Source organism: Ziziphus jujuba, chromosome 7 (assembly GCF_031755915.1).
Source record: "Ziziphus jujuba cultivar Dongzao chromosome 7, ASM3175591v1".
NCBI classification, from domain to species: Eukaryota; Viridiplantae; Streptophyta; class Magnoliopsida; order Rosales; family Rhamnaceae; genus Ziziphus; species Ziziphus jujuba.
The window spans coordinates 7429889-7565231 of NC_083385.1; the positions used below are offsets into that span (position 1 = coordinate 7429889).

The following is a 135343-nucleotide window of genomic DNA, read 5'->3' on the forward strand; positions in this document are numbered from 1 at the left end:
TTGGACTTTTACATGATCAATTTCAAGAAATTAAAGTTGAAATCGATACAAAGGCTCATATTTGCTTAGCTGCTTATCTTTCAATGATTAACGAGCCTGTCATTTATTCAAATCTATAGGCGCATTGATAGATCCACCCATTTTAATTTAGTCCAGGCAATTAGGCCTCACCGAAGTAAACCATTCACCATGAATTCTATGAAGGCCAACTAGACCCTCTATGCAAAATTTACTGCCAACTTTTCTGGCTTCAATATTTGGTAGTAATGCATCATGGATAAAAATAATGTTCTATCACAGATTTATTTAACTTGATGTAGATTTTAGACCATACAATATTTTTATTTCTTCTGGCGTTATGACTAATAAAATAATATACTAGCTAGCTCCCACACCACCAACAGTATCTTCTCGTACGACCATGGAAGATACATTGAAACTTATTCATATATATGTTTTAGGTCATGAATCATGATTTGTAGTTGAAGACCTATATATTTTTATATAAACTATTTCTTTTTTAATGTGATTTTGACATTTGCCACCTGCCTCATGTGGGTCTTAATGTTCTTAATAAGTTAACAAATTAAAATCAGAAGATTAGGCGCAGAGTCAAAAGGTTTGCTATAATAATATCCCCCAAAACTATTGAGTGTCATTGTTTCAGGCTTATCTATGGTAGCAGAGAAGGCCATTGACCATGTCCAATGCCATTCCTGTAGTACAGAAAGACACTGCACTTTGATTAAATAAACAATAATTAAACCCACAAAAGGAATCAGATTAAACCCCATTTTGAATCCCACAGACACAACACGTGTTGCAGGAAGAGACACATGAAAACGTATATAAAAACCCATCTTTTTATGTGAGTATTGCTTATGCCTTCCTTTGAGTTTTGTCAAAGGCTGTGATATCTCATAGATGAGTACAACTGGATTCCAAAGTTCATCATAAAGCTTTCCTGCATCGCTGGTGCTATTTCCTTATAAAGTCCTTCAAAGTCTCAATGTTCCACAAATCGTGTCAAAAACTCATTGATCCGATTTGTACCGGTTTTTGTAGATAACAAAAAAGCTCTTTTCTTTGACTGGGTTTGCGTCAAAATGTAGAAAATATCGAATATGAGTAATAGTTTATACTAGTGAGCCGAATTAGATAACTAATAGCTCACTATATCCATCGACCTGCCGTTCAAACAAGAAAGATTAAAGAAATATTTCCTTGGTTAACAAGCAATTTGGCGTAAAAAAAGATTAATTTTTGTCATATATAGTAGAGATAGAAAGAGGTGACTTAGTGGGGTTTTGCATGATGTATTTTGGGACATTAATGGATATAGTGCGATATACTGTTAGAGTAGTGTCCATCGCACGTATAGTTTGTGTTTAAACAGTGGAAGAGCTAAAAGTAGAAGGGAGAACCAATTAATCAAAGTTAGCTTCCTGTTTTGTGTTTTTTTATTATTGATAGTGGTGGTTAGCTTCCTGTTTTGTGTTTTTTTTATTATTGATATTGGTGATTACGAAAACATATATTTGTTGCAAAGCAGATGTTAAACGGGTAATTTGTGATTTTGCCTGGCTCATGTCCGTTCAGTTAATGTTTTAATCGTTTTAGATATGCTTTTGAATATATGTAAAAACCATCTTCATGCTCATGGTTTTGAGTACATAACATTAAATTAGTGTTTCAAGCTTTCATTGTCTAATACTCCAATAACATAGCCGTATATATACTTTTATTTATTTTTGCTTAATACATATCTTTTTTTGGTGATATGCGTTTAAGGGCGTGAATCTTGGGTATGACCCACATTTTAAAATTATAAGTCTATCCAACACCTTTTGGCATAGCCAATTTTTTTTTTTTTTTCTTGGGTGAATTTAAACGAATTTCGTTAACTCCATATTTCCCATCCATATTAAATTATTCAACATTCTTTGCCACAAAAAGAAATTAAAGAGAAGGAATTTTGTCAACATTGGTCCATGCCCTTTGAATTATCTCCTCAGGTCTCTCTGTGCATGCACAATGGAATGGAGAAGAGATATATTTGATTGATGAGAAAGTAAGAGACCCGGCCGACAAACGTATAAACAATTGCCACGTGTAAAAGTATGTATGTGGATCATCAAAATCTCCTCCAATTGTATTTCTACTCCAATCAGCGTATGCTGTCACTTACTATAATTCATTTAATTGGGTGATAATTAGGTTACATTATAGAAGCTGTGCGTTTTGGATCGATTTGCCCAGCAGTAATACCACTGTTGCCACAGATAATAGCAAAGTTGAAAACACTGTTATCTTCCTTCCAATGGCCATGCCTTTGTGTTGGAATCATTTTTGTGTCTGTAAAATGGGGAGCAATGCCTTTAAAAAATTGTCCTTATGTTTTTCTCACACAAAATATTTATACGTATTATTGGCCAAATTTGTTTGTTTTCTTTTTTTTCCCCCTTCCAAAATCAGCTCTTCAATATGCCTGTTCTTGGTGAAGACTAATAAAAATCATACTGCGGTGTGAATGAAATTCAACATGACGGCCAATACTATTTATTAACAAAAAGGAAATCAAAAACCTTCCCATCAGACTGATTGACAAGCCTACGATGTCATTTCTATATAATGGCCAATACTATTTTACACTCGTATACAGTGTCCCACACAGTTGCTTCTTCTTTTCTTTTCTTTCCTTTTCTCTCTTTTTTTTTTTGGAACAATTTTTTAGAATTTGGATCTATTATTGTAGTTGTATTTTAAATTTTATATAGTGTCTAAAGTAGGAATCTTTAATCCAGAAATGTGAAATATATATATATATATATATATATATATATACATATAAGAAAAACTTAACCAAGAAAGTGAGGACAGGAGGATATGTGTTTAGCAAACAGAGATATGCTTTTGGAATGAATAATGAGTGGTACGGAGGAAAAAATAATGGGCTGGTTGTGTTGCCAACACAAAAGCTTGTGAAATTGAATTTCATTGTTTTGGAGTCTAAAATCTAGATAGTGTGTAGTTTTTTATTTATTTTTTGGTGTATAAATATAATATATAGTTGGATAATTGAAAGTGGGAAACATTGAATTTTGTAGTTGCCGTAAATATTGGCTTTCACAGCGTTGAAATCGCTATGTCTTTAATGCCAATCAATATAGCTCCCCTTCAAAAAGCTAAGTGCCTCGGCTATTGGTGTTTGGTGTACAAGAAGGAAAGACAGGTACCAAGCAACAATTAAGATTTTTTATTGATTGTATAACAAAGCCACTTTATTTTCAGACTAAAACAACATTGCTCTTCTCCTTTTCTGTTCTAAATCCCATTGATCTAGGAGGGGATCCGATTTGCTTAATCCCTTTAATCGAGGAGGGAGGAATTAGAGACACATTAATAGGATTTTGATATCAAAGGATGCATGGTATTGTTTTTTATTTTTTTTCCCTTGGTCTGTATTTTTTCTAATTTGTTTTTGCATGTGTCATCTCCTTAATTTATTTTTAAATGGTTTAAATAGATTTTCTATTTGCGAGTACGCATATAAACCTACTCATTAGTGGTGACTAACAATGTTTTTCTTAAAATATATTACTTTATGGATTTTTATTTTATTTTTTATCCGTGGACTATGTCCGAATCAAAATTTGATAAAATGCTTCTAATAAATATCATATACTATATGAAATTAACTACAAAATGAATGTAGGATTTTTTTACAAACAAATAAACAATAAATAAGACGATGAAAACTAACTCTTATTTTAACTTATGTCGGAATTGACAGGCTTTATGGTTGATGTAATATCAAAAGCAACCTAATTAACTCACTTCGTTTTTTCTCTAAAATAATTCAATAACATAAAAAAAAAAAAAAAACATTTATGTTTCAATTGATCACATGCATTTTCGATTACCAAAAAAATAAAAAAATCTATTCTATATTTTCCAAAAACATGTGGGACAACTGAGTAATAATGACGATAATCATGTGATAGCTTAGGAGGGCAATGGAGCATTGGGGTTGACCTTCAGTATATTTGAGACTTGTGTTGAAAATCTTGCTTTGGCGAAAACCAAATTAATCATTGATTAAGCCATTCTAGATCAAAGATTATTCATAGCTCAACTTGGAAGCCCAAACCTATTCTTTAACATCTACATTAGAATTAGTAACCAGTTCTAGCAGAAACCCACACGGTTAAGTTAAATATTAAGCATATATATAGACAAATCTAGAAGTCTTTAAATTTTTTTATGCAACCGACAAAATCTCCAAATCTCTCTAAAAAATCACATTGATATTGTTAATTCAATTGCTTTTCAAAAATTTCTTTTCTTCTTTAAGGAAAAGGGTCAAAGAAAGTAAGATTAGGTAGTGGGGTCAATTAGTATTTAGTAGGTGGTTGATCACACAAAAAGCATCTTCTAATGCTCTCTTTAATTTGCAATCAAACATCTAATTGAAATTCTTCATTCTCATGTGGGTTTTTTTTCCTTTTCTTTTTATTGTTTTTAGACTTTAGGGTTGCCTTTATTATTATTATTTTTGGTGAATAGACTTTTGGGTTGCCGAAATGATGAGGCTTCTAGGGTAAACTTTTTGTTTTAAGAGTATGATTATTAATTAAACATTTTTTTGTTTTGTTTTTTTGCTTAAAGATTATTAATTAAACTTGGTAGTGATGGTTTAGGAGACAAAATATAGGCCACTTCCCTATGAACGCCATGTGGCATTCCAATGGACTAACTATCACTGGTGTAGTCCAGGTGTCTTCTTCCCATTTGTGTTGGAAACAAAGATGCTTGAGAGTGGGAGACAACCATAGATTCTTTGTTTCCATACTCATTTTCTGAAAGGGAGAAGATAGTGACTGTTTCTCCCACATTACACACAGCTCCTTATTGGCTCTATCGCTTCAATACTTTTTGCTTTTCCTTCCTCCTTTCTTTCTTTTTTCTCCGTTCGATTGTATGAAAGTATATTCCATTTGTAGCAAACAGGAATTAGAGAAACAATAATCCATCCAATTAACAATGGGAATTGAGGGGGTTTGGGATTTTAATCGAGATCTTCTTAGTGGGCGTTCCTTAATAAAGATTATGGCCAAAAGATTGCCACAATCCTTATTCGTTTCTTTCAAAGCTACAAATTCATCCTACAGTGCAAAAATGTGTAACAACTGTTGCCACATAAGGAAAATAGCGCTTCCACATCCTTAACAATTCCTTTTTAATCATCTAAGATATCACTTTGACCACTCCTTTGGGAGTATTAGTATCCTCAATGAATCAGGATTAGGAATTAATTGGGTTTACATTTAATTGCTTTCCATGGAGCAGCGATGTGTGGCACACGAAATCAATAAACTCAAAGTTTAATCACTTACTCATGTAACTCTTATTAAAGTTTCATTTTAATTTTACAATTCCAATTAACAAGAAACTTGATTAATTTTGAAGAACGGAAAGCTAAACTTTTGCACAGCTAGCGATCGAAAATGGGAAAACTTTTAACAGAAACTATAAAATTAAATGGCGTATAAAAGAAGAAAAAAGAAAAATTTATGGAAGTGTAAATAAATGGATAGAAGATGAAAATCATTTATATTTTAATAATTAGTGGTGTAACTACACTTTATGTTATTGTGGTACTAGTTAAATCTCCGGCGAATAAAACAACAATACTGCTACCACTATATTATCTGTTTCGCCAATTCTGTCCTTATCCACCCAAAAGATAAAACATTAAAAAAAAAAAAAATGCACTTTCTTTTTTCTTTTGATAAAAGAAGAAAGAGAAAATATAGTTCTGTTTAAAGAACACAATCACCTTTGAATATATATATATATATATATATGATAAAAGATTTACAAAAAAATATTGTAAAGGATAATAATTGACAACCATTAAATCATAAAAATTAGATAAATTTAACGACTATAAATATTTTTTTTTCACAGTTTCTCTTTATAAATTCTATACTATATTATTTATATATATTTATGTGTATGTATATATATATATATAACTGTATATATTTGTTTAGAGCCTTTGCATTAATATTCTCTCTACATATAGGTTTACCTAAATTTTTAAAGATCTAATGACATAAGACCGCTAATTCATTGTATGGCCAATATTATTTCTTTTTCATTTAGTTTTTAAAACTCCCAAGTTTCAAATAAGGACATTTTTCAATAAATGTATAAATTTAATCTTTAATGCAACTTTATTTACTTAATTCTTTTAGAGATTCATTGGTAAAATAAAAAAAAATAAATTATTAATCTCATCTCAAAATATGTAACAATGATATTCATGATATAATTATGTAATAAAAGTTTTTAAAATATAAAAAAACGTTTGAATACTTAATATTCTTTATTTATAAAATAAATTTTGATAATAAAAGTGCACTTTAACATGAAGTGTTTTGAAAAAGTTATACACATTTAAGAACAAAACCAATAATACTAGTTGTAAGTAATAAATTTTAAATTATGTTGGAAACATTACTTTAGTACTTGTACAAATTTTTAAACTTTTTTATTCTTTTTGAAAAAAAAAAAAAACATATTTTTTCAATTCTTTAATACTTGGACAGATTTTCTAAATTTTTTCATTCATTTTGAATATATTTTTGAGGCATTTGAATCTGGTTTTACTTCTATCTCTATGGCGGTATTTATACTTCAAAAAGTTTGAAAAAATATATTAATCCTCAAATTCTCATATGTGCAGATTTTTAAAAACTTTTTTTTTTCCAGATTTTCATAGATTTTCTCTCCTTAGATAGCTCACTTGATAATAACTATGCTGATAATACAAAATCATTCAAGGTTTAGTAATGAAATCCTTCTACTCAATTTATCAAAAATTCTAATAATAATAATAATAATAAATTAATAGTTTTCTTTTTTTCTATAATTAATAGGTACTTGGTCATTAATTACCTATATATTTAATAGACGTTTATTAAATAACTTACTATATTTAGAAGTTTTTGAAATAAAAAGAGAGAGAAATAATGTTAAGCCATTTTTCCTCACATATTTAAAATTTTTGGTGAGCTTAAATTAGGATAAATTCATATCCCTTGCTTATGTATTGTTTTATGGATAATCAAAGCCAATGTAATTGCTCTCACATTACATATCTATATATGTGTTAGAGAAAAATATAAATTAAATGAAAATTAAATAAATTAAAAACACCTTTAAAGATCCAAAAAGAAATCCAAAAGAGAAGGATTTATATTTGAAAAGGAGTGTTAGAGAAAAAATATAAATCAAATGAAAATTCCCCTATAAAAATCCATCTTCCATAAAAAATTTTGGAATTAGTGATAATTCAACTATATATATATATATATATATATATATGATTAGAATTGACCGTTGAAGAAGGAGTTTGATATATAACTGCAAATTGCAGGTAGTGGAAAATATTTTTGAGTGTCTAGTTATCCTCTTGTAAGCTATAATGGGAAGCAAAAATATCATCCCAATCAAAATCAATTATATCCTCGAACTCTTTCATAGAACTCCATGTTTTCCTAAACATAGGAAGAAAAGAAAAAGGAAAAGAAAAAATGATGGTGCAGAAAACTACGACCTCAAAAGTCACTTACAGATGATAACAAAATTACATATAGTGAAAAGATACCAGGCATCATATATTTTTTTAGTGCTTTCCAATTCAACATTAAAGAAGATGTTGTTTGTTGGTAGAATGGTATATGCATCTTGATCTATCATTTTCGACCAATGGGTTTTTCTTGTCTATGTGTTTAATGAATGATAAACTTGACCTCACGCTTGAGACAATAAAAGGATCGATGCAAATGTTTGGGTGTGATACCATTTCAAACATATTTTCCCCCCTTTCTATATTGGATTGGAAGATTTTAGGAGATTCGGAATTATTAGTTCAGCAAACAATTTTTCAGTAACATTTCAAACACTCTACTGGAAAAAAGAAAGAAATATATATATATATATATATATATAAATAAACTAAACACTCTTGAAAATCAAATTAATGTAAAAAACAAACAGAGATGGATGAGAAAAATTGGTCTTACAATCGTGACTGATTAAAGTTCTTACTTTTATATAGAATGTTTGGCTATTTTGTTTTCTTCTTGTGATAGACTAGTGATGGACGTTCCATTTATCTAATACTTTCCAATAATATCATTCCTTGCTATAGTTATTATAAAGTAATCCACTGTTTCGGAAATCCTTGTAAGATATTGTTTGTTGGTGAAATGAGACATGCATCTTGATCTATCATTTTATACCAATAGCTATCTTTGCCCGATGTGTTTTATGAATAATGAAATTGACCTCACAATAGCGATAATAAAAGATAGGTGGAAATTTAGATGTCTAGGTGTGGTACCATTTCAAACACTTTTTTCCTTCTTCCTTTTTTGATATATTGGATTGGAATATTTTAGGAAATTATTACCTTACCAAATAGTTTTGAAGTAACATTTCAAACACTTTACTTCAAAATAAAACTTTGAAGATCCAATTAATTAATGTAAAATAGAAATAGAAATCGATAAGAAAAATTAATCTAACAATATCGGGACCGATTAAATTTCTTTACTTTATATGTAGAGCGTTTGGCTACTTTGTTTTCTGCTTGTCATAGACTATTGATGGACGTTACACTTACCTATTTACTTTCCAATAACATACTTCCTTGATACAGATGAGTAATCCACCGTCTCCGAAATCCTGGTAAGGCTTTTTGTTTCTAACTTACTTGGGCCTGCATCGTCTAGTTTGTCCGGAAGTGTGAATGAATATTTCAATTTGGGCTGAACCAACATTATAGCCCTTAGGAGCAGGTTAGGTCCATACTAACAGAGCACAATTTAACAGCATTTTCAAAAAACTCTTTAATATAAAAGAATATATTTTTTATAATAAAAAATATCTTTTAAAATAATTAGTAAAATTTAAAAATGCTCTCCAACAAATTTTCTATTATACTTTTTATTTTTATTTTTTTTATAAACATATATTGTTTTACTTGTAGTCTCTCTTTTTTATATGAGTTTCTTATCTTTTAAATATTATAATAGTGACATAGAAGAATGTATTATATTTAATTAAATAAATATAACATTAACATAAAAAATAATTTTGATTTTTTACATTTAGAGAGCCAAACCAACTCTTTATATTAAAAAGTCAAAATAAAAAATTCATTGGAACTCTTTTTTAAATATTATTTTTTTAAAATAAAAAGAATGCCATATTTAAAAATTTTCTTAGAGATGCTCTAAAAAAACTCAAAAGTCAAGTCTTCAATCATCATTATCCTGTGTCCAGAGGATCGACGGTCTAGATTACTAGATAATTAAGAATTTTTAGCTCCCGATCGTATGATCTATTTTTCAAATGAATTCACATTTATATTATATTATTTTATATTTTGTAAATTCACATTTATTTTCATTTGTAGAACTTTATAGCTGACGTGCTAATACCTAAAAGTAAATAATTTATCTACCACGTAACGGACTTGGCATGGATCTCATACAGAGAATGGCATATATGTTATTAGTTTAATTGCGGATGACATATGATCTTGCTTGCCAAACATGCGAAGGAGCAGAGAGGGGTCCATAACTAATTAGAAACCAGGTACACAAAATGCTGAAAACGGACGTCAAAAAAGTATTGAAATCAGCAAAAAAGACACATTTTACGGGCTTTGCTTACAATTCATATACATTAGCCGTTTCAAAAGGATATGCGTACCCAAATCACCTCTCTACTCACACTCGCAACCCCATGTTATAATTGACTCTCGAGCTCTCAATTTTTTTTTTATTATTATTATTATTTCATTCAAAAGTAATATCATATTTGTCTTCTCTGCTTGCTTTGTTATTCTTTATTCAACAAATTTCGATGGGAGCAGTGGATAATGAAAGGATGATTGTGAACTCTGATCGACTACTGTGGTGTGCTGCTGCTTTGGTGCTGATGATCATTTTGCAACCGTCAGATGCAGTCGAAGAAGCAGTAGTGGGGTCACCGCTGGTTCCAGCAATGTTTGTGTTCGGGGACTCATTGGTTGATGTGGGCAATAACAACTTCCTCCGTTCATTTGCCAAATCCAATTATTATCCATACGGAATCGATTTCAGTGGAGGCCCTACTGGAAGATTTACTAATGGAAGAAACATGGTTGATTTGCTAGGTAATGAATGGATGGATTAATTAATTAACCAGTTAATTTTTCATCAATTAACTTTCTTTTAAAAGGGTTGTTTTATGTTCATATGGTATGTATAACAGGAATTATATATTGTGCTATACATATGTGTCCTGTAAATTGTAGGGAATTTGCTGGGTCTTCCATATGTTCCAGCCTTTGCAGATCCAAGTACTACTGGAGCCAAAATCCTTGGGGGAGTGAACTATGCTTCAGCAGCTGGTGGCATATTGGATGAGACTGGCCAGCACTATGTACTAAATTAATCCTCTTGTTTATTAATGTCCAAAAGGGTACAAAAAAATTCATTCAAATTAATGAAATTAATGTACATGCAGGGAGAGAGATTTACACTGAGCCAGCAAGTGTTGAATTTTGAGAGCACAGTGAACCAATTAACAACACTGCTTGGTGGAAACCTGACCCAATACTTAGCCAAGTCCATAGCAGTTTTGGTGTTCGGAAGCAATGACTACATCAACAACTACCTCTTGCCTTCCTTGTATCCTTCCAGCTACACCTACAATCCCCAGGACTACGCCAATCTTCTCCTTAATCGCTATGCTAGACAAATTATTGTAACCCAATATATATTATACCTACCCAATTTAAAAGATTTTTATACCATAGATTAATTTTAATAGATGTGACACTGAATTAGGACATTAATATTGATGCAGGCATTGTACAGTGTTGGATTGAGGAAGTTTATGCTTGCGGGAATTGGACCTCTAGGTTGCATTCCTAACCAGAGAGCTAGTGGCCAAGCTCCACCGGGGCGGTGCCTGGACAATGTGAATCAGATGCTTGGACCATTCAATGAGGGCCTGAGACTAATGGTGAACCAGTTCAATGCCAATCACACCGGTGCCACCTATGTCTACGGCAATGTTTATGGTGCAATTGGCGACATGCTAAATACCCCTGCCACCTACGGTAACAGCTCTAGTACTCTTTCTTATTTATCTGTTTTGAATTTTGATTTTGGTTTTAGAAACTGAATAAATACGAAGGAAAAATAAAAAAAACATTGCAGGGTTCAATGTGATTGATAGTGCATGCTGTGGACTGGGGAGGAACCAAGGCCGAATAACATGTCTCCCATTTAACGTTCCATGCTCTAATAGAAACCAATACCTGTTTTGGGATGCCTTCCATCCAACAGAGGCTGCTAATGCTATCCTAGCTTGGCGGGCTTTTAATGGCTCACCCGTGGATTGTTACCCAATCAATGTCCAGCAATTGGCGCTTATCTAATTGTCTTTTTTTTTTTTTTTTTTTGGGGGGGGGGGGGCAATATTATCTAATTATCTTGTTGCATTATGTAATATCATATATGGGTCATGAAAACGTATCATATATCGCTGAGATTAATCAAACCGTATCCTCTTCTCCTAGTCACCACCCAATCTTTGCAATGTCTGTTGTTGTATCCCAATAATAATTAATAGTTGTATTATAGCTTATGGTATTATTGAAAGTGAAATATTAACCCAAAAGAAAAAAAAAAAAAGATTGAGAGTGTAATTCAACAAATTGTTCGAAATAATATCCAAAATAAGAGAAAAAAAAAATTATTGAAAAAATTAATGGAGTGGTAAATGAAGGATCTATTTGATGCCTGACCAAGCCCAAACCCAAAACATAACGCCCATAAGCCCAAAAGGACAACAAAAGTCAAATGTCGTCTCTTCCAATTGGAATGCTGACTGCTGACACAACGACAGGGCAGTAACAAAGCCTTAAATCAGGGGAGCGGGATACACTCAGTCTCAGAGAGACAGAGAAAGAGAGAAGGGCTTTTGCAAATTGCACCCAAAAAAAAAATAATAATAAATAAAATAAAATATATTGGAGCTTTGAAGCTTTTACATTCCAAAGTAAACGGGAAAAGGAAGGAAAAATGGCAAGTTCATGTGGGTTGGCCATGAAATCCCTGGCTACCAAATCATTGTCGTCCTCTTCTTGCCATGGTGGTTCAATGTTAAAATCACTGGTTCTTCTCCAAAGCTCAAGTCGTTCTTACGCTAAGTCGGCCACTTCAGATTCTTCTTCAGAAGCGAAAGCGAAAGAAACACAACTGGATGATGACAACGACGTCGCAGTGGGCTCGGGAATCAGCAGGCCCCTTTCTGAAATCCTCCGGCAACTCAACAAGAAAGTCCCCGATTCCCTCGTCAAGGTCCGCATTGAAGATGGGTTTTCCTCCAAATACATTCCCTGGTAGCTATTCCCCTCCCTCTCTCTCTCTCTCTCTCTGTGTGCCCACTCTCATTTCTTTCCTGTCATTCTTTATTTCGCTCTCGCAAATGTGTAGCAACCTGAATACGAAACTCTATGGCCATTTTCATTCTTGTTAGGCCTTGCCCTTGTCTTGTCGATTACATATACTTTTTGCCCTTTATTTTTTTTGACAAACTAGTTAATTTCTTTTTTGTACTATTTGTTATCTATTTATATTTTCCTTGATCAAACGAGCTCTTTTCTCATTTTGTATCATTACCAAATTAACTCTCTCTGTTTGATTCTGTGATGAACCAGATAGAGTGCAATAGCTGAGGAGTATTTACTTGAATATGCATAAAGGCAAAGGAACCATTTTTAAATGGTCTTTAATATATATTATGTATATGTCCATGAGTGTATTAGATAGGTTTGTAAAGGCCACAATGTTAGGATAAAGTGCTAAACGTGCCATTGGTTTCAATTTCATTCCCGCCACAGTTAACTATTACTGATGTACGTTTAGTGGTTAAGCTTTTGTACGATAATTCAGATGTCTTAATTGAAATTATTGACCTTCTTCATTTCCAGGTTCTACTTGTTTATGAAACCTTTATGAAGTGCCAAACCTTTTAGTCCAATCATTCTGTCATTTTTATTTGTTTCTGTTGAGTATGCAATTTCTCTAATTCTATAGAAGACTGTTGCTGCTGCTGCTTCTTCTTCTTCTTCTTCTTCTCTTCTCTCCTCTCTGCTTTTTTTTAGGTTCTAATCCTTAAAGGCACATGCTGATATGATGTTTTATTGTAACTGTCTCCACATATGTTACAGGCATATTGTTAACAGAATTATGAACTTACATGCCCCAGGTATGTTGTAGATAACGGCTAGAATTACACTTCTGAAATGATCAAAAATTTAGTTAGAAATTCAAATTTCTTTAGCGCTCTCAAATTGATTGTTGCTGATAACCTACTGTAGAATGGTCTGGTGAGGTTCGAAGCATCGTCTACTCTGCTGATGAGAAGTCTGTATCTGTGGTATATCGTGTAACTCTGTATGGTACTGATGCGGAGGTATACCCTTTAACTTTTATTACTCTTAACCTGTTGGTAGGATCAAGAAGACTCGACTAAGTAGAGGACTGGTTATCTATAATGCAATTAGATAAGGACCAAACTCAACTGAATAGAAACTGAGAACCCATTTCTTATGTTCAAGAGAGCATGCACCTTTTTAGGTTTATATCAACATTTCAATTGGCCTAGTGCAGTGAGGTTTAGAAGTGACGTTTGGGGTGAGGAAAAGAGCTACATTTTCGTGTAAGCATTGCATTATGGGTTATTTTTATCAAGACAGAATGCTTAGGACCCACTGATATTTTTCCATTGAGCTGGCTTGTGAAGAGTGGAGAATCTGTATATGCTTAAAGTTTTGTTATTTTTAACTGATGTGGTGGTTCATTTTAGAATTAGATGTAGCAAGCAAAATCCATTGTATTTTCTCTTCTATTCTTAATTGTGTTTTTTATATTTGATGTTTGAAGTCCGTAGGTTTTAAGTCCGTAGGACTTCAAAAAATAATGTTGATATTGTGGAATGCATACTAATCGTTTGATGACGAGGCAATGACAATTTAATGATGTTTATTTGAATTTGATGATTGAGGAATAATGAATTGGCTAGTGTAACTAGATGGATTATCTGACTTAACCTTTGTCACCATTTTATTTTTTTCCTTTCCACCAGATATATAGGGAATCTACAGGGACTGCTTCATTAGATGACACAGGTTATGGGGATCCTGTGCAGAAGGCAGAAGCAATGGCATTTCGTCGAGCTTGTGCACGCTTGGGGCTAGGCCTTCATCTTTATCATGAGGATATGTTGTAATGAGACATAGTGCTTGTGGTATGAAGGTTTTTTAACCTGTTCTCTTCTTTCACCTTTTTGGTTTGTTTGTTTTTTTCAGGGGATAATATTTGATTTGGCTTATTACTTTTTGTTATGGGGTTAGTCTTTTTCTGAGGTGACCTTGACTTCAAGGAAGGTAGAAAGGATATCTTTTTGTGTATTGTTGCTAGCTGTCATTGATTCTATCAATCCCTGTAATTAAGCTAACATACGATGTATGATTGAAATGTTTATGTTCGGATTCATTTTCAAAGTACAATCATGTTCAACATAATCTTGGTGATGATTTTTAAATTACTAATGGTGATTGATGAATATTAGTCACTATATTAATTTAGTACATGTGCATTCCCACATGAGGACTAATTTTAGATTGACGATGTCGATTTATTCTGCCTGCTTGGAGACTCTTTTTTAGGACTGATCACATGCAGATTATTATCCTTTGAATTCTGTGAGTTCTTCGTTATTATTTATATGTTTATATATTTTAATCTATTCTAGATTGGGATTTTTAGATTTGGATGATTAAAAATCCCAATCTTTATAGATGATAGTTGAATACTTGAATGGGGCGGTGAAGTAGGTATGTTATTGAAGTGATGGTAGTATCTGTCAATGAAACATGATTATACAACCTAACCTTGCCTTACCATGTGTTATTAATTTTATGTACATTTTTATAGGGGTAGGTCGAAATGCTACATTTATTTATTAAGGTTTTGATTTTATTTGAAAAAGCGTTCTCATAGTCATAGACGCATAGTATAGCATTCAGCAGCAACTGTAACTTTAACGGTCTAAGACTCTTCTAAGCAGAGCAGTTTGAGCGTGCTGTTGCGAAAGCCCATGTTATGGCCTTTGATTTTGAAGGTGAAAATATCTATGACAATGTCAATAGAAGAAGGGACAAAACTGAAAAGCACCAAACTCCAATAAGTATTGTTCACAATAATAGAATGGTCGGCATACCATTGTTCTAGTCTTTGCTACTTATGTCTGTGTTGCAAATTGTAATACTATTACAAAAAAAATAAAAATAAAAAAAAATCACTTTAATACCTATTTCACCCACCGCATATATACGGATCGATCTAAGAATGATGAATTTATATTTGTACAAGGAAAACTCATTTCGATCTTCAACCACAATTTGGCACAAAAATTTATGCAATTTATAAATGGAAAAAGCTGGTGCAATGTAAATTAAAGGTGGTGAACTTCCAAATTATGCCAAGGAAGAAGATTTTTTTTTTTTTTTTTTAATTGGTTATTGGTCATTACTCATTATAAGTCGGTCAGAATTTAAAGAAAACACCATAAAAAAGAAAACAGAAATAAGAACATAGCGACCACCCATTAACTGGTTGATGGAAAACAAAAGGAAAGGAAAGGAAAGGAAACGAAAATTGGCAGTGAAGGAAGCAGAGAGAAGAGGCACAAGGTGGGGTGGGGAGGATGAGTGAAACTGAGCTGGAAGTGGACCCCACAGAAGGTGGAGGGCTGTGGATAAAGCTGTAAGACAGGCATGTGTATGAGTTGGTCACATACACCCACACATATACACTGTCACTGTGCCTCTGTTTTTTGCCTCTCTTTCTGTCTCTTTGCCTCAGTCACACTTCTTTTCCTCTTTCTCTCTCTCACTGGAGTGAGGGGAGAGAACTAGAGGGAGAGGGGAAAGAAAGAATGTGAGTTGGATATGTGAGGCAATGGATGGGATGGGATGGGATTGTCACTTTCTCTGGTCAAACAAATTGGGAGACAGCTGCCTCAGTTGCCAGATAATACTCCCTCTTCCTTTTTCTTGGCTTTGATTCCCTACACCTTCACCTCTATCTCTATTTCTCATCTCTCAATCTCAGCCGTTTATTTCGCCACCCTTTGATTGACAACAATAGTACAAATAAGAGAAAACACTCAAAAAATTTTATTTGTGTTTTTATTTTTATTTTATGCTTTTATGGTAATCCTAAAGAGCTTTTGTGGTTAGCCCTAGCACCACTAGCACCTTCCTTTCATTTGGTTTGTAGTACCACCGCCTTCAAGACTCTAAAAACTTAAAAAAGCATGATTTACTTTCTGCTCTTTTAATTTTGCCCTTCATTTTTCTATCTAATTCTCTAATTGCCATGCCGTTGTCTCTCCCAACAAGCAAAACGTTTTTTTTTTTTTTGGCTCTCAGTCTCTTCTACACACGACATTGACTTGTTAACAACACCTCCTTTTTTTGCCATTTGAAAAAAGAGACTGGGTAGCAACAGGGTGTCCGGATAAGCATTACCATCGCAAAAAAAATAAAAAATAAAAAAAAAAACATTTATATTAAATTGGAAACCCTGTTATCAAAAACGTAGTTTCTTTCCACTGTCCACATCAAAACAACTCTGTTTGAATGAAAGCAACAAAGAGATTCTTTGGCTGTCTTTATCTATCACATTGCTTTAATTTCATCAAATTATATTGAAGAACAAATAATAATAATTTCAAAAAACACACAATTTTCTTTTGACTTCTACGCTATACGAAATTTTAATTCTTTATTTCATCTTCTATGGAAAATAACTAAAAATGAAATAAATTAAAAAATAATAATAATAAGAAAAAGCTAAAATAATAATTATAAAAGAGACCATATGATTTTGCAATTTATGTAAATACATTTTCTTAGGAAGACAACATTATGAAATGTGACAACTGGCCATATTATATAGTTTTTAAAAATGTGGGACATGACCAATGATAATTAAAACTAGTAGGTCATCGGATGGTTCGAATTTATTAAGAGGAAACGATGGGGGATTGGAGGATTTGTGTTATTTTGGGGCTACAACATCAAATACACCTTCCCTTTTGAAAGGGCATGCCTATTTTCAGGCTTGCATTATAAATTTTGAAACCCAATCACTGCTCTGTCTTCATTTTGAATCCCATTTTGGGTGCAAATAAGCCTCTTCCTGCCAATTTTCCATGTTTTTGGTTTTCCATGCAATATTCCATTTTGTTTCATTCCAAGTGTACAGATTTATAAACATAATACACTCATGGGGCTTGTTATTTATATATATATATATATATATTATTTATTTATTTATTTATTCTCAGCCAGCTAAAAAAGTAGACAGAGAGTAAGACCTTTAGATAATCTATATCTCAAAAACATAATTATTCATTATATAACCTTAACTAGTGCTTATGCTTAATTTTTATTTTCTCCTTGAGTATATATTTACGCTGAGCTAATGCTTGGACAGATTGGGATTGCCTTATGCTTACTAATGATTTTGCATTTCCTTGAAAAAAATTTGGTAGGTGGAGAATTATAATAATAATAATAATAATAACTTTGAATTTGAAGTGGACATAAAAACTGAAAATAGGATTAGATATGAACTGTTCAGAATATAGGTGTGGAAAAATTGTAACTGGCTAGGTAAGGATTCAATTATATATATATATATATATATATTACCAGGTCTCTCATCTTCTACATTTTCATCAAATCAATTAGTGGTATCAATCATAAAATTAAATAGGGATAATAAATAAAAACAGAATCCATTAATTTTCAAGAATCACTGTTTGAGGGTGTAGAATCACTACCACTATTCCAGTAGTCATTTAAAAATAAAGGGAATTTTCTCTTATTTATTTCTCCAAGACACACATTGTCGTAATATAGATAAATATCCCTATACTTGGAAAATTAAATGTTCCTATTAGAATCTTAATATTCTTCACACAAATGGCAGAAACCAAGCCGACCCAAGAGAGTGTAGGGCCAATTCTTGTCTGGGGTTTGGAAAGGCTGGCCCTCCATGCAAACAAACACGAAGCTGGGAAATTTCCTTTGAAATGAATACGAGGGAATATTCATGTGTAACAATTAATTGTAGCAATTTCCTTAATTAATCTCGATTTCCCACGTATATATTTGTGGGTCCCTTTTTTTAAGATCCACACGCACTTCACAAATCACAACAATATTGACGATGTAGATTCACACAATCTAAGATTATCGATGGTTGGTGATAGGATTCTACATGGCATAAACAAAGTGTGGTCCCATTAATTTCAAATTCGTTACAACTAATTAAAAATTAAAATTAAAATTAAATTCATATAATTATCCTCTAATTTTATGAGTTTATAAGTCATGGTCTTATAATTAAATTGGATGGTTCTAACCATAAATCACATTTATTTCCGACCTTCATTGCTTCTTTTTTTTTTAAATAGAAACCAACCTTCATTACTATTCATAAGTATTTAGGTAGGTATGTGACCTGCCCCTGTATATCTAATCAAAAGTACCTCAATCTGGTTAAGAATATGGTACATTTACATCAATTTTTGTTCCTCATTAAGAACCATACAACTAATAAGTTCAGTTGACATCATTGCCATTGACTAAAGATTTTCGTTTACCAAAAAGAGATTAAAGATTTTTGTTGAAACCCTTGATTTTTTATTATTATTATTTTTTTACTAGTATTGACATTCTATATTAAATATTCTATTTTGCAATAAATTGATAACTTTATATATTTGTTAGATATTTTATTGTTATAACCAATAGTTTTTTTTTTTTCTTGTACAATTACCAACGAAAAATAGGGGGACAAAATATGGGTGTAGAAAGAGAATTATTAATTATTTTATGTATTTAAAAATAAATTCTAAAAACTCATTTTATATTTTTTTAATATAAACCCTAGGTCTCGTGTATAGCTAGACATATAGTCAGCCGCCCAAGTAGTGCGTATATCCCAATCACACCTCAAAGCTCAGCAAGTCTAAATGTGTATATATATATATATATATATATTTTTATTATAAAAAAAAAGTCTAAATGTATTTTTTTTTATATAAATAGTTTAATATATAACATGGTATTATATATTATATTTATATAATATATAGAATTGAAATTTTATGGTGAGAACGGTTCGCATGAGAACTGCAATATTAGTGATGATTTTTTATAGTATTAACAACGGCTTTTTAGAAAATCGTCACCAATATTATAAAAAATCGTCACCAATATTATGATCCGCATAAAAACCGTCCGCACTATAGACGGACTGATATATAGAATATCCTATAATATTACTCGCCAGCAGCCACTTTTTTTTTTTTTTTTTTTTGACTTCCCGCGTGATTTCCCCCCGTTGGCTCTCAAAATCCTCCGTTCCGTTTCTGCCACTAGTCGTCTCCGTACTAAGAAACGAAGTATGTACAGTATACAATCCGTAATTCTTGCTGGAACGAAGGGCATCTTAGTCAATCCGGGTCTCCCCCTTAAAATAATCAAAAGGACAACCATGAGGGACATAATAATACAAGCAGAAACCACCCCCACGCTCATCATTACGCGTGGTTTTGGAACTTGGCACAAATAATTAGTTATAGTACCGTCTGTGTAAGTTTAAAAGCATTAAACCATAGGAGTTTGGAATCCACGCTCCAAAATAGGTTGGTGATGGAGGGATATAACAATAAATTTCAATAATGTGAGGAGGTGGGGGCTGCTTATGTATATAATTCATGTCCGTATTATGGAGAATGGTCTTTCTTTCCTTCCCAATCTCCATCTCTCTCCCTCTCTCTTTTCTTTTTTTTTTTCTTTTTTTATTTTTATTTTTTTTCCTAACTTTAGCTTTCTTTCACAATTCCCTCCCATTTCTCTCTCTCTTTTTTGATCTCTGACCTAATTGCCTCTCTGATCAATAACCTCCAAATCCACAAGAAGATCAATCTAAATTTGAGTTGGGGTCGTTCTCTTCCTCTTCGATCTTGAACCACCACAAAAAAAGAAAAGAAAAAAAAGGTACAAAATTAGCCTAGATCTAGCTATATTCTTCAAGCTGCAGAAAATTTCATTATTAACAACAACAACAACAAAAACACAAGAGTACATACTTAATAGAGGGGTGTGTTTTTTTTCGCTGACTTTGTTTTGGAGGGTTGAAAGATCGGAAGGAAGGACAAAGAGCAAAAGGGTTTTCTGTGTGATAGTTGAGGTGGAAAAGTATGACTCCGGCTAATTTAGCAGGGCAGTTTGGTGATACAACTTACACTAAAGTGTTCGTTGGAGGGTTAGCTTGGGAAACCCAGAAGGAGACCATGAAGAAGTACTTTGAACAGTTTGGTGAGATCTTGGAGGCTGTTGTCATCACTGACAAAGCTACTGGAAGATCCAAAGGCTATGGATTTGTAGGCTTTCTATTTCCTTCCTTGTCTTTTAATGCATTTATTTAATATCTAATGTATTTTGGTATCTGTATCAGTCTCATTTTCCAATATCTCATATGCCTTAATCTTCCAGTTTTATACCTAGATCTTGAAACTAATGAATTTATATAAATTTTTGTTTTTGTTGTTAGTATAAAATCCGAGATCATATTAAGAAAATGAACATAAAATTCTTGATCACTGCTTTCTTTGTTTGTTTGTCATATATATGATTAGATTGAACTTGGTGTGTCTTTTAGGTAACATTTCGTGAACCTGAAGCAGCCATGAGAGCTTGTGTGGATGCTGCCCCTATGATAGATGGAAGGAGGGCAAATTGCAATCTTGCTTCTTTGGGTGTTCAGAGATCCAAGCCTTCAACTCCAAAGCATGGTATACCACCTTTTTTACTCTTTGCTGCTTTACCTTCCTTTTTTTCTTTTTCGTTTATTTATTTATTTTCCTCCCCCACATAAACTCTCTTTTCTCTCCATAATTATTTCATGTCGTATAGGTTTTGTCTGAACTCATAATTTTCGTTTTTCTATAAAAAAAAAAAGAAAAAACAGATCTCATAAAGTTCCAAAAGGTCTCGCATTTTACTTGTTGCCGTATTGGTTTCTCATATATAACCATTATTAGTGGATGACGGTGCTAATTGTATTAATCCTAATGGTTATGCATATTAGCTAATAGTATTAATCCTACTGGTTATTTGAGATATACAACATATTATTAATTAATGTAATATTCTGTTTTCAAGAAAACAACATAAACAGTGAAACCCATCATGAATATTCCTCCATTACGGACTATATATAAATATGCCTGATCAAATTCTACCTTAACGTTGCTTGGTTTAACCAATGTAAGTCCATTACGAGTTTTTAACATATTAAGTTATAAGAAATTGTCTTTCGCCAATCTTAAGCTAGTTTTGCTTTCTTTTTAATTACAAAAAGAAAACCATAACCCTTTATATCGAAATCATTTCTTAACTTTTGGTAAGTATTTTTCTTTCTATGGATCTTCAATTCTTCTTCTTTAAAGATGCAGTTCATAATTTTAGTAATATTGGATAATAATAAATGTATTATATATATCTATATATATATATATATATATCTATATAGATGTGGTAAAAGTGTATTTGGATAATAAATTGGACAGGAGGTGCAGGAAGGAACTTTAGGGTAATGGGGTCATTTCAGACAGTTGGAGGAGGAGTGGGAACAGCTTTTCCTTCAGCAGCAACCTTCCCTCATTATGCCATCCAACAAGGAATACCTTACAATGTCTATGGGTATGCAAAGATTATAAGTACTACCATATGCATGCTCTCATGCTTTTTATTTACTTTTTTGTTTATTTGTGCATATGGAAGCTCGGCCACGTGCATTGCCAACTCATGCACATTTAATCATATATCTTCCTTCATTAATTAAACTTAGCCCTACTACTACTTTGTCAATATAGAGCACGCTCATTCATCATTAATCTACTTCTATATACGGGGTCTAATCTCCTATACAAGACACTCACGCTTCTTACAGTGACCTAACGAACATATGCTTTTAAACGTATATGGGGTTATTCATGATTAATTACACGCATGATGCTATGCTTTTATAGCCATGTTGATGCTATGCAATCTTTATTCGTATTTATGTGTATATGTATATACATATATATATATATATATATACATCCCAAAAACATATAAAGAGAGATTCCATGTATGCATGCATGCATGCATTTCATTTTGTCGTTCCCTGCTTCATATGCTAGGTTTATCGAATTTTGAACTGCTCTTTTCACAAGTTTTAAAATTTTGTTAACTTTTTTTTTTTTTTTTTAAAACTTTTGTTGTTAACAATATATTTCAGGTACTCTCCATACTCGCCAGATTACACGTATCCTACGGTTTGTAAAAACTCTCTTTCTCTCTCTTCTTCTCTCTCTTGTGCTTTGCTTTTTTTGGTGCTACATTTTACTTCTTAGGATGCGGTTGGAGGCGTACTTTTTAAGCGATAAAGACTTTTCAACTTCCCCCCAAAAAATTATTACGGCTTTGTTTTTATCTCAGTTTTTTTCTATGGTTATTTTCCCTTAAGAAAGTATTTTAGCAGGACAATAGTACCCATCCAACAAAAACAGAAAAAAAAATATATATATCTGAAATTGGACTTTTAAGTACTAACTGAAAATTAGTATTGATTAGGATGTTTTTAGAAAATATGAAATCATACAGAATGTCTTTTACTCAAAATTTTCTGGTAAAATATTTTACAAAATTTCCTTTGATCCAAACGTATTCATGATGCCGCAACTGGTGTGTTTCCTTGGAATATATTTTGCATTTTCCATGGACATACAATGTGCAAGCTTCTTTAGATGAAATCTCACTTTCTATGGATGGTGAATCTTTTGCCATGTTTATTTTGAAAATCTTGATGTTATATTTTTAAGAAAATTCTAGAACCTTTTTTAAGTCAAAGGAGAGAAAAAAAAAATAAAAAATTAAAAAGAAAATTAAAAATAATGATTTCCTAATGAACTCAAAAATTCTGCCGAGAAGTGACGCCTTATAGGGAGTAAGGTTGACGATGGCAACTTGCCGATTAGCGCTCCTCAACCCAAATCCTAATTCCATACTTTTCATTTTGACGTGATATATATAAGATATTAAACATTAGGCATTAACTATATATATATATATATATTTTTTTTTTTTTTTTGATATAAAACTATAGTTGTATAAACAAATATTATTGAAATATTAATTGCGGCTCCTAGATGTACGAGTAAATATAAAACAAATGGTATGTAAAAATATATATATAAAAAAAAAATATATATATATATATATATATAATAAGTGGTATACCGGAGAGGCAGACTATAAATCGTGGCCTAGTCACCCTACAACTCTGCCAGCACTAACATTTTTGTATTTTGTATATGTTAGATGCTGTACGACCAGTCAAACATCCTTTTTTTCTCTTTATATAAATATTATTTAATTAACGAAACATGTGATACACAAAAAAGCAAACCAAGCCTACAATCGAGGTGTGGTCCATCCATCTCCATCCTAAAAGCTTAAAATGTATGCTTTTTTTTTTTTTTTTTTTCACAGTCTTCTATAACATTCTTCACCAACTGTAACCATCATTTCTTCCACTTGTCTAATCTATTGGTCTTAAGGATGAAAACAAAATCGAAGATTTTTTATTTTTATTTTTTTCTTTTCTGGGTTTTTGGAAAAACAGAAAATTGCATGCATGGGAATGATATTGTAAATAGATCACTAATTGGATGGTGTGTTTTGTGTTGTTGTAAATGTGGCGGGTGCATGCAGAGTTACTATGGATTGTATGGAGGAGCAACAAGCCAGTACCCAATGTATGGGACAGGACCCGGAGGGATGGTGACCGGCGCAGCTGCGGCAGCTGCATTCTATCCGTACCTTCAATTCGGTGAAGGGAGTGGAGGAGGTGGTGCTACCGGGTATAGTTCGGGTCAGGGTTATGGAATCCAATACCCGCACCATCTCTTTCAGTACTCGGCAATTAACTCCAGTGCAGCCTACCCACAGCACTATGGTGCTCCAATGTCTCTTTCCCCTTCACCCGCTTTGCAATCAGGTTTGTGTTAATTATAACCTAGAATCTGATCTTTTTTTTTTTTCTTTTTGTTATAGAATAAAAAGCATTAGCATAAAAGCTATAAAAAAAATGTTTTTGCGTTTTCTTTTTATTAAAAACATAACCACTTTGCAGTTCACGTCCTAAAAGGGGTTCTACTTTTCTTATTTTGCCCATATATATATATATATATATATATACTAATACTATTTTGCTTTAGGAAAACAAAAGAGAAGGAAATGGAAAGAGGTACTAATATCTTTGACAGTGTGTTTTGCTGTGCCACAGGCGTAACAATGGCCCTTCATGCACCCATTCCTCACCGCTAGAGACTCATCATCAATCATCATCATCATCATCTTTAAAGTGGGCTCTTTTTCATACACTTCCTCAGCTCAGCAAACCTTTGGCCTAACCATGGTTCACTTCTCTCTCTCTGCCTAACATAAAAGCCCAAGCTCTGGCAATTTGGGCTCTTTTCACTCATAGCAAAAAGAAGCTCCCCATAGGAGCAAACAATCATCTCAAGAATTGAGGTGTCATGCATTTTTCCCCTTTGCATCTTTTTTGAAGTTACACAAAAGGGGTTCCATGAAGGGAACCCCAAGTATATTAACTAACTCGCCAACTCAGGCTATTTGGATTTAGCCAAGTTGGGAAGATGTATTTTTTTTTAATTTTTTTTTTATATTTTCAATTCCTTAGCCTTGGAGAGGCTTTGGTAAAGAAGATAAATCACATTAGCTTTTTAGCCCAGGAGTGGCTAAACAAAGATAAAACCTGGTTTGCAAATATTGTAAATTTCAACAACCCAAAAAGCAAGCCCCTCACTTGGAAATTAATGTAAGTTTCTAAAAATTACTAATCCCTCCTTTTCTTCAGCTAATTACCCTCTGAGATGAAAGAGGAAGTTAGTTTTAGAGAAATCATGGGCATGGAATTGCCCAATTATTTTGGCTGTTAACATAGTCTTAGTCTCTTAGGATTTTAGATGGAGCTAGGAGCTTTCAACTGTTTTCTATAAATGTTTTTTTTTTTTTTTTTCAAACCAACTTCTTTTTCAAAACTTTTTCTTTTTTTTTTACATAAGTAATGTGTCTAACCAACCAACCATCTTCCCTTAGGGTAAGGGGAGAGAATGACTAATCTCCTTTTGTTTCTTTGTAAATTCATTTGAGGCTGAAACTATGGGAGTTTTAGCCCCATTTTACTAATATTAGGAGGGATAGTGTTTGTTTAGTAGCATTTAGGATTTTAGGTTTTAGGTTTTTGTCAGCATCATTTAGAGAACTCCATTGATGGATGTGGAGTCAAAAAGCATCTGCATGTAATCCAATGGGAGATATTTTGGTTCCCTTGGGTTATTCTCCACTAACACACCAACCATGGTTAGGACTTAGGTCAACCCCGCATCACTCTTTTCTCTTCTTTGTTTTGCATCCTCCTCAGCACCTCTTTTCTCTCTGCCTCTGTCACTATCTCTATCTCTATCTCTCTTTCTCTGCAACTTTCACTTGGAGATGGACCTTTGATACTCTTTAATATATGTATAAGCTTATGGTTTGGATTGTAATTAGGAATTCTACTTATGACAATTAAGATTCATTCTCCATCTATGTTGATTGAGAATGGATAAGCTACTTACTGCTATGCGCTTTTAATTTCAGACTACTATGCTTACTTCTCCTGATGCAATTGCTTTTAATTTCAGACTTTATAAATGTCTCTCTAAAGTTCTTTTCGTTTTTTTGGGTGACTTGTCCTTTTGTTTTAATATATATATATATATATATATCTATATATATAAATATAGGCGTACGTTATTGAGAAATCCTGTTGACTACTGAATCCAATTCATTGCCAAGAAAAAAATTTCCTCTTTCGAGTCCAATTAAGCTTTTTTTGATTACTTATTTACAAATGCAAAACCAGAAAACTGAAAGTGGTTTTAAATTTTATCATTGATTTCCCGCCATATTCTCTTCCTTCTTTTAAACAAATGAAACAATCCGAAACAAGCAGACAACTATTAAAAAAAAAAAAAAAAAAAAAAAAAGATCTTTCCATGAAGTAGTGGTTTTCATGACATTGGCAAAACGTGAGAGAGCACATGAAATATGTGGGAAAACGTCTTTTTCAGATTGTAAGTTTAATTGTACATTGCAGACTATAAGGCAGAGATTTCATTGTGGAAAATAGAAGAACAGCAGCCAAACAAGAAAAGAATAATCATGAGAGACAGCCACGATCTCAGATTAGAGAGAGAAAGAAGGTTAATAAAACCCTCATGGATGGCCGTTTTTCGAGAGTTTTGAAGACGCTTGGTCAATTCAAAAGAAAAAGATTGATTCATCAGAAAATTAAAATAATTTTATTAACCTTTTAATTTTTTGTTTCCTTCGTCTTCTAATTATACTGAAACCTGCTTTTTTTTTTTTGAAAAGTACCATTCGGCCTGGGCTTTCGTTGGTCAGACGAGTGCAGTCCAACTCAGCATACAATTGACATATCACAATTACCATACGGAGGGACGGACTTGCTAAGAAAGGGTAGGGACGTACTCTCGGTTTATGGGATTTTTTTTCTTGTGTGGATATATTTTCTAATGAGGATCAAGATTATATTGCCCAAAATATATAAGATCAAGATTATTGTTTATGAATGAGAATTATATATATATAGTCTTTAAGCAAAAAAAAAAAAAAATATATATATATATATATATACACATATAGTCAGTGTCCATCATGACACCATCGTACCCCAAAGACTCAAAAATCCATTTTTAGGTTAACTATTGATAACATAGTCAACAACCATTAAGCATTTGATAGGTATCCTAAAATTAATTAAGTTAGGAATTCCTTGCTTATAAGTATTTTGTATTAATTAACACTAAGAATTCCTTCACAAGGACGTATATATATATATATATATATACACACACACACACACACATAGACGTTTGTAAACACATCAGTTTATCTTTTTGTTTAAGAGCTAAAAGTAAAGATCAACAAACAAAGGAAACAAGGGAATTAGCGCAAAAACGGTTTAGTACAATCCTAAGCTAAGCATTTTCACCATTTTCTTAACGCATACAGGCTTCAAACTGATATTTAAACAATGGAAAGAAAATTTGATACACTAAATAAATAACAAAACCATAGCTATAAATCAGTTGCTTTCACACTATCATTTATATATATATATATATATATCCAAAAAAAGAAAATGAACGCTGTTCGCTCTAGCTACAAAATCAACTATTTCTTTAAAAAATATCCAAATTCAGATTAACATGATTGCTGAACAACTTAGAATGTTCTGGAGTATTTCTTAATTTCATACATAATAGAAGGTATGGAAACAAGATCCTTGTTTAGTGCAGAGCCACCAACGATCTTCTTGATGCAATCTGAGAATCTTGTATAATAAAGCAGCAGCTGGGTCATTGCAGACCTCAAAATGTCCATACCACACAAGAAGTTGCTGAAAGAAGTTATCACATCTTTGTGCATCAGCTCGATAGCAGCTTTCCATCTGCTTGCAAAGTCCTTTACGAGTGGCTCAACCTCAGCAACTGTTATTGGCTTCTCAGTATTTGCATTCGGGTCCTCAGCTGACACATACCATTTGCATATAAATCCATTGTGATAAATAATATAGCAGACTGTTACACTACCAAAAGAGTTTGTTATATACTTACAAGCTCGGGTTTTAACAAATCTGATTAAATCACTGAAATGCTCTAGCAGCAATTCTTCCTGCAAAAGAAAATAAATGAACTCGCAGAGTAAAACACAGTTTGTTATACACAAATTTTTTATAAGCCCGTTTTGCAGGTAAAGGGTTTAGAAGGAACAGTATGTTACCACAAATAATGCAGTGTTGCTTTTCAGCAATTCCTCAAAGTGCATTTGAATTTTCCCACCCTCTGGGCCAGCTTCCTGAAATTCAAATTACTAAAAGTAAGATAGAAGAGGATGGAGGATAAATATATTCAGAAGTTACCAAGAAACCAGCTGAGAATTCTAATTATCTCAAAAGCCTTTCAACTTGAAAGAAACTTGCCCCACATTATTTTTTCAGCAAAACATTTAAATTCCATTTCAATGATAACATAGATCCTTAATCCAAAGAATAAATTGACTTCTAACTGTTACCTTCAGCACCGCAATTGTCATATCATAGTTGTTTATCAAAAACACAGTTTGCGATTTGGGTTTTGGAAATGTTTTGGCAAGCTTGATAAGCAAATCATCAATAGCCATTCTCAGACGTTCCAAATTTAGCTCAAGCTGCACATATAGAAATGATACTTCAATTGATTCAACTGAATAAGAACTTTAATCAGTAAATATTTAATGACTTCACTCTCCAAATCCAACCTGTCCATCTCCGTATTCGACATTGAGGTGGATAAGTGAAGCTGTGAACTCAGCATAACGCCTCATGACATAATGGGGATGAACATCATCTTCCCACAATGTCTTCACATTTGCATTACGTAGGCTATTCAGATGCATGTCAAATACCATCTTAAAACGAGGCCATAGCACAATGTTGACCTGCCAAAATAAGAATAGGTCATGGTTGCACAAGGTGTTAAGATATGGAAGATCCACAATAAAACTACAGAAAGCTTTCAGAATTATTTACTAACCAAAAGAAAAAAGAGAGAAACCAATTTGGCTGCAATTTACTCTCATCAAGTCTTCATCCATATTATTATTATTTAAAAAAGTTACCCCACCTTTAAAAAAAATTAAAAAAAAGAAAAGGCACAAACCTTGTCCAAATATGAATCCAGACATGGAATCCTACGTCGTGACATGACGAGCTGCAAAGGGTTCAACAACGAAATTAATATTAGCCAATTACAGACTTGACAATATCCATGTTGATTTAATGAGTATATTACATACCCAAACCATGAAAAGTAAAAAATCCTTCCATATCTAATCACAATGTTACAAGCAGTAGATAAGAGTAACACATTGAATTTCTTTTAATGTGTTTTCCTTGACTCAGAATCACCTTGAGATCTCTTTTCTTTTTCTTGCTCCCTTTTTTCTTTTCTTTTTTTTAAATTTTAAAAAAAGACCTCATTATGTTGAAATACATGAGTGCATAACAAGCAACCTGGAGATCCAATATCTGACAAACAGTTTCAAGATCCTATGCCCAAGGAACATGACAAACAGTTTGAAACACAACTGTAAACATGCTTAGATTCAGACACATAAAGCTACAATCTTCACAGCTTGGAATTTTACCTGATGCTGGTGAATGATAAGAATCATAAGCATCAAACCAATAGCATCATAACAATTTGGAAGTATTGAGTTGAAGTGTTCATCAATGACGGCAAATGGGCCTGGCATCAGAAAGCAAAGAAGAAGTCATAATGGTGAGCTAGTAGTTAACAAAAAATTATCACGGGTCTTCAATCCCACATTTTTTTAATTATCTGAGGAATACAGTAAGTCAGTGGTAGCTAATCAGTGCTACTTAAATCAAAAACTGCACAAAGCATTTAAAGTCATGGTTAAAATAAGCACTAATCAAAGCCTGATCATGCAGGATGTTGGGCAGTTTGATGGGAAACAGATGAAGCTTTATACTCTTGGGTTTTTTGGGAAACAAAGGGTGAGTAACAATAACTCAGGTAGAAGATGAGGATATTGATCTTTACCGGCAAAAATATCATAAAATATGGATTCTTCACCAAAGAAATCATCACAGAAATTAAACCTGCATATCCCAAGAAAAATGTTTAGCAAGCAAATCATCATGGACAAGTTTTCCTTGAGCTTTTAGAAAACAATATCAAGAGCAGTGCAAACTGTAGCGTACTCAGACGTAGCAGTATCCATAAGCAGCTTGTGCAAGCTCCTAAAAAGGACTTCATAAGGGTACTTGCTGGAGCTGGCTTCAGCGATATGTGGAATTAATGCAGGTTCATCTATTTCCTGAAGCAAAGTAGAACAAGAAGACTTTTATAAAGGCTGAGATGTATCAATATTACTGAACAAACCAAAATGATGGAGACCAGGATAGACTAACTATAGGTTCATGCCACGAGTTGCGATTAGGACTTTTTTTTGGTAATAAGTTGCAATTCAGACTTAATTCTATGGTTGCAGTGCAAAGTTAAATATAATTTTAACATGAATTAACTGAGCAAGAGAAGAAATATATCAGAGCAACAATGCAGTGGAGGGTCAGGAGGAAGAGAGAGTAGGATCATTTCAAAAGGACCTTTAAGATTTTTATCCTATCCCCAAGAGCATAAACAGCAGAGCGATTCTTCAACGGTTCTCTTCGACTTGAAAAAAGACTAGTATTTCTTGCCTCTACACCAATCAAATCATTGGATGTTGCAATATCCAACTGTAGTTTCTCCAGTGCCTGAATATATGCCCGGAAATGAGCACTTAGGACCTGCAAAACATACAGACATACTTGAACATACTCTAAAACAAATTCTGAGTTATCATATGAGCTAGTATATGCTAGTATCCAGTGTTCCAACTAACAAACAAGCCTTTAAATATTGGGGACTAGCTGTTCGCAGGCAGCATGTTTCTATTTATAATGATAGGCCTTGTTGGTATGAAAGGCCCCTTTAGTGGGAAGCTGAGAAAATTTAAATGAAGGCTCACACGAGCAAACTATGAACTCCTTTTGTAAGAAATCCCCTAGGACTAAGCTTCTTAAGGTTTGTGCACAAAAGCTTATAAAGCAAGTGACCACTCCCAACTCATCATTGCAAGATAAATAATAGAATACAGTACTGACCTTGTTCATTGTGTCAATGTATGCTCCACGGACCTCAATATATATCTCCTTGCCATGTTCCTTGAGGAAGGTAACAATGTATCTACATATCCATTTTAAAAGCTACTAGATTACAAAATGCCCACAATGCACAAAATTTTTATCTAATTGACTTTTCACTTAAAAGTACCAAGCATTGGTTGAATTGTAGTTCTGGTCTAATAGTAAATAAAAATTAATAAAGAGAAACAATTGATAACAAATACCAGCAAGAAGAAAAACAGTGATAACCACACCAAGTTAATAAATATGGTAAACAAAAACATCTGAATCAAGCAACACAGTATGAAAAGTACTGGGAATCAAGAAATGAGATTAAATAGAAAATAATTTCAAAATGGAGGAAACAACATCAAACTATAAATTTATAAGTTATATCAACAAAATTATCCAGAAACCACTCACTTGTATTTTAAAAGAACACTCTGTTGAAGTATCTGGATATTCGTCTTCGGCTTTCTGAGTGAGTAAAGTTTCTGAACAATGAATTCGAATACCTACAGGAAATAAATATGGTTCAAAAGACCTCTCATTAATTAACAGCTCATTAATAAGAGCATCAGGATTTATGTAAACATTACATGACAAAATGACCGCAGAAACCTATCCAAAACTGACATATAAATTGCCATCAGCAAAAAAATCACTACAAAAGCTCAACAAAGAAAGATGAGTCTAATACCATGAACCTTATAGCTTCAATAATGTTAGTTTATCATCAAAACAGGAAGCAATAAACCTATGGGGTTGAGTAGGAATCTATTCAAAACTCAGTTACTAAGGATGGACATATCTAATTTATAACAACCAAGTAACCATGAAAATTGTTATCTGTAGAAAAATATCCTTAGGCATGCACAACTGCTGGCATGGATTACATACACATATGCAAGATAATACAGAGGCAGTGCCAAACATACAACTACACCATCAATTAACTAATCAAAACCAGCCATTATGCAACTTCAGTTAACAACCTTTGAAACTGCTTTTTGCCGAAGTTTTTCCAACTCAGGTTGAACATCTTTGAGAGCTTTCGAAATTTTAACCATGGGATCCACTTCTACAAACTTCAACTTCTTACTGAGAGTCTCAAGAGTTCTCATATATTCATCATTGACCTGGATAACAATTCCATAAAAGTATGTCAACAGCGATGAAAGAAAGGAAACATGTATTCCATATTCACCAAGCAACCACAGATGATGAGTATAGCCGATTAAGTTTGTCTAAAAGACTTGCAAAACATAAATAACAAAAAAAGTAATAATGTCAACTATGATGATAATGTTAATGATGATGATGGCAATGAAGAGGACAACAAAATCGAGACAAGTAGAGTTACACTAAAAAAATTGTACCTCTCCATCAATAATAATGTCTACCATCCTTGGAGGGACTATAATGTCCTCAACAAAATTTGCCAATTTTGACTCAGCCACCTGTTGAGAGAACATAAGTCATTCACATAGTAAGATATAAACCTATTGATAAATTATAAATAAGACCGAACAAAGAGATGCAATTACTCTTTTCTTTGCCAACTGAAGTTTAATACGATAAGAACATGAAAAAACATGTACACATCACAGGCACGCACACATATAGAATATAAAACTACGGGGCATGTGAAAATGAGATGATATGCAAATCATGTCATCTTTCATACAGTCAATCCCATGCCAACATTAACATAGAACAGAGCTGTTCATACCTTGCGATTCTTCAGCTTTAGACCCATATCCATCGATTTCTCCTGAAGAATTTTTATGTCTGAACTAATAGAACCAATTTCAGCCTGGAAGAGTTTCTAAATATAAGTAATCTTGATAATGGAAGAACAATTTGAACAGAAAAAAAAAAAAAAAAATTCTTTAAAACGGAAAAAATAAATAAATAAATAAATAAATAAATAACTAGGCTATCAAAATTTCAACAAAAGAAAATGATAAGCAAAATGTAAAAACAAGAAATCCTGATACTGCATGAATGAATCTACATCAGTCCAACAAGCAACAAGAATTGATATTATTTAATATGTAGCATGTGAATGAAAGTGGTGTCACTGTTCATACATGGAGAGAGGACAAAAGTCTCACTCTGTGTGCGTATATAAGTTATTGAGAAACTGCGAATCAAGAATCAAAATACCTGAAACCCACTGAGAAGGGTTTCCATCTGTGACAAGATGCTATCACAATCACGAATCTGATCATGGAGAGATACCAAATTATCACTTTCTTTTATGTAGTCCTGCATTGTTGAAATGGTCACAACTTAAAATACAGACTAACTATAAAACTGTTGGTTGCAAAGAAAGATTCTCAAGAATAACTACAGACCTGAATCGAGTCCAGTTCAACTTGTCGAATATTGTTCTCAACCCCCTTAGTATACTCCCGTAGTTTAGTACCTTTGGACAGAATATTTGCAACTACCTATATGAAACCATCATAAGCAACAAACAAAGAACAGAATCAATAGATACTTAAAAGGTGAAATGGGTAAAAAAAGAAAAAAGTAAAGAGATACAATAAACCAAGTATTGTATCCTAAAGAAGCATCAATAACTTGAATAATCTTACTCACATCATCATTTTTACATTCTTCCAGTTCTTGCTGTAGTCCTTCCAATGATATGTCATCACTGAAAAAAAGGGAAAAGTGATAAATGGATTATCTTCTTTATATGAAACACTCAGACAAGCAAATAATATTAATAGGAATTTGTTCCATCTGTTAAGGAATTAATCTCTCAAGCATTCTATGTGATCATGAATTCTAAGCAGTGCACTACATAAATAGTTTTACTTGAACCTCACATCTAACACAGCCCAATTCTATCCATATGGCAAATGAAGTGCACTGCCATATCATTTTGTTTGCATTTATGTGTCTATAAGTATTATTTCTTTGTATATGCCGCATCACCAGCAGCACATTAGCAAACCATAAGGTTGTCTATATGCAGAAGGTACAAACAAATTAGGGGATGAAAACTCGCAAGAAAAGACATGCATGATTCCTCAAGCAAGGAAGCCCATAAATATACCTGCTTGCATCTTCCTCAACATTCAAGTCCCCAACAAATGTACCCAAATCAAAAACATTTTTCTGAGAGTCATTACTGTCCTGATAATGGTGACCCTGCACTCAAAAGTACAGAATCCAACAAAATGCAAACTGGTTAGACTCAACATAAATGACCATGATTTAGGAATTTCAAATCTATAACAAGATTTCAGGCTCTTCCATATATATATATATATATATATATATTTCTTTGTACATGCACGTGTCTACATAAAAATTAAAACCACAAATATAAACAGATTTTTTTCACAAATTCATAAATATTGAAATGCATTAAGGAAATTGACTCTACCTGTTTTTCAATTCCCATATCGGCCATCTTGTTCAAACAGAACAAGCCCAGAGCAGATCCACACCTACATTAGAAATTAAAAATAACCTTTCAAAAATAATATGAGACTTGAAGTACAACTTTTTTGTTCTTTAATTTTCATCCAAGTTTCAATTTATTCCTTGACATGTTCATATTAAGCAATTAGATACTCCAAATTTGACTTGATAAACCACATTTTTACCGAATTATAGGTTAATGCGACAGGGGTTTCTGAAAAAAAAAGAAATTAAATAAGAGTGATCAAGAGGAATTTCCAGCTTCAATCGCCATTAAAGATAAACTCACTGAAAATTTGTACCCAAGACAAAATGCAATATCAAACAGAAACACAAAATATTGATTCGAATGAAACATATAAGAAATAGGATAGGTAAAGTAAGAAGAATGGGAGTAGTGGCTTCAAAACATCTTTATTGTAGGGGTTTAATCGAATCGTACATACTTGTTGATAAACAATAAACCTTGAAAATCAGACAGAAATCATCGAAGCCTCTTCGAAAACAAGTATTTCTTACCTTGTACAAGACGCTTGAGTTTTGACACTTTAGATTGATCTAAATTTCTCAACTTCGATTCAGATCCAATGACCATCGCCCTGTGTTTTCTCGTTTCCAGGTGTTCTCATCGTTCAAGTTTCTCAATTAAGCAAGCTTTGCAAAAAATATTATATATATATATATATATATATATATATACACGCCCCGGTAAAAAATATCAGACACACACTTTTGACTTCTTTTACCTGAGCGATAATTTCATAAGGTAATTTATTGTTTAAACTTTTCTCACATCTACCATTTTATTTTTATTTTTTTGCACAATTTTACCTTTTTAGTTTGAGTTTCCTTACATGTTATCTCTTTTAAACACAAATTAAGTAGATTTCCAAAAAAAAAAAAAAAGAAAAAAAAAAAAAAAGGAAACACAGATTAGGTAATCAAATTTAAAATGGAAAAGTGAAAGGACCAAACCATCCATCTTATTTAGGAAGACACCATTCTTTTTAAAAAAATAAAAGTACAAATAAAAATCTCCATACAAATTGTAAAAACCTTTCACCAAAAACTCACCCGTTTTTTAAGATTTATCTTGCAAACGTGCCAACATTTATCTGTTAGATGTGTAAATCAACTACAGGCACCCTTGAACTTAAAAAAAGTAATAATAATAAAAAAAAAGGTAAAAATAACATTGTAATATTAATACTTAACAACAGTATTCTTGATCTGTGATTTTCTTTATCCATAAATTTTGAAGGCTATGTTAAGAATTGTTGGTTTGCGAGCTTACCTAGATTGAATTTTTATTTATCATTTTTGTCTAGTTTTTATTTACACCAAAGAAACTTATTTAGATTGCTTCGAGATTCTTGATGACAATTTAACCCAAAAAAAAATAATAATAATAATTGCAACCATAAGCCAGCTTGAAGAAGAGAAAATGTCTTTTTAAGCCAATGAAGAGCATAGAAGATAAAAAACTTGTTTGTCATAATTTCATTTTCGCCCCTACATTTGGTTTATTGAATGAATTTTTGGCAAATGGTTTTCACAATTACTGTTTTTATGCCTTTTAATTTCATTGTGTATTTTATTTAGATGGATATTATGGTTGTTTTTACTTATTAATATTAAATATAAGTACTTAATTTATGTTAAAGAAATAATACTTTGTAAAGAAATTTAATCTAGAAGGTGTATTTCTGTAAAAAAAAATAAAATAAAATGGTAAATATGAAAAAGTTTTTAAATTAGGAGGCAAGTTTTTGAAATTATCCCTTATAACTATTTATTTTTTGAAAAATAAAAGAAAAGAATTTTCTTTTTTATTTTTTCCTTCCTGGTAAAGAAACAGATGATAGATTTATGTCAAAACAGCGTGTGACGTGTCTCTTAGTATCACTTTAAAAACAGGGTTAATTGCTCTTAAGTTGCATATTTTATTTTTAAATATAAAATATTTTACATTAAAAATTTAATTTACAATTTATTTCACCAATTCTAAAATTGACCAATAAAAATTTAAAAAATAAAAAATTACTTTTTTATTAATTAATTAATATTTTTTCCCTCTTTTTATTTGTAAACCGAAAAAAAAGAAGTTATTTTTTTAATATTTAAATTTATTGTTATCAATTTAAAAATTAAATTAATGTGAAATAAATTGTAAATTAAAGATCTAAGGTGAAACATTTTAACTTTAAAGATCTAGTGTGTAACTTGACAAAAATATAAGTTACTAAAGTGTAATTAACCCTTAAAAGCATTCTTATTTTGATTATAAAAAAAAGTAATCTATTTGGTTCGGTTAAAATCAATTTTCTGTTTTGAAAAAGAGGTCCTTGGTCGTATTAATTTTATTTTCTATATTAAAAATTAAACAAAAAAATAAAATAGTGTATTACAAAGAAAGTATTTGTTCAATTAAAAATTAATTTGTACAAAAACCATAAATATAATATGAGATTTTATTTATGCTTTACTGGTCTTATTATCTTCTTTTTACTAATTTTTCTCTCCTCGTTGTTTGTTCCTCTTCTTTATTTCCAATAAATATTAAATTTAAATCTATTTGTAGATTTTTCTACTAAAAAAAAAACATTTGCAGATTTATAACAAATATGTTTGGATTTTATAAATAATTTTACTTCCATCATCAACAAATCATTTTTCCCCAGAAGAAAAATGAAAGAGTAATGGATGTTACTTTCAGTATCAAATATTGGATATAAATAATAGATAAATTTTTGTTTTAAACAAATTTTAATTAATATTGGCACATTCAAGTTGGATCTTTGAAAAACACAGTGTTTGTTGTTTTAAGTTGTCATTTTTTGCGACTTCTGTCGTAAACTTTGCATGCCTTCTTTTTCCTCCGTTACAAGTTGAACTTATAGGCAAGCATAGCCATAGGGACACATAAGCAAATCTCATTCCCTTATTTATTTATTTATTTTGGTAAATAATCTCATCCCCTTATTACTAAACAAGTCTAAAGCAATCTAACAGTTTAGCATACTTATATATAAGCAAACGCTCACTCTCCGATTACTAACCATGTCTAAAGCAATTTACCCAAAAAAAAAAAGAAGAAAAAAACCAGGTCTAAAGCAAACAAATGTATATCATACTAAATTATACCAAGTTAATTGCTTAAGGATTAAGATTGGATTTACAGACGGCCACAGTCATAGCGAGTGTGACGAATACGGTCACCAAAGAGAAGGACAATGAGTGCGAGAATCAAGAGCTTCAAGGGCTTCAATGAAGTTCCAAACAGCAAACCAGTCAGATAAGTTTGAGCAGACAACCTCACCAACCTCATCCTCCGTTCTTCCACATACGCATCAACTGCTTCTCCTGCTTTCTTCTGTATGATTTCCCTTCCATTTCTTTCCAAAACACCACCCTCTACTCCAATCTTCTGAGCCAAACACCTCGCCAGCACGATTGCATCTTCGAGAGCCGCCGACCCACCTTGTCCCAGAAATGGACCCATTACGTGCATCGCATCCCCAGCCACTGTGACCGTTCCATTTCTGAACCTTCCCAATAATACGTCCCAAGGTGTTCTATATCTCAAGTGCGTGAGGGACAAATAGGATGTGTCGCAATCTTCTACCATTTTCGCGATTTCGTTTGGGAAGCCATTGGTTTTATCCAGAGCCATTTGTTTAATGAGCTCTTGGTCGTTCAAAATATTCGCATCTGAAAGTTCTCATCAAAAGAACAATGGCGTTTTAGACATCCATCATTTATCATCAAATGCAAGCTAAAAGAAAGATGAAGGGTACCTGTCAGTGGAACAAGAAGGAACCAAAAGAGCAGGTTCTCGTTGGTTGGAATTCTTCCGCATACACTGTCGTTTCCATGTGTTCGAACAAACTCAGAAGCACGACCGTGACCATTGGGATAAATTGTCAAACCTCTAATCCCACACTTGGGAAAAAGTTTCTTGGGCTTTAGTTTTAGAAATTCCGCCACTACAGAATTGACTCCGTCGCATCCAATCAAAACCTGTCGGTGTCATGCATTTCTCTTTATCTATTTCTTTGAAAATGGAATTACAGTAAAGAATAAAGCATATATATTTATTTATTAGAAAAGTACCAGAAGTAATAGAGAAATGGTGAAAAAGTGTACCTTTGCTTTGACTTTTCGTCCATCAAGCAATTGAAGAATGGGATAAGAAGTTAAAGGGTCTAGTTTGAGGGACACAATTCGGCATCCAAAGCGTATTGTGCCAATAGGCAGATCTTCAGCAAGCATTTGGATTAGATCACTCCGTTTAACACAACGAGCTTCCCCAGTCCTACACATGAGCAAAAAACCAAATACGAATTGGGAAAAGGAAATACAATCTATTCTCTTTGTGAACTATTAAAAATGAACATATAAAGATTCACGTGCTCTGTTATTTCTACTTTACGAACAGGGTACTGTCAGGGACTCTCAAATTTGATTTAGCAAATTCCATTAAAGTCGAAATTAGAACAATAATTAGTGCACTTTGAACATAATTGAACATGAAATTGAGAAAGAAAGGGCACATGGGGAAACTTACGAGAGCGGCGATGCTTGTTGCTTATGGGTATCCAGCCATATGTCTCGTACTCTGTTCGTAAACACAATAATAAGATGATAAAAAATCAAAGATTTAATAAGTAAAAAAACTAAACACTGCTTGAAGGTTGTTGAATAGGAATAGATGAATACACTTGAAGAGGAAGAGCAGTTTGCCTGAGCTTCGAGCCGATACCCAGTTGGTCGAGGGCACGCCATCCATTGGTCAGAATTCCAATTGCTACTCCTGAAGTACGCAGGGTCTCTGATCTTTCCAAAACCACACTTTGTATACCCTTTCTGTAGATACACGGTTATGTTATTCAAACAATAATAACCAAATTCAGATATGCACATGTATGACTGAAATTCCAAAAAGTAGAGGTACCGAAGAGAGAAACCTGTGAAGAGCAAGGGCTGTGGCAAGGCCGCAAATACCAGCTCCAACTATTACTATATCGATCTCTTCGATTTCAATACCATCAGCATCCATTTTTTTTTTTTTTACCTTCCTTTTTTTTTTTTTTTTTTTTTTGTCTCTTTCTACTAATCTTCTTCTTCTTTTTCGAATCTGAATGGATCGCCTCGTTGCATTTATATTATCCTCTGGCAGTTGCCTCATCAATGCATGCCCAAGTGGCTCTACTTAGTTGTATCCAACAGTTGACTTGTTACTCTTTCCTAGTCTCTTTATCTATCTTGTCGTTTTTCACCGACTTGCGTGGATAATTCTTTTTCTTCTTGTTTAGTTTAATAAACAAATAAATAATATTTATTATTTAGCCATCTGTACTAATTTTTTTCTGACTACGCTGCTAATTTATTGGTTAATTAGGTCCCCAATCCACAAATTCAACCAATCAGCATCATGCAATGTCGTCACTGAAACTTTCTTGGCAGTCAAGCAGGATTGCTGTCTTGCAGAGGAGGAATTGTGGTTAATCAACTCGTTCAATTCTTTAAGGCTCGTCGCATTTATATTGTTTTTAATATTAAAGTACCTATTCTTTATCTAGAAAACTATTTTTTAATCGATGCATGCAGTGACGTCAAACTTTTATTTAATATATATATATATATATATTAAAAAAATATAGGCATGTCTAGTGTACCAGAAGTCCCTGCCCACGGTGAGGTAAAACACAACTGACAACGATGTTTCAATCCAAAATTAATTAGCAATAGATAAAGTTTCTTATGATATAGTTTCTTTGAGTTTTCTACTAATAAGAGACTTTGTTTTTATTTTCTAACAAAAATACTACTTTTCAGCTTTTCAAGAGCTTTGTTATTTATTTCAGCAAAAAAAGAAAAAAGAAAAAAAGAACTTTATTATTAAAAATTTATTAAATTTCATCAGGGGAGGATCTAGGATTTGGGGGTCTCAGTCTACTTTATAAGTTAGTTTCTCTATAAATATTTTAAAAAAATAATTAATAAAATGAACAAAAAAATAATTTTTATTAAATAAAAAAATTCAAAATTACATGCAATAATACTCTCACACTTTCAAAAGTTCCTTTAAAATTTACTTTTCAAGGATTTTTAAATTCAAAATTAGTAATTAAATTACTATAAAAGTTGTTTTAGCATGTATTTATGTTTTGTATATATTCAAAAAGTAAACGTTAACCATGTCACAATTTGAACCTTTACTAGAAGAAAACAAGATAATTATGGTTGTAATTTTTTTTTTTGAAAAATTACAATACCATTTTTAGAAGCAAAAAAAGGTAATTATGGTTGTAATTTGAAAAAAAAAAAAGAATTTTCTTTTTTAGCTTTTCCTTCCTGGTAAAGAAACAGATGATAGATTTATGTCAAAACAGCAAAAGCGTGTGACGTATCTGTTAGTATCACTTTAAAAACAGAGTTAATTGCTCTTAAGTTGCATATTTTATTTTTAAATATAAAATATTTTACATTAAATTTTAATTTATAATTTATTTCACCAATTCTAAAATTGTTCAATAAAAATTTAAAAATTAAAAAATAGATTACTTTTTTATTAATTAATTAATCAATTTTTTTATTTGAAAATTGAAAAAATAAATTTAATTTTTTTAATATTTAAATTTATTGTTATCAATTTAAAAATTAAATTAATGTGAAATAAATTATGAATTATAAATTTAATGTGAAACATTTTAAATTTAAATGTTGAATACGTAACTTAGCGAAAATATAAGTTACTAAAGTGTAATTAACCTTTAAAAGCATTCTTGTTTTGATTAAAAAAAAAAAAGTAATCCATATGGTTGGGTTAAAATCAATTTCTGTTTTGAAAAAGAGGTCCTTGGTCATATTAATTTTATTTTCTATATTTAAAATTTCAAAAAAAAAAAATAGTGTAGTACAAAGAAATTATTTGTTCAATTAAAATTTATTTATACAAAACCCATAAATATAATGTGAGATTTTATTTATGCTTTACTGGTCTTATTATCTTCTTTTTACTAATTTTTCTCTCCCTGTTGTTTGTTCCTCTTCTTTATTTGCAATAAACATTAAATTTAAACCTATTTGTAAACATTTGCAGATTTATAACAAATTTGTTTGGATTTTACAAATACATTTGGATTTTATAAATGATTTTGCTTCCATCATCAACAAATCACCTTTCCCCAAAATAAAATTAAAAAAAAAGAGTAATGGATGTTACTTTCAGTATTAAATATTGGATATAAATAATAGATAAGTTTTTGTTTTAAACAAAATTTAATTAATATGGGCACATTCAAGTTGGATCTTTGAAAAACACAGTGATTGTTGTTTTAAGTTGTCATTTTTTGCGACTTCTGCCATAAACTTTGCATGCCTTCATTTTTCTCCGTTACAAGTTGAACTCAAAGGCAAGCATAGCCATAGGGACATATAAGCAAATCTCATTCCCTTATTACTAAACAACTCTAAAGCAATCTAACAGTTTAGTATACTTCCATATAAGCAAACTCTCACTCTCCTATTACTAACCAAGTCTAAAGCAAACAAAAGTTTATCATACTTATACCAAGCTAATTGTTTTAAGGATTAAGATTGGATTTACAGGCGGCCACAGTCATAGCGAGTGTGACGAATACGGTCACGAAAGAGAAGGAAAATGAGTGCGAGAATCAAGAGCTTCAAGGGCTTCAATGTAGTTCCAAGAAGCAAACCGGTCAGATAAGTTTGAGCAGACAACCTCACCAACCTCGTCCTCCGTTCTTCCACATATGCATCAATTGCCTCTCCTACTTTCCTCTGTATGATTTCCCTTCCATTTCTTTCCATATCACCACCCCCTACTCCAATCTTCTGAGCCAAACACCTCGCCAGCACGATTGCATCTTCGAGAGCCGCCGACCCACCTTGTCCCAGAAATGGACCCATTACGTGCATCGCATCCCCAGCCACTGTGACCGTTCCATTTCTGAACCTTCCCAATAATACGTCCCAAGGTGTTCTATATCTCAAGTGCGTGAGTGACAAATAGGATGTCTCGCAATCTTCTACCATTTTCGCGATTTCATCTGGGAAGCCATTGGTTTTATCCAGAGCCATTTGTTTAATGAGCTCTTGGTCGTTGAATATATTCGCATCTGAAAGTTCTGATCAAAAAGAACGATGGCGTTTTGGACATCCATCATTATCATCAAATGCAAGCTAAAAGAAAGATGAAGGTACCTGTCAGTGGAAAAGGAAGGAACCAAAAGAGCAGGTTTTCGTTGATTGGAATTCTTCCACATACAATGTCGTTTCTATGTGTTCGAACAAACTCAGGAGCACGACCGTGTCCATTGGGATAGATTGTCAAACCTCTAACCCCACACATGGGAAAAAGTTTCTTGGGCTTTAGCTTTAGAAATTCCGCCACTACAGAATTGACTCCGTCGCATCCAATCAAAACCTGTCGCTTGATGCATTTCTCTTTATCCATTTAAATGGAATTGTAGAAAAGAATAAAGCATATATTTTTATTAATTAGAAAAGTCCTAGAAGTAACAGAGAAATGGTGAAAATTTGTACCTTTGCCTTGACTTTTCGTCCATCAAGCAATTGAAGAATGGGATAAGAAGTTAAAGGGTCTAGTTTGAGGGACACAATTCGGCATCCAAAGCGTATTGTGCCAATAGGCAGATCTTCAGCAAGCATTTGGATTAGATCACTCCGTTTAACACAACGAGCTTCCCCAGTCCTATACATGAGCAAAAAACCAAATACGAATTGGGAAAAGGAAATACAATCTAGTTTCTTTGTGAACTATTAAAAATGAACATATAAAGATTCACGTGCTCTGTTATTTCTACTTTACGAACAGGGTACTGTCAGGGACTCTCAAATTTGATTTAGCAAATTCCATTAAAGTGAAAATTAGAACAATAATTAGTGCACGTTGAACATAATTGAACATGAAATTGAGAAAGAAAGGGCACATGGGGAAACTTACGAGAGCGGCGATGCTTGTTGCTTATGGGTATCCAGCCATATGTCTCGTACTCTGTTCATAAACACAATAATAAGATGATAAAAAATCAAAGATTTGATAAGTAAAAAAACTAAACACTGCTTGAAGGTTGTTGAATAGGAATAGATGAATACACTTGAAGAGGAAGAGCAGTTTGCCTGAGCTTCGAGCCGATACCCAGTTGGTCGAGGGCACGCCATCCATTGGTCAGAATTCCAATTGCTATTCCTGAAGTACGCAGGGTCTCTGATCTTTCCAAAACCACACTTTGTATACCCTTTCTGTAGATACACGGTTATGTTATTCAAACAATAATAACCAAATTCGGATATGCACATGTATGACTGAAATTCCAAAAAGTAGAGGTACCGAAGAGAGAAACCTGTGAAGAGCAAGGGCTGTGGCAAGGCCGCAAATACCAGCTCCAACTATTACTATATCGATCTCTTCGATTTCAATACCATCAGCATCCATTTTTTTTTACCTCTTTTCTTTTCTTTTTTATTATTATTATTATTATTATTATTATTATTTTGTCTATTTCTACTAATCTTCTTCTTCTTTTTCGAATTTGAAATGGATCGCTAGTCGCATTTATAGTATCATCTGGCAGTTGCCTCATCAGTGCATGCCCAAGTGGCTCGTCTTAGTTGTATCCAACAGTTGACTTGTTACTCTTCACTAGCCTCTTTATCCATCTTGACCTGCGCGGATAATTCTTTTTCTTTTTGTTTATTTTGATGAACAAACAAATAATATTTATTATTTAGCCATCTGAACTATATATATATATATATATATATTTTTTTTTTTTTCTGATTACGCTGCTAATTTATTGGTTAATTAGGTCCACAATCCACAAATCCAACCAATCAGCATCATGCAAAGTCGTCACTGAACTTTCGTGGCAGTCAAGTAATTCTTTAAGGCTGCTCGCTTTTATATTGTTTTTAATATTAAAATACCTATTATTTATCTAAAAACTATTTTTTTTAATTTGAAACTTAGAAAATAAAATTCAAGTAAACAACTAGAAAAAGTTGTTCTTTAAAAATTGTATGATCGAGTAAAACTTTGCAGTAGCATAGAAAATCGACGCATGCAGTGACGTCAAAATTTTATTTAATATAAAAAAAATAAAAAGATGCCCACGGTAGGGTAAAACAACTGGCAATGATGTTTCAATCCAAAATTAATTAGCAATAGATGAAGTTGCTTATGATATATTTTCTTTGAGTTTTCTACTTATAAGAGACTTTGTTTGTATTTTCTAACAAAAATACTATTCTTTTCAGCTTTTCAAAAGCTTTATTTGTTGTTAAAAATTTATTAATTGGGGTCTTACGCCTAGTTTATTAGTTAGTTTTTATTTTATTTTTTTATAATAAATATTTTAAATAGATAATGAATAAAATGAACAAAAACAATAAATTTTATTAAATAAAAAAGTTTCTAAATTATATACAACTATACTCTAATACTTTTAAAAGTTTCCTTAAAATTTACTTTTCAAAAATTTTTAAATTTAAAATTAGTAATTAAATTACTACAAAAATTGTTTTAGCATGTAAATATATGTTGTATATATTCAAAAAATAAATGTTCAACCATACCACAATTTGTAGCTTTGTTAGAAGAAAAAAAATTAATAATGACTGTATTTTTCTTTTTGAAAAATTACAATTCCATTCTTAAAAGCCAAAAAAAAAAAAAATTATGTTTGTAACTTTTTTTTTTTTGGGAAAAATTATACTATCATTCAAAGATATTAATTACTAATTAATACGAAAAAGTTAAAATAAAAAAACACTCATCTTATTGCTATTTTTAGTTGGCAATTTAATATTTTAATTTTTTAAAAATAATTAGAAAACATATAAAATATTTAGGAGAGCCAGACCATGGGCTGGTGTGCAATTGGTCACGGCCAGCCCTGGATTTCATACTGCTAAGCAACAGCATATTTATTTTTCTGTTCAAATGATTAAGAGCAGCGAAAGTTTGGCATCGCGGTAGGTTCATTTGCTAATCTATTGCGGAGGAACACTGGAACATTATTGGGTTCCATTTAATTGATAAAACATAAAAGGACCGATTAGCAAAACAAAATATATGGTTTTTATTCAATTCATTTATACACATTCCATAGATTCTCAAATTTATGGGTAATAGTTAATTATATATTTAAACAAGTATAAAAACCTTCTTTATTTGTTTTTTATTATTTCCGACGCGACTATTATTATATGTGTGAGATTTTCTAAATATTTTAAATAGAGGCTCCAATTGAAAAATGTTATTTTTTTTATTTTTTTATTTTTTAGTTAAATTATTCCATCAATGATTATAACAAAATTACCCTTTCACCATCTACCCCTAAAAAAAAAAAAAAAAAAAAAAAAAAAAAGAAAAAAAAAGGAAGAAAATCCCCTTTCACTAAAAGATAAAGGACAAAATATATCAAAAGTAACATGTCAGCCACAACTCTGCAAATGGTGACAAAATAACTGAAAATATGCAGGGAGTTTCAAACTAGGCCACAGATTCAGACCCAAACAAGAAAAAAATCTTGGAACAAAGTTCTCGAGCCTACTCCATGTTAAAAGAAATGAGCCCCAATGCTGTTAACATGTTTCATCTTAGTATTACTAAGCACAAGAACAATAATTATTAAGGTAACTGATCCTTTGGTGAAGGACATGAAAATTTTGCTTAAAAAAGAAGTAATTATAATTTCACAATCTTAGTAGGTAATAAACAACACTACTAGGTCCCTATAAAAATGAGAAAAGTACATAAATTAACTCGGCAATTTGGCGTTGGAAAGGATTAAGGTTAAACAAGCGCCTCCTTAATATATAAGATTGTCTTAATTAATGAGATTTACAATGCACGCATGCATCTTAAAGAAGAAGAAGAAAATTAAGAAACAACAAAATATCACAGGGTTGGAGCTCTTTCTGCATTTCCAGCAATGACAGTGAGCAAGTTGTTTCCAAAAGGATCACTGAGATGTTTTGCGAGGTTCTCAACGGGACCTTCCCCTGTCACGTAAGCTTGGAAGTAGAAACCAAGCATGGCGAACATTGCAAGTCTGCCATTCTTGATTTCCTTCACTTTTAGAATTGCGGCCTGGTCCGGATCCTTTGCAAGTCCCAGTGGGTCAAATGGACCACCTGGGTGAAGCTTGTCCTCAAAATCCTACAAGGAATTAACAAAGAAAGTAAATCATGAAACCAACCAGTGAACTAGATAACAATGGTAGGTAGTTTCTAATGAAAAACGTTGCATACCAAACCGTTAGTGATTCTGTAATATTCTGCTCCACCAACGAGAATAACTTCAGCAATGACAGCAACAACAAGATTGATGGGGATGTTCTTCCCGAAGTAGTTCAATGTGTTTCCGTCAAGGAGTAGAGCTCCAGTCTGAAATACTCATTCGTAAAAAATATATCATGATAAGTTTTAATAGTTTTTCAAAGATTGACTAGGGAAAAGCAGAGTAGTTCTTAATTCCATCAAGATAAACCCAATAAAAAATTTTGTTTTTAAATTACGATTAAGAGCGAGTTAAAATCGGTTTATTCCATAAGACCATAACAAGTTCTGGCAATATATTATTGAATCTACCATTGAAGCAGCTAGAAAATTAATAGAAAAAAAAAAAAAAGGTAGAAAAATGCAAACCTTGAACCAAACAGCCTCGGGGCCGCAGTTAGCACCGAATTTGTTGAAGGCCTCTGGGATAATGAACCCGGCGGCACCAAGCATAGCCCAACGGGCATGGATTAACTCGAATGCTTGATATCTGGCAAACAAAGTCACACCAAGACCCAAAAAATCATCAATATAATTAATAAATCAGTTCTTAACATTTTAGAACAAATTAAACAGAGAGTATTAATTGTTTATGAAACATACTTTGCGAAGTCTTCGGGCTTCTTGCTCAATCCAAAAGGATCATAACCGTAACTGTAATCACATTAAACAAAAGCACCCAACCACGTTTAGTATTAAGGCTTTAGAATATAATATTTGCTACAGCTTAAAGTAGAGAAAAGAAAAAGGAATATATATATATAAAATAAAAAATAAAAAATCGACTTTGCTAGCATGCTGTGCACACAAAATCAATGTTTTTTCAAAAAAATCAATATTTAAAAAAAAAAAAATTTCGGTTTTGATATGCATCCACATCATAAAATCCTATATATATAAAATCCTATATATATATATATATATATATGAAAATTTTATGGTAAATATGAGAACCGCAGTGTGTGTATATATATATACACATATGTATAAATAATCTTACTCTCCAGGAACTTCTCCAGTCAAGTACTCTGGGATTTCTGATCGGTCCAGGAGACCGTCAGGCAAGAAAATTCTTCTGTCAGGACCTGGTATTTAATCACGGAATGCCATGTAAAGTTGTCAGGAAATAACTAAAGCATTTTATGAAGCTAACTTAATTGTGGTTCTGAATCTGAATTCAAATATATATATACACACACATATATAATATGCAATGGAAAATGGGGGCAGACTTTGTAACTTACCATACCACTTGGCAAGCTCATCGTCAACTGGAGAAGCAGCGGCGGGCTTGGCCTTGGCAGGGGGTGCGGCCTTCTTCTTGGAGAAGAGTGCGACAGTCTTAAAAGTGACTGGGCTTGATGCTGTTGGAGCTGCTGACCTGGCCACCCCACTGAAGTTGAGAGGGTTTCCGAGCATTTCCGACACGCCAAGCGAGGCAGCCGCCGTTGATGCTGCCAGAGATGCCATTTTTCGATTTTGCCGGAAAAAAAACTGAGTATCGAGACAGTGGGGCGGTGGTAATGGTAGTTGTGGAGATTAGCAAATGGTGGAGAGAAATCAGAGATGCTATAAGCTTGAGCTGGTGGATGTCGACGTGCCACCTAGGATTTTCTTTCTTGTGTTTTAATTGGTCCGTACGGAACGTGGGCAATCCAATGCTGGTATTTGATAGGCCAGGGTCGATGACGTGGCAGATGACGGTGCCGACGTGGAATGCTAATGAACTTGTGGATTGCTTGGGTTTTGGATAACGTGTCCTATCCAATGTTTTCATTTCATGGATCATATTCTATCAGCCATTCATCTTCCGCGTGGATGGTGAAATCCATCCAACTCCATTACACTGCACTCCAACTCATTTTGCACGGGTAACCACGACCAGGGCCCAAAACGACGCAGTTTTAAGGCACTTATATACAGAAATAAGAACTAATAAGAAATAGTTTTACATGTTGCCAACTCGTCTTATTTGTCGGACGTCTTTTGAGTTTAAACTGTCTCCTATTATCATACTGTTGTTTTAGAATTTTTAATTAGTATTATCAGGTATTGTAGCTCTAACATTACAATAATGATTGGTTAACAAAACCTTTCGTTCTTATTATTATTTCTTTTTCCTAAGAATAATTTTATCATTCTTTAATATTCTACTAAATTTTTCTTCTAATCTTGTGAATATAGATGAGCCTTGATACAATCTCCTCACAAATTGTCAACTTTCCTTCACGTCCCTTTGCCTAGCACTATGAGATAAAAGCTGGCAACGTGCTCTTCGAGGAATTACCAAGTCCCATCTAACCTCATCCAAACTAGTATAGGGCATCGGCCTCTACTGCATAGGAAAAAGGACCTAAATGGTAAGCTACATGTATTTTCATATCTGAAATGGAACAAGTCTCTCATGCACGCACATATATAGACCAAGCTAAAACAACAATTTTAACAATTTTCAGTAAATTAAGTAAACATATTCATCTTCGCCACTTGTCAACTTCTTTCGAAGTAGCTCTCAGAAGCTTCTTGGTGTTATCAATAAGCTCATCCACAAGTGCACCAATCTCTCTGCAAAATTAGAAAAAACAGTATATGAAAAATACATCATTATCATTTGAAAATATAGCAATAAACTTACGCGATTGGGCCACTCAAGCCCACATTTTCTAGTCTCTAAAGTGGTGACCAAAATTTAAATATCAATTAGCTATTCTGTTTTTCTGTCAATTAGCCTCTTTACTTCGATTGATTTAACGTGGTCCTATGATTTGATACATTTCCTTTTGTTGTGGGCGTCCAAAGTCATCTATGAAGACCATGGAATGCAGTTTATGGACCCAGTACAAATACGGGTCCAACAACTTCAAAGGCAAAAGGAGAACGTCAAAGAATGAGTTGATGGGATTCTTAGATTGAATCATCCATGCATGGTAAAAAAATATACTTACTGAGTAGGAAAATCCCCAGAGACATTATAAATATTTCCAACATTAGAATATCTGCGATTCTCATCCTGAGCAATGCCCTTTCCCACACCATAGCCAAATCCTAAGCCAACCCCACATCCAACACCAAATCCAAGGCCAACTTGAAAGCCAGGAATTCCAGGACCAAAACCTGCACCTGGAGTGAAAAACCATTCTTGTATCATAATATATTATATGTATCTATATATATATATGTATTTATTCTACCACAATATATGTTTGAAGATCATACGAGCAACATAACTTGCATATCAGTAGCAAATATTTCAGAACTAAAAACCCAAAGCAAATGAAAGACAAAGAGACACAAATCTAAGGCATTTATTGTTGCAGGCTTCTACTGATGCGAGGGACTGCTTCATGAACCTTTTATCATTGGAACTGACAACAATTAATAATAGAGAACAAGTCATTTTGATCTACGTTATTAGGATATGCTCAATTATGGTATCTGGTATTGAAACCAAAGGAAGAATTAAAGTTAAGAATGTATATTGACAGATTTACAAGAAGATATCTGCATTGCCATAAACTTTCATACCAACAATTCAACAAATGGAGCTTCTGATTAGATTGACACTGTGAGAATGAAACATTTAAATAAACACTAAAATAGTTAAGAATGAATAAGACTGCACAAAGCAAGTATCCTAAACAGCAAGAAATCAAAAGAGCTTTTGGGTTGTCAGACAGGCTCATAAATGCGAAAAGAATTAAGGGAATTTTCCATGGCACAAAATTTCTTACAAGCAAATCCCAATTTTCATCATCCATTATGAGCTTCAGTATATCCACCAATTCAAAATCTATATTACATTTCATATTGACATATAATTGATCTTTCGTCTATACCTTTCCATTTAAACTACAAAAACCAATCCTCCCTCTTCCTATTAAGCTACCCAAAATCTTTGTGATTCTTCAGTTTCCCAGGTCACAGAGCTTCCTGCCCTACTTTCCCTTGTTTTAAGAGCAAACCCCATAAAAGTACATAACACCAAAAAAAAGGTTTACACAACAATCCTAATGCATTAAGGTCCGCTAAGTATTGTCACTCTACGAAATTGCTCATTTTTATAATCTATCATAAAACATTTACTAATTGGGAAATCTAGAAGAGGCCACTTTAGGTCATCGACCACCAGCCCACCATAAATGCGAAACCTAAGAGTACCTACTAATAAATAACAAAAGAAAATTAATGGTGGAGAAAAGTGTTTTTTTTTTTTTTTTTTAATTACCGCCGAGGAGACCAACGCCGAAGCCGACACCGCAGCCAGCACCGATACCGAAGGCGGGACCCACCTTCCCAAGATGCTTAGATTTCACCACCGGAAGCTTCCATATCAACCCCTTCTCATCTTCTTCCCTCTCCTCTCTCCCCTTCATATCTCTTCTTCTTCTTCTTCTTCTTGTTTTTTTTTTTTTTTTCTCTCTCTCTCTCTCTCTGGATTTTCCCTCGTGTTTCTGAAGCAGACTGGGTTTTTAAGTTATGTTTCTTCAGCTTGCAATAGAAGAAAAAAACAAAGACGAAAGATTGACCCAATTAAAACCCCGATTATTTATTTCCCCCATTTTTCTCCTTTTTTTTTTTTTTTGGGTCTTTGGATTTATTTGTCAGCCGGCATTGGCGTGTCATATAGATTGTCAAATAGACGATAAAACCCACATGGCTCAGCGAATGGTAAGAGGCAGAGCCACGGTCCACGGCTACAATCGCGACCTTGTTTTTAGTTTTTATGCATTTATACCTTGTACATCTCTGCACCAATTTGCAATGGATGGTAAGTAATATTATATTACATTTTTCACCTATCGTTGTTAGACATTTTCAGAGCCTTTTTATTAATTATAGATTTTTTATTTTTAAAAATTAAGTTTCAATTAATTTTATATTTTGATTTTTTAAAATATAAAATAACATTGGAAAATCAAAAATATTTTTTATATATATAATATTATTATTTAATATTTATCAAATTTTAAAATTATTATATTATATTGATATATTTTAATTATTATTTTTGTTAAAAAATAAAAAATAAAAAAAAAGTAAATAAACGTAATAATAAATATTTATTAAAAAATAAAAAATAATAAAAAATATTGTTGGAGAATATTTTAAAAATACATTCATATTTAAAAATACTTTCTATTATATAAAAGATATTATTTATTTTTGAAAAGTACTTGGATGCTCTCATTTTATTTTTATTTTTCTACACTAATAAAATATATTAATATTAACTTTAAAAGCATGCTATATATAATGTAGATCCATCCAAGGCATGTATATTAAAATGCCCAAATTTCTTTGGTTTTTACAATTAGGTTTACGTTTTTATTTATGGTTAAATGGGCTATAAATATTCGAAATGATCTTCTACAAATTATTAATCTCTCAATTTATAATATTAATAATATGAACGATAAAAATAAAATCCGCATTGATAAATCTGCATAAATATTTTTATTTTTTTAATATTAAAAATCTAATTTGAAAAAAAAAAAAAGGTGGGTCAGCATAAGAATTAATAACTTTGGCTATGGTTCTAGGGAACATTTCACTTCTTTTTTTTATAGAAGCTGTGGCCAATAGTATAAACCTCTCCGAGAAATAAAAGAACCGTAGAGGCTGAGGAGGAGATAGAATTATAGAAACAGAGCAAGAGGCAGAGCATGAATGAATGATGATGGGTGCAACTGGTAGTTTATCAGCCAAGGACTTGTTTTCTGGGGTTTTGATCTCAAACCCATCTTTGAGATTCAATAAATGGTCTCACAAAGCGAACCAGTGCCTCCGGTTGAGGCCTTCTACGTTGCGTGCAGGTCTCTCATCAATCTGCAAGACTTCACCAGACACTAACCATGTAGGGTTCAAGAAGCAAGACGACCTCCATTCCTTCTTGCAGGTATCCTATGCCTATATCCATCTCTTTGTAGTACGCTTCTCAATTTTGTTCTCTTCTACTTGATAGTGTAATGTATTCGTTTCCTGCGTTCGTTTTCTTTTCCAAAAATCCTTTTTTTTTTTTCCCATTGTTAATCTTTTTATTTTTGGCTAATTCTCCACCTTATTTCTTCCGTTGTCTACCAATAAATTTCTGGCAGATTCTTCCATGTGATTTACGTGACAATCTCTTGAATGAACCCAAAAGAAGTCAACTTTTAGAGGTAACCACTCTCAAATATGCTTTAAGTTTTGGCTTTCGACTCTATTTTTTTTATTATTTATTTCTACTTTTCTGCAAATAATATACATATATTACAATGCAGTGCCTATGATATTCATATTAACCACCACCCACTGTGAACCTGGCTCTCTAATATTCACTGGCTTTATGGACATTCTTGCGTATAGGGTGTTTGACAATTAGTCATCGGCCAGAGAATCTGACTTAAAGTCTTTTACTTGTGACCAAAATAAAGAAAAGACAGTCTGCTTGAAGAGGAACACTAACCTGTTGGTGTATCATCGTACGCATACACTATATCTCATGATGTTTTTTTTTTTTTTTTTTTAAATAAACATTTTCAATAGGTTATATTGGATTTGGGTCGATTGCCTGAAGCACGTTATCTCGGTGAACTTGGTGGGCAGTTTTTGGGAAGAACTACGGTAAAAAACATACTATTGAGTCACTGAGATTAAAATTTCTTTGTACCAGTACAGCAATGCTACATAATCTTTTTCCTTCTTTCTTCTTTATCATGCAAATTACTTCAATTTAATGTCCGTTTGTAAACCTTTCCAAAATAGCAGCTACTTCTCTATTTTTCACTTTTCGTAAAGTAATGATATGTATAACGAAGGAAATAGTTTGCTTTAATTGTTAGGAAAAATTATTTGACAATGGGATTTGCTGGCATATTTGAAAGATGTGTATTTTGTAGGTCTCAGAAAAAGAGTTGGAGTATGCTCAAAATGCTGTTGGGGATTTTGGGGAGGACAATAGAGCTGGTATAGAGGGTACCCTGCACAGAATATCTGCTATCAGAAATAGGGAAGGGAGTATAGTTGGATTGACTTGCCGTGTTGGCAGGGCAATCAATGGTTACATTGACATGGTTTATGATCTGCTTCAGTATGGAAAGAGCATATTGTTTGTTGGAAGGTACTTTTTTCTTCATAGCACTTGATGGGTTTGAATTGTTATTAGTTAAATAGAAGTTCAAAGAATTGAGTTTGTGCATCTGTCATTGTTCTAAGCTCAAAAAATGATGCCATGAATCTTTTAAAATCAATCTGTCAATTGTGTAATGCCTCCTTGGAGGTGTCACTATTTGATTAAAGATCATAGAAGAATGGTTTAACAAAGTCAACATAGATGCTAACTGCAGAATATAAAACTGCTTTATTGACATATTCAAATAAGCCATTTTGTGTATTAAATTGTAGTGATCGTTTCTTCTTAATTGTTGAAGGCCTGGTGTTGGCAAGACTACTGTTATTCGAGAGATTGCCTGTGTTCTGTCAGATGAATTCCACAAAAGAGTGGTGAGATGAGTGTTTGACAATTTAATAATACATCTCCCTCTTCCACATTTTTAAGTATTTAACCTATATTACACTATAAAAGTTTACTCATCACTGGAATAGGTCATTATCGACACAAGCAATGAAATAGGAGGGGACGGAAATATTCCACATGCAGCAATAGGAGGTGCACGGAGAATGCAGGTACCTGAATTATCATTGCAACACAGAGTCATGATAGAGGCGGTAGAGAATCACACACCTGAGGTGATCATTGTTGATGAGATTGGCACAGAAGCTGAAGCTAATGCTTGTCGATCAATTGCTGAGAGAGGAGTCATGCTTATTGGTACAGCTCATGGACAGCGGCTTGAGAATATAATAAAGAATCCTACTCTTTCTGACTTGGTCTGTTCTGATCTCTAGATGAAGTTGTTGGATTCTTAATACTCAATGCCATTGCATTCTCGCTGCTCTGCTTACATGTTACAAAGAAGCCATTGAAATGTCGAAGTTTTTATTTGGCAGGGCATGTGCACAACTTTTGGTCCTTGCATATTGTGCTTCGGATGCTAATGTAGATGTATTATAGAATTTGTAGGAATTTTTTTCTGCTCCCATATAATAATCTTAATGATAACTACTTTTTCTCAGTTATATGAAAAAGGTCAGGTAATTTAACTGTCATGTTACTTAATTGGGGGATTTATTTTCAGTATAGCTCTAGGAAGGAAGCATTATTTAAAAAATTTTGCAATGCTGTTATGAATTTTTATTTGCGATGAAGCTTAATTCTAAATTTGTATTAATAGACTTAAAAGTTTCACCACACATGAATATCTATTTCTTCTGTTTTCAGGTTGGCGGAGTGGAAACTGCTACATTAGGAGATGCAGAAGCCAAAGATAGGAACTGTCGGAAAAGCATTCTCGAAAGGCGAGCTCCTCCAACATTTGATTTTGTGGTTGAAATGAGAGAGAGGAACTATTGGGTTACACATCAGGTATAACATCAGCTACTTTCCTATTTTTTTGGTTGTGAATATAATTTCTTTAACCATAGGCTTCAACTCACACACTACTTGAACTTCTGGAGTAATATCTTGTTGAATTTCGGAAGAAAACTCTTGTGGATAAAAATTGTGATAGTATTTGCTGATTACGTTGTTTTTTCATTTTTTTTCACCATTTCTAAAATAATTTTGTCCTCTTATCATGCAGACACATAAGAGCGTAGATATGTTGCTCAGAGGTAAAGCCCCACAAGTCGAGGTAATTCTCTTAGTTACAATATAACATAGAATCTGGTGGGTTTGATTAAATGCCTCTGATTTGCATGGCAAAGTATATATACCCTTTTCATCTAGGCCTTCAATTATATCGTGAATTTTCCTTTACTGAGCAAAGAATTTCCGAATGTGTGATCACTGTATCGCCAAGGCGGCTACATACCAACTGAAAAGAAGTCAAACTGTGGTTTTGCAGGTCAGGAGAAGAGATGCCAAGTCTAAGGTTATAATAGAAAGATCAATATCATATGATAAGTGTGATGCTTAAATCGTTTCTGCCAATTTGGCGTTTCATTATTAAAAGGTTTATGGATAATCTCTTCTTCAGTTTCTCTGTCGATAGTTGTTCATCATTGTGGCTAAAACGCTCTGCAATTATAGTTATTTATGTATTTATTTATTTATTTTCCTTTGGGACGTTGCGCCATGTACACTAGATACTTGCCATCAAAAAAATTAAAAAGATACTTTAGCCGTAGATTGATATTTCAGCCTAGATGGAAAAACAAGGTTTGTTTACAACTTTTTTGTCTTTTTATTTTCGCTTCAAATACGAGTAACAGTTAGATGATATAGTAATGGGTTTGAATTGTCAGAGTGACCATATAATGGATTAACCCAATTATGTATGTCTATTAAAGGCTACGCTTGTAAATTGGGCATTTATTATTGTAGGAAAAAGAAAAAAAAAAGTTGGGCATTTTATTTAATTCAGTAAATTGACTTTTAGAAAGAATAATGAAAAAAAAAATAAAAAATAGCATAATAACAAAATTATATTTTGGAGTTTGTAACATTTTATATTGTTTTGATTTGAGCTTTGTAGTTTGTATTTTGGAATTTTGAATGAAATTTAGAGATTAAGGACTCAAAGTTAATATTAATTATATATATTTTTGTTTTATTATTGAATATTACAATCGCAGTAACCTGGTACACAAAATCATAATAAAAGTATTTAACTATAAATTCCATATTATTAAGATATAAACCTTTTGATTTTTTATTGGGATAGTCAAGATGGCAATGCAATTTAAGATCTGGTGTGAAAATCCTCCTTTCCTAATTTATTAAAGATATATATATATATATATATATATAATATTTTACATTGGCCGGCAATCATATGCAGACGTTTTACATGTCCTAACCTGCGTGTAGATATTCTATAATTTTTCTGATTGAAACTCTTTTTGCTTGATTTATATCTTGCCAGTCAGCTAACCTCTTTGGTTAAGGAAATTTGGCAAAAATCGTGAATTTGGTAATATGGTATAAATCTGATATGCTAATTATCTGGCGAATGGTATTATCTTGACTGGATGAGTGTACCCACTCAGAATCCACACTGGTATATTGAATACTTTCTCGCTGTTGTCATCTTTCCTTGCAAGGATAATATATGAGAGCTTCACTTTGCCAAACTTCCAATAATTTTCAAACATTTGCCGGCCAAATTGAAAAACCACCCCTCTACCTACGGCTTAATCTAATCTGATATCTCCCATCTGTTTGTCCTTTATGTATCACCTTATTCTCTTCATTTTGTTCTCCATTAATAAATGTCCACTTCTTCTCGATTCTTCTATAGCTTGCTCCAAGGTAGCTTCTCGACAATGGGGAATTCTATTCAGAAAAACCCACTTTCGCTATTTCTAATTATCTTCATATGCTTTTTCCTTCTTTTTTCTTTTGGTGATACTACAGATCAAATCACTTCCTGTTTGACTCTTCATAACATCAATAACTTCACCACGTTCCCAAACACACTAAATGGCTCGGCAACCTACTATAAATTCCTCAACTTCTCCATCCAAAACCTCCGTTTTGCTGAACCCACAGTTCCAAAACCAGTAGCTATTCTACTTCCAGAGACTGTGGATCAGCTAATCAACGCTGTATCATGCTCTAGAAAAAATTTCTTGAAAATTGTAGTAAGATGTGGTGGACACAGCTATGAAGGGACTTCCTCTGTATCCAATGATGGTTCTCCATTCGTGATCATCGACATGATGAACCTGAATCGAGTTTCGGTGGATTTAGAAACCGAAACGGCGTGGGTTGAAGGAGGTGCAACGCTGGGTGAAACTTACTATGCAATTTCCAAAGCAAGCAGAGGTCACGGTTTCTCAGCCGGGTCTTGCCCGACTGTAGGAGTTGGTGGGCATATTGGTGGTGGTGGGTTTGGATTGCTGTCAAGGAAATATGGCCTGGCGGCCGATAACGTGGTGGATGCTCAAATTGTTGATGCACAAGGGCGGTTCCTTGACAGACAAGGCATGGGAGAGGATGTGTTTTGGGCAATTAGAGGAGGTGGAGGAGGTGTTTGGGGTATTGTGTATGCTTGGAAAATCAAATTGCTCAAAGTCCCAGAGATCGTAACCGGTTTTATAGTATCTAGACCAGGTACAAAAGACCATGTTGCTGAGCTTGTAACAAAGTGGCAGTACGTCGCACCTCACTTGGGTGGTGATTTCTATCTTTCTTGTTTTGTTGGTGCTGGGCTTCCTGAGAGAAAAACAACAATTGGAATTTCAGCTACTTTTAAAGGGTTTTATCTGGGTTCTAAGAGCACTGCTATCTCCATCCTGAACCGGGTTTTTCCTGAGCTTGGTCCCAGAGAAGAAGATTGCAAGGAAATGAGTTGGATCGAATCGATTCTGTTCTTCTCTGGCCTAACTGGTGGCTCTGTAGTCTCGGACTTGACAAATCGGTATCTGCAAGAGAAACACTTTTTCAAAGCCAAATCAGATTACGTACGGAACCCAATTTCCTATTCGAGTATAAGGGTTGCATTGGACATATTTGAGGAGGAGCCCAAAGGGTATGTGATTTTGGACCCTTATGGTGGGGTTATGAATAAGATAAGCAGTGAATCTATAGCTTTTCCTCACAGGAAAGGCAATCTTTTTGCGATCCAGTACCTAGTGGAGTGGCGAGAAAAAGATAATGAGAAAAGAGAGGCGTATATAGATTGGATTACAAAATTGTATAACTCAATGACAGCTTTTGTTTCAGCCGGTCCAAGGGCTGCTTATATAAACTACATGGATTTTGATCTTGGAGTTATGGAGTTGCTTAATGGTAGCCTTCCAATCATTGATGCTGTGGAGATTGCTAGAGTTTGGGGTGAGAAGTACTTCTTGAATAACTACGATAAGTTGGTCAGAGCTAAAACACTGATAGATCCTGACAACGTTTTCAGTAATCAACAAGGAATTCCACCGAAATCATTGGTCATTCTAGATGCAGAGAGATAGTTGTGTGGGATTTGCGAAAAGTTAATTCGTGCAATTAGTAACGAACAAAATATCTGTTTGCTCTACTTGTTAAAGTTGTGTCCAAAGGGGGAAAAAAAAAAATTACTCGTTAACTTTTGTAAAGTCCATGTGGAATACTGGTATCAACTCCAACCATGGACTGTCACTATGGAGGGTCTCTAATTTTGGGAGTAATTATTTTATTTATTTTTTTTTTTTTATAAGTTTTTGGTATCAAATGTGAAGGATTCAGACACCTTGTCTGAGGAAATATTTTGTAGCTTTGCACGGAGTAATTGTTTAATATGTAATATTCAAAGACAATTTAATGCAAAGCAGCAGAAAAAAATAAAAAAATAAATAAAAATTCTGAATGGGCTTTCAAAATGGGCCTAGTGGCTTGCTTAACAATCCAATCTAATGAACTGATCATTAGGCCCATCCTGAATATTATGATGTGAATCAGTTAACAAGTGAAGATATTCTCCCTAGTCAACGGATCGGGTTTCATGTTAGTTTAGAAGGTAATAAATGGTTATAAAAATCCCGTATTTCTTGTTTCGTAGAATCATATTTATATAATTCAGCGAAAAACAGAATCATTTTTATATATTTAAGAATAGAAATTACTATATAAAAATGATTCCATTTTTTGGAAATTACTATATAGAATCATTTGTTTATAGTAATTTTCAACAAAAATCCCAGAACCAAATATTACCATCTACCAATATTATATAAATATGTATATATATATTTCCAACTTAGTAATCGTAATTGTCTTCTGATGATCCAACGGTTGGTAATAACCACCAATTAGATTTATTTAGCTCGCGAGTTAATCCAAGCCAGTGAATTAATTAGTAGACAATAACTTCATAGATAGATAATATATAATTATCTTCTAATTGTTTGGAGGATAAGCAAACGTTTAATTTTTCAGTTAGATTATATCCGAATTTAGGGTGTGCATCCCTGATCTTTTTGCCTATTTCAAAGCAAAAAGATACAAACTGTATTGGAAATAGAATTCTGCTCTAAGCATATAGGTGAGCTTTTCAGAGAAGAAACAGAAAACATCACGAAAGCACAAAAAGTTTTGAGGAAAAGAAAGAAAAGATCCAAAGAAAATGACAAACTCAGGATCAAGTCCACTTATTGTTTCCTTTGGAGAGATGCTCATAGACTTCGTGCCAGACACTTCTGGAGTTTCATTGGCCGAGTCTTCGGGCTTTCTCAAAGCCCCTGGCGGTGCACCTGCAAACGTAGCCTGTGCCATCACCAAGCTTGGTGGTCAATCTGCTTTTATCGGCAAGGTTCACCTTTTGTTTTTCCTTTAAAGATTTGTTATTTACACTAAATCCTAGTGATATGCACTTGTAGGATATCTTGATACCATAATTATTTTGTTATATATATGTTCATGTATGGGTGTGGATGTAGTTTGGAGATGACGAGTTCGGACACATGCTGGTGAACATACTGAAAAAGAATAATGTGAATGCTGATGGGGTTTGCTTTGATGAGCATGCAAGAACTGCGTTGGCATTCGTGACATTGAAGAAGAACGGTGAGAGAGAATTCATGTTTTATAGGAATCCCAGTGCAGACATGTTGCTCAAGGATACAGAGCTCAACATGGGTCTGATCAAGAAGGCTAAGATATTCCACTATGGCTCTATCAGTCTCATAACAGAGCCATGTAGATCGGCTCATATGGCAGCCATGAAAGCTGCTAAGGAAGCTGGTGTTTTGCTCTCTTATGATCCCAATGTCAGATTGCCTCTCTGGCCTTCCGCTGAGGCTGCTAGAGATGGGATCAAGAGCATCTGGAACCATGCTGATTTCATCAAGGTTGGGTATTAATATTATATAATACATAGTCTGATTAAAAGAACTGATTATGTAACTGAGAAAACCTCCCTGTGATTAATGGTGGGTGGTGCAGGTGAGTGATGATGAAGTCCAATTCCTGACAGAAAAAGATGCACAAAAAGATGAGGTGGTTATGTCCCTGTGGCATGACAAACTCAAACTGCTTGTTGTCACCGATGGGGAGAAAGGTTGCAGATATTATACCAAGGTACATGAATTATCAGGATTAATATATTATTTAATTTATCAGCTAGAAAGAGGAACTCAAATATTTTATCAAATCAATGCTATTCAGAACTTCAAAGGAAGAGTGTCTGGGTTCTCTGTCAAGACTGTGGACACAACTGGTGCGGGGGATGCTTTTGTGGGCTCCTTGCTTTATTCCATGGCCAAGGATTTTTCTATTTTTACTGTAAATTTCTTATTCCTAACGTTTCTGTTATTGTTTATGTTCTCCATTGGCCTTTATGTTTCTAATTCATTTCATTTTTTTTCTGTGTGCGTAATAGGATGAAGCAAAATTAAAGGAGGCTTTGTATTTCGCTAATGCATGTGGAGCAATCTGTACAACTCAGAAGGGAGCAATTCCAGCTCTTCCAACCCAGTCTGATGCTCAAGGACTCATTTCCAAGTCCAAAACCAAATAAGATATCTAATTTTTTTTTTTCCCCTTTTGAGTATATGATTTATCCTTTATTCTGTCGCCAGAATTGTTTTCTTGTTTCTTCCAACCATTGGGTTTTCGAAGCATTGGTCATTATGTGGATAAATAATTAATTAATAGTCTAGTCTTTGATTCTAAATCCACATGTGTAAACTCTTGTTTACCATTTCAGTTTGATTTATTCAATGGTAATAAGAAATTTTATCTCAGTTTCTCCTTAATCTATTTACTCTTTTTCCAAGTAAATAGCTGTAGTTAAATGCATCATCTTTCAATAAATAAACAGAAGACATTTTATTTTATTTCATCCCCGGATTATAGAAATAATATGAAGAGATAAAAATAATTAATAATAATAAATAAATAGTAAATGACCAACATACATCCAATAATTCAGCTCGCTAAAAGAATATTACCAGGAATTAGGCGAAAAGCTAATCATTCCTTCATCAATTTTATCGCGTGAATGATAAAAATATCCAATACATCAAAGAGACGATTAAAGCAAGTACTAAAACGGCTGTCCTTTCGTGGTGCAAGTTAAAATACATAATGAATTCTATAATCATTTTTTTGTTCACCAATTTACGAAGACTACTTAAAAGTTTTAATAAATATTATATTTTTCACTTTTAACTAACAATTGTTTTATTCGGAATACAGAATCTGTGTTGCTTCACACATTTATACTATATGCATATACACATATATATATAGACACACACACACACACACACACACATGAAACTGGACACAAATTTGGGAAAGAGTAATGCTAAAGGTATCAAATAAAGGATATGAACTAAGTGTAAACTAAAAGCCCTTCATTCTGCTGATTAAATAATAAGTTTTGTACATTGTTCTGCTTTTAGATAAAAAGCCAATTCTACATTTTCTATTTTCTTTGATTTCTCTTTTCTTCCTTTGCAGTGACTTTCAACAATAAGCTATGCAAGTTTACAAGGCGATCACTGAATTATGAATGTGATTTTTACAAATAGCAATGACGTACAAATGTTAAACAATAACTAAAAGATGGTATTAGTGTTACATGCTCATGGCTCTGGATGAAAGTTCTGATTCACCCTCCTGTAAATCTCCCTCTGTTCCCTCTACATTTTCCTGCAACCATTCACGACCATAGATGTACTACATGTTATCGTCTCCAATAGGCAACACCCAAAATATTTATATATATAGATAAATAGACATGCATGCACAGACACAAGCATGAACAACCACTCGCTTATATTTGAAATCTTACCGCTGAATCCTTTAACTTGGTCTCAGCTAGATAACGATCGAATGCCCCATCTCCACGAAGAATCTTCCCCCCACAACCAGGAGCATTTAATGAACCTACTGATTCCTCATCAACTACAACGGCATCTACTCTATCATTTCCTGTCTTAATATCTGGAATCTGAGACATAAAGGCATTAAGTGATTATTAGTATTTGCACCCCATGCTAGAATTTGATGATTCAATAACAAGTGCGGGCGTGCACACACATACCTCATACATGGCTTCAGTTAGAATGCTTTCTATTAACGATCTCAAACCCCTGGCACCAGTATTTTTTGCCATTGCTTTCTTTGCAATCAGTCTAAGTGCCTTCTCTCTATAGTGTAGCTTAACCTGAAATGAATATAGCACCTCAGTATACTTCAACTGAACACTTGATGCTAAGAGAGAAAGAGAGAGATGCTTACATTGTTCATGCTAAATAATTTCTGGTACTGCTTACCAAGAGCATTTTTGGGTTTGGTGAGGACCTATGGAACAAATGTAAAACCAAAGAAAATTCAATAACTGACTCCATAGGGTAGCGTTTCTCCACAAAGCTAGGAAAGACGCACAAATATACAATACCAGATGAAGTATACCTCAACAAGTTGGTCTTCCGTCAAAGCTGATAAACTAACTAAAATTGGAAAGCGTCCAACAAACTCTGGTATGAGGCCATATGCAATAAGATCAGCACTTTCAACCTAAGAATCAAAAAGAGTAGGTTTCAATCTCATTTTCAGGAAAGACTTTGACTTAATTTCTTTCTTTGTTTTCCCCTTGAAAAACAGTAGATCAGCTTCATGGAACCACCCAAAAAAAAAAAAAAAAAAAAAAAAAAAAGGGTCCCCACAGTGATTTTGGAGGCTCTACATTCTTACAGATTCGAGTAAAGACGATGTCACTGTAGCACTGGTTACACCAGCTCTCATGTTTGCTCTGATAGGAGCACCGAAACCAATGGAAGAATCTTGCCGTCTGGTTAGTATCACATCACCGTGTTACAGATTTAGGGGGAAAAAACTAAAAACAAAAGAAATGAAGTTTTCAAACAGGAATAAAAGATATTTGAAAGAGAAATTATTTTAAGATCCATTACCTTTCTGAAATGGTTTTCTCAAGATCAATAAATGCTCCACCACATATGAATAGAATATCTTTTGTATCTATCTGCAGATAATATCAGATTAAGCAACAGAATGCTTACCATTTGTAATATTTGCATGCACCTAAGATTAGCTAACAACGATAAGAAAATTTCATTTCTTATTCTATGCAAGTAATTTTTGACTGGTGAAAGAAATATGTCATTTTGGCATATTAGTGGAACCAGTCACTCGAGAAACATTCATGATGTGTAGGAACCTAAGAGAAAACTGTATGCATGCATCCATTCCTGGAACGAAATATATTACGCAAGGTTAGAAATAGGTTATTTCGACAAATTGTAAGCATCAGCCACTCAAGAAATAAGCATTACAAGAAGGAATTAGACAAAAAATGTAATAACAATTGAATGCTCATCCTCCACGTAGAGTTTACTGCTGCATCAATAAAAATTTGGCAAGCAGATGGTCTGTGAACCTATCAACTACTAAATTAGACAAACCTTTCACTCTCTAAGATTGCTTCATCTAAAATTTTGATCAGGATTCGAACTTCAGAAGTTACAGTTAACAATTACAGGTTTTGACTAATATTACAAAAAGGTTCATAGCAAGTATATTTTCATCTGAAATACAATGGAAGTTTAAGTAGTTTCCAGATGAAAAAATGTCATATATATCCAAGATAACTGACAGCAGGTGAGGTATTCTCCTGTAATCATTTCCGCAAAAGATATGGAAAACTATCACTACAAAAAAATGTCCAGAGAGCCAAGTCAACATCATACATACATATTTGGGATGAGACTTCTATTATAGGTTTTTAGAGCAAGATAATACATTAATTATTTAAAAGAACAAGGGTGTACCTGTATGTTATCACCTCGAGGATGCTTCCTTGCCCCCTTCTCAGGAACATTCACTATCTAGACAAACCGAAATATTCTAGATTTAAGCTACCAGCACAGATGATTATAACAATATTCCAGTTCATTATATAACACTTCAACAAACTAATAAGTGACACTCATTTCTTTGAAAACACTAAAAGAGGACCATGGACAAGAAAATCACAAGAAGCATTCAACATGCATTCCTCCAGGTAAATTTGATCTGAGAAAGTACAATGAATAGTAGGACTGAATGGATGGGTACTAGCACTACTGACTCACAGTTCCTTCCAGCATTTTTAGCAATGCCTGCTGAACACCCTCACCAGAAACATCTCTGCTTATATTTAGGCTCTCAGCCTGAAAAATCAAACCAACATAAAAAATAATTTAGCTTAGTATTACCTACAATTTTATTAAATATTAAAAACAATTAAAAAAAATATCATAGAACCTTCTTGGTTATCTTGTCAACTTCATCAATGTAAACTATCCCTTGCTGTGCGGCTTGTACATTAAATTCAGCTGCCTATTGACAATAATGATCAAGTGAGATTTTCATACTTCAAGCACAACAAAACTACTTAAAAGATCATGATATCTTCAAAACTTCTGGAAGACTACGATATCCACATATACATTCATCCAGTAAACAAATACACATACACAGATACATGCAAGATAGCCATACCACTACACATAATAAAGGAAAGTCCGAATTTCAGTTAAAAATGTAAAATTTGATTTACCGCAAGTAGTTTATACAAAATTGATTCAACATCTTCTCCAACATAACCAGCCTGCAAAATAGCAATATTTGCCTCTGCTCAGTTGACCAGCAATCAAGAAAAAAGTATATTCCAGCCAAGAACAATGCAGCCATGGTGAATAATGTAAGTAGTAAATAATATCAGTTAAAACAACGAGTATACTCTTCCAATTAAACAATAATAGAAATCGCTAGAATACAACCACCATTTTAAAAATTGAAACCATTAATTAAGGATGACAGAAGAAATAAAAAAATAAATAAACCCGCAAATGGATGCCAAAGGTACGGCTCAAAGGCACATACTAGCATATTTTAATAAATAATTTTGATAAAAGAAATTATAATCCAGAAAGAAAGTACCTGTGTTAAAGTTGTTGCATCAGCCATGACAAATGGAACATTCACAAATCGAGCAAGTGTTTTTGCAAGCAACGTCTTCCCTGTTTTACATTACAATAAATCAAAATGGCAGTTCAACATCCATTGGTTTGTTTCTTTTTCTTCAAGTATATGTGGATTATTTTAACTGCATGCCGCAGAAGAAATATGCGATCATAATGCAGAGATCATACCCGAGCCAGTTGGGCCCATCAGGAGCACATTGCTCTTTTCTAGCTCTACGTTATCATCATCATCTGTGGTCTCAGGAATTTCTGTTTCTGCTTCTGACCTAGTATCAAACCCATCGGTTTAGTTCAATTTATTAAAGCTACTAAAAATTAAAAGGAGAGGAAACACATTCTTCAGTTGTTCACAAGCGTAAACAACAGAACACTATCAACACAAATTCAACTTCAATTAATCTAAGAACTAAGATGCTACAAAACGAGAAGATGGAAAAGCTAATGAAACTAACCCTTTTTGCAGCGTGGCATGGTATATTCTTTTATAGTGGTTATATACAGCAACTGAAAGCACCTGCAACATAAATATAAACCATAAGCAGAATCAGCATTTACGGAAACGAAATGCTAAAAACAGTTAAAACAGAACAGCAAATTCAGCTGCATAGTGTTTCTCACAAACAGCTGAGTATAAATCCCATAATTGCACCTGAAAATTTGAATTTTTTTTTTCCAAGTATTTTATAGTTTCAACAGACTGATCACCTCAAAGCTAAACTCAAATACACACAGATCTCAACTCTAAGATAAAATGCTTAAGAGCCATTCAGCAAAATTTATACATTATTCTCTATCTCCTCTGAAAGATGTTAAAAGTGACTAAAAAGCTAAATTTCGAGAAAGAAAATACCACAAATATCGACATTTGACAAGATTGCCATACATCTTAAAATCCTACATCAAAATAAAATCAACTAGGATATGCCATACAATGTATTGACTGGATTAGAAAATGCACTGCAAATTAGTCTCCATTGACACAGTTGAAAAAAAAAAAAAATTTCATTTTTGCAATTGCATAGATAAAAAAAGGGGACCTTTTTCGCCCTTTCTTGGCCGATAACGAACTTATCTAGACCCTTGCAAATCTCCTTTGGCGTAGGTAAATCCTTCCCCAAATTAGAGCCTCCCCAGCAATTCTTGTCTCCATTACCACCACCTCCACCACCGGACCCATTCCCACCAGGCCCGGAAGCCCGAATCACATTAACCCCAGGAGCGAAAGGCGGACCTGGAGGAGTATGTACAGCCAACCCATTACCCGCAGGTGGAGGAGGAGGCCAATTCTCAGGAGGGTCAGCACCATACGACCTCAAAGTATCCCACACGGACACCCTCAGCTTATTATCCACCTCCACATCGCCGCCATTCGAAGCGTTTCTGGCAAGACCACCCTTCTTGTCGGAGCTCTGGGATTTATTGCCGGTATTGTTACTGGTGAGCCTTCCAATCTCAACGAACGTCCCCTGGAGAGGAGCAATCCTGTGAGGTCGGAAGTAGTATGCAGTTTTGCAATTGGGGCAAAGATTGACGGCCTGATAATCGGTTGTAGGAGCTTTAACCTTTGACTTATCATCATCGGGAAGGGATAGATTGGGCAATCGACGGTTGGAGAAGAGGAGGTCCATACGGTTGAAAGAACAGCGTGGACAATTGGCTTCGGCTCTGATCTTCCGGGTTCGGACATCGTCGGAGCCACCATGGTCCCACTTGTAACGCTCCTGAACTCCGACGAGGGACTCTCGCCGGCGATGCGTGGCGATGTGGAGGTGGTTGAGGTGGGTGGATATAGGGGATATCTGGTTGAAGCGATGGTTGGAAGAAGATGATACAAACAGAGGAATTCGCTTCAGCTTCTGCTTCCATCTTAGGATTCCAGACATAATAGAATTTTTCGAGTCGAAAATACACAGAAAGTTTTCTCCTTTTTATCTGATGAGAGAATCTGAAAGACAGAGACAGAAACTAAAACAGAGAGATAGAGAGCAAGAGAAACAAGGTTGGGATCTGCAGATGGATATCGAAATGCTACAACCCAATATTAAAATATACTATAAAATTGATGATAATGTTGTATATATATATATATATATATATATAGAGAGAGAGAGAGAGAGAGAGAGAGAATAGATATATTATGGTATATGGTGGAGAGGGAGAGCAGTGAGTAAGCAAGCAAGCGAGCATACGTTTTGAAGAAGCAAATGCGGGAAGCAAATGGAAGGGAATGAATATATGTGATTATTCTTACTGTAAGTAGCGAGTCATTTATGGATTTTATGGATTTATTTTTTTTTTATTTTTTTATTTTTAATTGAAAAAATATATAAAGTTGGGAAGGAGAGTGTTTGTAGGACTATACTTCCCCTTTTTTTTTTTTTTTTTTTGGTCTTTCTCTGTTAAATGACAAACACACACAAACTTTGTGAAGGAGAGAAAGTTTCTAAATTTGACAGCTTTGACTGCATCTATTTGATTGATAAACAACACACGCTTGTTATCTTTCTCAACCACTATGTATAAGTTTAACCACGTACATGTACTTGTTGACCACCTGATAATCTAAATGCTATCATTCAATCCGTTTTTGTCCCCATTATCCGATTAACATACCCGCCACGACTGCCTCGGTGCCTTGCACACCATATCCACCTCTTTTTGAAGTTTAATTTCCTTTCTCTCTCATATTTAAATGTTACCGAATGATAACATACTTCCACCTAGTGGTATAAAAAAGAAAAATGTTGAGAAGGTTATACAAAGGGGGGGGGGAAAAAAAAAAATTATAACACTGAAACTGAGAATATATGGAAACTTATAAAACAGAAATTAATAAAGAATGGGCAATGACATCTCCCATGCAATCATACAACCCAATCCTCAAAAAAGCACTTCCAAAGTACCGACCCAAAGGGATATTTTTTTTCCAATAATCACGTTTAATGTCCTTCATTTATATGAATCATAAATTGATTCCCACACGCCACAAATGCTTCAAATTTCGACTGTGGTTTAATCTCCCTTCCCTCTTTGCTTGAAGTTTGGCACAGAATAGGAAAACCTACGCGACAAGTGGTTTAATCCGTGTGGAGCATAATAGTAATTGAGTTATCACCTTTTTTATTTTTATTTTAATATTTTTTTTCTCTCAAATTTAGATATTAAAGTTCCAGTCTTGGAGATGTCAGACAAAAGAAGAAAGTTTCATCCTTGGAATTCCTAAAAAAGTTCCTGCACCGGTTCGTTATTTCCGTTGCAGAGAGACGACTGGAAGACTAGTACGAGACTATGAGTTAGGTAAAAGACTATGCTCTCCGTCCCAGAACAGACACAGAGTCTGAACCAACAAGAACATGCTCTCTGTCCCAGAAGTTCGGTCCAAGACTATGCACTCCGTCTCAGAACAAACACAGAGTCTGAACCAACAAGAACACGTCTTGGCAAAACTTGCAAAATGCAATCATCTCAACCATCTGAAGCAACTCCAAGCCTTTCTTGTCACCCTCGGCCACTCCCAAACTCAGTTCTATGCCTTCAAGCTTGTCCGATTCAGTGTTCTCACTCTCGCCAACCTCTCGTACGCTCGCTTCATATTCGACCGTCTCTGTTCCCCCAATATCTACCTCTTTGCCGCAATGATTTCTGCTTACGCTTCCCACTCCGACCCCCGATCCGCCTTTACATTGTACCGCAATATGCTTCGTCGGGGACACCCTGGACCCAACCAGTTTATCTATCCCCATGTCTTGAAATCTTGTTATGAGGTATTAGAGTCCCGTGGCACGAACTTGGTGCATACCCAGATAGTGAAAACGGGGTTTGGGGGACACCCAGTTGTGCAAACCGCTCTTGTTGATTTATACTCCAAGTCTCGTCACGATATTCACATAGCGAGAAAAATGTTTGATGAAATGTCTGAGAAAAATGTCATTTCTTGGACGGCTATGATTTCTGGATATACTAGACATGGGGATATTGAGAGTGCCATGTCTCTATTCGAGAATATGCCAGAAAGAGATGTTCCGTCTTGGAATTCTGTAATTGCAGGTTGCACACAGAATGGTTTGTTCTCAGAGGCAATTTCACTATTTAAAAGAATGATCTTTCTCGCGCAGGAAGGGCAGAGTCGGGATATTAGGCCGAATCATATTTCGGTTGTGTGCGCTCTCTCAGCTTGTGGACATAGTGGCATGCTCCAGCTTGGGAAATGGATCCATGGTTATGTTTACAGAAATGGACTTGGTCCAGATTCATTTATTTTAAATGCACTGGTAGATATGTATGGGAAATGTGGCAACTTGAAAGAGGCTAAAAGGCTTTTTGACATGACTTCACAAAAAGGCTTAACTTCTTGGAATTCCATGATCAACTGTTATGCTCTCCATGGCCAAAGCAAGAACGCAATTGATGTATTTGAGGAGATGATACACTGCAATAATGAGATAAGACCAGATGAGGTTGCTTTTGTCGGCTTATTGAATGCATGTACTCATGGAGGCTTGGTTGAAAAGGGAATTGCATTTTTTGATACGATGGCCAAGGATTATGGTATTCAGCCTCAGATTGAACACTACGGTTGCTTGGTTGACCTTCTTGGTCGAGCAGGTCAATTTGATGAAGCTATGAATGTTGTGGGGGGAATGAGAATTGAAGCCGACGAGGTTATATGGGGTTCTTTGCTCAATGGATGTAAAATTTATGGACGTACAGATCTGGCAGAATTTGCAGTAAAAAAATTAATAGAAATTGATCCAATCAATGGTGGTTCTGATAGTTTGTTGGCCAATATATATGGGGAGATGGGGAAGTGGGACGAAGTTCGGAAAGCAAGGAAGATGTTGAAGGATCGGAATGCTTATAAAACTCCAGGTTGTAGTTGGATTGAGGTCAATGAACAAGCTTATCAGTTCTATTCTGCTGATAAAACACATCCCAGAACAGAAGAGATATTAAAAATCTTGGAAAGCCTTGTTGGTTTTGTCAGTTCCACTTCAGGCTAGAAATCCTAATTCTCCAACTCCACTTGCACACTTGCAGCTATTTATCCACCTTGAAGTGAAATGTCCATTTCATTTTTGTGATTTGATGGTCTAAGACTATTGGTATTTCAAGTCTTAATTGATTTTTGGGGAGAATGAAGTTTTTTATAAAGAAAAAAAAAAAAAAAGGCTTTTTTCTTTTTCTTTTTTTTTTTTGTTGTTTGTTTGGGGTCCGATTCGATACACCACAGCTCTTATCCTTTTAATAGAGATTGAGATATATTAGGTTTATATATAAGAAGACTCATAATAAGCCATTACAAGATTTTACAGTCGAAAAGATTAAAGCAAAACTCCTTATTTTCTCACACACAGTTCACACAGGGATCATCAGTTGGTCGTCCAGGTACAACAACAGGCAGAAAAAGAAGGAAAAATCTCAAAGCTCCTGCTTGGTCTCACTGCTGGTGATCTTGGCAGCTTCATTCTGATCTCCAGCAATGCTGACCACCCTCGGACCCTTGATTTTGTCGGGGGACAACTTGGCCAGTGTCAAAGTGAGCACACCATCCTGCAACTTGGCCTGGACAGAATCCAAATCCACATTCTCAGGCAACCTAAACTGCCTCCAGAACTTGCCGTAGGACCTCTCAAGTCGGTGCCAGTGATCTCCTTTCTTCTCTTCTTCCCTCTTCCTCTCTCCACTCACTCTCAGAACCCGGTTCTCTTCCACCTCAATCGTCAGCTCTTCCCTCTTCAACCCCGGCACATCCAGCATTATAACATGACCTTCTGGTGTTTCTTTCCAATCCACCCTTGCCGGAGATGGCAACATGCTCTCATCCTTCTCCAAGCCGAATGGAACCTGTTCTAGTACACGGAACGGGTCCGGAAAGCGGTCCGACCAGAGGTCAGCCAACAAACTTCCTTGGCGGTCTGTGAATGGAAGCAATGATCCATTGGAAAGCCCAACAAAACATAGAAAGAGGAAGCTGAAGACAAAGACTATAGAATGTAGCTGCTTCATTGGTCTTGGTTTCCTTATAGTTTGAAGGGAATACTGGTTTGGTTCAGAGAACGATTTGCTAACTGTAAAAGAGGCTAATGTGTAAACTGTGGTAGTGCGATGAACCAGTTACTGTCTTGGTTTGGAGAGGCATTGGGGGATGGAATATATATATGGGAGTTTATCGAGAAACAGAGAGGGGACTCTGGAAAATCATGAGTGGAACAACTTTTCTTTGGAGCTGTGTAGAGAAATGGAGAAGTTTCTAGCTTTGTAATTTTGTGACGTGGAAGATTTTTAGAATAGCCGCATACTACATATTCCAATGTGTTCCAGAGGTTTCATGGAGTTGCCAACCATGCTCACATCGCAGGCGAGAGTATCACCTTGCCATTCCCCAATAAGATTTTCCCATTTGGGTCATCCTCAATGCGTAAAAGAAAACGCGGTAACAAAAAAATACGGCCAAACAGGAATTTTGTTTTATTATATGATTTGTTAATTTCAAATGTAAGATAATAATACACGAGTTTGCAGAATTGAAAATTGTTTAATGAAATTATAATCTCAAAAATATATATAATATATAAATATATATATATATATATATAGCCATCCATATGCTTCAATTAACATAAATTTTCACTTGGATCCAATTACTTCTCACTCTGTTTGCACATTTAATGAAGACTTACCTGAAAAGATTGTACAATTTAAAAATCAATATAAGTAAATCACGTAATTACAATGTATTTCATAATTGGTTATTTGTTTTATATATATGTGTGTGTGTGTAAATTAGTCCACGGTATGATCAATTAGATCAAACCAAATTAAGTTCCGTTTTTTATTTCAATTCTTCTTCTACTTTTAAAAAATAAAACAAATAACAAATAACAAATAAAAAATTTGGATATAATCTTCTTGTCACGTTGTATTTTGATCTTCTTATTATTCTTAGAGAGAACCTAAAATCTTCCTGTACTTATGAAATAAACTATATATAAGGGTAACAAAAAGGGCAAAAAAAAAAAAAAAAAAGGGGGAAAAATTCTTTAACAAAGGAAGAGGGACAGAGATACGGGCTGTAGGGCTATAGCGTGTTGGGATATGGAGAGCATACTGGGCTGTAGTAGCCTAATTCTTGAGCCCATTGAGCTCTTAAGAAAGAAGGAAGGGAGAAGATACTGAGCTATTAAAGATGGGGACAGTGCTTAATTCCAGATATTGGGCTATGGAGAGGATACTGGGCTGTAGTAGCCCAAATGTTGAGCCCATTCAGCTAGTAAGAGAGAGGAACAGTAAGAAGATACTAGGCTGTTAAAGCTGGGGAGACATAATTTCTGATGCTGGGCTATACATGAGTGGAGAGAGGATAGGCTTGATTTTGTTTTTATTTTTTTTATTGAAATTTTTTTCTTTCTCAACAATTATTAATATAAACGGGAGGGGAGCATTCCAGACCCAGGGCCCTGGCATGGGTGTGAGAAGAATTATATTAAATCAAGTTGTTCTGACATCCTTCTCAAACTTAGAATTTTATTCATTTAAATCAGGAAAAAAAAAAAAACAAAAACAAAACAAAACAAAAGGTGTCACGTCAAAATAGATGAATCCCAAGATTTTATTTTTTTTTAGGACTTTAAGATAAAATTTTATTTGTTATTATAGTAATGGTTTATAACATTGATTTTCTTTTTGTGTCTATAATATTGATTATTAATTTAGTGTTAGTACTACGACATTTCTTAGGGAAAAAAAGAAAAAAAAAAAAAAAGTGTTAGTACTCCAAAAAAATATAAATTTCCTTTATCATTGTTGGTGACATATGTAGTTTTACTAGTAAAAAGTTCATGGTTTAATCAGACGCATGCGAAACAAAGCAAAGCATTGGAGTTGAACAAGCTACCATTTGAGGTTTCTATGCTCACAAAGGATTATGTTAGAGTTAGTGATCCGAATTCTTGATGATCCGACCCGAAAAGCTCGCGGTGCGACCCATTTGGTGAAACTAATTTTGGAGAAAAATTTGGAACTCTATAGTGGAAGCGGAAGTCTCGGGCTCTGTGGTAGACACTCAATTTTAGGGTTTCTTCCGTATATATATTTCTTATTCTTTTGGGGTTTTGCTGCTGTAATTGGGATTTTAGGGTATAGCGCAGTTTTTCTCACTTTTGTACTAATCTTTCGATATTGGATTTGCTTCTCCCTGCCCGTGGTTTTTCCCGTCAAGGGTTTCCACGTAAATCCTGTATTTGTTCTTCGTTTTCTTTGTTTCCGTTGCTATTTATTTTTCTCCCAATTCCGTAATAGATTATGATAAGAAGGTTGGGGAATTTCTTTGAGAAAACAAATTGTGGGGTGAAAAAAGCTAGCAACAAAAATGGGCAAGTGCAAAGTCGACCTGAATGTGATCATTCCGATAATATCCATAGTCGTCTCTACAACTGACAAGAGGCGAGTTCTAGATGTGTATAAAAACTTGCCAGATATTTTGGATTTAGCAGCAGGTGAATGAAAGATAAGGCATGGGGATAGAAGCTTTTGATGATATGGAGTGTCTAAAATCTGCTGTAATATTTCCCCATGCCCATATCACTGACAACCAACAAAGCAAAGCAAAAACTACCAAGAGTTGAGGATGACATTTCGTATGGGTTTTGACCTCCACACTATTAAACTGCTCAGCTAGTGACTTTTAGTACACAGTATTTGCTGTGGTCCCTCTTCCAACTCATTGCCCCACAGTCCAACTTGCCCTACTGGGCAGGGAGATGAGATTGCAATATATATATATTTCAACTAAATCTCACGACTAAGACCTTTTACCAAACTCCGGAACACATTATGATGACATCTATTTAGTGTCCAGATCTAGTTGCCCATAACAAACTAGGATCTAGGAGGATGATGATCCTCAAGCTCCAATTCCTGGCGGCTTCTACTTGGGATTAAATTAATTCTAATTGTTTACATGCTTCTTAATGGTGGCTTTTTGCCAAGTTTTGCAAGAAATTGAATCTCTGAAAATGTTAAATATGCTTTACAAAGTTACCTGATAAGCTTCTGCAGATAAGCTTCTATGACACCATTCATTTGTACTCTATAAAATGCAAAAGCCTCTATCTTTATGCGGTGCATAACCTGGAAGTTTAAGTAGAAGCGAGTCTCCTATAGGCAATAGGGAAGGCACTAACATATAGCTTATGACTAACGAAAGGACCACATTCCCGCTCCATTATCCTTTTAAGGCTAAACTAAACTCGTCAGCTTGTGAGCATATCGTATGTGCAATAGCGATCTCACGTCGTCTATATAATGTCAATTATATTCCCAACATACATTGTCTATATTCCTTTTCTACGGGGCCACTTTTGAAACGATCTAGCAATTTCCTTCTTGTTGAATACTTGTTGTCTGTATTTAAAAGCTTTTGAACACCATGCAGGGAAATAAAAAATCTACATATTAATATAGACATTTGCTTAGTGCTTTGCACAGTAAAAACATACTCATATATATATGCTGGATTCATGATAGCAAAAAGCTCATACAAGAAGGATTACTGAGAGTTTTTGTCTAGAAGCAGCTTAAAGCTTAAAGAGGAGGAAGAGGAAAAGAAAATAGGATGAAGGTACAGTGTGATGTATGCGAGAAGGCTGAGGCAGAGGTGCTATGTTGTGCAGATGAAGCGGTGCTATGTGTTGAATGTGATGAGAGGGTCCATGGAGCTAATATGCTATCCCAGAAACATGAACGCCTTTGTCTCCTCAAATGTCCATTACCATCTTCCTCCTCCTCTGCTGTTTCTTCCTCTTCTGCACTCCCTCTCTGTGATAAATGCCAGGTATATTTCCTCCTTGTCAATCTCTACCAACGCTTTTGGGCACAAAGATTAGTTTTTATTTTCCTTTTGCTTTGATCCAATCCCCCATATTGAGTCTCAGCAAGTTTAGTTTGTACGCATATTTTATATCATGAACAACTTCCATATTTTCTCTCCTACTACATTATCTGTTCCCCTGCCTCTTTTATGCACTTTTATTTTGTTAAGTTTAATGTATAACCTCTCCAAAAATCCTATGGAAGCGCTATACTTCAATGTCAGGTACATCACTCTAATTCTCAAATAGTTTGGGTATTATTTAGATATATAACCTCAAATCTTGACGTGCAAAGTCGATGGGATTGACCTTGGTTATTTGATTTTAAGTAGGTGTCCTTGAGCTCCAAGTTTTCCACCCCCACCCCCCTTCCCCCGGCCCCCCAATGATGCTGTAGCTACATGGAATCGAAGCCATAATTTCTTTGTACTTTGTTCTTGTTAAATCACTGATTATCCCGAAAAGATTAAGCTAAAAGCTTAACACCCGCTCACCCTCATAAGTAAGCCCATTAACAGGTGGCCTTACACGTGCCAAACAATGTAAACAACAATTCAACAGAAATATAAATATAAATAGAGGTATCAAAGATCGAATACACATTACCAAGGCTCTGATACCATGTTAAGTTACCATCTATCCCGAAAACTTAAATTGATAGGAAGCAGACCCAACAATATATATTAATCTTGTTTTCAATAGTTCTCACAAAACTGGAGTATACTTTTTTTCTGTTTCTGAAACCCATATGCTTAGAAATACCATAAACATGGCTGCCTTTTATCTGTTTTCAAGGTTCAATAATTTTCTGCTAATAATTCTGGTAAAGTTGATGCGCTAAGCCCTTATTATTATGTATGCAGGAGAAAAACGGATATGTATTTTGCTTGGAGGAAAGGGCATTGCTCTGCAGGCACTGTGATATGTCAAAGCACATGTCTGGAAGCCCATATACGTCGTCACACCAAAGATTACTCATTGCAGACATAAAAGTTTCCCTTCAACCCTCAACTAATAACAGTGATAATATTGGCTACAACAGCACAAATTACCCTGCAAGTTTGTCAATGTCTTCTACCATGAACAAGTTCCCAGCAGACAATGAGAGCAGAACAATGGATGTTGAGGCTGCATATGCAGAGAATACAGCCACCTTTCTTGGTGGATCTGGCTTTCCAACAGAATGTAATTGGACATTGGATGAAATCTTGGACACCAACAGCTTTAACTACTACGAGTTCTCAGATGCTGGGTCATCTAGGATTGGCAGTCAATGAAAGTTCCTAGTTCTCTTCTCAAATTGCAGCACAGGAAACAATTTGGATTGTCCATTAGGTTCGCTTCCCTGCTTCTGATAAATTGTAATCCAATGTGATATAAGCTGCCTTTCATTATCTTTTTCTGTTTAATCATTATACAGGCTAATACTAATTTGTTGTTTCTAACTTAGTATGAATCCTTTTCCTTTGTGTTCTGTTTCGATCGTTGAGTTCATTTGACCATTAACATGTACGTACTTCTAAATTTGAATTGGAAATAATAAGATAAAAGAGAATCTAGCATATGAAAAGCCAAAAAGAAAACAGGTGACAGCTCTCTGTCAAAAGAATATAGAGTTCCCCCTTATATGGGGGCAAAAGAAGAATATGTTAAATAATATGCTCACCAGCATCTAAGTGTATGTGTGGCATTTGATACAAGTACCATAGAGCCACCTCGACAGGGAAAGATATTGTAAAGAAATCTAGTCTGTACAGACATTGACAGAGTTAGTATTTTCTGTTAGATGATCGTCAGGAATATCATAATTGTTCCAACAAACTCTCCCAGCAGGGTTGTTTTTGGAGCCTTGGGCTGCTGATTCCCTTTGTGCCTTTGTGGCCTTTCTATTTGCGTCTTTGGCAACTCACTTGAAGTTCAAAAACATAATGATTTTTCTGGTCGTAAAGTTATATTAATGATGTAAATCTTGTTTTTATTTTTAGTTCAAATTTAATTTTCTGCCCAATATATGGAATTCATAGTTCATTTGGACATCGTAATATGAAAGCCATTTTAAACTGTGTGGTCAATTGACTTTAGATAAATATAAGATTTAGTGTAAGTGAAACATCACTTGGCGCATCAACTTAGATGGTCAAGGCAAATGGTCTTTGTCAGATAATTTCCCAGTCGTTAAACAACATACTCCTGTGAAGAGTGAATTCCAAAGTCCCGATACCATCCTAAATAGTAGTGAAAATTTATAATTTTCTGGTGTTAATTTTCTTTGATATGTTTTGCTAAAATATTACATTTTTGGGCACACAAATTTCCCCCTATCAAGTGGGGAAGCAACAAGAGAACTACATAACAAGGGAAAAAGTGTGAATGAAATAAATACAAAATTAGTAGATTTTTATAATTGGTAAGGAAACCATGACTTTATGAACAACTAACAAACCAAACTCATACCTTTGACACTATATTTGTACCCACACAAGTTGTAAATGGATTTAGAATAGCATATGGCTTATTATGTTCATTTCCGCTGTTATTTTGCTGCACAGAAACATCACAAATAGCACCATGGAAGAGTCTCCCAGCAGGTTCTCCTGATTGGATCGGATCTCCATCTTCAAAAACCACCCAAACCTTACTTATTTTAGTCTCCAACGACCATGAGAAAAGAGTAGACGACAAACCAATATCACTTTTCTGCTCTTTCTTTTTGCCTTCCATGGTTGTCGTAGCCACCTGAAACTCAGTTGTCCTGCTCAACACAGAGGCTTTGGCACATGAAATAAGCTGATGATGATCTTCAGAACAGCTCAAGCATTTTTCCAAAGCCATAACATCATCCATGGTGATGATCTGAACTGATGGATATTCCAAATTCTTGTTCTCTATAATCTTTTTGCAGTTTTCATATAGATCGTGAAGCCCTTGTGTTTGCTGAGAAGCCCTTGTGAGTATTTCACAAGCTAAACCTCTTGCAGGCCTTGTTAAATCAAAGAACATATTAACAAGAGCAGCAATGCCTTCACAAAATGTCATATAGACTTGGAAGCTTTCCTTCAACACGTTGATCATGGCGGATTGAGCCAGATTATCTGAAGGCAAAATATAAAAAGGTGAACAATCTAACACCTTATCTATAAACACTTGACATTTTGGTAACTTACGAAATACCATATCGATGGCTTTCTCTTCGTAGCAACAAAGCTCCAAGCCTTGGGAAACAGCAAGTTCGAGTTTTCCAGCTTGGTTGATCACCCACCCCATTCGTTCTTCAAGGTAAGAAGAATACTTATGCAAAAAGCTGATCGAAGGATCGGAATTAGTCCTCGAAAGCCAGCGAGTACTCATTTGTAAATGGCCAGAAACATGTGCACCGCGAAACTGGTGCTCAAAGCACCGATTGCCTCCGCGAAGGAGGCGATGAATTAGTATAAGAGTCTTAAGGGCTACAAGGCGGTCTCTGGTCTTGCCAAGACGACGTGAAATTCTTTCAGCAAGAAAAGACATAGAGCCTGGAGAGTTTGAGACCAAGAAGAGTATCTCATGCATGTATTTGTCATCAATAGGTCCATTATCATGGCCTGTAGCTCGAAGAACTGCAATCTCTATCTCGGAAAAGCCATCGTGGTGATTGCATATCATGGCTTTGCCGATTGATGCATGGTCTTTAACAGAACCAAGAGCTAGCCTGAGCTTTCCCTGTAAGTCCATCCCCATAGTTTTAATGGCTGTGGAATTTGGTGTGTATGAACAATTTTTGTGTAGAGAGAACATGAAGTTGGAATACACATATATAAAGTGGTGAGAAAGATTTGGATTGAAAGAAGAAAAATGAAAGAATCAAATCCGTATATTTTTTATGATTAAAAAAAGTATAGAAAAGTGGTCTCAGCTCTCAACTCTCCTAAAATGCATGGAGACAAAATGGGGCAGAATGTTCCCGTTTGAAAATTAAATTATAGAGAAAAAGTCATAAGGGTTTGGCTGGCATATTATTGCTCTATAGTAGGGAATGGTTCACATTCAAGTCAACACATGGATAATCAATTATTCACTCACTTTAATCAAAACTACAAGTTGATTATATATATATATATATATATATATATGACTACAACTCTTAAAACCTGGCATTAATTTGGGAGTACCACATACTGATAAGAAAGATATTAAGATAGTCCAACCATTCAAGAGATTGTCACAAAATGTATTTGTATAAATTGTCTTGTTTTATTTTCTTCTTAAATGAAAATTTATTAATTTACAATCATAATTCGCAAATCACGCAATGTTTTTAGCATGAGTATTAAATAACTCTCCTCATATAGCATTATTGTCATTTGCTACTTGATTACTAGCTACACGTATGCGTTCAAAGGTCTCTTTTGGTAAACATGTAAATCTGTTTTTTTTTTGGTCTAAATACCTATAAAAATTCTACCCCAAATCCTACCCAATCATGATTCGAATCCATGCACAAAGTGCATAGGTGTGGTGTTTAACTATTGAAGATATCCAGTAAAAATGTAATTTTCTATAGAGAAGCATGTCATCTAGAAAATAATAATAATAAAATAAAAAATATTTAATTTTACAAATTATATATTTCGGTTTCTAGTTTCAACCAAGCTTCGTACACCCATAGACTCTCCTCTTTCGTAGTAAGCCCACTATTTGGATCTAATTTTCCACATGAAAACATGTAGGGAGTGCCAACATTTGTGCACATTATTCTCTTTATCTAACTTTTTATAAATGGATAGTGAAAAAAAAAAAAAAATGGTACTCCCAACACGCTAATACAAAAAAATTGATGTATCAAGAAAAAATGAAAAGAATAGGCTGAAATTCTAGCTTTGTTTGTTTTATATGAAAAGGAAAAGAATAAGCATTCTAGTTTATTGATTGGCCAGGCCACTAAAAGCCTTGGATTCCATATATACTCAAATCGAAGTGTTGGTTTCATAAGCATCTCCACTTCTCAAAAGGCGAAGTGATTGCTATGAATATGAAATTTATTAAGAAAAAATGAAGAAGAAGAAGAAGGGAATTACAAGGGAAGAGTGCCTTGGAAGGCTCTCTTAACTTTTTGAGGTAGAAATATAAATGAATAAACTAATTTTAAAAGAGTCAACGAAGCAAAAAAGTTTGAAAATGTAGTGGGGTTACAAAAAGTAAAAAGAACCATATTCTCTAGGAATAGGATTCTTGTGCAACAAAACTCTCTTCCCATTCGCAACATCACAAGAAGCCAAATGGCTTTGACTCCGGAGAGAGGAAGCTTCTCTCTCTCTCTCTCTCTCTCTTTCTTTTTTTTTTTTTTTCATTGATATAAATATATATATATATATATAGCTTCATCATTCTACATTATGCAAGCTTAATTATCTTTCTTTTCTTTTGCTTGGAGTTAAAGCCCCACTCCACTGGCACAGAAAAGCAAAGTGAAAAGTGACTTTTCATATTCTATATTAACAATAATGTAAAGATGCTTTTGCCATGACCAATAGTTGATTAACATTTCCATAAAAACTAACGACATTATGTTGGTTCAAAGCATGGTAAGTTCAGCTAATTAGCATAGGAAAAATACTACATATTATCGTACTTTGCTTACATTTCTTCCGTTTAATTTTTATAATCTTCTCCGTTGGTGGCTAAACTGCGCAACAGCTTTGAGATACTCTGCTATTCAAAGTGGATAATTCCTTTTATCAAATCTCAACTTGCCGAAAAGCTTATAGGAAAGTTGTCCCTGCGAGAAAAAAAGTCAGCATATTTCCTTTGTGATTTGAAAATCCATACTGTATTTTTTAAACCTGGAAATTAAAGTAATATAGGCAAATTATAGCAAATCGCACATATTGGACAGTCAACGATTTATGCGTTTGGTGCAAGCATTGAAATGAAATCAACCATGGACGACAAAATGTTCTTCTATATTTTGAATTAAGTGTACTGTCGTGGATGTAAGACAGGCCAAAAATCGAAAATAGAGAACAGAATAAGGAGGGACTTGCAAGCATAGCTTTCTTACTTTATTTTATGAAAGTGATTTAGAACAATATAATTGTATAAATATATTCTTTCTTAATGGTTGCACAAGTTAATAATCATCGTACACATTTATGTTGGTTTTTATATATAAGTTGTAGAAATTTAGACTTCAAAATTATTTTTAAAAAGCTACATAAAGTATCAGCGTTTCCAAAAATTTTAAACAACCTCCCAAATGCACCTTAGAAGTTTTATGGTTTCAACACATAATTAACTTATTTTTAAAAAGAAAATTAAAAAAAAAAAAAAGAAATAATAAATGAATTACATATTTAATATGGCATTTGTAATTGGAGCCTTTCTTTTCTGTAGGGGGACCAGGCAAGTGATTAGCCGCCCTTACACAGCATTTTAATGAGCCTGGACTCAATATTTGTGTCAGTGAAATTCCCAAGAGACACATTTTGCGGCAAGGCACCCTAGATCTTAAAATGATTCTTCGGCAGAAAACCAAACCAATAGGGAAGAATGAATCACAACACTCGTTGTCCCAGAAGCAATTAGCAAGGATTATATACCAAAAACTACAACTAAAAGAAGTAAATAATCTCGTGACCACCTTCAGTCAACCAAAATGGATCATCATGATATATTCATTTCTGTCTAACCGAGTCGAATTTCTTCGTCTCTGTGTAGCAAATTGCAAACTAATATCATCTGAACAATAAGAATTGTTTCTGCATATAATAATTACTTCAATTAGCCATATCCTTTGATCCATAACATGATATATGATGTAATGCCATCCTTGCAAGGACTACAGATATGATCCTTTAGCATAAAAGAGAGTTTTCAAGACCAACATTATAAACATGATTTCTTCCTTGAGAAACCTTTATTGACTTTCATTGTGATGGGAAGCAGTTGCAGACCAATACAACAAAAGGGTAGTAAGACAGTTGGGGTTTTTTACATGTAAAATTGGTTCCCATTACTTCTATTGCACTACTGTTTCACTTGGTCTTGTAGGAGCAAAGGAAAATATGTAAATCAAATCTAAATTGTACCTGAAGAAGAGAAAAACTCTCAGGAATATCCTACTTCAATGGCTTCATACCCTACATAAGTCCAAAAAAAATATTACAAGTTGTGTTATTACTGCTCATCACCAGTTCACCACCTCATTTCTTTATCATTCTTTTTTAATCCAAGAACAGACAATAGAGAAATGATGACATACTGTTTACATAATTGGGGATAGAAATAATTCAGATGTTAATTAATACTACAAAATAGCAATTATAACTCAGATGCTAAAAGATACAACAACAAAACAATAATGCTGATAATGGTCCTACCTTAGATGCCCTTAATTCATTCACTGCCATTCGAAGAGAATCATCTGAAAGTATCAATCGTGACAGGGCCCCTGTGCTTAACCTGCAATATCTAGCAGAACGATATTAAATCACAGTAAAGCCAAGACTTTGAGCTTTCTATTGACTATACTACACCAATAAGAGAAAGAAACTTCCATGTTAGTCATGATTCAAGAAACCATTTAATGCAGCTGTCTTTTTCTTCTTTTTCCTTTCTCCCCGTTCTTCTTCAGTCACTGTTCTTTTAGCACAAGTGGAAGTTTCTACTGGTAGATAGTAGTTAAAAGGAGGATGAATTCAACAACTACACATGGTAGATTAACTAACTGTATAGTTTATCATTTTGCACTAAGTTTCATTGGTTTTCCACAGTTACTTATTCCTCTTATCTACGACAAATTTTTCCTTTCCAAATAACCACTCAATCCAGGATGGTTGACATTCTCTCTGTACATCTAATGTGGCAGATATTTACTCAAACAAAAAGGAAGGAAATAAGCCTTGCATATGATTGGTAGTTATCATATGCCTAACTCTAGAAAAGTTTGTAGGATATAAAGTACAGAATTGTTTACCCAAGAAACTTTGCTGCATCTGATATAGAACCCTCAACTGCAAAAATTAGATCCAACAGGGCTTGCATTCCCTGCAGCGGCAAAAACATGATGTTTTCACTTAGTGCACATATCTCACATATTTCATTATGATGCAATAGAGTTTCAAATGATTCACAAAACTTTTCGAACAGAAAGATAGCAATAATAACGATAAGAAAGAAACAAATAAATAAATGGAATACCAGAATAAATTTACGATTTTTTGGTCCAATTTGGGGACCAACATCTGATCCTCGAATGGTAGACTTTGCTGGAAGAATTTGAAGGAGCTCTCGAGGAGGTGAATAAGCATCAAGATCCACAGTGTTCCTGACTAGCTCAAGAGAACAACACAATCGGTCAGACAGGACTTACAAACATCAACAAAACAGGCATTTAGCTTTAACAAATAAAATAAAAATAAAAATAAAAGACAGAACATCAACAAAACAGGTATCTAGCTTTAAAATTATTAAAAAAAAGAAAAGAAAAAAAAGGGAAGAATAGTGAGGAACAATTTTACAATTTGCATATTGAAAATCTACTTAGTAAATAAATCAATACTAAAAGCTGCACAGCAATATGAAATGGCACAAAATTGAGATGAAAATTTCAAACCCTTGAGAGCTAAAATGGTGCGGAGGCGATCTAAGGCCGATGCACGATTCATGTGCTGTGATCGATCCTCAACAGCCTGGAAAAAATAAAGAAAAATTAAAAACAAAAATAAAAACCTAAACTTTAACCCCCCAAAGAAGCAAGAAAAGGAGAAAATGGAAGCAGCAAACCTGAGCAATGAGACCAGTAGGGAGGTGCTTGAGTCGGACGGCAGACTCTCGCTTGTTGCGGTGCTGACCACCAGGCCCAGAGGCTTTGAAAGTTTCGAGCTGGCACTGACTCATTAGCTCTTGGTCAGTCAATTCAAGGTAACCCTTGTCTTTACCATCGCTATCACCATTGCCATTAGCATCAGAACCAGTGCTGGTGATGCTTCCATACTTGGAACACAAAATGGAGAAGAAGCTTCCTTTTTTGTCCCGTAGCTTTTGTTGCGACCACGTGCTTATGCTTCTTCCTCCTCCTCTTATTCTAACCGATAGTACTGGGAATGATGATGATGATGATGACGATGATGGTGTTGATGCTAACCTCGCACTGCTATAGCTTGGTCTGACTCTCAATAATCCAAACAGATAAACCGAAAACAACTTACACATCGACATAGTCACTGCCATTTTTCATTTGCATTATGTATATTCCATCTCCCTGGTTTTTTCCCAACTACGCTATCCCTATCTCCACGACTTCCACATTCTATTGAGTGACAACTCTTGTGGGCTTCAAAAATGGTCCAAGCGATTTGTGGCCTGAACAAATGGGCTAAGCCCAAAAAACAAAAAAGAAGGAATTGATAGTCAAAAAGAAGCAATTGAGTGAATTTTTATTCTGTTTGGTGAAAAAGGAATTAACTTTTTGTTGTTTCCCATGCACTCATTGATTAGAAAAACAGTTTGGAAAAAAAGTCATAAGTGCAGGAAATTTATCAAATAATGATCGTTAAAAAAGCAAATATAAATTAGTATCATAAGCCATTTGGTAGGAAGGAGTAATAATTAGTGTTATGATTGCGTTGTGGTTGCTTAGATAAAAGTTAAAATCATTGGTTTGTTTTGTCATTTTGAACAAGCAAACAAACAAAATAAAAGGAAAAAAGTTAATAGCCAGCATTGTTGTAGAAGCAATCTGAATCCGTGGCCTCCATTGAAAAAGCTTTACCTGCTGGCTGCAGCTATAAGTAATTCCCACTAGTTTGGTGCGGTTGGTTGCGAATTTACGCGCTTTTGCTTTTAGTATTAGTTATCTTCCTCAACTTTTTCATGTTTGTCTTCAATGCAATCACTTTTTTTTAAGTTTCTGGAGTTATTGTTGTCCTTCCAGAAAGCCACATTATATTTTAATATATTATACAAAGAAAATGTGTTACATATATTCATGCTCACACGTGTAAGCGTATATATAATATATGGGTATGAGAGAAGTAAATGAAAGTGTCAATTCCCGTGAGATATATTAAAAGCATTGTTTCTTGAGCTCTTCTACAGGGTCAAAGCCGGCATGGCCGGCAAAATATTCATCCATAGATACATCAAAAACCATGTAAGATTGGCATGAAGCCGAATTTTTACATCTCAACATGTTATATATTTATTCCATATTAAATAGCAGCGATTAGTCAACTTTAAATATCGCCAAGAAATTGCTGGAGGAGTGACGTCATTGAAGTACTAGATTTACAAAAAGAACAATTTGCAAAATAAATTACTAGGAGGAAAAAGTATTTGTTATTACAATTTACAGACTTATTTTTTATTTTTTTATTTTTGTTGTCCTTAAAAGAGAGATTTGAAGTTCAGAAAATAGAAGTCACTTGGAAGACCGAAAGGTTAGTGATGCCGGTTTGTGATGATTGGGCTTCGCTCACCCGACACTCCAACGTAGCTAAGATAATTTGAGTGGGCCCTTTTGCAGGCGCAAAGACCAAATCCATGGGGTCGAAGAACGAATCTAGCGGCCCGGGATTGGAAGTTCTAGTATTTGGCGTCTTCCCGCCCTGGGCTTCGTCAAATGAAAAAGTTGGCACAAATCATTTATAATTCAAAATAAATAACAAATATACATATTTTTAAATTTAAAATACATAAAAAAAATATTAAAATAAAAAGAAAATCACGTGGGCTAACCTTGAGATTTTCCACGTATCATAATTTTTTTTTCAAAAAAAAAAAAAACGAATATAAGAAATTTAAATAAAAAAAATCGTCTTTCACGATTTCGTTTTCGTTCCGTAAAATTGGAAACTTGTTTATGAAAAAAGAGCTACACATGCAAGATTTGGTACGAAAGAGAAAGGATTAAGCAATGATTTTGGGTAGAAGATGAAAAGCTGAAAAGAAAAAATAAAAATTTAAAAAATTCGAAGAAACAAAAATGATAATCTCGGAAGGATAAAAAAAAAAAAAAAAAAAAAGAAAAAGAAAAGGAAGCTTGAAATTTGCCCTTGGACCATTTACAACAGTCTCGTGACTCTCGCTTCTCTCTCTTTTTTTCTTCCCTCTCTAGTACTCTTATACTTCCCACCGATTGTGTTTTGGATACGCTTTGTTGGATGCTCGCTCACAGTAGAGCTCAGATCTCTCAGCCATTTCCATTGCTTGCTTGCGAAAGGTATATATTATTACGACAATTGCCGCTGTTTCATATCCATTGATGTTCTTTGTTGACTGGATTGTGAGTTTTGTTATTTGAATTTCTAATGCCTCTGATTTATCTTTCTAAGCTAAGCTCGATCCATTTCTCAAGTGAGACCTTATAGTGTTGGCGTGCGTCTCATTGTGCGGTTCTGGATCTCTATGCTTCCATAACCTTACCTCCTAACTTGGAGATTAAAGAAAATAAAAAGTTTTTTTACATTCTAATTTCTTTTTGCTCCGTGAAAATGGAAGTTGGACAATTTTTTTTTATTTATTATTATTATTTTTTTGGGTGTTTGGGTTTTGTTTTTGTTTAATCTGAATTCTCTCCTTCTTTTGTTTTTATTTTTATTGTTTTGCATCTTTTACAGCAAAGCTGAATCATTGTCCTTTGTTCTCATTATTATTTACTGTAACATCCGCAGTTTCAGGAGACATGAATTGAATAGCTAGAGGAGAGCTGAAAGTGTTTATGTGAAGTAAACATCATTTACAGTACTTTGGAGATTTAAATGAAATGACAATTGATCTTCAAACTTCAATGGCTCAAAGTGTAAGAACCAGTAGGTCTTCGTTTGGCTCGAGTAATGGCAATGAGGATGCTTCTTTATACAACTCTTCTACTGTCTCAAATGGAGATGGCTATGACAGTGACGGTTCCAATTTGGCACCCGCGTAAGTTTCCAACAGACATCTTGTTTAATTTAAACATTCCAACTCTGCTTCGAATTTTTTTTTTTTTTTAATCATGGATTTTGTTGTCTAATTGACAAGTAAATAGTCGAGGATTCTATCCATCCTTTTTTATTATTCGTGCTTGGAAAATGGTCTAATTTACTCTAAATTTATTGATTATTTTGCAAAATTCGCCGTTAGGATTCTATCAATTATTTGTGCTTACTCTATTCTCAAGTGCTAAAAGGTTTTCTGGATTTTGGTCTCAAATCATTACACACACTGTACTAGTTGTAGAAATATTTGCATGTAATGTTTTGTGCATATACTTATCATCATGGTAGTATACTAGTTTTGCTTCTTTAACAAACTGTCAACTTCATAAAGATGTGATGTAGTATGTTGTTGTTTGTGATTTTTCTAGCTGCTTCATCAACATTTTTCACTTCTTACTTGCAGTACTCCAACAACTTTATCGATGTATATTCCAGAAGAGCTTGCTGGTGCCATACCCTTGATTGATAGATTCCAGGTGGGAGAAGATACGGTCTTGCTAACCCACACAACACTCACTCTTCCGTGTTCAGTTTTCTTTGCTTTCCTTATTTCTCTATTATTATTATTATGACTATAATTATTGAATTCATGTTCTATATTTTTTCTTTATAGGTAGAGGGATTTTTAAGGTTGATGCAAAAACAGATTCAGTCTGCTGGGAAACGTGGATTTTTCTCTAAGAAATCCATCGGCCCTCAAATTCGAGAAAAGTTCACATTTGAGGATATGCTGTGTTTCCAAAAGGTGATAACATGCATTGTTTTCTGACATAAAGTGTACCCAGATATGTAGAAGTCATGAAGAGCTAATCACATGCTTTTTACAGGATCCTATACCAACATCATTACTTAAAATAAATACTGACTTAGTCAGCCGGGCAGCAAAGTTATTCCAGATAATTTTGAAATACATGGGTGTTGATCCATCTGATCGAGTTACGCTAGTAAGCCTAGAAGAACGGATAGAACTTGTCGCGAAACTATTTAAGCAAACACTGAAGCGCACAGAGCTTCGAGATGAACTATTTGTTCAGATTTCAAAACAAACAAGGAATAATCCTGATAGGTATGTATATGTTTCCTAGGCTTAATGTTTTGTATTCATGCTTGGTTTAATTTGGTCCTGAATAATGTTAGAACTTCAACTAGTTTATTATGCTTGATTTTGTTTTCATAATTTATTTTGGTATAACAGGCAGTACTTGGTCAAAGCATGGGAATTAATGTACTTGTGTGCATCCTCAATGCCTCCTAGCAAGGACATTGGTGGATATCTATCTGAGTATGTGCATAATGTAGCGCATGCTGTGAGTACTGACTCTGAGGTTCGAATCCTAGCTTTAAATACTTTAAATGCTTTAAAGCGTGCCGTTAAGGCTGGTCCAAGGCAAACTATACCTGGTCGTGAGGAGATTGAAGCACTTTTAACTGGTCGAAAGCTTACAACAATAGTGTTTTTCTTGGACGAAACATTTGAAGAAATTACATTTGATATGGCAACAACAGTTGCTGATTCTGTTGAGGTACTTTTAATGGACTTTTAAAATATTTATGGCTGTAGCACATATTGTACATATTAGTACAAGTACTTGTAGGCTTTATTTCTTTTATGATCTTTTATTTATTTATCTTTTTTTGGGCAAATCTTTTAGGATCTTTTGTAGAATACGTGCTAATACTGTATTTTCATGCTTCAACATTGAGTTCATTAACTGTATGGGCCATCAATTATATTGGCTGTTTACTTGCTATTTGCTGCTGAAAATCATCTGAACGACTCATTATATGTGCATAGCCCTCAACTTTTTTGTGATTGTAGCTTCAGTTTGGAAAAAGGATTTATTACCTTTAAATGCTATATGGGTTCGGTAATGAAAAATTAACTCTATTTTGGATTTATTAATGGAATTTTCTTCACTCTTTTTTTTTTTTTTAGTTGATGGACTAAATCCTTTTGTTCTTAAATGAGTTTTAATACTTGTTATGTCTAACTGAAATTCATATGTGCTTTAGGAGCTTGCTGGGATAATCAAACTGTCAGCATACTCTAGCTTTAGTCTGTTTGAATGCCGTAAAGTTGTCACCGGCTCCAAATCACCTGATCTTGGAAACGGTATTTCTTTATCTCATTGATTTATTAATATTTGAGATTGGACTCTTCATCATATGTGCAACCCTGTTGTCATGCAGAGGAGTATATTGGGTTAGATGATAACAAATATATTGGGGATCTGTTGGCCGAATTCAAGGCAGCAAAGGACCGCAGTAAAGGAGAAATTTTGCACTGCAAGTTGACGTTTAAGAAAAAGTTGTTTCGAGAGTCAGATGAAGCTGTAGCAGATCCAATGTTTGTGCAGTTGTCATATGTACAGGTATGTACTTTCAACTGAGGAGTCATTTAGTTGCTTTCTTGCCTTTCAAAAAGATTCTTGTTTTCAAAATGTGGCTTGCAAACTCTGAAAACATTATTTACTTTTGATGGATAAATGGAATGATTCTTAGAATCTTAACTAATATTGTACCTCTAAACTTGACTTTACCTCGTAATGTTTTTGCAGTTGCAACATGATTATATATTGGGAAATTATCCTGTTGGAAGGGATGATGCTGCACAGCTGTCTGCATTACAAATTTTGGTGGAGATCGGATTTGTCAGTTCTCCTGAGTTGTGCACGTTAGTAATTTCATTACTTTCTCTTTGTTGTGTTTCTTTCTTTTGTTATATTGTAAGCCAAAGGACGTTATATTTAGTGATTGAATTTTGCATTCCTATATTTATATTTTTGTGTTCCAATAATTTTTTATTTGAAAAATATTTTTCTAGTGATTGGAATTCGCTATTAGAACGGTTCTTACCTAGACAAATCGCTATCACACGGGCAAAACGGGAGTGGGAGTTGGATATCCTTTCTCGTTACCGTTCAGTGGTAAGATATAAATTTTAAATTAATGTAGTTGCTCTAGTCGTGAAGTGAACATGTGTTTACATAATATTAGATAACAGTTGGACTTGTGATTTTATAATAAAAAATATAAAAAAAAAAAAAAAACACACACACACACACACACACACACAAATTTTATTCTCATCTATATTATTTTTATTGTTTGGTAGGAGAATTTGACCAAAGATGATGCAAGACAACAATTTTTGCGGATACTGAAGACACTTCCTTATGGGAATTCAGTTTTCTTCAGTGTTCGCAAGATTGATGATCCCATAGGACTTCTACCGGGGAGGATTGTTTTGGGCATCAATAAGAGGGGTGTAAGTATCCAAAAGTTATATCATATGCTATCATAATCTCATACTTACATTATAAATAGATGTGATTCTTTTTGAATGGAATAGCTGCTAATTATATTTGTTTCGTATTCCTATAGGTTCATTTTTTCCGTCCTGTTCCAAAGGAATATCTACATTCAGCTGAGTTGAGAGACATAATGCAATTTGGTAGTAGCAATACTGCTGTTTTCTTCAAGATGAGAGTTGCAGGCGTTCTTCACATATTCCAGTTTGAAACCAAGCAGGTATTGATACCTCTTACATGTTGCAGTTCCATAAATTTCAAGCATCATTGGATTTTGCAGGTCTGACATAGTTGTGATTTGTCTCTTCCATGCAGGGAGAAGAAATTTGTGTTGCTCTTCAAACGCATATCAATGATGTAATGTTACGGCGCTACTCTAAAGCCCGCACTGCTGCTAGTGGTTCAATAAATGGAGATCTTCCAAACAATTTTAAGGCTTCTAGTGTGGAGGTGTATGAGAAAAGAGTTCAAGATTTGTCTAAAGCTGTTGAAGAATCTCAGAGTAATGCTGATCAAGTAAGCTTCAAAAGAAACATTTGATGCATTACACATAAGGTTCAATAAAATTGTATGGTGTCAACATCCTTCCGTTGATGGGGGTAGGGTTGTTAAAGTGCCCCTCAGGTTCTGGGTATTGAGAACTGACTGCATAAAACCTTAATGTATTTACTACTACTAAAAAGTTATTATTTCCTGAAATTAAGATTAATTAGCATGTGTGTTCATGTAGTTGCAAGAAGAATTGCACGAAAAGCAAAAACAAGAAGCTAAATTGCACAAAGAGTTGGAAGATCTGAAAGAATCCTTGAGATCTGGAAAGCAAAACTTGGCAGAAGTTATGTCTGACCGTAACAGACTTAAATCATTGTGTGATGAAAAAGACAAGGCACTTCAGGTTAGTGAAATTCACTGGGTCAGCACTTGCTCTAAATTTCTCTCCATAATATCCGTTGTTCTATTGTGGCATAAGAAGTGAGATGTAATGTTACAGAGTTGACCCCCCAATACTGATTGGTTCCTCTGTATATTTGTTAAATTCAAAAGAATGAGATATTACAATGTTACGACTGAGTGACTAACCTCTTGTAACAATAGTCTAATACTTACTTCAAAATTTATTAGGCAGCAGTTGTAGAGAAGAGGAGCATGGAATCAAGGTTGGCAAAGTTGGGTAATCTAGTGCTGGAAAACAATAGTAAAAAGGAAGCAGTTGGTGCAAACAACCAGGTAAAATTTTTTGAACGTGGATATCCTGCTGTCTTTTTATATTTCAAATCTATGTGTTCAATAGCATTTCTTTCATCAAGATAACTGGTTGTTTATATGATAAAACCCTGTAGATTATGGAATTATATGATTTATATCCATAGGTATTAAAGAAACTCCAAGATGAGTTAAAACTTCAAAACGAGGAATTGAATGCAGCGGAAGAAACAATAAAGAGGCTGGTAGAGGAAAAGTTATTATTGGAGCAAAGGATGTCTGGACTTGAAAACAATAAAGATAATGAGGTAGAACCGTTGTTATCTGAGGAACTCTTTGTTTTATTTTTTTTGTGTTTTATTTATTTATTTAGTTTATTATTTTTTTAATTTTATGCTGTGAAGCTAAGTTTCATAGTGGCTGTTAAAATGCAGATTCACCTTCTTGAGAAAAACTTTGAGCATGAACGTAAAACATTAGAGCTTAAAGTGATAGAACTTGAAAAGAAGCATGAAGATGCTAAGCGAGAGTTAGCTGGTCTTGAGGCAACTCTTGCTATAAGGAATTCAGATTTGGCTGTTTTACAAAATAATCTAAAGGAACTAGAGGAATTGAGAGAAATGAAAGAGGTAATCATTATTTATTTTATTCATATTTTTTTTTCGTAGATGGATTTGAGTGCATGCACATACTTGTATGTTTCTTGTAGGTGGAGAATTTTTCTTACATGTCTTGCTTCATTTTAGGACATTGACAGAAAGAATGAGCAAACTGCTTCCATCTTGAGGATGCAAGCGGCTCAATTAGCTGAGCTGGAAGTACTGTATAAGGAAGAACAGCTTTTAAGGAAGCGCTATTTTAATACTATTGAAGGTTTGGAACCTTAAAATGTTTTCAATATGCAAGTGGAAATTATTATTATCATTATTATTATTATTATTTTTTTTGTGTAACATAACCTAAATATTGGCTATTGGATACATTTCAGATATGAAAGGAAAGATTCGAGTATACTGTCGACTACGGCCTCTTAATGAAAAAGAAATTGCTGAAAAAGAGAGAGATGTACTTACAAGTCTAGATGAGTTTACAGTTGAACATTCATGGAAAGATGACAAACCGAAACAGCATATATATGATCGTGTGTTTGATGGAAGTGCCACACAAGAAGATGTGTTTGAAGATACAAGGGTAAGTTTAATTGAATTCAAATAATTTATCATCATAAAAGAATTTAGCTCTTTACTTGTTTCAAAAAGTTTCTTTAACAAGTTGTAATTCTTTGACTCATTAATTTTCCTTTTTGGCGTGTTACTTTGTTCCAGTATCTGGTGCAATCTGCAGTGGATGGTTATAATGTGTGCATATTTGCATATGGTCAAACCGGTTCTGGAAAGACATTTACAATATATGGATCTGAGACAAATCCTGGACTCACTCCACGAGCTATTCAAGAACTTTTTAAAATTTTGAGGCGAGATGGTAACAAATTTTCATTTTCATTAAAGGTAATTGTCCTCCAAGTGTTAGATATGATCACTCAAAACAATTTATTAGTTGTTATATCAATTTGTGGCTAATATGTCTAGTTCCTAATATCTATTGACGCAGGCCTATATGGTGGAGTTGTATCAGGATACACTTGTTGATCTTCTATTACCCAAGAATGCAAAACGTTTAAAATTAGATATTAAGAAAGACACAAAGGTGATTTTCCTTGCACTTGTATCACAATTTGCAATTATATGAGGCATGTTAAGTCTTATCTATACTCAATTCTAGTTTTTGTTTATATTAAATATCTTTTTCAGGGTTTGTTTCCTGTACTACATTTACCTTTTCTAGGCTGCTCAATAATTAATTGATTTGTGGTGTTAGGGCATGGTAGCGGTTGAAAATGTGACAGTTTTGTCAATTTCAACTTATGAGGAATTAAAGAGTATCATTCAAAGAGGATCCGAACAGCGACATACTTCTGAAACTCAGATGAATGAAGAAAGCTCAAGATCGCATCTTATACTTTCAATTGTCATTGAGAGTACAAACCTTCAAACTCAATCTATCGCAAGAGGAAAGGTATTGCTATTATACAATTTGGATAGGGGAAATGTTCATTCTGCCCATTTGAATAATGTTCTTTTGTTATGCAAAGTTCTGAAGAAGCCAAGTCTTAAATGTATGGTAAAACTGTAAACTTCAAGCCTAGTTGTTTCGGTCTGTTAATTCTGAGTAGTTTATGTTAACTACTTCAAGCCTAGTTGTTTCGGTCTGTTAATTCTGAGTAGTTTATGTTAACTAATGTTTTATGTCTTAATTTCACGTGTAGCTAAGTTTTGTTGATCTTGCTGGCTCGGAAAGAGTGAAGAAGTCAGGCTCTTCCGGTAAACAACTGAAAGAAGCTCAAAGCATCAACAAGTCACTTTCAGCACTCGGAGATGTTATAAGCGCATTATCTATGGGTGGTCAACACATACCCTACAGGAATCACAAACTAACAATGTTAATGAGTGACTCACTTGGTGGCAATGCTAAAACACTCATGTTTGTCAATGTATCTCCAGCTGAATCCAACTTGGATGAGACGTACAACTCTCTCATGTATGTTACATTTTTATGTCATGTCTCTTTTTTCTCTTTCTTCTAGTCTATAGCATATAGTTGTTGGTAAGCCATTGAATAGGTTCCAACTAGGAAGTAGGAACTGCATTGGTGTTAAAGAGACTAGTTTGCTTTTTATACCATGTTATTTCATTGTTTAGAAAATATCTATCTTTTGTGCTAATTCAGGTATGCTTCAAGAGTCCGATCGATTGTGAATGATCCAAGTAAAAATGTATCATCCAAAGAGGTGGCCAGATTGAAGAAATTGGTAGCTTATTGGAAGGAACAAGCAGGTAGGAGAGGGGATGAGGAAGAACTAGAAGAAATTGAGGAAGAGCTACCAACAAAAGACAGGGCAGATGGCCGGCATTCTATGTGATATTTCTAGACTATTTTATCATCTCGGTATTATTTTACCGAGAATGTAAGTTTCAAAGTTTCACGATCAGTTTAGGAATACGTAGGATTGTATAGTCTGAGACTTAGAACGATGTGTATAATATTGCTTACCCTTTTAAATTAATGCATATATAAATGGGTTCGTTAGTCCAACTTTTCTCCATTGTCTACCGTAAACTTTATTTGCAGATCAATACTTGATTTCTAAGGATTTTAGAACTCTTAACGTTTTATCCACCCTATTGCGTTGGTCATTCTTTACTGTACTGACTGTACTACAATCCGATCCTTTATTTTATCTCGACCATGGAAATTTTAATTTTTTCCAGTCCTCAAAAGTCAAAATGCTGCCTCAAATATTCTCGTCTCTTTTTAAGCTTCTTTTCTTTCTGGATCTCACTCATTGCCAAAAATTTTAATTTCTCACCAACCCGTTACCCGTAAACCAAAAAAACAATAATGACAATGTCTCTAAACAAATAAACACCCTCAAGTCTCTACCAGGGCATGGGCCTTCATGATTTGGGCTCATTGCGGGCTGCTTATTGCTTTTGTGTCCAATTGGGTGTTAAACTTAGAAGCCCCTCGAGAGTCGAGAACTTGTGGACTTTAAACATCCACCCGGCGCCTCTGTCCCCTTTACTTACACAGGTTATACATCGAAACTCGATGGTTCAGAAAATTACAGGCCAGTGAATCTTTTGATTGAATTCCTACATACCCCACTAATTCGTCACAAAGGCAGAAACAAAAACATTTTGATTCTGTCTATGTTTACAATCTATTATGTTCGAAACAATAAATCAACATGTTACTTTTGTGTTTGTTCCAGGGACAAAATATTTGTCAAAAAAAGCAAAAGTACGTAAATTTTGAGAATGAACAGGTAATGAAATGATTTATCAAAACATGGTACTCAACAATTTATTCAACCAAAAAAAAAAAAAAAAAAAGTCACTGAACAAGTTTTTTTTTTTTTTTTTTTTGGGATTTACCAAGACTTTTTTTTTAATTATTATTATTTTCATTATTTTTTTTATGTGAAAATTTTTACATTTTACATTTTAAATTATATAAAATTACACTTGCACTCTCATTTTTTTGTCATATATATCAGGTGTGTGATAAATTTGTTAAAAAGTTAATAAAAAAAATGTGCAAAATGCAAATAAAATGCAATTAAAAATGAAGTTTTAGATGGACAGTATTATTAAAAAAAAAAAAATTCAAAATGCAAAATATCAAAAAGATCACAGCAATATCCTTATAATAATTTAATATTTATAACAAGTTAACAAAAGAATAATATAATAATAATTTACAAATTCTAGTGGAGATAATAGTTCAGAAAAAAAATGGTATCCAAGTAGGAGTGAGGCTTAAGAGGAAATAGCGTGTAAGCTTGGGGAATCGAAAATTAGATGGCAAAAACCGAGAGTCAACACTCTGATACTGTAGACGTTCATTGAACTTAAAAGCAATTATAGCATGTGCGCACGAAAAAAGCGCAAAAATGCTGGCCAGCTCCAACTCCAAAACAAGTAGAAATGGCAATGCCGTAGTTCATCAATATTCTTCCAAATCAACAAATCAATACCTCCATATCCATATCCAAATTCCCAAGTGATCAAAGGCAAAAAAAAAAAAAAAAAAAAAAAAAAAACAGAAATGGGTGATCAGGATAGTATCGGAATCCGAACGAATATTCCGGTAATTGATATGCAAAAGTTTCCAGATTCCGGAGAGTACGAGAAACTGAAAGAGGCATGCGAAGAATGGGGTTGTTTCAGGATTGTGAACCACAAGATCCCCTTGACTCTGATGTCGGAGATGAAGACAGTGGTGAGATCTCTCCTTGACCTTCCCATGGAAATCAAGAACCGCAACACCGATGTGATAGCAGGCAGCGGATATATGGCACCTACCGCAGTCAACCCTCTTTACGAGGGTTTGGGTCTTTATGATTTGGGCTCACCTCTCGCTGTCCGTAACTTTTGTGCTCAATTGGATGCCTCTCCTCACCAAAAGTAAAAGCTTTGATTCCCTTGTGCTCTGTTTCACTTTCGCTTTGTTATATAATTATTACCTGTTTGTCGTTTTAACTTCCTAGATTTAATAAATTGTAATTTTAACCATACTATTACACATGTATATAGTATGTGAATATGCTTGTATTGTATAGCATATGTGCTGTAGAGGAAAAAAATAAGTCACTGAACATGATAAGACGTGTTTGGAGTTAGGTCCATCTATTAGAGCAGGTTATTGATTTTATTACTTGATATTTATGTTAAGTTTTTTCTTTTTATTATTATTTTTTTGATGAATTTTGTGTAAATTGAATTGTCAGTGAGATTATAGGGACGTATGCCAAAGCAGTGAATGATCTGGCCATAGATATAGGGAGAAAGTTAACAGAAAGTGTGGGATTGTTCCTGGATTTGTTCAAGGATTGGCCTTGTCAGTTCAGGATAAACAAATACAATTTCACTCCTGAATCTGTAGGCTCTTCTGGTGTGCAAATACACACAGATTCTGGATTTCTGACCATACTTCAGGACGATGAAAATGTTGGTGGGCTGGAAGTGATGGACAAATATTCTGGTCAATTTGTGCCAGTGGATCCTTGGCCTGGCACCCTCCTCGTCAATCTTGGAGACTTGGCTACGGTACATAAGATAAGCATACATGTTTATTTCTATCAATTTCTCATTTGGTTTTTCCAATCAAATTGTGGGTTGTAATTAATTGATTTCGATGATTGATAAGGTGTGGAGCAATGGGAGGTTCTGCAATGTGAAGCATAGAGTCCAATGTAAGGAAGCGAGTATTCGAGTGTCAATAGCTTCATTCCTATTGGGACCAAAGGGGGGAGCCATTGAAGCACCTCAAGAATTTGTGGACTCTGAACATCCGCGTCTCTATGTCCCTGTTACGTATGAAGATTACAGAAAAACCCGACTCTCCACGAAACTACAAGCTGGTGAAGCCCTTGAACGTATACGCACCCCATGTAATTCCTGAAGGAACAAGCAAAAGTATTGTTGTTGCCTTCGCGAATCATCAATTATTAGATTAATCCACAGTGCAGGGGAACGGTGGCAAGTATATTGTGTTTAAATAATACCACTACGCTACCTAGCTAACTGTTAATAACAATCGGTTGGAACATATTTACTCGGTATATAGTCAACTCTTCTCTCTGCTACCTTGTTAATTTGCTTCTCAAAATGTTTTTTAATACTTCTTATATGACCTGATATAAAGTCCAAATCTGTTGATAAACAAAATATTTTGTTCTTGATTAGGTGTTATAGGTTCTTCTGTACGCCATTATGTGTGCATATAATAACAGTATTCATCATAATAACATTAACAATTTATCATGTGGCATGAAGTATGCAAATTGCCAGTGATCTCCAGCAAAGTAACGCCCATATAGATATAGCATTATAACCATACACTTCATATAATTAATACTGTCCGTCCAACTATTGACTTGCAGACCCTAATGAGAAAAGGTGACTCATGAAATTTGGAAGTGTACAAAGTGAAAGGGAAGTTTAAAATAAATTAAAAAAAAAGAAAGAAAAAGTTAAAAATTTCCAGATGATGTGGGAAAATGTGGAGATATAATTAATGATAATTTTTGTATGGTAAAAGAATTCAAGTACAATGCAACTATGCAAGGAAGCAATATTCTGAGGCCTGGCAAGGACTAGCCTTTCCAGTTCAGGATGATCAAATACAATTCCATACCTGAAAATTTAGGCTCTAGTGGTGTAGAAATACATTCAGATTATGAATTTCTGACCGTATTTCAGGACGATGAAATTGTGGGTGGACTAGAAGTGATGAACAAATATGGTGAATTTGTTGCAGTTTATCCTTGGCCAGGCACTCTGCTAGTCAATCATGGGGATGTTACTGTGGTATATATGTAAAAATATGCATTTTTTGTTTTTATTTTTTTTGTGTTAATTAGATATATATTCCTCACACTTTACTCTTCTTAATGACTAATTAATATTAAAAAATAAAATAAAATAAAATAAAATATATGACTAATGCATTGAATCGAACAGAGAGATAATAGAGATGTACAGTGGATATGCATATAAGGTGGCCATGGATATAGGGAGAAGGATTGCTAAAAGCTTCAGGGTGGTAAGGGAATATGATCATCTGTTCGACCACTGGCCTTGCCGGTTGAGAATGAACAAATATAGTTTCACTTGTGGTGTGCAATTGCACGCTAATCCTGGATTCCTGACTATACTTCTACAAGTTGAAATTGTCGGTGGTCTCGAAGTAGTGGACGACAAATCTGGTGAATTTGTGGCAGTAGATCCTAGGCCCGGTACTCTCCTCGTTAATGTTGGAGATGCTGCTAAGGTGTGTATATACAATTAATGTAAATATTCAGTGTTAATCAAACATTCTTGTTCTTTATGAATCAATTTGCTTCTGCTTAAGTTTAATGCTAGTTGTTGGTATTATAAATGTTGATGGTGTCTAATTAAGGCATGGAGCAATAGGAGTTTCTGCAATCTGAAGCATCGAGTACAATGTAAAGAAGCGAGTATTCGTGTGTCAATTGCTTTGTGTCTTCTATGACCAAAAGAGGCAGCCATTGAAGCCCCTCCAAAGCACGCGGACTCCAAGCACCCGCGTCTTTCTTTCCCTTTTATTCATGAAGATTACCTCTAACTCCCACAATCCACAAAAGTGAAACCTGATGAAGCTCTTCAACATATACGTTCCACTACTACTGTTGATTTGTGTTAGAAACCATCATGCATGTTCTTATTTATTCTGTGGTCTATGTACAACGTGTTTCATGCCTTACTCTTTAAATTATCGAATAATTAACTATAATGCTTTCACTTGTACTTTTTTTACTCCTGTCATAAAGATATTTATATATATATATATATATTGTTTTGCAACTGTATTGAAGTATCATCTTAATTTGAAGATTTATATGTGCCATGTGTTAATTAATTTTTAATGTGCCATTAATTTAATTAACATCCAATCCAGATATAAAATAAGAAGCCAACGCATTGATCAATATTTCTATCATAATAAATTTTTAAATCCCCAATGCTGGCACATAATATTCTCATAAATGTGTTCTGAATTTGGATTATCCCTACTGTCCCTATCCCTATCTAGGGTTATGGCATATTAGGATAGTTCAGTGGTAAAATCATTATTTTCTTGATAATAATTTCCAATTCAAACCTCCAAAATCTAACTTGGTCCATCTATTGGTGCAGATTCATAAGTACTTGATATTTATATAAAGGTTTTTATTTTTATTTTTTAATTGAATTATCAATAAGATTATGGAGACGTGTGCCAAAGCAGTGAATGATCTGGCCATGGATATAGGGAAAGAGTCAGCAAAAAGTGTGGAATCATTCCTAGATTTGTTCAAGGATTGGCCTTGTCAGTTCAGGATAAAAAATACAATTTCACTTCTGAATCTGTAGGCTCTTCTTGTGCGCAAATACATAGCTCTTCTGGATTTTTGACCACAATATTTTAGGATGATGAAAACGTTGGTGGGCTTGAAGTGATGGATAAATATTCTGGTTAATTTTTGGCAATGGGTCCTTGGTTAGTGTCACATTCCGCATGAAAATGGAGGAATCCTTGAGGCTTATCCGGAATATTCAAGACTTTCCTTGAGAATTCATGATAATTCAAGAAAAGTCTAGAAGGTTCTAGATGACTCAAGAGACCTCTGAAGGTTCTAGAACCCTATAGAACAATCTAGAACTTATATACCTTTCTAGAATATTCTATGATTATGTAGTAAGATAGCTTTCTAGAATAGTCCATAGAAATATCTAGGATCGTGCCATGTGTACAATATCTAGAATGTTGTATCCTCGTACTACGTGTCAAGCCCTTTATATAAAGGGGGTGAACCCTCATTTGCAAATAGAACCAAGAATCCACACATTGACTTGTAAAGCTTTCTTCTAAGCAATATACTTTCATTCTCCCATACTCTCTTTTGTGCTCTAGTCTTCTTTGCTTAGCTTTCACTTCTTGTGAGCAAAAGGCTTACTTAGTTGCAATAAAGGTTGGAATAGCAACTAAGGCCGCACGGCTTGAAGGGTAAACAAACAAGTCCATGACAAGTGGTATCAGAGCTTTGGTTAGAGCTAGCATCTAGAGCAACATGTCTTCATTAGTTGTAGTTGAGGAGGCAAGGGGAAGGGAGACTAGCCCCAATGCTGGAAGGAAAGGACGAGGGCGTTCAAAGTCAAAGGACGTTTTCACTGCCATAGAGACCAAAGTGGTCAAAATGGAGTTGGCCGTTGCCGACAAGTTGGAGCGGCTTGATCGTGTGGAGCAAGGCATGGGGGAGCTCGATGGTCGTGTGGATGACCAAGTGGGGGAGCTTAGAGGTACCATGCAAAGCACCAACGAGGCCAACATTGAGGCATGGCATCATGAAAGCCAAGCTTTCCAAACAAAGGTAATTGAAACATTGTCCCTCATGCAAGCTCAATTGGACGAGTTTAAGAAAAGCTTAGAGGAGACACGTGGGGATTGGGCATTATGTAAGCAAGCTGCAATTAAGGGCACCATTACTACTCAACAAGTAGTCTTTACTCCAAGGGTGGATGTTCCCAAGCCCAAGGAGTTTAGTGGAAAAAGAGATGCCAAGGAGTTAGACAACTACATGTGGCATATGGAGCGGTACTTTGAGGTCTTGGATTTTCAAGATGAGAAACAAAAGGTAAATACCGTAACCATCTATCTTACTAATCTTGCTGCAGTATGGTGACGTAGAAAGCATGAAAAAATAAAGAAAGGCACATGCATAATCAACTCTAGGAAGAATTAAATAGCAAACTAAAGAAGCAATTCTATCCCGAGAATGTGGCAAATGATGCTAGAAAGTGCATGAAAGAGTTGAAGCATCAACAATCCATTCGTGAGTATGTGGTGCAATTCTCTGGTCTAATGCTCCAAATTCCCAACATAAGTGAGGAGGATCTCCTTTTCAACTTCATGAATGGATTACAAACATGGGCATGGTAAGAGCTTCAAGGAAAGGGGTTACAAGACATCTCAATTGCACTCACTATGGCCGAAACTCTTGTTGAATATAGGTGAGGTGAATCCTCTAACCCCAAGCCTAAGAATAATTATACTAAAGGTGGGGGAGACAAGTTCCATAAAACTCCCCCAAGTAAGGAGCATTAAAGAAGGCCACCATTACCTAGCAAAGATTGGAAGAAAGGAGCCAAGCCCGAACTAAAGCCGAAGGAAAATTGCTTCCTGTGTGACGGTCCCTACTGGGCAAGAGATTGTCCAAAGAGGAAGTCATTAAGTGCCATGCTCAAAGAAAGGGAAACTCAAGAGCGAACACAAATGGGTTGTCTACAACTCCTTAACTCATTGAAGGCTAGACCGATCCCAATTCACAATACAAAGAACAACTCCCTTATGTACGTGGCGACATGTATTAATGGTAAGGATGCTCAAGCCATGGTGGACACTGGAGCATCTCCTAATTTCATAAAAAGAGAGGAGGCCATGAGGCTTGGCCTAAAACTTGACAAGGGTCAAGGGTGGTTAAAGACTGTGAATGCTAAAGCTAAACCACTAGATAGCATGGCTCGTAACGTGGAGTTACACCTCGGTACTTGGCAAGGTAAAGTCAACTTCTCCATTGCTCCTATGGATGACTTTGATATTATGCTTGGCATGGAATTTCTTAGATAATTCAATGTGGTGCCACTCCCTCGCTACAACACGGTGTGTATAATGGAGGGAGGCCCTTGCATGATCCCGACAATGCACAAGCCGAGAATTTCCAACCATCTCTCTGCATATAACTCAAGAAAGGGATAAGGAAGGGAGATGCTACATTCCTTGCAATATTACATGAGGAAAAAAAAAGTTACTTCCAAGGTGCCACCAAAGGAGATTAGCCAAATCCTTGAAGAGTTTAAAGATGTCATGCCACCCGAACTACCTAAAAAACTTCCACCAAGGAGGGAGGTGGATTATTGTATCGACTTGGAGCCCGGTGCCAAACCACCAGCAATGGCACCATATCTCATGTCTCCCCCAGAGCTAGAGGAGCTAAAGAGACAACTTAAAGAGCTTTTGGATGCTGGTTACATTCAACCGTGGAAAGCACTTTATGGAGCACCCGTCTTGTTCCAAACGAAGCACAATGGTTCGTTAAGGCTATGCATCAACTATAGGTCACTTAACAAGGTCATCATCAAGAACAAGTGTCCTATATCGTTGATAGCCGACTTATTTGATCAACTTGGAGGAGTTAGGTACTTTACTAAACTTGACTTGAGGTCAGGATACTATCAAGTTAGAATTGCAAAGGGTGTTGAACGAAAGACTACATGCATTACACGATATGGAGCATACGAATTCCTCGTTATGCCCTTTGGTCTCACTAATGCACCCACCACATTTTGCACTCTCATGAATAAGATCTTTCATCCTTACTTGGACAAGTTCGTGGTGGTCTACTTGGATGACATTGTCGTCTATAGCAAGGCACTTGAAGAGCACATCCACCACTTACGAATTGTGTTAAAGGTTTTCAAGGATAATGAGCTTTATGTGAAGAAAGAGAAGTGCTCATTTGCAACCAATGAAGTGTACTTTCTAGGCCACAAGATCAAGGACGGCAAGCTACACATGGATGAATCCAAAGTGAGAGCCATTCAAGAATGGGAACCTCTAACCAAGGTGAGTGAGCTACAATCTTTTCTTGGCCTTGTCAATTATTATAGGAGGTTTATCAAAGGGTATTCCGCCCTAACCACACCACTCACCGATCTACTAAAGAAGAACATGACATGGAATTGGTCCAACCAATGCTAACAAGCCTTTGAGAATTTGAAGGAGGCTATTATGAAGGAACCTGTTTTGGTATTGCCCGATTGCTCTAAGCCATACGAGGTGCATACTGATGCTTCTAACTTTGCCATAGGGGGAGTCTTGATGCAAGAGAGGCATCCGATTGCATACGAAAGCTACAAGCTCAATGATATCGAGAGGAGGTATACGGTCCAAGAGAAGGAGATGACTGCCATCATCCATTGCTTGGTCTAAGTTTGTGGTGAAGACCGATAATGTGGCCACAAGTTACTTTCAAACTCAAAAGAAGTTAAGCTCCAAGCAAGCTCGTTGGCAAGACTTTCTTGCCGAGTTTGATTACAAGCTCGAATACAAGCCCGGTACGGCCAACGTGGTTGCAAACGCATTAAGTAGGAAGGCCGAGCTAGCATCGATAACCAAATTCCAAGGGGAGCTGATCAACTTGATAAAGGAAGGCATGGATCACGATGCTATAGCCAAACAACTTTTACAACTTGCCATGGAGGGCAAGACCAAGAGGTTTTGGATTAAAGATGGCCTTCTCTACATGAAGGGATGTTGCATCCATGTGCCAAGGTGGGGCAATATAAGGAAGAACTTGATCAAGGAATGCCATGACACCAAATGGGCCGGCCACCCAGGGCAAAAGCGTACAAAAGCTTTGTTGGAGACAAACTACTATTGGCCATAAATACGGGCCGACATAGAGATGTATGTGAAGACTTGCCTTATGTCAACAAGAAAAGGTGAAGCAACGACATCCCGCAGGTTTATTGGAGCCTCTACCAGTGTCCGAGAGACCATGGGAGAGCATCTCCATGGACTTCATCATTGGCTTACCCAAGTCCGAAGGATGTAGCACTATTATTGTGGTGGTTGATCGATTCTCCAAGTATACTACATTCATTGTCGCATCAAAGGAATGTCTAGATGAGGAGACAGCATGACTATTTTTCAAGCACGTGGTGAAGTATTGAGGATTACCCAGATCAATTATAAGTGATCGAGAATCAAGGTTCACTGGGAGATTTTGGACAGAGTTATTCAAGCTCATGGGTTCAGAGTTGCATTTCTCTACAAGCTTTCATCCACAGACTGATGGGCAAATCGAGCTAGCTAACGCTTTATTGGAGCTATATCTACGGCACTTTGTGAGTGCCAATCAACATGATTGGGCAAAGCTACTAGATGTTGCCTAATTCTCCTACAACCTGGAAAGGAGCAAGTCCACCAATCGGAGACCGTTTGAGCTAGCCACAGGGCAACAACCACTCACTCCACAAACTCTTGTTACCAAATATGGAGGAAGGAGTCCCGCCGCATTCAAGGTTGCTAAAACTTGGCATGAGCAAGTAGACTTAACAAGGTCATACCTTCATAAAGCAACCAAGAAAATGAAGAAGTGGGCCGACACAAAAAGAAGGCATGTGGAGTATCAAGTGGGAGACTTGATGTTCGTCAAAATCCTCCCATCCTAACACAAATCTACTCGAGGGCTATATAAAGGTAGACCTGGCAATTTAGGTCATGACAAGGTGACACGACTCGAAAACGACACGGAATAAATGGGTTTGGGTTTATTATAAATGGGTTCGGGTCATAATCGGGTCAACCCGTTTAACACGATTATTAATCGTGTCATTTTCGGGTTGACCTGTTTAACTCGAAATTGACCCGTTACGATCCATTTATTAAACGGGTCAGTTTCAACCCGACACGATTATACACCTATTACAACCCATTTAAATTTAATATTAAATTAATATTTTATTACTAATATAATATTTAATAATTAAAAAATATTAGAAATTAAAAATTTTATACAAATAATTTTCTATTATTAATTTTTTAAAAACAAAAAATATATTTTTAATAAAACAAAAAAAAAATTCAAATCTAAAACTCAAAAGTCGAGAGTCAAGCCCTATTTTTCAATTTTGCATCTTATTCTCCAGCACACAACGCAGCCACCACAGACCACACCAGCCAGCCCCATCTCCAATCTCCATCAGCCATCAAAGCCTCCTTCCTCTACCCCTGCTTCTTCTCTCTGCCTCACCAGCCAGCCCCATCTCCAAACTCCATCAGCCATCAAAGCCTCCTTCCTCTACCCCCTGCTTCTTCTCTCTGCCTCACCAGCCAGCCCCATCTCCAATCTCCATCAGCCATCAAAGCGTCCTTCCTCTACCTCCTGCTTCTTCTCTAAGAACAAAGGAGAACAGTGAGTCATTTGAGAGTTGAACTGTTGAAGCAACTGACAGTTGAAAGAACAAAGGAGAACGATTTGGGTTCGGCATTACAGGGTCTTTGAGAGTTCTCTGCAGATTCTTGACGAACGCTGAGTCGTGCTAAACTTTCAAATTTTTGCATATCATAAAGCATTTTTGAGTTACATAAAAAAAAAAATATATATATATATATATATATATATATATATATATATATATATATATATGTGAAGCTGTTTTTGCAATTGTCATAAATGAAAGAAAACAGATATTAATATTTGAATGTATGATTTCTCCCATGGGCGTAAAAGTGCAGCTGAAATTCCAACTAGAAATTGTATAATATAATAAATTATCATATATAGCAATAATATAAGTCTCAATAAAAGATTAGATGACATTTATGTGCTGATATCATATATCAGCCCAGAACTTGATCAATCTAATCCCATTTTGTACTGATAAGGAGACCAATCTCCATCTTGGTTCCACCAGGATAGATCTCTTTTGTCACTTTCAATTCATTTTGTACTGATATATTTGGTTGTATCTGAATCTTGGTCGACGCTGATGATTAAAAAGGAACCTAATAATCTCTACCTTTTTCTGTCAGGCATGCTTTAGAAACTACATGTCATAGATTTTAGGTGTGTAGCATACTTTCTAAGTGTTTGGATAATAGATCAACAAAAATTCTTCTTTTTTCTTAAAATCTTATTTTTGTTTGCCATAATTTTTTCTTGTTTTTTAATTTGTTAGGATATGTAAAAGGATAAAGTTCCGTTCCCTTGTACCTCCTCTCTCTTTTTCCCATGCAAACTTTCCAACTTCTCTAACTATTGGTTGTAATGTAACACTTCCAACAAACTTCTATATTTAATTTTTCCAACAAGTCTCTATGTGCATTTGCTTGCTAACTCCTCCAACTCCAGTAATGATAAAGGAAAAGTTATTCAGAATATATATACGAAATAATTAAAATTAGATAAGGTTGAGTTTCTGGGATGTGCTAATTCTTTTTTTGTAAAGAAGGTTATTACCTATGGATTTCTTCCACTAGAGGACAAAGAGAAGTCACTCAAGGTGCTTGCTGGATATGGCTTTTTTGGTGGTTGTATACTAACAAAAGAGTACCTATCAATTATTTACTGACATTCAGCACAGTTAAAACATCAGTGATTCATTTTCTGGAGATATTTGAACTTATTGAATACTATTTGCTGATGCTTCCTATACACTTATCATAGCTTAGACTTGCGGGTTTGGAAAAGAAAGCATTTAATGATATGTTGTCATATTCTCTGATGTGTGGCTGGACAATGAAGAGGTGATTCATTTCAGATTCCTTCTATCTTCCAGTAATTTTTTTTCTCGGGAGTAGTCCTGCTGCCTGCGTAACTCAGATGCTATTCTTTCTATAGAGAAGGCTTTCTTGGTGTTTTTTAGAATGGACGAGGTGGTTCCTTGTTTGTGTGTTCATGGGGAATTTTTGTTCCCACCTGTGCAACCTTTAATTTCACTCTTTCTTTAATTTCACTCTTTTTCAAGTCTCAGGTGAGCAAGACATTGAATATCTCTAGCATATTTTTAATTGATCTCTTAATGATATTTTCGTTGTTCCATATACAAAAACAATAATAATCAACCTGGTTGTGTAGATCACAATTTGGCAAGCTTGGCCAAATGATCGGAAACCATCCATGGCCGAAAGAGCGACAGTTTCTATTTGTCCCATGATAGCAATAATATAAGTCTCAATAAAATATTAGATGACATTTATGAAGAGTTACTATTTCTTGCTTCTTCTTCAATTAATTGGTATTAATCTTATAAATTTGCTCTATATATTTGTGGTTCTAAATGGACAGATATGGTTTTTAGATAATTTTCTTTTCCTTACTCTCCAATTAATTAATGTTACTTTTACATATTTATTCTTAATATTTGTGGTTATAAAATGAATGTAATATGATTTTTTTGGTCTTTTTATTTAATCTATCTCCTATATATGTAAATGCTTATGTTAGAGTTGGTATTTATCAAGAAACAATTTGTTAATGCTCTCGATCCTCTTCATTTTTGTGGTATTTCTCATTTTCTCTTGCTTCATTTTTATTTTGTAGTTTAGAATACATTTTATATTGTATTTTACTTCATATGCTTGAGTAGTGTATAGATTAAAAAGGAAAGAATTAGACAAATTTTAACTTTAAAAAATGTTGATGACTCAAATAATAAATGACAATGCATATTAGCTAAATTGTCATTGTTGGAACTTGGAAGTACTAATTTGGAAGATTGCATAGATATTTAGCCATCTTGTACCTCTTATAGCTTGGGAAATGAAAAAATTATATATGTGCATATGTGTGAATATATTTTGCTTTGTGATTTGGAAACAAAAAATTATATACATGTTTATTATAAGGTTGTTATAATATTTTATTTTAATATATAATTTTTTTTTGGTTTGAAAACATGTAGATAAACATGGATGGACTTCAAATAAATCTTGAATCAAGTAGCTTTGAAATGCCTATTAATTTAGAAGATGTTGCAAGTCCTATGGAGGGAGTCACAAGTGGGCATAAAGTGAAACGCAAGAGAAAACTCACTTCAAAGATTTGGTCTTACTTTGATGTGCTTCCTTTGGATGTTGATGGTAAGCAAAAATGTAAATGTAAAGATTGTGGTACCATTTATCTTTGTGATAGTACATATGGAACGGGAAATTTGGTGCGTCATTTGAAAAATTGTGTGAAAAGAGACACTCGTGATATTGGTCAATTATTGATATCTCAAGATAGAGGGACTATCTCATTGAATGCATCTAAATTTGACTTTGAGCATTTTCGAGAATTGGTAACTTCGGCCATAATCATGCATGATTTGCCTTTCCAATTTGTTGAGTATGAGGGAATTAGAACCATATTTCAATATTTACATCCTGATATACAACTTGTTTCTAGAAATACTGCTAAGTCGGATGTTCTTAAAATGCATTTGAAGGAAAAATGTAGGATAAAATGCATGTTGGATGCAACTCCTGGTAGAATTTGTTTGACTTCTGATTTATGGACTTCTGCAACTACTGATGGATATATATGTCTTACTTGCCATTTCATTGACAAAGAGTGGATCTTGCAAAAGAGAGTGTTAAATTTCTGTTATATGCCACCTCCACATACCGGTATAGCATTGGCAGAAAAACTATACTCTTTGTTGTGTGAATGGGGAATTGAGACAAAGTTATTTTCTTTAACTTTGGATAATGCTTCTGCCAATGATGTCTCTGTTGATATGTTAGTTACTCAATTGCAATTAAAGGGGGCTGTAGTTTGTGATGGTGATTTTTTTCATCTTAGATGTTGTGCTCATATCATTAATTTGGTAGTACAAGATGGGTTGAAAGATATTGATAATGTTGTTCATAAGATTCGGGAAAGTATTAAATATGTAAGAGGGTCACAAGTAAGAAAACAGAAGTTTTTAGAATGTGTTAAATTGTTGTCAATGGACTCTAAGAGAGGTTTGAGGCAAGATGTGCCTACTAGATGGAACTCTACATATTTAATGCTTGAAAGTGCATTGTACTATCGACGTGCCTTTTGTCATTTGGAGCTAAGTGATTCAAATTATAAGAGTTGTCCTTCTAGTCATGAGTGGGAGAAGATTGAAAAGATAAGTAGATTCTTGGGTTTGTTTTATGATATCACTTGCATATTTTTGGGCACTAAATATCCTACTTCAAATTTGTACTTTTCCTCGGTTTTCTTTTGTTATGTTACATTGAAGGAATATATTGAAAGTGAGGATGATTACTTGAGAACCATGGCTAATCAAATGCTTAAAAAATTTGAGAAGTATTGGTCAGAATTTAGTTTGATATTAGCCATTGCAGTGGTTGTGGATCCTCGATATAAGCTTCAATTTGTAGATTGGTGTTATAGAAAAATTTATGGAGTAAGTGGTTCTAGTGAGTTTATACGTGTGAAGAGCAAATTATTTTCAATATTTAAGGAGTATGTTCAAAAAAGATCTTTGACATCTTCTACACATTCTTTGGAGAAAGAAAAGAGTAACACATCTTGTGGTGTTGGAGAAGATGTCATTTCTTTTAGAAAGACAGCTAGTTCCATTTTGAAGGTAAATAACTCTTAAATTTTTTATTAATTTTAATTGTTTGTATTTGTGTTAATTAGTGATTATTTATAATTTTTTGAAAAATAATCTTATTGAAATTTTTATTTTCTAACACTGTAGGAATTTAATATTTGTGAAATTGAAGAGTTAGATGCCAATACACAAAAATCACAATTGGAGCTTTATTTAGAGGAGCCAAGGATGGCTACTGAAATTGAATTGAATGTGCTTGATTATTGGAAAGCAAATCAGTTTCGTTATCCTGAAGTTGCTTCAATGGCTCGTGATCTATTGAGTATCCCTATATCCACCGTTGCTTCTGAATCTGCTTTTAGCATTGGTGGACGAGTATTAGATCAATTTCGTAGTTCATTAAAGCCTAGCACTGTTGAAGCGATAGTTTGTACAAGAGATTGGTTATTTGGGCAAAGAGGTAATTATTTTTATTAATGTTTTCTTTATTTCATTTGCATATATTAATAATTTTTTTGTTTCACTAATTTATTTTATTAATGATTTTTTTGTTTCACTAATTTATGGAATGCAAGAAAAATTTGAAGCACAACTTGAGGATCTTACTGAAGATGTTTTGAGCTGTGATATCAATAAAGAAGAATCTTCAAGTCAATGCTCTAATTATGCTAATACTCAAGCATAAGGTAATATCAATGTTAAAATTTATTTAATTTATTTTATTTTATTTTAACATTTTAACTTTTGTATTATATTTAATTGATTTTTTTTTTATTTTGATATTATGATCCCAGGCTGGATTGTTGAGCACCAAAATCGACATATTTGGTTTGGAATCTGGACATCGATAAATAAATTTGGAGCATAATGATAGTTATGTCCTTTTTCCTTTGGTTTTATATGTATTATGATAACAATTTGATACCATTTATTTTATTTTGTATTGGTGTTTTACTATTATTAGGACATTAAATTTTATGTTGGTGTATTGAATTTATCTTTTTTAGCACATATTAAGACTTATGTATTGTGAATTATAATTTTTGGCATTTTAAATAAGTTATTTTAATAAATAGGTTAGTTTTCGGGTTAATAGGTTAATTTTCGGGTTAACGGGTTAATCGATTAGTTTTCGGGTTAATAGGTCAATTTTCGGGTTAACGGGTTAATAGGTTAATTTTCGGGTTAATAGGTCAATTTCAGGTTAACGAGTTAATAGATCAACACGACCCGTTAAAATAATCGTGTTAAACGGGTCGTGTCGTGTTGACCTGTTTATAAACAGGTCGGGTTAGTGTTTTGGATACCTGACACGATTAATAAATGGGTCGTGTTCGGGTTAGGCATTTTTGACACGATTATTAAATGGGTTGACACGAACACGACCCACGAACCCGAATTGCCAGGTATATATAAAGGCCTTGTTCGCCGATACGAGGGGCCATTTCTAATCATCAAGAAGGTGGGCAAGGTATCTTATAAGGTAGAGTTACCTCCAACACTCAAACTTCACTCGGTCTTCCATGTAAGTTGCTTACCATACTACAAGGATGAGGAAGACCATACAAGAGGGGAGTCCAAGCGAGCACCAGTAGGTATATACAACACTTATGACAAGGATGTGGAAAGCATCTTAGCTGATCGAGTTGTTCGTGGAAGGGATAACCATCCAAGTCATGAGTACTTGGTGAAATGGAAGGGACTACCTGATAGTGAAGCAAGTTGGGAACCTGCTGATGCACTTTGGCAATTCAAAGATCATATTCGAAGGTTCAAGGAAAAAGGCGCGACGAGTGCGTCGCGAGATTAGGTGGGGGAGAGTGTCATGTTCCGCATGAAAATGGAGGAATCCTTGAGGCTTATCCGGAATATTCAAGACTCTTCTTGAGAATTCATGATAATTCAAGAGAAATCTAGAAGGTTCTAGATGATTCAAGAGACCTCTGGAAGGTTCTAGAACCCTATAAAATCTAGAACTTATGTACCTCTCTAGAACATTCTAGGATTATGTAGTAAGATAGCTTTCTAGAATAGTCTATAGAAATATCTAGGAGAATTATCTAGAATCTTATCTAGGATCGTGTCATGTGTATAATATCTAGAATGTTGTATCCTTGTACTATGTGCCAATCCCTCTATATAAAGGGGGTGAACCCTCATTTGTAAAGAAAACCAAGAATACACACATTCATTTGTAAAGCTCTCTTCTGAGCAATATACTTTCATTCTCCCAAACTCTCTTTAGTGCTCTAGTTTTCTTTGCTTAACTTTCATTTTTTGTGAGCAAAAGGCTTACTTAGTTGCAATAAAGGATTGGAATAGCAACTAAGGCCGCACGACTTGAAGAGTAAACAAACAAATCCATGACATCAGGCACCCTCCTTTACAAACAAAAAACCCGACTGTCCACAAAATTACAAGCTGGTGAAGCCCTTCAACTTGTACGCACCCCATCTTCTTCCTGAAGAAAGAAGCAAAACTTTCAATCTTTGTCTAGTTATGTTAACAAAACAGAGGAATCAATTTCTTATTCCTTGGCAATCTCCAAGTTTATGAGATTAATGTATAGTATGGGGGCACCATTGCAAATATATTGTGTTTGAATAACACTTCTAGGCAACCTGGTTAATAACAATCGGTTGGAACATATTTGTTCAGTTATATATTGATTTTCTTGGATTTTAATTTACAGGAATAATATTCTGCATTTTGTCCATTGTCCGCAAAAGATATAACTTTGCTTCTCAAGCAAAATGTTTAATGTGTTTAAGGCAGCACTTAAAATATATACCTGACTTATAGGGGAAGTGATGTAAAAATGTGGTGAATTTGTCACCGTGGATCGATGCCTATGTGCCCTTGTTGTCAATCATGGTGAACATGGTTCTTTTTTCATTATCAATTTGTGTTTTATACTTGCACCTTTACTCAACCTGACCATTATCTACTATATTGATCTTTACTATTCAGTTTTTTTGGTTGTTAATATTACTTTTGACGTGAATATAAAAGGTACGGAGCAATGAGAGTTTCTGCACGTGAAACATCGAGTACAATATTGCAAAGAAGAAAATACTTGTCCATTGTTTTTGTTTTTATACAAGAAAGGAATCTTATATGCCATACCTTAATTATGCATGTCAGCAAAAGTTATCAAATTAATCTACTAATATGGGGTCATTATTGTAAAAATATTTATTATATTTGAATATAATTCTAGCTAGTCTATTAATTTATTCATTCTAACTTATCCATTTAAATCAGTACATATATTTAATACAAGTCTTTAATATGTTATATATATATATATATATATATATATACACACAAAAAGTAGCATGAGTTTAGAGAATACAATATATGCAAGCCTGTAGCATGAGTTTAGAGAATACAATATATGCAAGCCGGTTAGATAAATATTGTAGATTCTTTCGTTTATCATTATGTGTGCATATAAATAATGATAATAAGAATAGCCATATATAATATAATAAGTTATTGACAATTAACAATTAATTAGCCTGTGTCCGTCAGAAAAGAAATAGGCAAATTATATAAAATTCCAAATGACTTCCAACTCCAAGAAATTAAAGTAATGCCAATATTGTTGTTCTGAGAATTAATACAGATAACAAGTTGTCATTAGAGAAGGAGAGCTGAGCAGTGGAAGGGTGTGAAAGGCAAAATAATAATAATAATAATAATAATAATAATAAAGACAGAAAAAGCAGGGGAATTGGCAAATCAAGATATGAGTATCCCAGTGATTGATGTGCAGAAGTTAGGAGAAGATGAAGAAGAGCATGAGGAGTATAATAAGAAACTGAGGTAGGCATGTGAGGAATGGGGCTGCTTCAGGATTGTCAATCACAGCATACCGTTGGCTCTGATGTCGGAGATGAAGACAGTGGCCAGATCTCTTGTGGACCTTTCCATGGAGATCAAGATGCGCAACGCCAACGCCATAGCCGGTAGAGGCTACATCGCACCCAATCAAACCAACCCTCTTTACGAGAGCTTGGGTCTCTATGATTCCGGATCACTCCAGGCCGTGCATTCCTTTTGTGCTCAATTACATGTCTCTTCCCACCAAAGGTTCCTCTGCTCCTTATAATTACTATATATATTTATATATATATTTACTGTCTGGATTTACTGATAATTTTACCTTTGTTGATGATAGATTAATTATAATAATAATTAAAAAAATTAACCTCACTTACAAGTCATTAACAATTTCAAATTAACCTCAAAACTTATTGAGCTAGCTATGTTTATACTGGAGAGTGGAGAGGGAAAATAAGATATAAAGATCATTGATGCTTTTGTTTTGGACAACCAAGATTCATGCATTTAGAGCATACGTTTACTAACGGCATTCGTTAAATTACGATTTATTATTATTATTACTATTGTTAAAGTTATAGTGATTCTATATTGTATTAACAGAGAAACAATAGAGAGGTACTGTGAAGCATCGAATGAGGCTGCCATTGATATAGGGAGAAAGATAGCCAAAGTATGAGGTTGGTGGACTTGGAAGTGATAGCCAAAGTATGAGGTTGGTGGACTTGGAAGTGTTCAATGACTGGCCTTGCCGTTTGAGGATGATCAAATAAGATTTCACTCCTGAATTGACAGGCTCTACCGCTGCAGAAACACACTCAGATTCTGGATTTCTAACACTACTTCAAGACGATGACATTGTTGGTGGTCTAGAAGTGTTGAACAAATATGGTGAATTTGTCGCAGTCAATCCTTGGCCAGGCTGTCTACTAGTCAATCTTGGGGATGTTGCTGTGGTTAGGGGTGGGCAAAATCCAATCCAACTCGTTCAACTCGTCCAATCCAATCCATTTTTAACGGTTTGGATTGGATTTTTATATCAATTGGATTAGATTGGGTTCAAAATATTATAAATTGTATGGATTGGATTGGTTATGAATTGGAAATATAAATCCAATCCAATCCAATCAAATCCAAATAATATATTATATAACTAAAAAATTATATATTTTTTATTTTTTTCATTTTTATATATTAATTTTAGAGTATTTTTTTCATTTTCATATATTAATTTTTAATTTTTTTTCCATTTTTATATATTGATTTTTAATATATATATATATATATATATATATTTTTTTTTTTTCTTTTACATCCTCATATCCCAAATTTCAAATCAAATTATAAGTTGTAACCTAAACTAAACATTTACCTTTGTTGCCGCCCACCACCAGTCCATCACCATCACCATAATATATATATATATATATATTTTTTACATCCCCATCATATATATATATATCTACATATATTGTATCCAATTGTTATTTATATATATATAAATGTTTAAATATAATTTATTGCTAATTTTATTATTTTGATCTTTGGAGAGCTTACAAAATCAATTAAAATTAGTGAACCTGTCAACGTTGATTGATTTATAATTTACCAAAGTTTTAAGGTTAAGAAAAAAAAAAGAATTATGCATTGATTCTTGAGTGAATGAATTTTGACGAATGTATTATTTTACATTATTTATTCTAACAATTTTAATTTGATTTTATAGGAGTGAGATGATGACATTAATGTTTGTTATTTAATAAGTGCATGATATGTATCATTTGCTATATTTTCTTCTTTATTTTCCATTGTAGACTATGTTGTATTATTCTAATTGTATTTTATGCTTGAATAATTATAATTTATTATTTATATTTTAAATTTGAAAATTTTTTTATTTGTATTATATATTTATAAATTAGTAAGTTTCAAACCGATCAACCAATCCAAACCAAACCGATCATAAATGGTTTGGTTTGCTTTGGATTTAATGTTTCAATGGTTTGGTTTGGATTGTAAATTAGAAAAACCGATACCCCTAGCTGTGGTAAATAAAACATGCATTTTTTCCCCCTTTTTTCTTTTTGTATTTTAAAATTTCCATGGATGAATTGTTAGAAATTTTATGGATCTAAATATACATAATAAATTCCATAAATCATAAATTACTAACCTCCAAATGCAGCCATTGATAAATTAGATCTTTAATCCTGCAAAATAGAAACAACGTAAAGTAGTGCCTATGGACACACTACTCTCAAAACACTCTCACATTTCTGAAAACCCTAATCTCCAAATACTGTATGGTATATCTATCTGCTTGCCCTAGACTTTTTAAATAGTCTTTGCAAGTCAGACTTATCCATTAATTTTTTACACACATAAAATAATAATAATTTGATAATATAATTATACTAGGAAAAATATGGATAAGTCAATGGGCTTATAAAGAGAGTTGGTCCTCCAGTCCAATGGGCCAACTGGAGTCTTATAGAAAGTGTGTGATCAAGAGCCCTACTACATAATAATAAAATAAGCCAGTCCCATTAATGGCATAAATAGGCCCTGTAAGTGAGTAATTGATTATGCCAAGTCCACAAATATTAATTTAATTCAACATTCTCCCACATGGACTGCATAATCATCATCATATAAAATCCAAACTCACTTACTACAGAATCTCCCGAACCATAATGCCATTTCATCCAAATATATAGTATACCGATAGGGCACAATAATATACTAGACTAGGCAGTAGAGATTCTCTTAGTAAATCTCCCAAAACATTATATCATTTCAACCGAGTACTTTGCATGCCATAAACTCAGTTTAGGTAGTAGAGATTTACCTAACCATGTGCAATCCCCCAACACACAAAACCATTTCATTCAAGCACATTGCGTATCAACAGGATACAACAATATACCCAAACTAGGTAGTAGGGATTCACCATGGCACCTGTGGATCAACATACACATATACATAGACTAATAGTCTCAACAGGCCTGTAAATATAAAGAGCAATAATATGTGTAATAAATCATCTCATAAATAAATAATGATCCACATATATCAATGTATTAAAATATTCAAAGAAATAAATAATACTCAACATGGATATTACAACAGAAAACATAACAAACTCCCACTAACCCACAGCAGTCTCAACTGCCTAACAATCTCATACGGGACACATGCTCCTCAAATATGCCTACCGGTAAAGCCTTGGTCAGTGGATCTCCCACCATGCTATAAGTCGGCGTGTGAACAACAGTAATGAGGCCCTCTTCAACTTTCTTCTTTACCACAAAATATTTCACATCAATGTACTTCGCATCAGGAGTACCTTTTAAATTATTGGAGAAAGATACCGCTGCAGTATTATCACAATACATCATAATAGGCCTCTCAATGGAGTCAACTACTCCTAAATCACGAATAAAATTTCGTAGCCAAACTGCATGACGGGTAGCCTCATAACACGCCATATATTCTGCCTCCATAGTCGAGGATGCTGTCACTGACTGCTTGGCACTCCGCCAAGACACAGCACCTCCTGCCTTGATAAATATATAACCATTGGTAGATTTCTTATCATCCACACAACGTTTATAGTCTGCATCACTATAACCCACTACTTCAAGAGAGTTGGTGCGACGATATGTCAACATATGATCTTTAGTATCCTGAAGATACCTAAAGACCTTCTTAACTGCTTGGTAATGAATAGGACCAGGATTGCTCATAAATCTACCAAGCACACCCACAACAAAAGCTATATCAGGCCATATACATACTTGAGCTACATCAAACTACCTACTGCTGAAGAATAGCGAACATTCTTCATTGCCATCCTTTCTCTATCATTCTTGGGACACTGATCCTTAGAAAACTTTTCACCTTTCGTAACCGGCACACTTCCAGGAGAACAATTATGCATATCAAATCTCTTAAGGATTCTATCAATATAAGCTCTCTGAGACAATTGCAATACATAATTAGTCCTATCTCGAACAATCTTGATGCCCAAAACAAAAGAAGCCTCACCAAGATCTTTCATATCAAAATGGTTGCACAACATCTGCTTTGTCTCAGCTAATAGGTCAGTTTCATTAATAGCCAAAAGTATGTCATCAACATACAACACCAGAAATATAAAACTACTCCCACTGACCTTCATATATATGCATCTATCAACAACATTCTCCTTAAAGCCATTTTTGGTGACAACCTCATCAAACTTAAGATGCCATTGTCTTGAAGCTTGCTTAAGACCATATATAGATTTCTTAAGCTTACAAACCAAATTACCATTCCCTGTTTGTTGGAAACCAACTGGTTGAACCATATATACATCCTCATATAAATCACCATTCAGAAAAGCAGTTCTGACATCCATCTTATGCAACTCCAGGTCATAATGTGCCACAATCGTCATAATGATTCTAAAAGAATCCTTTGTGGATACAGGAGAGAAAGTCTCTGTATAATCAATTCCTTCCTTCTGGCTAAACCCTTTAACTACAAGTCTAGCCTTATATTTCTCCACTTGACCATTGGAGTCCTTTTTAGTCTTAAAAATCCATTTGCACCCAATAGGCTTGCTACCCTCTGGTAACTCAACCAAATCCCAAACACCATTTGATGCCATGGATTTCATTTCATCTTCCATTGCATCCAACCAAAAATTTGAGTTTGAACTACTTATGGCCTCCTCATAAGTGACTGGATCTGAATCATCACTTATGTCAAACTCATGCTCCTGCAAGTAAACCTCATAGTCATCAGGAATAGCTGATCTCCTAATCCTTTGTGACCTCCTCAAAGGTACATCAGCATCTGCAATAGCTGGAATATCCTGCTCTTCAACAATGAGTTCATTCTGACCAACTACTGGTTCATCAACTACTGGATCAACAATATCTTTATCAGGAACAACTATACTGGAAATAAAAACAATTTCTTCTCTAAATTGAGATTCCCTTGGACCATTACTATCACCAAACCCAAAATCATCTTCAAAATAAATGGCCCTGTCTGATTCCACGATCCTGGTGATGTGAGAAGGACAAAAGAATCTTAAACCCCTAGATCCTATACAATAGCCAACAAAATATCCACTAATGGTTTTAGGATCCAACTTCAGCTTTGCAAACCCATATTCGAAAATGGTGCAAATTAGACTTTCTTCCTGACCACAACTCAAAAGGTGTCTTAGGAACGGACTTACTTGGAACTTGATTCAAAATATAAGCCGTCGTCCTTAAAGCCTCTCCCCACAAATAATCTGGCAACCTAGAATTTGCCAACATAGACCGCACCATATCCAACAAAGTTCTATTCCTTCTCTCAGCTATGCCATTTTGCTGAGGTGTACCAGGCATCGTATATTGCGCATCAATACCACACTCACGCAAATAAATAGCAAAAGGTCCTGGGTTCCTTCCAGTCTCATCATATCTACCATAAAACTCACCACCTCTATCAGACCTTACAACTTTTATTTTCTTATTCTTTTGAAGCTCCATCTTTACCTTAAACTCTTTAAAGGCAACTAAAGAATCTGACTTCTCACGAATAAGCTCAACATGTCCATAACGAGAGTAATCGTCAATGAAGGTAATAACATATCTATAACCACCCAAAGCAGTTGGTGTAAAAGGTCCACATATGTCAGTGTGGATTAACTCCAAAACATCTCCACACCTAGCTAACTTATCCTTTCTTACCTTGGCAGTTAACTTTCTTTTCACACATTCAACACAAGTCAACAGATCAGAGAAATCAAGATTAGGAAGTATCCCATCCTTTACTAACCTTTCCATTCTGTGCCTAAAAATATGTCCCAAACGTTTATGCCATAACATTGAGGAATTGTCATTAACTCTTGGACGTTTGGAAGCAACAATAGGAGCAACAATTAACAGAGAAATTGAGACCATTGTTAAATAAATCAAGCTTATATCAATTGCCACATAAAATTCCAAAACCAACAACTTTACCATCCTGAAATAATTCATCTTTGTTATTTCCAAACAAAAAACTATAACCTTGACTATCCAAAACAGAAATAGATAACAAGTTTCTTCTTATTGAAGGTACATAAGAAACTTCTTGCAACTCCAAAACATATCCAGTGGCAAGCTTCAACTTGATTGTTCCCACAATGTCCATCTTCACTTTTGAGCTATCTCCCATATAAATATGCTGCTCAAGATTGGTTGGGCCTCTTCAGCTTATCATCCCCTGCATTAAATTAGTAACATGAATTGTTGCTCCAATATCTAACCACTAAGAATTCATAGGCACATCGATAATATTGGTCTCAATCATTAAAATATTACATTTCTTCTCTTGCTTTCCCTTTAAGGTCCAACAGTCTATCTTCTTGTGTCCAACTTTATTGCAGTATCCACACCTTCCATTGAAGTACTCTTTCCTTTCTCTAATCTGAAAACCACCATCCCTCGGCCCTTTAGGCTTCATACCAGAAAATTTCTTCCTATTGGAGTTAAAACCCTGCCCAAGCTTGAAACCTTGTCCTGGCTTGAATCCTTGTCCCTTCTTTTGGAAAAACTTCTTGGACTTATCTACCTGATGTGAAACCATAGCAACAGACCTAGACTTACTTAATTTAATATCATCCTCTTCCTTGACAAGGATAGTAGTCAATTCCTCCAAACTACAACCTTCTTTCTTAGTATTCAAACTCGACCTTATATTATCAAACTGTGATGGAAGACTCCTCATTATAGAATAGGTCAAGAACTCCTCTCCAATGTCCATCTTAAGATCCTTCAGCTTATTATAATAGGAAAAAAGTAGCATAATATGGTCCCTTACTCCTTTAATACCATCATACTTGGTATTATTCAATAAGTCCAAATAATGATGCTTCTCATTCATATCAAACTTGATAGACTTCTTTCTTATCTCCTCAAGAAGTCCCTTTGCAGTATCCACTTTAGGAATACTAGCATATATGGCCTCATCCATGTAATTCTCCATCATCATCATACAGCACTTATTAGAGTGTTTCCAATCCTCATAAAGTTTCTTAGCTGCTGCAGTACTCTCATCAATTGGTATCTCTGGTGGATCTATCTCCAAAGCCAAATCCAATTTTATGAAAGTCAAATTCATAACTAAGGTTTTCTTCCATTTCTGATAATTTGTCCCATCCAATTTCATCATGGCAGTCATGGGCAGAAGGTTTGGGGTGCTACTAGCTGTAAAAATAGTAAACAACAAGACATTCAAAAAATTTAAGACAATTCAATTACTGTTTTCTAGCCCCTCAACACAAAAACACAAACATAAATATCGCTTAGGGTCTTTGTAGCACTAAAGATACCCTTACGCGGGCCAGGGACAGTCAACCAAATAACCACAATCAAATGCATTAAACTGAATCACCAACAGGGCAACTCAAAACCTGCAATACATGGCATTTAATTAACTTCCACTGTCATTCCAGGCGTCATACAAAGCAACTAGAACTACCAACAGGGTAGCTTAATTACCCGTATAGACCCTGGTTAATAAGTGGGAGAAAAATAACATATTGGCAATTTCATGAAATAGGCAAATATAAAACATCCCATCCACTATGCCAATATACATTACATTGATACACATAATGCAGATAAAATAAGTCTCACGATAGGTGAGTACCTAAAATCCCACACTACTATACCAACAAGGCACAAAGCCTCTTTCGGTAAGCTCACACAATCCAATTTTCCAATCACAAATATTTAATTTGATTTAATAAAATTGAAATGTGACAATTAAACAAATAAACAAACAATAAATAAACAATTGAATCACTAAATTAATTAATAAATAAACAATAAATAAATCAATAAAAAAAATAAGTTATTTTTTTTTTGCCTGCTGACGTCATCTGCTGATGTCAGCAAATGACGTGTCGTGCTGACATCAGCAGTCAGCCCAAACGGCACATCGTTTGCGCCTTCTTCTTCACCCAACTGGGTCATGGGTGACCCGGTTCCAATTCAAATGGGTCACGCGACCCGCTAGTCTTATCCGGCCATATCTCACCGTTCCGGCCACCGTTTCCGACGATACCGGCAGCGTTAGTTTCGTCTTCCCTTGGGCAACGTTTCCCACAAATCAATTTGATTCAAAATCAACCCAAAATAAACATCCAAGCAAGGTTTTTATTCGGCCATGGAAGTTTCAAAATCAACAGTTTTTACAAGGTTTTGAACCAAATTGATTAATCTAATTCACTCCATTCAAACTGAAAAACAATTTCCAAGTTAACCCAGATCATAAATTCATACAAAACAAATTTTTTCCAAAATTTTGGAAAACAAATACACGCCCGATATTTACAATTTTTTTTTTAAAGGATTTTCAGATCCAATTAGAAATAATAAACAATATAAAACACAATAAAGAAGAATTTTTCACCATACCCAGGTCTTAATTCGAACTAAAACAAAAATTCACATAATTTACACAAACTCAATATAAACCTGTTATTGCACAAGAGAAGAGAAATTAATCAATAAAATTCCATCCTTAAAATTTGGATCTCCAAACAAGCCGCAAACACAGATGAATTTCACATGTTGGATTTCAAGAAACAAGCATGTAATAGCAGAATCACAGGACGAGAGAATAATTATAAAATAAATATCATGTCATCAATATACACGATAAAAGTTCAATGGCCGCATATCAATATAACAACAAATTTCAAAATAATTTATTATGTATATTAACCATGCTCTGATACCAATTGTTAGAAATTTTATGGATCTAAATATACATAATAAATTCCATAAATCATAAATTACTAATCTCCAAACACAGCCATTGATAAATTAGATCTTTAATCCTGAAAAATAGAAACAACGTAAAGTAGTGCCTATGGACACACTACTCTCAAACCACTCTCAGATTTCTGAAAATCCTAATCTCTAAATACTGTATGGTATATCTGTCTGCTTGCCTTAGACTCTTTAAATAGTCTTTGCAAGTCAAACTTATCCATTAATTTTTTACACACATAAAATAATAATAATTTGATAATATAATTATACTAGGAAAAATATGGATAAGTCAATGGGCTTATAAAGAAAGTTGGTCCTCCAGTCCAATGGGCCAACTGAAGTCTTATAGAGAGTGTGTGACCAAGGGCCCTACTACATAATAATAAAATAAGCCAGTCCCATTAATAGCATAAATAGGCCCTCTAAGTGAGTAATTGATTAAACCAAGTCCACAAATATTAATTTAATTTAACATGAATAAGTTTGCAAATTTATTTATATTTCCTACTTCATTGCGATGTGTACAAGTAAAGGCATGGGGCAATGGGAGGTTTAGCAACGTGAAGCATCGAGTACAATGCAAAGAAGCAAATATCATGGTGTCAATTGGTTCATTTGTGACTGAACCCAGAGACACAGCCGTAAAGGCCCATCCAGAATTTGTTGACTCTCAACACCCACGTCTTTATATCCCTTTCCTTTATCAAGATTATGTCAAACTCCGACATTCCAAAAAATTGAAGGCCGGTCAAACTCTTCAATTTGTGCGCCACACCTGATTGTGTTTAAATAATACCAGTCTACCTGTGCTAACCGGTTAATAACAAGCGGTTGGAACACATTTTATCAATCATATATTAATCTTCTTCCATTTTAATTTGCAGATTGTCCTAAAATATATAATTTTGCTTGTAAAGTAATTTTTTTTCTTCTTTTTTGGGTAAAATTGGAGAAAGTAAATTTTAAGGCTACTCTTATATAGAAAACAGTTACCAATGGGATTCATATACGTATTAAAAAATTTTGAGTGGTCATATACAAAGGTTCATTTTCTTTTTGTTACGCGAAAATTGATATCTAGCGACACTCACTTAGCGACGTTACGAAACAAACGAGTCTGAAAAAACAAAAATGAGACTCTGAGGTTAATGCATCAGTAAAAATTCAATAAATATATGACGCATCCAAAAATTGTCGACCTCAAAAGGTCGCTAAAAACAAAAAACATGCAACACGTCCGTTAAGGGTCGCTGAATGTGGGGCTGACTAGAATCGCAACTAATACTGCGTGTATATTTTATCTTAATTGTATACTGTATGTTTATATGCTACTCATGAAAAATGAATACCAATCACTAATCTATGTTTACATAATAATAAAATTTAATTATACAAGATTGTTGTTCAATTATATAATTTTTCTTGTATAGCTTATTTTTGCAAATCTTTTAAATAGTATTCTTTTATTTCAACTACAAATAACCAGTAAAAATATTAGAGCAACATAACTGAGCTGATTTTTTTATTTTTTATTTTGTTTTTTGTTTTTTTTAATAGAAGTAACAAGCGACGCACAATTTAGATTGTGTGTCGCCTGTTACCTTCCCTTTACTTTTTATTTTTTTTTAAGTTCTTTTAAACAATCTAATTTTATTTCAACAATAAATAACTAGTAAAAATATTAGAGTAAGAAAACTGAGATTTTTTTTTTTTAATATATAGTTAACAGGTGACGTACTATTTTAGATTGTGCGTCGTCTGTTCACTCCTATCTTTTTTTTTTTTAGTTCTTTTAATCAATCTAATTTTATTTTAACAACAAATAAGCAGTAAAATATTAGAGTAACATAACCGAGCTGTTTTTTTATTTATTTTTTATTATATATATTACAGGCGACGCACTAATTAGATTGTGCATCGCCTGTTCTCTTCCCTTTACTTTCTAATTTTTTTTAGTTTTTTTAAACAATCTAATTTTATTTCAACAACAAATAACCAGTAAAAATATTAGACTCACAAAAATGATCTTTTTTTTTTTTATATATAGTCAACAGGCGACGCACCAATAAGATTGTGCGTCGCATGTTCTCTCTTCACTTTCTTTTTTTTTTTAGATCTTTTAATCAATCTATTTTTATTTCAATAATAAATATCTAGTAAAAATAGTAGTGTGCCAAAACTGAGCTTTTTTTTATATATATAGTTAACAGGCGATGCACTATTTAGATTGTGCGTTGCCTGTTCTTTTTTCATCTGTTTTTTTAGTTCTTTTAATCAATCTAATTTTATTTTAACAACAAATAACTAGTAAAAATATTAAAGCGCCAAAACTGAGCTTTTTTTTTTTTATATAGTTAACAGGCAATGTACTATTTAGATTGTGCATCGTCTGTTCTCTTTTTAAGTTTTTTTATTTTTTATTTATATAGTTAATAGGTAACGTACTATTTAGAATTTGCGTCCCTTGTTCTCCCCTCACCTTTTTTTTTTTTAGTTCTTTTAATAAATATAATTTTATTTTAACAATAAATAACTAGTAAACAGGGGTTTTTTTTTTTTATATATAGTTAACTAAGGGGTTTTTTTTTTTATATATAGTTAACAGGCGACGCACCATTCTTCAACAAATGCGTCACCTTTTTTTTTTTTCTTTCCATTTTTTTGTTTAAACATTTAGAAACCCATAAAAAAAAAACAAATAGGGTCATGACAAGAATTGAACTCAGGACCTCCTACACTCTCAAGAAATTACCACACTACCAGGGCAAATGACATGTATGTAATAATATAATAAAAACTAGCTAATATAGTGTTAGGTAACGCATTATTTAAGGAATGCGTCGTCAAGAAATCACCACATTACCAGGCCAAATGATATATATGTAATAATATAATAAAAACTAGCTAATATAGTGTTAGGCAACGCATTATTTAAGGAATGCATCGCCACATAGATGAACAGGCGATGCATTCTTCAACAAATGCGTCGTCAAAATAGGGCCATAACAAGAATTGAACACAGGACTTCCTACACTCTCAAAAAATCATCACACCACCAGGTTAAATGACTTGTATGTACTAATACAACAAAAATTAGCTCATATAGTATTAGGCGATGTATTATTTAAAGAATGCATCGCCAAATAGATGAACAGGTGACGCATTCCTCAACAAATGCATCGCCTTTTCTTTTTTCTTTTTTTTTTTGAATTTTTTTGTTTAAGCATTTATAAACCCATAAAAAAAAATCAAAATAAGGCCATAACAAAAATTGAACACAGTACCTCCTACACTCTCAAGAAATCACCACACCACCAGGCCAAATGATTTGTATATACTAATTCAACAAAAGCTAGCTAATATAGTGCTAGGCGACGCATTATTTGCCAAATAGATGAACAGGCGATGCATTCTTCAACAAATGCGTCGCTTTTTTTTTCTTTTTTTTCAATTTTTTTGTTTAAACATTTAGAAACCCATAAAAAACATAAAATCAAAATAGAGCCATAATAAGAATTGAACCTAGGACCTTCTACACCACACTACCAGGTCAAATCACTTGGATGTAATAATACAACAAGAACTAGCTAATATAGTTTTAGGTGACGTAGTCTTTTAAGAAAGAGTCGCTAAATAGACGAAAAGGCAACGCATTTTTCAACAACTGCGTCGCCGTTTCACCCAACCAATTTTTAACTTTTTTTTTTTCAATTTGAAAGTTGTTTTTAGTAATTTTTTTAATTTTGCAAATATGATTCTTTTTTTTTTTTCAATTTGTAAATGAGCAATCAAAAAAACTAATTAAAGATTAAAAAAAAACATGGAATAGGCAATGCATTTTAATGGAATTGCATCGCCTGTTCCTTCAATTATTTTTTTTTTTTTAAAAAGCAATTTAATAGACTTTCAATTTTTAAAAACAAGTAAACTATCATTAACCACAAACACATGAAAGTTAAGCTCATTTAACATACTTATGTAGATAAATTGGTTAATAGATGCTTGTTGAATTAGAATTCTATATTCGGTACCCTATCTCAAATTTGGTCTTGAGATATTTTGTGTCTCGTCTGTACACATATATGTAAATAACTGAGAAGAGCATTGACAAAACTATTTTCTATTTTTAGATCAATGGAATTTATGTTCATTGGATAGCTACATGAATATATTTGTAGATGAACAATTAAAAAAATTATTTAAAGATTATAAAGAAAATATAAAAAATGAAACAAGCGACGCTTTTCGACCATAATGCGTTGCTTGATCCCAAAATTCAAGAATAGGTGACCCTTCTTGAAGAGAATGCGTCGTCTGTTCTCTCAATTAGAAAAAACAAAAATTTTGAAAAAGATGCAAATTTTATAACGAATAAAGGTGTACCTAAAAAACAGAAAAATAAACAGTAATCTTCGATATTTTGCTTCGTATTTTTTAAGAAATATTTTCAGTTTTTATTTGTACATGAAATATAAAAAATTAATCAAAGAAAAAAAATGCAATTGGGAGAAAAGGCGCGGTTTTTCCATTTTTACGCACTCCTTTGAATCCCTTTTTCTTTTTTAAAACTACATGAAGTACAGTACCTAATAGATATTAGATTTGGAAGCAATCTAATAGAGACTTGAAAACTGAGATATTTCAGATTTCATTTTTCATTTGCCTACGTTGTCGTCGGCCGAGAAGCTGGATTTCTTTGTGTCGTTCTCGTGATTTTCTGGGTTTCTTCTTTCTTTGTCTCCATCATTTAGGTGAGTTTCTTTTTTCTTTGTGGTTGGCGGAGACATGAGGTGGTTGTTTTTTTTTTTTTTTTTCATTTTAACTACAGATTAGGTTCGTTGTGTTTTATTAATCTTACTTTTGTAGAAATTTTGTTTGTGATATTTGCTTGACATTGTTTTGCTAAGTGCAACAAGTATTTTATGTTGAAGATTAACTTGATTCAAGATGGTCTATTGTTTTAACTTCACCACAATATCGTACTTTTGTTAAAGAAGATGTTCTTGGAGATACTACGATGGCTCACAATACATTTGTCATATAGTTGCCAAGTATCGATGAAAATGATAATGAGGATGAATGGAGAGTGACTATGTTTATAATGACTATGAGGGGAGAAATGTGCCTCATCAAATCTTAAGAACAATGGTAATATTCTTTAAGTTTTCATTTACTAAATTACAAATTTAATAATGATTAATATTTTATTTATTTTGCATAAGTGTTAATAAGTTTTTAAATTTTTTCATATGCAATATGAGGGTGTAATATTGTTAACAAGAGAACATCAACTTCCATCTCAATGAGTATGCATTCATGGAAGTTTAATTAATATTAAATTTGTTATGAAGAATACAATAGCTTACAAATTATGCAAAAATATGTCAATGAGATGATATTTAATTTATTTAATAATTAATTTGCTATGACAAAATATTTATTTTAAATTTTTGTATTTTAATTATTTTGGATGAAGCTAGTTTTTGTTTTTTTATATTTTAATTATTTTTATATTTTTACTATTTTAATCACTTTTTACAAAATTTTAAAAAATTAAAAAAGAAAGAAAGAAAGGGCGACGCATTATTTAATAATGCGCTACTAAAAGTGTCGATGCGTCGCTAAATAGGTGACTCTATTAATGCATCACTAAAACTATTAATGCGTCGCTAAATAGTCAACTCTATTAATGCGTCGCTAAATAGACGACTCTATTAATGCGTCGCTAAATAGGTGACTCATTAGCGACTAATATATTTAGCGACTCTATATAAAACAGTCGCTAATATATTTTTAGCAATGTTGTTGTGAAGCGTCGTTAAATAAGAGTCTGTATAAATGGAATGATACAATGCGTCGCTAAAAGTCAATATGCGTCGTTAAAAACTAAAAAATAGGCGACTCTCATACTGTGTCGCTTGTTGTCTTATGGATTTAGCGATAGGACGTTAGGCGATTCCGTGCGATACGTTGTTGTTTATTTTGTGAGACGCATTTATTGCATCATTTGTCAATGTGATTCTACTAGTATTTTTCATTGATAACATACAGCAAAATAGTAAAATTAAATTGTTGAGGGAAGCCCTCAATTAATTATTTACCAAAAATTTTTCAAGACTATGTGGCAACTTGCCAAAAAATATATATTGTCATCTCATCTCATTGCTGGGGTAGTTGTGAGTACGGTTAAGTTGGCTTTCTACTTTTTTTTTTTTGGTGGGGGAAATCAAGTCTGAATCATAAAAAAAATCAAACCAAACTGAATTTACCACCATCAGTTCAGTTCGATTTGCTTTGGTCAATTTGGGTTTTGGCTCAATACGCTATTTTTTTTATCATTATATTTTTTTATTTTTTAATAATTTGAATTTAATAGTACTAATTCTTAATTTAAAAATATGAAAACATTTTTAAATATTATTCATTATAATAGTATATTAAAAACTATATCTGTGTGGTTGGTCCGAATTGGTTCATGGCCACCTCTACTATCTGCTACATTATTTCGTTCCTCAAAATGTTTCCTAATATTCCTTCTTTTGGTGGTCTATGTTTTCTGTTTGTCATTAGGTGTGCATACGATAAAGATAACGATATTGATCTTCATAATAACATTAAATATTATCATATATTTTAACCAAAATCAACAAGTATTATTGTATTAAACATTTTCACCAAAACAAAATATATTATATAGTTTGAAGATTATAAAAAAGTAGCAATGTAAATGTAAATGAAATAGACTAGGCTCAGATAATAAATCACTCACATTTACATTAGGATGAGAGGAATTATAATAATTATGTGGGGTGTTAGAGTTAGTGACCTGAATTCTTGTTGACCTGACCCGAAAAGCTCGCGGTGCGACCCATTTGGTGAAACTAATTTTGGAGAAAAATTTGGGGCTCTGTTCAATTTTAGGGTTTCTTCCGTACTATATATATATATATTTTTGTTCGGCTGTAATTGGGGGTTTTTAGGGTATCTCAAAATTTGACTCACCTTTGTACCAATCTTTCGATATTGGATTTGCTTCTCCCTGCCCGTGGTTTTTCCCGTCAAGGGTTTCCACGTAAATTGTGTGTTTGTTCTTCGTTTTCTTTGTTTCCGTTGCTATTTGTTTTTCTCCCAATTCCGTAACATGGGGTATTACTGTAACTGAAAAAAATAAAGAAATAACAATGTAGCATGAACTAAAAGAATGTTTAAATATATATTATAAATTGTTTCATTTATCATTATGTTTGCATATATAATGAAAAGAACAAAAACAATATATATTATAATAGTAAAATTCAAATAATATCCATCTTATTTTAATAAAATAAAGTCCATCTTTGATGATATTAAACTTGATTGAATATTATAATAAGTTAATTTTAATTAATAATGTAACAATTTAGCATGTGTAAAAAAGTATGCAAATTATATAAGATATTGCTGATGATATTCTATTACTCCAAGAAATTAGTAATTGCTGCCGAAATTGTTGTACTATAGTATACAAAAGAACTTGTAAATTTAAAAAAAAAATATATATATATATATATATATATATATATTAATCCAGCTGTTGAACTCCAGTTTCTTATTAGGAAATAGGAATCTGCACAATTTGAAGATGCAGAAGATGATTAAGAGGATTATATGAAACTGAGGGAAGCATGTGAGGAATGGGGTTGCTTCAGGATTGCCAATCATACAAGTCACATCCCTTTGGCTCTGACGTTGGAGATGAAGATATGGCCACATCTCTTATTGGCATATATAGATAGATACATAGTTTTCTAGTTACATATGCAGTTCAATAATTCAGAAAAAGAAGACAGAGGAAAACAGTTTATACGAATCAGAATATTAGATATGAATGAGACTCTTTTTTTTTTTTTTTTCAAATAAAGGGGTCAAATATTAATCCACTATACATGACTAAAAAAAAGTTGTAATTTGTATCAGAAAAGTGGATTTAATACACATGATTAACAATATTGAATTAGATCCTACCAAAGAAATATATATGTTAAATTAAATGGAGGTAATAAAACAATATTTAATTCGCAAGTGCAACGTATGGAAATGCACATTAAATGCCATAGGCCCATATATACAGAGAACTGAAAATGGGTCGGGACGAAAAAAACAAAAAAAAAAAAAAAAAGAAGAATGAGAAAGAGGAATTGGTATACCAGTGATTGATCTGAAAAAGTTTGGAGAAGTTGATCAAGATGAAGAGGAGTACAAGAAACAGGGGGAAGCATGCAAGGAATGGGGATGCTTCAGGATCATCAACCATAACATCCCCATGTCAATCATGTCGGAGATGAAGACAGTGGTGACATCTCTTCTTGACCTTGCCATGGAAATCAAGATGCGCAACAGCGACATCGTAGTCGGCACCCAGCCAAGCCAACCCTCTTTACTAGACCTTAGGTCTTTATGATTTGGCCTCGCCACACGCTGTGCATGCCTTTTGTGATAAATTAGATGCTTTTCCATACCAAAGGTAAATTCTTTCTACTACTACCACTTCTACTTAATTATGTGTATTTTATATTGAATTGAACTAAATTATTTTATAGCGTAATTCATTTGTTTGGACAAGTTTTGAACAGTCCAGTTGAATTCTGTATGGTTTAATGCAACAAACGGACCTTCACTATTTTTAGCTACTGATCATCTGTATTAAATATAAAAAAAAAAATATACGAATAAATTGAATCAAGCAGAGAGATAATAGAGAAGTACAGTGGAGCTGCATATAAGGTGGCCATGGATATAGGGAGAAGGATCGCCAAAAGTGTAGGGGTGGTTCGGGAGTATGATCTGTTCGACGACTGGCCTTGCCGGTTTAGGATAACCAAATACAATTTCACTCGTGAATCTCTTGGCTCTTATGGCATACAATTGCACACTGATTCTGGATTCCTGACAATACTTCAAGACGATGAAAATGTCGGTGGTCTCGAAGTGGTGGACGACAAATCTGGTGAATTTTTGGCAGTAGATCCTTGGCCTGGTACTCTCCTCATCAATCTTGGAGATACTTCTAAGGTGTGTATATATATATATATATATATTTAATTAATGTAAACATTCATGCTCTTTGTGAATCAATTTGCTTCTGCCTAATTTTAATGCTAGCTGTTGATATTATATATGTTGATGATGCCTAAGGCATGGAGCAATGGGAGGTTCTGCAATGTGAAGCATCGTGTACTATGTAAAGAAGCAAGTATTCGAGTGTCAATCGCTTTGTTTCTGATGGGACCCAAAAAGGCAGCCATTGAAATCCCTCCAGAGCTCGTGGACTCGAAGCACCCGCGTCTTTATATCCCTCTTATTTATGAAGATTACTTGAACCTCCGAATCTCCACAAATATGAAAGCTGGTGAAGCTCTTCAACTTGTGCGTACCACTATTTGTGAAATAGAAACCAGCATGCATGTCCTAATTAATTCTGTAGTCTCTTTTGTTATATATTTATTCTATCAATATGTATTTCATGCCCCAACTCTCTAAATTATTGAATAATTAACCATAATACTTTCACTTGTACTTTTATTTTTTCCTTGTCATAAAGATATATATAATATTCATAAATTGTTTCAAAAGTGTATTAAGTGATCATCATAATTTGATGATTTATATGTGCGATGTGATTAATTATTTTTTAACGTGCCGTTACTTTAATTAACATCCAATGCAGATATAAAATAAGAAGCCAACATAGTGATCAATATTTCTATCAAAATAATTTCTTAAATTCTAAAATATTTTGCACATAATATTCTTATCGATATACTTTAAATCTTAATTATCCTTAATATTGTTATAACTGTGATACATTAGAAATCTTAATTATCATTAATATTGTTATAACTGTGATATATTAGAACGATTTAATGATTATTTTATCGTTAATAATTATAAATTCAACCAAATTCAATAATATATATATATATATAAGTAAAAATTAAATAAATAAAAAAAGGGTTTTGGGTTATCTTTTACACTCCCTCAAAAATGGGATGTAATAGCCTGAAAGTCATATCCTGAGAAAAGTCAACTTAAAACATCATCAATGTACAGTGCGGTGGGAAAATTTCAACTACTTCCGAGTATTCAGTTTTCCATGCCCTTATTCTTACACATATCATGTAAAGCCATGTGGACTACTTAGCATGTCACAAACAGAATCCAAATAACATTTACTGCTTATGTTTCTAAGATGGAAATCAGTCCAGTTAACTATTGAGTAGCCGTCATTAGAGACGTGTGGAAAAGTAGTCAAAGGGAACGCTGAGAAACAATTTGTTTATTTATATGCAAAAAAAAAAAAAAAAAAAAACACAAAATAATAAAAGTGTAAAAGAAGAAGAAGAAGTGGATAAAACTTAAGTAGGTAGAGAAATGGCGGACCTGCAGCAGGAGAGATGCATTGGTATCCAAGTGCCAGTGATCGACCTGCAAGTGCCAGTGATTGATCTGCAAAAACTTGGCGATGCAGAAAAGGATGAAGAAGAGTATAAGAAACTGAGGGAAACGTGCAAGGAATGTGCTCAATTGGATTCCTCTCCCCACCAACGGTTCCTAATTCCTATAATTCTATCTCTATTTCTTTTATTATACATATTTTTAGTTACATGCCTTTTGTGAGTTAAAAATTATTTTAAGTAAATTAATCTCACAAAAAGAAATTAATTACGAAACTTCAATTCACTAAATTATATTAAGGGATTAATTAGAAGACGGTATAATTGATTAACGAACAGAGAGATAATATATATTGTTGCTTGTTGATAATTAGGCATGGAGCAATGGGAGGTTGTACAATGTGAAGCGTCGAGTACAATGCAAAGAAGCAAGTATTCGAGTGTCAATCGCTGCGTTTCTCATTGGACCCAAAGAGGCAAATATTGAAGGCCCTCCACATTTAGTGGACACTAAACACCCTGGTCTTTATATCCCTTTTAATTATAAAGATTATATGAAACTCCGAGTCTCAACAGCAACCAAAACTGGTGAAGCTCTTGAACTTGTACGTGCCACTGCTGATTTCTGAATTCTACCATGCATGGTGTTATGTCAATTCTGTGCTCTTTAAAATTATGACATTCCTTATGGCTCTCTAAAATACCTAATTAATATGTATATATGTATATATATTTTTTATATTGCGGATGAAGTATTTGAACTCGGGGTTATTGTAGATAACAATGGTTTTTACTAGTTCTTATTCTCGAGGGTATCACAGTTGAAAATAATTTTTGTATTATTGAATAAATGATACTAGCCTACTATATATATATATATAATAATTGTCATGTCTTGACTTTTATAAAAAGTGAGAATATAGTCCAAATAATTTAAGTTTATATAATATAATAAGTACAATTAACAATTTAGCATGTATAACCAATCATCTACAATTTCCAGTTTTTTGGTGGGCGCTTACTGTCCTATTGCAACTAATAAGACTTAAATGCCCACCAAAATGTGGCAAAGTAGAAAATATTATGTAATGAATTCTTTATAATATTTTTAATTTTTTTTGGGGAAAGTAATCAACCTTTTATAGACTGAAAAAAATAATGAAACTAAATTTGAATATATATTATATAAATATGAAAATTAAAAAAAAAATAATTCGTTTCCTTTTGTTAGTAAAAAAATATGTTAAAAAAATAATAACACATATTCTATCAGTTTGAATTTAAAAAAAAATAATAATAATTTAGTATAGTATCAGAATCAATATTAACATTTTGAAACAAATAGAAATTCAACTATAATTTAGAGAGAGAGAGAGAGAGAGAGTGAAATGTGAACCATTCAAGCCTCTATGTCCCAAAAGATAAAAGAACCATTTGACCCAAAATGCTAGCACACATTAGGAACCCGTCAATATTACGATAAACCAAAACATATTATTAGCTCTTTCATGTTAATTTTCAATTATTCGTTGTTTCCATGCTCAAATTTAAAAAGTAGCATGAGGTTTTATTTTATTTTATCTTATTTTTTTGTTTCAATAAAATATAAAATATAATAGGAAAAACGTAGCATGCTTTAATTAATTGAAAGAATATATGCAACCTACCTGATTAGTTATAATATTATATATTATTTAGTTTATCATTATAATAATGACATAATATTATGACATTATAATGCCCATATCTTAATCACATACATATATCATAAGGATTATGTGTGATCTCAGTCAAAAAATAAAAAGTAAAGAAATAAAAATGTAAATAAT

The 135343-nt window shown here is 33.9% G+C and overlaps 21 protein-coding genes, 1 non-coding gene and 1 pseudogene across 40 annotated transcripts; 14 read left to right on the forward strand and 9 right to left on the reverse strand.

Annotated features, from left to right (window-relative positions):
- The first annotated feature begins 9775 nt into the window (after nt 1-9775).
- LOC107405500 (GDSL esterase/lipase At1g71250) lies at nt 9776-11703 on the forward strand. The gene is made up of 5 exons (XM_016012565.4): nt 9776-10234; nt 10376-10503; nt 10588-10827; nt 10930-11185; nt 11286-11703. Exons 1-5 carry the CDS (start codon nt 9943-9945, stop codon nt 11504-11506), a joined length of 1137 nt encoding a protein of 378 aa, XP_015868051.1. The 5' UTR covers nt 9776-9942; the 3' UTR covers nt 11507-11703.
- Nucleotides 11704-11978: 275 nt separating this feature from the next.
- Nucleotides 11979-14659, forward strand: LOC107405499 (DNA repair RAD52-like protein 1, mitochondrial). Its single transcript, XM_016012564.4, has 4 exons — nt 11979-12472; nt 13304-13341; nt 13454-13548; nt 14221-14659. The coding sequence occupies exons 1-4, from the start codon at nt 12153-12155 to the stop codon at nt 14362-14364; spliced, it is 597 nt and encodes a 198-aa protein (XP_015868050.1). The 5' UTR covers nt 11979-12152; the 3' UTR covers nt 14365-14659.
- Nucleotides 14660-19960: 5301 nt separating this feature from the next.
- On the forward strand, nt 19961-25956 carry LOC107405501 (uncharacterized). Of its 3 annotated transcripts, XM_060818997.1 has the most exons (7): nt 19961-20215; nt 20351-20601; nt 20880-21012; nt 21790-21922; nt 22506-22542; nt 23981-24266; nt 24487-25956. In XM_060818997.1, the coding sequence occupies exons 2-7, from the start codon at nt 20419-20421 to the stop codon at nt 24558-24560; spliced, it is 846 nt and encodes a 281-aa protein (XP_060674980.1). In that variant the 5' UTR covers nt 19961-20215; nt 20351-20418; the 3' UTR covers nt 24561-25956. The 3 variants fall into 3 exon arrangements, with proteins under 3 accessions (XP_060674980.1, XP_048335134.1, XP_048335135.1); XM_048479177.2 differs by having other exon boundaries at nt 19962-20601; nt 24555-25956; XM_048479178.2 differs by having other exon boundaries at nt 19963-20601; nt 24535-25956.
- A 1477-nt stretch (nt 25957-27433) lies between these two features.
- On the reverse strand, nt 27434-35209 carry LOC107405497 (vacuolar protein sorting-associated protein 52 A). 3 transcript variants are annotated; one of them, XM_048479185.2, is made up of 21 exons: nt 35052-35209; nt 34495-34558; nt 34162-34256; nt 33699-33756; nt 33452-33547; nt 33261-33362; nt 32824-32907; nt 32471-32551; nt 32087-32230; nt 31515-31606; nt 31071-31152; nt 30531-30713; nt 30126-30241; nt 29965-30023; nt 29546-29646; nt 29059-29109; nt 28658-28837; nt 28433-28567; nt 28142-28216; nt 27976-28033; nt 27434-27888 (listed from the first exon to the last, which is right to left on the reverse strand). In XM_048479185.2, the coding sequence occupies exons 2-21, from the start codon at nt 34519-34521 to the stop codon at nt 27584-27586; spliced, it is 2124 nt and encodes a 707-aa protein (XP_048335142.2). In that variant the 5' UTR covers nt 34522-34558; nt 35052-35209; the 3' UTR covers nt 27434-27583. The 3 variants fall into 3 exon arrangements, with proteins under 3 accessions (XP_048335142.2, XP_048335141.2, XP_048335140.2); XM_048479184.2 differs by adding an exon at nt 34718-34746 and having other exon boundaries at nt 27434-28033; nt 35052-35185; XM_048479183.2 differs by having other exon boundaries at nt 27434-28033.
- Nucleotides 35210-37641: 2432 nt separating this feature from the next.
- LOC107405505 (monooxygenase 1) lies at nt 37642-39664 on the reverse strand. Of its 2 annotated transcripts, none has more exons than XM_048479186.2 (6): nt 39500-39664; nt 39276-39398; nt 39100-39150; nt 38679-38847; nt 38330-38552; nt 37642-38243 (listed from the first exon to the last, which is right to left on the reverse strand). In XM_048479186.2, the coding sequence occupies exons 1-6, from the start codon at nt 39589-39591 to the stop codon at nt 37708-37710; spliced, it is 1194 nt and encodes a 397-aa protein (XP_048335143.2). In that variant the 5' UTR covers nt 39592-39664; the 3' UTR covers nt 37642-37707. The 2 variants fall into 2 exon arrangements, with proteins under 2 accessions (XP_048335143.2, XP_015868058.3); XM_016012572.4 differs by having other exon boundaries at nt 39252-39398.
- Nucleotides 39665-41973: 2309 nt separating this feature from the next.
- LOC107424268 (monooxygenase 1-like) lies at nt 41974-44229 on the reverse strand. Of its 3 annotated transcripts, none has more exons than XM_048479334.2 (6): nt 43925-44229; nt 43701-43823; nt 43525-43575; nt 43104-43272; nt 42762-42984; nt 41974-42685 (listed from the first exon to the last, which is right to left on the reverse strand). In XM_048479334.2, exons 1-6 carry the CDS (start codon nt 44014-44016, stop codon nt 42141-42143), a joined length of 1203 nt encoding a protein of 400 aa, XP_048335291.2. In that variant the 5' UTR covers nt 44017-44229; the 3' UTR covers nt 41974-42140. The 3 variants fall into 3 exon arrangements, with proteins under 3 accessions (XP_048335291.2, XP_060675028.1, XP_048335290.2); XM_060819045.1 differs by having other exon boundaries at nt 41974-42676; nt 43677-43823; nt 43925-44226; XM_048479333.2 differs by having other exon boundaries at nt 43677-43823; nt 43925-44220.
- Nucleotides 44230-46371: 2142 nt separating this feature from the next.
- Nucleotides 46372-48421, reverse strand: LOC107424276 (chlorophyll a-b binding protein CP26, chloroplastic). The gene is made up of 6 exons (XM_016034031.4): nt 48107-48421; nt 47863-47947; nt 47466-47516; nt 47232-47352; nt 46836-46970; nt 46372-46743 (listed from the first exon to the last, which is right to left on the reverse strand). Exons 1-6 carry the CDS (start codon nt 48330-48332, stop codon nt 46483-46485), a joined length of 879 nt encoding a protein of 292 aa, XP_015889517.1. The 5' UTR covers nt 48333-48421; the 3' UTR covers nt 46372-46482.
- Nucleotides 48422-49216: 795 nt separating this feature from the next.
- LOC107424277 (uncharacterized) lies at nt 49217-51445 on the reverse strand. The gene is made up of 3 exons (XM_016034032.4): nt 51088-51445; nt 49808-49982; nt 49217-49427 (listed from the first exon to the last, which is right to left on the reverse strand). The coding sequence occupies exons 1-3, from the start codon at nt 51233-51235 to the stop codon at nt 49337-49339; spliced, it is 414 nt and encodes a 137-aa protein (XP_015889518.1). The 5' UTR covers nt 51236-51445; the 3' UTR covers nt 49217-49336.
- Nucleotides 51446-52415: 970 nt separating this feature from the next.
- On the forward strand, nt 52416-56089 carry LOC107424263 (uncharacterized protein ycf45). Of its 2 annotated transcripts, XM_016034014.4 has the most exons (9): nt 52416-52758; nt 52958-53020; nt 53388-53465; nt 53741-53961; nt 54272-54344; nt 54447-54731; nt 55183-55326; nt 55544-55594; nt 55808-56089. In XM_016034014.4, the coding sequence occupies exons 1-9, from the start codon at nt 52534-52536 to the stop codon at nt 55877-55879; spliced, it is 1212 nt and encodes a 403-aa protein (XP_015889500.2). In that variant the 5' UTR covers nt 52416-52533; the 3' UTR covers nt 55880-56089. The 2 variants fall into 2 exon arrangements, with proteins under 2 accessions (XP_015889500.2, XP_048334894.2); XM_048478937.2 differs by lacking the exon at nt 53388-53465.
- Nucleotides 56090-56744: 655 nt separating this feature from the next.
- Nucleotides 56745-59270, forward strand: LOC107424256 (berberine bridge enzyme-like D-2). The gene has a single exon (XM_016034004.4). It carries the CDS (start codon nt 57174-57176, stop codon nt 58869-58871), a length of 1698 nt encoding a protein of 565 aa, XP_015889490.4. The 5' UTR covers nt 56745-57173; the 3' UTR covers nt 58872-59270.
- Nucleotides 59271-59778: 508 nt separating this feature from the next.
- Nucleotides 59779-61619, forward strand: LOC107424266 (probable fructokinase-5). Its single transcript, XM_016034016.4, has 5 exons — nt 59779-60187; nt 60315-60725; nt 60820-60954; nt 61042-61158; nt 61256-61619. Exons 1-5 carry the CDS (start codon nt 60002-60004, stop codon nt 61391-61393), a joined length of 987 nt encoding a protein of 328 aa, XP_015889502.3. The 5' UTR covers nt 59779-60001; the 3' UTR covers nt 61394-61619.
- A 600-nt stretch (nt 61620-62219) lies between these two features.
- LOC107424255 (CLP protease regulatory subunit CLPX3, mitochondrial) lies at nt 62220-68007 on the reverse strand. Of its 3 annotated transcripts, XM_048478934.2 has the most exons (15): nt 66908-67961; nt 66323-66384; nt 66039-66136; nt 65827-65906; nt 65444-65494; nt 65149-65223; nt 64977-65054; nt 64674-64730; nt 63798-63868; nt 63580-63676; nt 63298-63402; nt 63124-63186; nt 62927-63049; nt 62675-62833; nt 62220-62532 (listed from the first exon to the last, which is right to left on the reverse strand). In XM_048478934.2, exons 1-15 carry the CDS (start codon nt 67751-67753, stop codon nt 62458-62460), a joined length of 2040 nt encoding a protein of 679 aa, XP_048334891.2. In that variant the 5' UTR covers nt 67754-67961; the 3' UTR covers nt 62220-62457. The 3 variants fall into 3 exon arrangements, with proteins under 3 accessions (XP_048334891.2, XP_048334892.2, XP_048334893.2); XM_048478935.2 differs by lacking the exon at nt 65444-65494 and having other exon boundaries at nt 66908-68007; XM_048478936.2 differs by lacking the exon at nt 64674-64730 and having other exon boundaries at nt 66908-68007.
- A 370-nt stretch (nt 68008-68377) lies between these two features.
- Nucleotides 68378-71053, forward strand: LOC107424272 (pentatricopeptide repeat-containing protein At1g33350). The gene has a single exon (XM_016034025.4). It carries the CDS (start codon nt 69224-69226, stop codon nt 70868-70870), a length of 1647 nt encoding a protein of 548 aa, XP_015889511.3. The 5' UTR covers nt 68378-69223; the 3' UTR covers nt 70871-71053.
- A 50-nt stretch (nt 71054-71103) lies between these two features.
- Nucleotides 71104-72019, reverse strand: LOC107424261 (22.0 kDa class IV heat shock protein). Its single transcript, XM_016034011.4, has one exon. It carries the CDS (start codon nt 71874-71876, stop codon nt 71289-71291), a length of 588 nt encoding a protein of 195 aa, XP_015889497.2. The 5' UTR covers nt 71877-72019; the 3' UTR covers nt 71104-71288.
- A 3197-nt stretch (nt 72020-75216) lies between these two features.
- On the forward strand, nt 75217-77399 carry LOC107424284 (B-box zinc finger protein 23). Its single transcript, XM_016034041.4, has 2 exons — nt 75217-75702; nt 76603-77399. Exons 1-2 carry the CDS (start codon nt 75484-75486, stop codon nt 77014-77016), a joined length of 633 nt encoding a protein of 210 aa, XP_015889527.2. The 5' UTR covers nt 75217-75483; the 3' UTR covers nt 77017-77399.
- A 570-nt stretch (nt 77400-77969) lies between these two features.
- LOC107424281 (putative clathrin assembly protein At1g33340) lies at nt 77970-79679 on the reverse strand. The gene has a single exon (XM_016034037.4). It carries the CDS (start codon nt 79511-79513, stop codon nt 78188-78190), a length of 1326 nt encoding a protein of 441 aa, XP_015889523.2. The 5' UTR covers nt 79514-79679; the 3' UTR covers nt 77970-78187.
- Nucleotides 79680-81180: 1501 nt separating this feature from the next.
- Nucleotides 81181-85019, reverse strand: LOC107424283 (uncharacterized). 8 transcript variants are annotated; one of them, XR_003057050.3, is made up of 8 exons: nt 84500-85018; nt 84330-84405; nt 83915-84045; nt 83691-83761; nt 83095-83185; nt 82804-82854; nt 82065-82473; nt 81181-81494 (listed from the first exon to the last, which is right to left on the reverse strand). XR_003057050.3 is itself a non-coding variant. In XM_025076775.3 (7 exons), exons 1-6 carry the CDS (start codon nt 84944-84946, stop codon nt 82834-82836), a joined length of 837 nt encoding a protein of 278 aa, XP_024932543.3. In that variant the 5' UTR covers nt 84947-85017; the 3' UTR covers nt 81181-81494; nt 82804-82833. The 8 variants fall into 8 exon arrangements, 6 of the variants coding, with proteins under 6 accessions (XP_024932543.3, XP_048335601.2, XP_048335602.2 ...); XM_025076775.3 differs by lacking the exon at nt 82065-82473 and having other exon boundaries at nt 84500-85017; XM_048479646.2 differs by lacking the exon at nt 81181-81494 and having other exon boundaries at nt 81865-82473.
- Nucleotides 85020-86570: 1551 nt separating this feature from the next.
- LOC107424285 (kinesin-like protein KIN-14E) lies at nt 86571-95360 on the forward strand. 2 transcript variants are annotated; one of them, XM_016034043.4, is made up of 25 exons: nt 86571-86936; nt 87049-87103; nt 87388-87637; nt 88097-88169; nt 88307-88438; nt 88521-88759; nt 88889-89216; nt 89707-89806; nt 89884-90065; nt 90252-90367; nt 90518-90620; nt 90809-90961; nt 91078-91224; nt 91320-91520; nt 91735-91899; nt 92127-92231; nt 92375-92515; nt 92642-92836; nt 92954-93080; nt 93196-93398; nt 93533-93715; nt 93819-93914; nt 94086-94283; nt 94534-94805; nt 94995-95360. In XM_016034043.4, exons 3-25 carry the CDS (start codon nt 87480-87482, stop codon nt 95185-95187), a joined length of 3810 nt encoding a protein of 1269 aa, XP_015889529.3. In that variant the 5' UTR covers nt 86571-86936; nt 87049-87103; nt 87388-87479; the 3' UTR covers nt 95188-95360. The 2 variants fall into 2 exon arrangements, with proteins under 2 accessions (XP_015889529.3, XP_048335323.2); XM_048479366.2 differs by lacking the exon at nt 87049-87103.
- Nucleotides 95361-96636: 1276 nt separating this feature from the next.
- LOC107424257 (2-oxoglutarate-dependent dioxygenase DAO-like) lies at nt 96637-98410 on the forward strand. Its single transcript, XM_016034005.4, has 3 exons — nt 96637-97234; nt 97558-97876; nt 97977-98410. The coding sequence occupies exons 1-3, from the start codon at nt 96876-96878 to the stop codon at nt 98229-98231; spliced, it is 933 nt and encodes a 310-aa protein (XP_015889491.1). The 5' UTR covers nt 96637-96875; the 3' UTR covers nt 98232-98410.
- A 149-nt stretch (nt 98411-98559) lies between these two features.
- On the forward strand, nt 98560-100109 carry LOC107424269 (2-oxoglutarate-dependent dioxygenase DAO). The gene is made up of 2 exons (XM_060819215.1): nt 98560-99602; nt 99732-100109. The coding sequence occupies exons 1-2, from the start codon at nt 99306-99308 to the stop codon at nt 99822-99824; spliced, it is 390 nt and encodes a 129-aa protein (XP_060675198.1). The 5' UTR covers nt 98560-99305; the 3' UTR covers nt 99825-100109.
- A 10507-nt stretch (nt 100110-110616) lies between these two features.
- On the forward strand, nt 110617-111419 carry LOC125423706 (uncharacterized). The gene is made up of 3 exons (XR_009639722.1): nt 110617-110891; nt 111007-111117; nt 111226-111419. It is a non-coding gene; the product is annotated as an uncharacterized LOC125423706 (transcript).
- A 2763-nt stretch (nt 111420-114182) lies between these two features.
- On the forward strand, nt 114183-123860 carry LOC107424254 (2-oxoglutarate-dependent dioxygenase DAO-like; annotated as a pseudogene).
- A 6894-nt stretch (nt 123861-130754) lies between these two features.
- Nucleotides 130755-132600, forward strand: LOC107424253 (2-oxoglutarate-dependent dioxygenase DAO-like). Its single transcript, XM_048478850.2, is given in 5 exon segments — nt 130755-130842; nt 131256-131475; nt 131477-131584; nt 131808-132132; nt 132256-132600. Coding segments are annotated over 5 exon segments (1086 nt in total).
- Nucleotides 132601-135343: the final 2743 nt, after the last annotated feature.

Excerpts from the sequence above, each read along its gene's own strand:
- LOC107424268 (XM_048479333.2), bottom strand. The coding sequence starts at position 44,016 with ATGGATGCTGATGGTATTGAAATCGAAGAGATCGATATAGTAATAGTT. Across the intron at positions 43,824-43,924 it reads ACAGCCCTTGCTCTTCACAG|AAAGGGTATACAAAGTGTGG; the intron begins GTTTCTCTCTTC and ends GTGTATCTACAG. Across the intron at positions 42,985-43,103 it reads GACGAAAAGTCAAGGCAAAG|GTTTTGATTGGATGCGACGG; the intron begins GTACAAATTTTC and ends ATCAAGCGACAG.
- LOC107424284 (XM_016034041.4), top strand. The coding sequence starts at position 75,484 with ATGAAGGTACAGTGTGATGTATGCGAGAAGGCTGAGGCAGAGGTGCTA. Across the intron at positions 75,703-76,602 it reads CTCTCTGTGATAAATGCCAG|GAGAAAAACGGATATGTATT; the intron begins GTATATTTCCTC and ends TTATGTATGCAG.
- LOC107424281 (XM_016034037.4), bottom strand. The coding sequence starts at position 79,513 with ATGTTCTCTCTACACAAAAATTGTTCATACACACCAAATTCCACAGCC.
- LOC107424276 (XM_016034031.4), bottom strand. The coding sequence starts at position 48,332 with ATGGCATCTCTGGCAGCATCAACGGCGGCTGCCTCGCTTGGCGTGTCG. Across the intron at positions 47,517-47,862 it reads ACTGGAGAAGTTCCTGGAGA|TTACGGTTATGATCCTTTTG; the intron begins GTAAGATTATTT and ends ATGTGATTACAG. Across the intron at positions 46,744-46,835 it reads ACAGAATCACTAACGGTTTG|GATTTTGAGGACAAGCTTCA; the intron begins GTATGCAACGTT and ends AATTCCTTGTAG.
- LOC107405500 (XM_016012565.4), top strand. The coding sequence starts at position 9,943 with ATGGGAGCAGTGGATAATGAAAGGATGATTGTGAACTCTGATCGACTA. Across the intron at positions 10,235-10,375 it reads AAACATGGTTGATTTGCTAG|GGAATTTGCTGGGTCTTCCA; the intron begins GTAATGAATGGA and ends TGTAAATTGTAG. Across the intron at positions 11,186-11,285 it reads AAATACCCCTGCCACCTACG|GGTTCAATGTGATTGATAGT; the intron begins GTAACAGCTCTA and ends AAAACATTGCAG.
- LOC107424263 (XM_016034014.4), top strand. The coding sequence starts at position 52,534 with ATGATGATGGGTGCAACTGGTAGTTTATCAGCCAAGGACTTGTTTTCT. Across the intron at positions 53,021-53,387 it reads AAAGAAGTCAACTTTTAGAG|GTTATATTGGATTTGGGTCG; the intron begins GTAACCACTCTC and ends CATTTTCAATAG. Across the intron at positions 53,962-54,271 it reads AGCATATTGTTTGTTGGAAG|GCCTGGTGTTGGCAAGACTA; the intron begins GTACTTTTTTCT and ends TAATTGTTGAAG.
- LOC107424266 (XM_016034016.4), top strand. The coding sequence starts at position 60,002 with ATGACAAACTCAGGATCAAGTCCACTTATTGTTTCCTTTGGAGAGATG. Across the intron at positions 60,188-60,314 it reads AATCTGCTTTTATCGGCAAG|TTTGGAGATGACGAGTTCGG; the intron begins GTTCACCTTTTG and ends GTGTGGATGTAG. Across the intron at positions 60,955-61,041 it reads GTTGCAGATATTATACCAAG|AACTTCAAAGGAAGAGTGTC; the intron begins GTACATGAATTA and ends AATGCTATTCAG.
- LOC107424257 (XM_016034005.4), top strand. The coding sequence starts at position 96,876 with ATGGGTGATCAGGATAGTATCGGAATCCGAACGAATATTCCGGTAATT. Across the intron at positions 97,235-97,557 it reads GATGCCTCTCCTCACCAAAA|TGAGATTATAGGGACGTATG; the intron begins GTAAAAGCTTTG and ends TTGAATTGTCAG. Across the intron at positions 97,877-97,976 it reads ATCTTGGAGACTTGGCTACG|GTGTGGAGCAATGGGAGGTT; the intron begins GTACATAAGATA and ends ATGATTGATAAG.
- LOC107405505 (XM_016012572.4), bottom strand. The coding sequence starts at position 39,591 with ATGGATGCTGATGGTATTGAAATCGAAGAGATCGATATAGTAATAGTT. Across the intron at positions 39,399-39,499 it reads ACAGCCCTTGCTCTTCACAG|AAAGGGTATACAAAGTGTGG; the intron begins GTTTCTCTCTTC and ends GTGTATCTACAG. Across the intron at positions 38,553-38,678 it reads GACGAAAAGTCAAAGCAAAG|GTTTTGATTGGATGCGACGG; the intron begins GTACACTTTTTC and ends TGACACCGACAG.
- LOC107405499 (XM_016012564.4), top strand. The coding sequence starts at position 12,153 with ATGGCAAGTTCATGTGGGTTGGCCATGAAATCCCTGGCTACCAAATCA. Across the intron at positions 13,342-13,453 it reads TATGAACTTACATGCCCCAG|AATGGTCTGGTGAGGTTCGA; the intron begins GTATGTTGTAGA and ends AACCTACTGTAG. Across the intron at positions 13,549-14,220 it reads TGTATGGTACTGATGCGGAG|ATATATAGGGAATCTACAGG; the intron begins GTATACCCTTTA and ends CCTTTCCACCAG.
- LOC107424283 (XM_048479644.2), bottom strand. The coding sequence starts at position 84,946 with ATGGCAGTGACTATGTCGATGTGTAAGTTGTTTTCGGTTTATCTGTTT. Across the intron at positions 84,406-84,499 it reads CTACTGGTCTCATTGCTCAG|GCTGTTGAGGATCGATCACA; the intron begins GTTTGCTGCTTC and ends TATTTTTTCCAG. Across the intron at positions 83,762-83,914 it reads AAAATCGTAAATTTATTCTG|GGAATGCAAGCCCTGTTGGA; the intron begins GTATTCCATTTA and ends TTGCCGCTGCAG.
- LOC107424285 (XM_016034043.4), top strand. The coding sequence starts at position 87,480 with ATGACAATTGATCTTCAAACTTCAATGGCTCAAAGTGTAAGAACCAGT. Across the intron at positions 88,760-88,888 it reads ACAAGGAATAATCCTGATAG|GCAGTACTTGGTCAAAGCAT; the intron begins GTATGTATATGT and ends TTGGTATAACAG. Across the intron at positions 92,837-92,953 it reads AATTGAGAGAAATGAAAGAG|GACATTGACAGAAAGAATGA; the intron begins GTAATCATTATT and ends GCTTCATTTTAG.
- LOC107424255 (XM_048478934.2), bottom strand. The coding sequence starts at position 67,753 with ATGTCTGGAATCCTAAGATGGAAGCAGAAGCTGAAGCGAATTCCTCTG. Across the intron at positions 63,403-63,579 it reads CATCGTCTTTACTCGAATCT|GTTGAAAGTGCTGATCTTAT; the intron begins GTAAGAATGTAG and ends TTTGATTCTTAG. Across the intron at positions 62,533-62,674 it reads CCAAGTTAAAGGATTCAGCG|GAAAATGTAGAGGGAACAGA; the intron begins GTAAGATTTCAA and ends GAATGGTTGCAG.
- LOC107424272 (XM_016034025.4), top strand. The coding sequence starts at position 69,224 with ATGCTCTCTGTCCCAGAAGTTCGGTCCAAGACTATGCACTCCGTCTCA.
- LOC107424261 (XM_016034011.4), bottom strand. The coding sequence starts at position 71,876 with ATGAAGCAGCTACATTCTATAGTCTTTGTCTTCAGCTTCCTCTTTCTA.
- LOC107424256 (XM_016034004.4), top strand. The coding sequence starts at position 57,174 with ATGTCCACTTCTTCTCGATTCTTCTATAGCTTGCTCCAAGGTAGCTTC.
- LOC107405497 (XM_048479183.2), bottom strand. The coding sequence starts at position 34,521 with ATGGCCGATATGGGAATTGAAAAACAG. Across the intron at positions 31,153-31,514 it reads AGTGTTCTTTTAAAATACAA|ATACATTGTTACCTTCCTCA; the intron begins GTGAGTGGTTTC and ends ATGGATATGTAG. Across the intron at positions 28,034-28,141 it reads GCAACACTGCATTATTTGTG|GAAGAATTGCTGCTAGAGCA; the intron begins GTAACATACTGT and ends TTTCTTTTGCAG.
- LOC107424277 (XM_016034032.4), bottom strand. The coding sequence starts at position 51,235 with ATGAAGGGGAGAGAGGAGAGGGAAGAAGATGAGAAGGGGTTGATATGG. Across the intron at positions 49,983-51,087 it reads CGGCGTTGGTCTCCTCGGCG|GTGCAGGTTTTGGTCCTGGA; the intron begins GTAATTAAAAAA and ends TTTTCACTCCAG. Across the intron at positions 49,428-49,807 it reads TCTGGGGATTTTCCTACTCA|AGAGATTGGTGCACTTGTGG; the intron begins GTAAGTATATTT and ends CTAATTTTGCAG.
- LOC107405501 (XM_060818997.1), top strand. The coding sequence starts at position 20,419 with ATGACTCCGGCTAATTTAGCAGGGCAGTTTGGTGATACAACTTACACT. Across the intron at positions 20,602-20,879 it reads GATCCAAAGGCTATGGATTT|GTAACATTTCGTGAACCTGA; the intron begins GTAGGCTTTCTA and ends TGTGTCTTTTAG. Across the intron at positions 24,267-24,486 it reads TTCACCCGCTTTGCAATCAG|GAAAACAAAAGAGAAGGAAA; the intron begins GTTTGTGTTAAT and ends ATTTTGCTTTAG.
- LOC107424269 (XM_060819215.1), top strand. The coding sequence starts at position 99,306 with ATGTACAGTGGATATGCATATAAGGTGGCCATGGATATAGGGAGAAGG. Across the intron at positions 99,603-99,731 it reads ATGTTGGAGATGCTGCTAAG|GCATGGAGCAATAGGAGTTT; the intron begins GTGTGTATATAC and ends TGTCTAATTAAG.